Source organism: Acartia tonsa, chromosome 1 (assembly GCF_053477335.1).
Source record: "Acartia tonsa isolate MP-2025a chromosome 1, ASM5347733v1, whole genome shotgun sequence".
Classification (NCBI taxonomy): domain Eukaryota; kingdom Metazoa; phylum Arthropoda; class Copepoda; order Calanoida; family Acartiidae; genus Acartia; species Acartia tonsa.
The window spans coordinates 39145363-39289541 of NC_137260.1; the positions used below are offsets into that span (position 1 = coordinate 39145363).

Here is a 144179-nt window from a genome sequence, read left to right on the forward strand (position 1 = left end):
AGAAAACCACAGAGGACAAAAAACGTGGTCTCCAGCTGGGCATACTAGGACACCTAGAAGATCTGGACTTTGCTGATGACCTGGCACTGATTTCAGAAACAATTAAACATCTACAAGCTAAGACAGATAGACTAGTCAAATACGCAGGACAAGTCGGGCTCTTTGTTAATGTCAAGAAGACTGAAATTATGAATATACCTACAAACCCTGATCAAACTATAACAATAAATGGTGAACAATTGAAACAAAGCAACAAATTCACCTATTTGGGGAGTGTTATCAGCAGTGAAAATGGCTCAAAAGCTGATATTAAAACCAGGATTGATAAGGCTAGGGTTGCTTTCAACAGTCTACACAACGTTTGGAATTCAAAGAAACTTGCTCTGAAAACAAAAATAAGACTTTACAACAGCAATGTGAAATCAGTTCTTCTTTATGGAGCTGAATGCTGGAGAACTGTGAAAACTGAAACAAATCAACTTAATGCATTTCACAATAGCTGCCTAAGAAGAATTTGCAAAATATTCTGGCCAAACAAAATATCAAACATTGAGCTGTATGATAAGACCAAGTGCAATAGTATTGAAGCAGAAGTGAAATTTAAAAGACTAAGGTGGCTAGGACATGTGCTTAGAATGGAACAAAATAGGTTTCCAAAAAAGTGCTTACAATGGAACCCCACCACTGGTAAACGTAAACGGGGACAACCAAAAATGACCTGGCGTCAGAGCACTGAAAAGGACCTCTTTAATTTGGAATTAACATGGGGAGAAGCTGAAGCACTTGCCAAAAAAAGGAATTCATGGAGGAGCAGGGTGGCCGTATTCTCTGGACTCCACAGTCCAAAAGAGAGACGCGCCTGAACTGTACTACAACTCTAGGGGTGTCATATTAAGGTCAGGAGGGTACATTTCCCTGGGTGTCCACACATATACATAATCAAACCCAAAAGTCTAAAAAGTTGAGGCAATTTTTTATAGCACCAACCTTGAACTTTTGGGGGGTAGGAGGATTATCATATTTGTCTATAATAACATCGATGACAGCATTAATAAAAGCGAAGCTTACAAATTGATAAGTTATTGATAGAATTCACAGTAGCTTTTGAGAGGTTATTTTAGGTTTGGTTATGTGATTGCCCCGAAGGGTTAGTCAATTGGACCCGCAGGTCTAGAGCCCCCCATCAGGGCCTAGAAATAGAAGAAAAGCAACTGTTAAAATACGACGAAACGCCCATTAAGAGATGTTGCCAAGAATGGGACTATACCCGAATTATTTACTTTTTAGCAAAAATTATTGAGTTAACAAATTAAACAAAACCCTATAAACCTCACTATTTTGTATCAAAATTAACAACAGACACTTTTATTCTAACAATATATTTGAATTAAAATCATCAATAATACTTTAAACACAATGCAGAAAAGGCAAAATTAAGATCAATCATTTTTTTACTATCATTAAGTAACATTATTAAATATCACTACTAGTAGTAACACACAATTATTTTACAAAATTTATTTATTATTTTAAAGTTAAATCACATATTTTTGAGACTAGATTTTCCATTTTATCAAATTGTTTTGAAACAACTGGCTTGAACTACATTAGGTTTTATTAAAAGAGGCAGAAAAAATAGTTATTCAAATCATGTAAAGTTGTTAAGCTTTTTCTTCTATTATAATTTTAAATCCCTTTTATGGCTAAAAAAGATATTTTCTAACAAACAAATTTTGATAGAGAAAATTAAAATCGCCTGAAACTGTTGTAAGCATGCCAGCTGTTTTTAAGTACTTATAATACATATGGCAATTATGAAAATTTAAAGCTTAAAAATCTAAAAAGCTTGTTTAGTTCAATTGTGTTTTGTATGGATTGAAAAAGGTTGTTAAGTGTATTGCTCTATTTTATTTACAATAATTATTAACATATAAAGTTAAAATGTAATAAAATGATTATATTTATTAATGTATCTATTCTTGTTCAAATGCAATAAGTTTAAGTGTAAAATTTGCTATTAATTTATTTACTAAATTTCTAATTTGAACTCCAGTTAAGTTTCATTATTTTTAAGTTTAAGCTTTAAGAAAAAATTTCTTAGAAGGTAATTATAGTGTATCTTTCATTTATATTAATCTAGAAATCTGTAGTGAGCGAATAATTAAGTCGTAAGGAATTTTAATATTAATTTTTGTTAATTTGTTTTAAAATTGCGACTTTAAAACCTAAAGTCTTTCTTTTTCTAATTTTACAAATTTACAGCCAATAATTTGAGAAGCGTTGCCTCTCTATAATTGTAGTTTAGACAGCCGTATGAACAGAATCTCTAATATTTATATCTTCTATCCTCATATCTTCTGCACTTGCGATTCTGAAATAAATTTAAGATGAGGTCACAAAGAATTTTAAATAGAAAGGTTAATTTTTCAGGAAGGCTAAGTCTTCCTTTCCCCTTCCCCTCCCCACTTCATATTAGCTTGTAACCAGCTCAGAACTTGTTTGTATCTCAATCTTAAGGTTCAGACCGACAGCCATCGATCAACTTTTGTCTATGCAAGGCCTTTGAAACCAAAAATCCTAGGAAATTTTGTAGGAGTTGGTCCATTATTAAATACTTTCAAACCAATGCAACTATCCATAGTTTGTTTGTATTTACGCATAATATTTTAAGTATTGAACACTATACCTCAAGTATCATGCATTTTAGTTTTAGTATCAGGCTGAGAGTTTCCTGCATTTTATTTTCTTATTCTGGCCTACTAGCCATGACTTGAGAGAACGTGGACAGAATATAACATTTGCAGAGATCTTAGGGGATAAGACATCAATTATGATAAAAAAAATTACCCAAATTTGAAATCAAATTATTGGTGAAAAAGGGTCTTAAGATATAAGACAATGGGTGATATTGGATGGAAACTAACACTCTTAGTTTAGAATTTCAAAATTGAAAAATTAAAGAACCAAAGTTTTGAGCCAACAAATAAGTGAACGTATTTATAAAACTTTGGGTACCAGTGTAAGATTTCCCTTCTCTCCCTGCAAATAAGCGTTTTTTTGAAGGTTTGAATCTTTATTAGCTAGGTTTGGCAGATTTTTATCTTATAATAAGGGGAAAATTGCATTTATTTGTAAATAAGGAAAATGTGGAATAGCTTTAACTTTTCCGGAAAACTTAGAATAAGATCAAAATAATAATAATGATCATATTATAATAGCGGCTATTTTAGGGATTCCTTTCATGTGCACATTCTTAAATTTGAATAGATTAAAGATGCATTATACATTTTGGGTACATTTTTGATTTTTCCATTACTCATTCTTTTTTCCTTTTTATTCTCTTGACAATTCAGACGATATTAATTACTTTTATGTATTTTTTTGTATCAACAGTAGCAATTTTTTTCTTTAAATGATTTTAACTGTAAATTGTAATGAGTTGAGCCGTTTGTAAAACAAGGCATTTTCCAAAGCTTATTATAAAGTTCCTAGCCTGGCATAGCAGCAGTGTGAATCCTTTTTTAATATCTTCAGTTCTGACGAAGATTTGGGCAAGCGACTGTCATCATGGGGTTATTAAAAGATTTTCCAGTATGGCTTTAAACGCGTTTAACATCCTCTGGATTAGAACCGGTTTTGAACCATACTGAAATATCATGTATCGAAACGTTTATTCATTTTTTTACGAAACTGGAAATACTTAACTCATTTTGATATCCGCGGAAAGCTGATTATAATACGGTGAGATAAATAATTATTACCTTGCTATTGAGCATTTAGATTGAGTCTTCCTTTCATTTTGTGGTTGTTCGTTTGTCCTGCTAGAATATACGTCGGCTTGCGACCTGAAAACAAAAACAATGTTCAAATATTGTATAAACATAACATTGTATAAATAGATATGTCTAACTTAGATGTTTAAATTAGATGTTTAACGGTGGTTTTCCTAAAGTGACAATCGAGAACTGAACCCCTCATTCCTCTATTAATAACTGTAAAATAAGCACCCAGCACCTAATATATCCTAACCTGACCTTCAGAACTAAACAAACAAAAACACCCCTTTATTTTTTATTTTCAGTTTTCAATTACAATAAAAGTGGGATGGGATTCTATGATCGAAAAGGCTCAAGGAGGGAAAGTGGCAATAATTTCTTTGCAAAAAATTAATAGATCTTTTTCTGTCACTATTTTCATGAACGATGAAAATCCAATTATTGAGTCGTATTTTTGCACAGAGGGAGAGAGTAATATTGGTTAATTTGTTCTCTACGATCTAATAACACTTCACCCATATGAAACTAGAATGTATAACATTCATGAGAGCATTACTCCAAATAAAATGAAACTTTTAGTGCTTATAAAAATGACGTCATACTGGCCTACCATTTGGTAAATTAAAATGTATACTGGCCTGCCATTGGTAACTTAGTTTGTATATTGTTCTATCATTGGTCAATAAAGAGCTTGAACAAAATTTTTTTAGAGGTATATTTTTTTTGCTATACAAAACCCTATTTGTTATACCCAAGTAAAAGAAGAAAATAAGATATTGATTTTAATTTCTATCAATGGTATGTGGGTTAAATTAAGCAATACGTTTGTTCCATTAAAAAAAAAAACTATAATACCTTGAGTATTGGTACTTTGAATATTTGTATCCAGGACAGTCTTCCGGCCTCTTTGCCAACATTTCAGCTCTAAAATAAATTATATATGAATATAGTATTATATAATAAACTACGCCAGGAAATAGTTGTCTGATAGTTCTAAAACAGATATTTTTTAAAATTTTATCCATATATAATAATTCAACTATGAAAAGTTGAATGTCTGAGGAAGAAGCTATAGCTTTCTGTAAATTATATCACTAATACTTCGTCGCTCGTATTACAGAAAAGAATCATATAAAAAATATATATAAAAAATTTTTGTTAAAAATTTCTGTACGGGATGGTTTATTGTGTCTTATATCCCATCTAGGGCAAAAAAAGTTATTCTTTAAAATTCTCATTGAATATAAACAAATAGTCGTTGCATATCCAAGTAAAGTCACGCACTCCTTTTATTTTTATTTTTAATTAATGGATGCTCAAAATTACATTATTAAAGTATTTCGCTTACTTAGGCTTTGTTTTCCTTCTTAATGAAATCATGAAAAACTTAATCAAATTTGATTTCACACAAATTTTAATTGTTAAACTTGGAGATGCAAAAAAGCCTCAAAATTGTAACCTGACGTTGAATTCCATATGTTGTTGAATATGTGCTCTTGTGTCCACAACACTGAAGCTTCGCTCCGTTGCACGTGTCGCGTTCACCTTAAAAATATTACAATTTACAAGTTTTTCTAATTAATTTAGTATATAGTTTGTAAAAATTTCTGAGCAATTTATTCAAGAAACGTGCTATAAGGGGGTATAGACGCCCTCCTCCTGTTAATTTTAAAATAGTTTTGTGCACTCTTGACTATAAGATAAAGTTTAATAGTTAAATGTGTCAAACTCAAACCCTTAACCAATAAACCAATATAATATTCTAAAAAAGCAAACCAAAACATACAAAAATAAATTTAATTATGAAATTGTTATAAAAAAACTTTACAAATTAATTTCTTGTATTAAAGTTTCCTTATAAAAAAAAGGTTTAATATAATCCGCTTTTATTCATTGGACAAATTTAATAATTAAACACATAGACATGGATAGACATTTTCACATACTTATGGGCGCAGCCGCTGTTGTTTGATTTTGCAACATACAACAGTTCTATTTTTGTTGGTTGTTGCTTCATATTATCCAAAAAAGGGCAAATTCAAAATTAATTAGGGGCATTAGCTATTTATTATCCAAAAATCGAGCGGCAACTATATCCATAATACAAAGTAGAACGATGTCTGTCTGTTTGTTTGTAGCGAAGAATCTCGCTAACCGCTAAACCGATCGGGTTCTCCTTTACAGGGTAGCTTCTCATAGGTTCCGTGAAGGTTTATAACTATTTTTGGGGGGGTGGGATACCCCTAACCCCCCCAAAAAATGAAAAATACTTCCCCCTCAAAAAAAATATTTTTTTTTTACAAAATTTCCTTTAAAATCTAAAACACGAAAAATTAGTTTGATAAAACCTCTTATGGCGAAGCCGCTAGTTTTCTATTAAAGAGCGGCCAAATAAAGATGCACCTGCCGAGCCTTGAACAAAATAATTTAATCGGGACAGCGTCTAGTCAACTAATTACTCCCAACTCAAGCCATATATTTTTAAACTAAATTAGTTGCTCTGAAAAAACACAAGGACAACAAATATAAAAAATTAGCATAAAACCGGCCTGTAAGATTAACTACAAGTTATATAGTAACATATGCATACATAAATAAATTCCCAATTTACAATTTCCTTTTTTAGACTTGACAAGTTTTACTTACATTAGCCTGGTCAACATTTTCCAATGTCCAAACAGGTTGCCAGTGTTCAAAACTTGGCTTCTGTTAATTACAAATGCGTTAGGCTGGTTCAAATGTTCAAAAGACTTAGTTATTTCAAAAGGATACAGTAGACTGGTCATATAATTCATAATTACATAAAACTGGCTAAATATGTTCAAGAGTCTAATTATGAAACAATACAGTAGACTGGTAATATAATTCATATTTTTCATATTACATTAGACTGGCTCAAAATCTTCAAAATTCTTATGGACTAAAAATAACTATATAGTAGGCTGGTCCAATAATTGATTCTTACATTAGACTAGTGCAATATGTTCAAAAGCCTGGCGAATAACGAAACTTTATATTAGACTAGTCCAATACTTGATACTTACATTAGACTGGTCCAAATTGTCCATACTGGTGGCCAAAGATGACAGCTCTGGTTCTATTTCATACATACTATCTCTTCCATCCTCCTATAGTCAATCAATTAATGTTATATTCAGTTTGACTTCAGAAAAGTATTTAATATACTGTTTTTGGCGAGAAATCATTATTGTCCTAAGATTTGCCAAGTAAAAAGATGTATGTCTTGTGTTTGTGTGCACCGAAGGATCTTGCTAACCACTGATCCGATATGAATCTCCTAGAAAGGTTTATAACTATTTAAGGCAATGGTTCCAGCACCCCCGAAAAATCGTCCCAAGAAAAAAATGATCCAGCCAAACAATTTTTCTTTTTAAAACTAAAACTGGAAGTGGAGTAGTATTGACTCCCCCTCCTCTTTTTGGCCTGTATAATTTAATTTATTAATCAAGTTAATAGAACAATTATTGTAATTTTAAGATAAGATTAAAATCAATAAGTTTGAAATAAAAATAAAGTCTTTCTGGTAACGATAATAGACTTGCTTTGCTTTCAGGCATTATTAAATTTTAAATCGATTGGTTGATTCTACCATGCCTGAATTAACATTCTTACATGTTTAGTCATCCCTTATATCTCTGTATAAAATACAGAATATTGCATTTGAGTAAATTAAGGTATGTATAATTAATAAGTTGAGTAGTTACATACATTATAAGCAGTAAAGTAACAAGGATGATAACTGAATAAGCAGAATAGTAATGCATAAGTCCTAACAAAATTGTAATTAAATTTGTTGCAAAACTGGTTAAATACATGATATTGTTTAAGGAGATGGTTACATTTTTAGGACTTGATTATTGAGATGCTTCGCTTATAATATTGTACTTTGTTGTAATAGGAATCAGTTTATTAAAAACCAGATGAATCGGACAATTTTAACATAAAAAATTTGATGTCAAGAAAGTAAATAATCATCATGTTTAAAAAGGATGTACGGACCGACCATAATTATAGAAAAACTTTAATGTTAAAATGAGTATTATATCATTACATTTCAAATTAATGGCTTCGTCAAAAGCATTATATTTTTTTTTGTACAGAGTCCTAAGTACAGTATACACAATTAGAGGTTGCTCCCCTAGCCTAGAAAATAGTTTAAAACCATCCCTAGACTTAAATAAAATGGTATTGTAGTAAATGTATTTTCTGTAATTGTATAAGTTATTTGAAAATAAGGAAAAGCTTGGATTAAATTGTCACTTTATGTATTTAAATTTGTGTTCTAGTATTTCAAATGATGCTTATCATTTTGTATGTATACCAAACCCAGCCCCGCCACCCCTTGTTTTTTAATTAAAAGAAAACATAAGAGGGATCAGAATTTCGTTTGTAACACACAGGGTGATTCTAAATTCATTTCAAAATTAAGTTTCGGAAGGTGGGAGGGGTTGGTGCTCGAAAGTCACTTGTGGTAAAGCACCATATGACTACTAAAACAAACTATATAATACTGTATTTTCTTTTATAAAAAGCCTGAGAAGGGTTATTGTTACCCCTCTGGGAAAGTGCCGCTGCCTTACTAAACTTTTATTGAATCTACATACTAAATATTGAATTTAAATTTTAGCATTGTCTTTCAAGGTTTAAATAGAACGATAATTTCCCACTAAGAACCTCGTTAAGCACTGAGGTACCATTATTTTTAAAATAAATTAAAAATGAGGGGGGGGGGGGGGCGTGGGCGCTCGGTTTGTTTATCATTTTAGGTCAGTTTTGATTTAAGCTTTCAGAAAAGAAGCCTTTCTTAATTTTCAGTGTGTCCATCTATACGACAATAACTTTTAGCTCATATAGTAAACTAGGGAGTGTTTGAAGCGTTTTATAAATTTTAAACTCAATGTAATAATTTCTACAGGGTTTAGGCATTATCAAAAAACCACAACCAAACAGGGAAAGTGTGTTTCCATCAAGTTGGACACTATCTTTTATCACAAGTGGGAGCTCAAAAAAGCAAGGATCTAAAGATAATAAAAGATAATAGCCAATTTGATATACAGTACATCGATTGACTATAGGTTTTCTGAAATAGATTTTCTGAATGGACATAAATGTAGAAAAAACGTATAGACTGCGTGGGGACAGGGGAATATTCAAAATCAAATAAAAGTGGGGCTATTTGATATGATCACTTATTAACAAAAAAATTCTAAAATGATATCAGGAAGTTCAGATCTAAGCTAAATAGAAAAAAATGGCAAAATTTACTTTTTTTTCGGTGTTCTCTCCAATTTAGGATATTTTTTATCGAATATACTCTCTCCTTTAAGTGTCAAAACGGTAAAACCTTTAAAAAATACCTTTCTTGTCAATGTTATTTAAAATTTTGAAGATTCAATTTGGTTGTATTCTGGAAGTTAAACCAATCCTGAATTCTAAAAAAGGTGGTCTCCAATCCTCTTCTACGCCCCATGTAAACACCCTTCCTAATCGACATTGGTGAACGGAAGTAATATGATGTTACATGGTGTTTATACAATTTCCATTTTTTTTATTGGCAAATGATAATAAATAAAATTGTGTAAAAAAGAGATAAAATTATCTTAAAATACTCAATAATCTTGCTTAGAAAAGATTGCTTCTAATCTTTTAGTCAAAATATTAAAGGGCCTTCAATGAATTTAGGGAATACCAAAATGAAATGTTATTATTTTCAATGTTTTGTTTCTTATATATAAAGTATAAAAGACTTTGGCTAAACTAGTCAACTCTAAGTCTATAATATCCAGTAATGTTTTTCTGGACTGTTTCGAATTCACACTAAATGTCTAATAATAATAGTAGTAACTTGATATGGATTTCATACACAGCGACAAATAAACACTACAGCAAATATCCATGTATTATTGTTTTACAAATTTAGTAACTTCTTACCGATATGTTATAAGTCTTATTGCTGAATTTTAATGCATATACCTAATCATTTTGTGCTGTCTTTCTATTTTTTTTATTTTTCTATAACTGCTCACAAGTTCTCATAGAACTATATACTTTGTTTCTTTTAATTCCAAAAAAATTTATTTTGTTGTAAGAATAAAACACCATAAGAAACAATTCTCACCTGTCTAAGAAAGCTCAGGGATTTAAAGGAATAAGAAAATTGCCAATAAATTAATGTACATCCCTAATACAAATACCCAAAAATTAACCCTCTTGTAGGTTATAATTAGTGGTTGAAACGTTTGGACACTCAACTTAACAAAGTTACCAAAAGTTATTAAAAGTTCCCAAAGATGTTAAGCCAACGAATAAGAAAACATTATTATAAAACTTTTGGTTTTTAGACTAGTGTAATAAATAGCTACTCAATAATTTGATCGTCGATCATTCCGTCGGTAAATAGGAAAGGTTTTTCTCTGCTAGTAGTTTTCAATTTAACTCACGACCGTTGCTCAAAACAAAGCGCATCCGCTCGTCGTCGGGAGGTGATAGGTTTAACACTGCGTCATAACTAAAGACATCAAAAGTTGTTCCTACTTGTACTATGTCAGGTGCGCGACATAAATAGATAGAGTAGGGGGAATGCCTTGGCTCAAAACAGGAGCAACTCATACCATGCACTGTTAGGACTTCGGAGACAAAGGTCGTGTAATCAAAGAGTTAGTTGTCTGATGGGTGTTACTTAACCTGATACCCTGGGTGTTTGGACAGAAAAGGATGGTTTTCCTGGGTTGTTTTTGTAAAACTTTTGGGACTTGTTTAAAAACAGCACAATATCCCCCCACTTTGTTTTTGTAATGTTATAAGCGAAGCATATTTACTAACAAGACTTTAAAAACAGGGATGGCAACATCCATAAAAGCGAAGCACTGAAACAGTAGGACAAACGGACATCATCACTTGTATGATGTCAGAACTGAATAATCAGAATATAAATGTATAAGAGTAGAAGCAAAATTCTAAGTAAATTTTGTTGAAAAACTTGATACATAATAATGTCTATGTACATACTTACATTTTTATGACTTGATTGTAGAGTTGCTTCGCTTATAATAATGTACTTTGCTGTTCCAAGAAATCAATATACCAAAATTCAGACCAATCCAATAATTACATCACATAAAAATTTTTTGGTAAAAAAGTAAAAATTAAATATGTTTATAATGGACGTACGGACGTTCTTGAAATGATTATAGAGTTGCTACGCTTTCTAAATCGTACCTAACTACTACAGGAATCACCATGCAAAGTTTGAAATCGATAGGAAAATTCTAACATGCCTAAATTAACGAAAAAAGCTATCCGTTACGAACGGACCGACACTAATTATAGAAAAGATTTGCTTTTTGAAAAGTATGTCAAAATAAAACGCCCTTTAATTAGTTAGCCCTTTTCGTTAATTTAAACAGGTGTGAATTGTCCAATCAATTTCAAACTTTTCATGATGATTCCCATATTCCTATATTAAATTATCATGACACTTGTTTTAATGTTCGTTTGTCGTACCATTTTAGAGCTTCGCTTTAATGGATGTTGTCATCCTTGTTTAATCATCATCTGGAATGTACGTCAATCTATCGTCCATATTTGCATAGGATAACATTTATTTATAAGGGTATTATTACATATCATTGATTACTGTACTTTAAAATCTTATTTTTAAAGTAGCTTCGCCCCCAAAAATATAATCTGTATGGGTTGTTTTGTCCCGCCATTTATAATGTAACTCCTACTTTTTTGTCAGGGATCTAAAGGGATAAGACAATGAAATATAAATTTTTATAAAAATGCAATAATTAAACACAAAATTACCCCTTCTGTAGATCACAATTAGTGGTTGAAACATTCGGACATTTAATTTAATGCACCAACCAATCAAATTCAATAGAAGTCTCCAAAACTGAATAAAACATTATTAAATTGGAGACTAATTTAAAAACAGCACAATGTCCCCTCCCGTCGTTTTTTTTAATGTTCTAAGCGAAGCATATTTACAAGCAAGTCTTAAAAAATTGGTATATCCATAATAATTACCCTTTAATTAATTAATTTTTGTCCGAACTTGACATTTAATGTCCTATTACTCTCATGTGTTTATGTGTGTGTATCCGTTTGATTTATTGAGCTATGCTTTTATGAATGTTGTTATCCTTGTTTAATTAGAAACTCAACTTGTTTAATTATCTCAAGTTTATATTCTAACAAGGATTACAACATCCATAAAAGTGAGGCTCTGAAACAATAGGACAAACAAACATTAACACTTGTAGAATATCAAAACTAAATAAATTTAATATAAATGTATATGTCTAAATAAAATTGTAAGTATATTTTTGGCAAAAAATGCTTAAATACAGGATAATGTGTAAGGCCATGTTTACATTCTTAGGACTTGATTATAGAGATGAATTGCTTATATCATTGTACCTTGTTGTAATGGGTAAAAATCAGTATATGTAATTATATCATATAGTAATATTTGCTGTCAAAATTTAAAAAAATAGCATTTCAAAATGGACGTACTGACTTTCTGTTAACGATTATAGAAATGCTACGTTTCCTAAATCATACCTAATTGTTATAGAAATAATCATACAAAGTTTGATATCTGTTAAGAAATTATAACATGTTTAAATTAACAAAAAAAGGGGTATAGTCCTTTCCACGACATCCCTCCATAAGGAGCGATTCTTCGTATTTTTAAAATGGCTTTTTATAGGTTATTTTAGGTTAGGTTAGGTTATATTGTGTTAGGTGATTGCCCCACAGGGTTAGAGCCCCCCGCAGGGGCTAGAAATAGGAAAAAAGCTACTGTGAAAAATACGAAGAATCGCTCCTTATGGAGGGATGTCGTGGAAAGGACTATACCCAAAAAAAGCTATCCGTTAAGGACGGACCGACCCTAATTATAGAAAAGCTTCGCTTTCAAAAATGTCAATAGACGTGCAGAGTAAAATGAGGCAAATTAACAAGGACATTCCTGATTCATGGACGTGAATAATAATTTGTGTGATGAGATGTTAAATCACATAAATAATACACAATTTTCAAGATAATTTATGTACTAAAATATGGCTTAAGAGGCAGTAATTTTTTTTTTGGTTGTAAAAGTTTTAAAATCAAAATTTCTCCTATTTTACTTTTAAATGCTATGTTGTTTGAAGATCATTTTTATAATGTAGCTGCGCTGCCAACTTAACATAACATCTTGTATTGGTATTCTCCTCATTATTAATTAAATTACTCCTCCCCCTCGTATAGTTAAGGATCTGAACATAAATTTTATTTTAATTTGTCGTAAAAATGTGGAAAATACGCGATATCAGTGGCATGTTTTAGGATTGTGGAGAAGGGTGTCAACGCCCTCCTTAAAACTAATATTGGGAAGGCCTGTCTTTCACTTTTTTCAATCGCTAACGGTTGCACCAACTCCTGGTGAAGCACTGTGCACGCCACTGCTTTTTTTTAGATATTTTCATAGAAAAGTCGATCCGTAGATTTAGAAAATCTTAGCTAAAACTTTAATTGAATTATAATTCGATATGATTTTCATAAAATAATAATTTTTTAAAAAGGTATAAGCAGAAAATTATCTTTAGCTTGTTTACGCTGTGAAATTATGGTAATATATATGTTTATTTGAAATTCATCTGCTTTTCCTAATTACATTAACTCCCCAACTCTAATTTTCATACAGGAAGTGTTTTATTGTCCAAAATTTTTCTGTCAAGGATAACTAACAAACAAGTTTTAAAAGTTAATAGCATTAAATGTGAACACAAAATAACGCATAGGGTCCTGCAGGGTAAATGCCCTATTGAAAGTACCAGAAACATTTTTGGTCCATGTGAGGGAAAATATCCCAAATTGTTTTTACTTTTTAAATCTTTTTTTAAACCTAATCAAAAAACACTCTACTAAAAAAACTAATTCTAAAGCACTATAATTAAAAGTGCTGAGTTTGCATGAAAGGTATGACTTTAATTTTTAACCTGATGGTATAAATTATTGAAAACTGCAGTCTGCACCTGTTTCTTGTAATTTCATCCTTACTCAGGGATACAGGGATAAGTAAATAAAAAATGAATTGTTTCCACTAAAATAATTTAAATGTTTACAAACAAAGTTTTCTTGTAATTTAAAGGTTGATTATGTTATCATTTAATGATCTATAATTGTTTATAGTACTCCCAAGACACTATCAAAAAAAAATATTTGCAAAAATTAAATTTAAAAAAAATCTTAAATTATTTTTAAAATATCTGTTTTTACCTTTAAAAATACATTTACTCTTAAAATGAGAAAAAAGTTGTATTTAATACAATAAAATTTCTTTAAAATTATGATCGGTTTGCATAGCATATTATTAGAACTGTTATGAATAGATTATGATTAGACCTTTTCAGAAATACTACTATTCAGAAAATCTACACAAATGCAAAATCTACGCATGACCAGTACATCCCAAATAATAATACGAAAAAATTACCAATAGATTACAGTTAGTGGTTCAAACGTTCGGACACTCAATGCAATAATCAACGAATGAAAATTAGTGTCCCCAAAATTGTTAAGCCTACGAATAAGAAAACATTATTATAGAACTTTGGGGACTAGTATAATAAACACAGGGATATAAAGAGACTCCCTCCCTGTCAAAAAAGATAAAATTTTCAGATTCAGATTTGGATATTGACTGAATAAAATTTAGTAATGCAAGTTGAATATATCATTATTTCCTGAGATTGAGAACTATTTTCTTCGTCTTTCTCGTCCTGGAAATAAAACAATAATGGAACATATTCGATTATTTTTAGAACAAAATGATAGTTTAGAGTGTAATTAAAAATGAGTAATAGAATGTCTGTCTGTGGGTGTGAGCAGCAAAGGATTTTGAACCGTTATGGTTCTCCTTAACAGTAAAGCTTCTTATATGTCTGTACTTTCTTCTTCTTCTAACCACCCCTTCTGCACGCCTCCGGTGTTAAAGTTTAGCTATAAAATAAGAGTGAAAGTTTCTTAATCTTAGGAATTCTGGCTGTTAAAATAAACTGTTAAAAATCATGCGCCAATGGCCAATGCGTTCAGAAAACCTTGGTATTCGCCATGGTCAGGTTTTTATCTATTTTTAAATAATTTATTTACCTCGGGATTAACGCTGAGGTTATTTCATAATCTTATTACAGTATGGTCAGGTTTTTATCTATTTTTAAATAATGTCTTTACCTTAGGGTTAACTAAATACTCCATACTCCATATCATAATCTTATTACAGTATGGTCAGGTTTTTATCTATTTTTAAATAATATCTTTACCTTGGGATTAACTAAATACTCTATACTTAGAGGTTGAGGGTATTTCATAAGATTGAATCAGGTTTTTATCTATTTTTAAATAATGTCTTTACCTTAGGGTTAACTAAATACTCCATACTAAGTGGCTGAGGTTATTTCATAATCTTATTACAGTATGGTCAGGTTTTTATCTATTTTTAAATAATGTCTTTACCTTAGGGTTAACTAAATACTCCATACTTAGAGGCTGAGGGTACTTCATAAGCTTGAATATAGTATGGTCAGGTTTTTATCTATTTCTAAATAATGTCTTTACCTTGGGATTAACTAAATACTCCATACTTAGAGGCTGAGGGTACTTCATAAGATTGAATATAGTATGGTCTGGTTTTTATCTATTTCTAAATAATGTCTTTACCTTGGGATTAACTAAATACTCCATACTTAGAGGCTGAGGGTACTTCATAAGCTTGAATATAGTATGGTCAGGTTTTTATCTATTTTTAAATAATGTCTTTACCTTGGGATTAACTAAATACTCCATACTTAGAGGCTGAGGGTACTTCATAAGATTGAATATAGTATGGTCTGGTTTTTATCTATTTCTAAATAATGTCTTTACCTTGGGATTAACTAAATACTCCATACTTAGAGGCTGAGGGTACTTCATAAGATTGAATATAGTATGGTCTGGTTTTTATCTATTTCTAAATAATGTCTTTACCTTGGGATTAACTAAATACTCCATACTTAGAGGCTGAGGGTACTTCATAAGCTTGAATATAGTATGGTCAGGTTTTTATCTATTTTTAAATAATGTCTTTACCTTGGGATTAACTAAATACTCCATACTTAGAGGCTGAGGGTACTTCATAAGATTGAATATAGTATGGTCTGGTTTTTATCTATTTCTAAATAATGTCTTTACCTTGGGATTAACTAAATACTCCATACTTAGAGGCTGAGGGTACTTCATAAGCTTGAATATAGTATGGTCTGGTTTTTATCTATTTTTAAATAATGTCTTTACCTTGGGATTAACTAAATACTCCATACTTAGAGGCTGAGGGTACTTCATAAGCTTGAATATAGTATGGTCTGGTTTTTATCTATTTCTAAATAATGTCTTTACCTTGGGATTAACTAAATACTCCATACTTAGAGGCTGAGGGTACTTCATAAGCTTGAATATAGTATGGTCAGGTTTTTATCTATTTTTAAATAATGTCTTTACCTTGGGATTAACTAAATACTCCATACTTAGAGGCTGAGGGTACTTCATAAGATTGAATATAGTATGGTCTGGTTTTTATCTATTTCTAAATAATGTCTTTACCTTGGGATTAACTAAATACTCCATACTTAGAGGCTGAGGGTACTTCATAAGCTTGAATATAGTATGGTCAGGTTTTTATCTATTTTTAAATAATGTCTTTACCTTGGGATTAACTAAATACTCCATACTTAGAGGCTGAGGGTACTTCATAAGATTGAATATAGTATGGTCTGGTTTTTATCTATTTCTAAATAATGTCTTTACCTTGGGATTAACTAAATACTCCATACTTAGAGGCTGAGGGTACTTCATAAGATTGAATATAGTATGGTCTGGTTTTTATCTATTTCTAAATAATGTCTTTACCTTGGGATTAACTAAATACTCCATACTTAGAGGCTGAGGGTACTTCATAAGCTTGAATATAGTATGGTCAGGTTTTTTATCTATTTTTAAATAATGTCTTTACCTTGGGATTAACTAAATACTCCATACTTAGAGGCTGAGGGTACTTCATAAGATTGAATATAGTATGGTCTGGTTTTTATCTATTTCTAAATAATGTCTTTACCTTGGGATTAACTAAATACTCCATACTTAGAGGCTGAGGGTACTTCATAAGCTTGAATATAGTATGGTCAGGTTTTTATCTATTTTTAAATAATGTCTTTACCTTGGGATTAACTAAATACTCCATACTTAGAGGCTGAGGGTACTTCATAAGATTGAATATAGTATGGTCAGGTTTTTATCTATTTCTAAATAATGTCTTTACCTTGGGATTAACTAAATACTCCATACTTAGAGGTTGAGGGTACTTCATAAGCTCCCTAAAAAGTGAAATAATCAAAAATTCGAAAAAAAATATTTTTTAGTTATATGTTCGACGAACACAGTAATAGTGTCTGACTGATTATGACGTAACAAAAAAAATAAGCCAATGAGAGGCCGTTATTGACCAATAATAAAATTTATAGTGGCCTCTCATTGGCTATTTTTTTTGTTACGTCATAATCAGTGAGACACTATTTCTGTGTTCATGTTCGACGGTTAAAAGAAGCCGAATTTAAGAATGGAAAAACTTTGGGTACTTTTAATAAATTCTTTATTGGATGGTTCCAAGCCAGAAATTTAGTTTAACATCATTGGGGATGTAAATCAATTTATCATCAATTTGTCTTATTCCTTTATGGTACTGTTTATATTGTATTTATATATTGTTATCCTATTAAAAAAATCATTTAGATAAAAAGTGTTGTTAAGCTATTTTAAAAAATTACCATAAAATGTTTCTGCAATCTTCTAATTTGATGGGGTCTGTGGCTTCCCTAAAATAATTATATTATGATTTTTTGTGAATATTGTTACAGGGTGTTTCTTTCAAAGAATTAGGTTAAAACATTGTGTATCCTAATATAAGAAACGCCAAGATAAACATACCTTTTAAAAGCTTTTCTATAATTAGGGTCAGTCCGTACGTCCGTACGACACGGATAGCTATCTGTTTTCGTTAATTTAAATTGTCCTATCGATTCCAAACTTTGCATGTTGATTTCTGTAGTTGTTAGGCACGATTTAGAAAGCGTAGCAACTCTATAATCGTTACCAGAATGTACGTCCATTTAAACATGTTGATTTTTAACTTTCTAATAGAAATTTTTATGTAATAAAAGTATCCGATTGATCTGGTGTTTGGAATACTGATTCCTAAGACAGCAAAGTACAATGTTATAAGTGAAGCATCTCTATAAACAAGTCCTAAAAACGTAAGTACTTCCCTAAACAATATCCTGTATGAAAGTAGTTTTTTTTTCAACTTTACATAAAATTTTTAGATGTTGTCATCCTTGTTAAGTTAAACTTATTTTTAATATTTTTTGAACAAGTTTAGTTTGTGCTTATAAATCAAGATCTTTGGGTACACAACACATAGAATAAAGACCTTTTAATATTAAAAGTGTTTTTAGGTTAGGTTTAGGGAAAAAAGTTAACAAAAAACTTTGTTTATGTGCCCCCCTGTTGTATTGGTACATGTAATTATTTATCTATGTCAGAATAATCAAATTATATATAACTAATCATCGATCATAAATGATAAATATATATTATTTTATCTTTTCTTCACCTTCATAAAAATCTAATACAGATATTTTTTATGCAGTATTTTCTGCAAAGTTTAGTATTCATCAATCTTTTAATGATGAACGTCATGAAAAAAACTTATTTGAGTTAAGGGAATCAACACAAAAAAATATCACACAACTTTCAAATCTGCAACCTAATCGAATTTTTTTTGACGGACAGACTAACAGATATCTACAATATTGGAGTGTGAGACAACTTCACGAAATAAATAATTACCAACTGTATATTATTACAGAAAGGGAGGCAGGGTGTGGGATTAATATAGCAAGGTAAAGGAAAATATACTTAACTTAACTAAGTATAAGCCACTATAATATGGTGAGGGATAATCACAGCAAACCAAATGATTACCTATTGTATATTATTACAGAAATGAGGGCTGGGTGTGGGATTGGAACAGTAAAATCTACCCACTGCTCGCCATGTCTACGTTTACTCCACAATTTAGTCAGGATAGGCAATCTCATTCCTAAAATTATTTTCATAAATTAACTTAATTCTCAAATTTACCTAGTAACTTTAAGGGATAAGACAAAAGATAATAAACATAATTACCCCTTATTTAGATATATACAGCATATATTGCCTTATAAATAGGACGAGTATGAAACAAAAGCCCTACAGACAAACAACCAACACTATGTGATTTTCATATGATCGAAATTGGTCTGATGATGTGCCAGGGGCGTCCAAGCTTTTTATTTTGGGGGGGGTAAAATTTTTTTAAGGGGGGGGGGGTAAAATGGCGCACGAAGCGCGCCGCAAATTTTTTACCCCGGGGGTAAAATTTGCTTGGGGGGGTAATTACCCCCCCTGAAATCTGTTGGCAGGGGTAAAATTTGTTTACCCCCCCAAAATTTACCCCCGGGGTAAAATTTTTTGGGGGGGGTAAGTTAAATTTTATCAAAAATTTAGTATTAAAAATGCCCGCGAAGCGCGCAAAAATTTTTTTTGTTAGAGATTTTCTATTTTGGGGGGGGGGGTATTTACCCCCCCAAAATTGTTTGGGGGGGGTAAATACCCCCTCCTAAATGGTTAGGGGTAAATTTTAAATGGGGGGGATAATCGCCCCATTACCCCCCCCCCCTTGGACGCCTATGTAATGTGCTATGGCATTCCCATCCTTTCATATACATTTATTGTCTTTAGTTATGAATAGAAAGTATGTAATAAATTTACCTTTTTCTAGTGGATTGAAAATTGAAACATCTAAATCAGGAGCCTGAAAAATGAAAATAAGTCAAATTTCTTTTAAGTTTTATGAATTTTGAAAATGTAATTTAAAAAAAAAATTAAGAAAAATTTAGTTATTTATTGTGATGCTGTGCAAAATGGTACAAAAAATTGACGTCATATGATAAAATAACCAATGAGAGGCGAGTATATATTTTACCATTGGTCAATTACAATGTATACTGGCCTCTCATTGGACAACTTTATAGTATGACGTCATTTTTTTGTACCATTTTGCGCAGCATTATTTATTGTCAATACTTGCTAAAACTGTACTATTTGCTATAAAAACAAAATAGTAATAGAGAAAAACATGAAGATTGTAGATATTGTCAATAAAAACTATGAAACTTACCCCAATGAAGATATTATGCTTGGCTTGTTGTACAACTTTAGTGACGTCAATATCATCCGACCAATCAGATTCTAGCACCATGTTCAGATAGCGTGTCAGGTTCCAGTGTTCAACCTAAACAGGACAGTGACGTCATTATCATTTGACCAATCAGATTCTAAAACTATGGTCAGATAGCGTGTCAGGTTCCATTGTCTGTCCTACCCAAACAAAGTTAGAAATGAGTCCTTTCACTTAGCACTAACAAGCACTAATACATCTTTTTGAAAAAATGAAATTTAACCTGACCTAATGCAATAATTAATTGACCCTAAGTCTAAAGAAACTGTCAAAAAAATTGTGGGGAAATATTTTTTGTTAGAAGCGATTTGAATGGTACTATTCCCCAAAATAGTTATGAATCTTCCCTAGACCTGTGAGAAACTTTATTGTAAAAGTGAATCACATCGGTCTAGCGGTTCATGTTACAGACAGACACACACAGATATCCTATTACTTTTATATAAGGTAACTTGACATCGCTAGAGCAACTCGAAAACCAACCTAACACTTACCTTAAGCTGAAAACAAGTATCAGCCTCTTGCATGGGAACCAAAAATCCAGATGAGAATATTTCTTGGTACAGCTGGCTTACTAGCCCCACCCAATCTCCATTTCTATAATTATTTTTTAAGAGTTACACATTTCAGGAATGATGAACCCAAAAAAAATTTCTCAAGAAGTTGGATATTTGTGCATGTCATTTGAAAGTATGAAATTTGTAATTGTACATTTTACACAATTAAAATTTAACGGCAGAATAGGGTAAATCAAAATAATTAAATTAAGTTATCAACCTTTATAATTAGATTCCAAATAATATTAAATATCATAATTCCACAAATCAAAGAACAGGCAGTAAAGGGTTAAAATATTATTTCTCTCCAAATAAAAAAAATAGTTCGAAAATCAATCACAATAGGACTGCTTTTAGAAAGGCATTTCTAGTATTCTTATCAAAGATGGATGAATTTTAAATTTGTACATACTGAAACCATATTTATTTTTATCCGTCTATAATATTAATATAACTAATATCCATTCAAAGTAAAATTTATTTAAAAGCTATATTTTGAAAGGAAAGAAGATATAAATTCATTTTAAATTATTATATATATAGTTGCGTAACCAGTATCTTTTATATCTCTACTGTTAATTGAGGGGCTTATTGCCCATTTATTTTAAAACAATTTGAATTTCAGGATCTGATACAATTCACGAAAAAAGCAAAGATTCAGGGGAAAATTTGTCATCAATATTTAGGTTGCTAATATGGACCTTGTTTATTGCTCAATTCGTTCATCCAGCATCTATGAAATACTTGTCCAAAATGTAATATACCTGAGATTATACTTGTGCCAGAAATGAGCAGGATTTGAGAAGGAGTGTTGGATCACGTGCTCTGGGTAAAAATCCTACAAAAATTACCATTAATTTTAAATATGAAAATTATTTAAACGTTAAACGCCAAATTTAAGTAAAGAAAACATTTTGATTTTTTAATATTGAGAAATTATATTTCTGAATAATATTAAAAGGATGTGTGCCTGTCTGTGTCGTCGGAACGATTTGGCTTGCCTTTACACTGGAACTTCTTATTAGTAAGTTTTCAAAGTATCAAAATAAAAAAAAATATTAATTTTTGTTGGTCCAATTAATCCTAAATTTTGATTTTTTGTTTGAAAATTCTCTATAATATAAAAAAATATGGTTTAAATTCAGAGCCATACAGAAAATGAAAGACTACCTTTGCCATGACAACGCCTCTACTGATGGCCAACTTGAGCTCTCTTGTTGTGAGCTTTATTCTTGACCGAGTATTCTCTGCCAGGTTTAGGCCAAGCTGGTCAGCACGTACCGATACCTAAATAACAAGGTTTCGTGATTTTTAAAAACTTTATCCCTTATCTACACAAAACCATAAGAAATTTATTTATGTTTTTAATTGATTTATTTGGAAAAATTTATTTTTATGTGTAAAGATAGTTTTATGTCCCCCCAAAGAAATAGAGCTATGTCCTCATTTATTAGACATTTCAAAAAAAAAAAAATTCTCCTTAAAAAAGTGATATTACTATTTGCTCGACCCCTAGCCAAATTCCTATTATATTCAATATATGTAATATGTATGTATAAAAACATGTTTTTATTTATTAATTACAATTAGAATACCAAATATACATGAGAATAAAAAGTTTGAACTAATTAAAATTCTTGGATATGTGACCCAAATAAATAGTTGTTCTAATTTAACTGGACAACCATAATTTATCTAAAACTTTAAAGTGTTTCATTCAATTAAACCAAAAAATAAATGCTCAAAACATTCGGTTTTAAATATTTCTTAACTATGTGCATTTGTCAGATATTAATGATAATAAAGGTCAAAATAAATGACAAATAGTACTGTTACTAAATGGGTACCATAGCAATTACTGAAATTTTACAATTTTATAGCTTTATATTTTTTTTTAGCTGTTTTGCTTTTACATATTTGTAAAACGAAAAAGAAAAGTTAGTTTGTTGTTATGGCTTTGCAAAATATAATCGGCAAACAATCCGTAGCTGTGTTTGGACAATTAACCGCACCTTAAACCATGATGTAGACATAAGAATGTCATTATCAAAAAGTGCATAATTTGCTAAATAAATATAGAAAGTCTAGGAACACAGCATAGAAACAATCTGACCCAATTATTGGTTAGAAAGTGTACACATTTTATTATGAAAAGAAAACCTTTTTGTCATTTAATCCATGTAACAAGTCAGCTTTAAATATGCGAAGTCCTTTGGATCTTGATGAAATTTTATTTTCCAAAACTTTTTACGCTCGTATTAAATATATAAAGGATTTAATGATATGTGACTAATTAAATGAAAACAAAAATATTCGTATAAGTTGGACGGATTATTGTGTCTGATTCACATTCTAGTGTAATGTATCTAGTATTGCAACCTAAAAACCCGCGATCGTGGCTCATCACGTAGCGCATCCGCTCGTTGCCGGGAAGGCGATAGGTTCGAATCTCGGGCCGACACCGCATCATAACTAAAGACGTTAAAAAATGTTCCTACTGCTGCTATGTCAGGTGCGCGAAATTAATAGTAAGCGTAGGGGGAATGCCTTAGCCCATAAACAGGCGCAACCATGCACAGTTAGGACTTCTCAGACAAAGGTCGTGCAATCAAAGGGTTGGTTGTCTGATGGGTGTTACTTAGCCTAATATCGTTGGGTGTTGCACGTGGATGATGCTCTAGATTATCTAGATGATCACTTAAATTGAAGGAGAATCCCGCCCTTGCGAGGTAATGGTAAAATTGAAACCGAAAACGAAAACGATATTATAATACCAACCTTTTTGTTTAGATTTTCTAACAATCCTTCAGTTTCTTGCTTCAACTCTTTGTAAGGCCCAGGAATATTTGTGCTGGCACTGAAATTAAATTAGAGTTACTTATAGAGAAGCTTCGATCCTATGGCACATATGGCCTGAGACATTTCAGGGGAGGGAAAAGACATTTGACTGCAAATTCATCTTTTTGTTCATCGTAATTGCAATAGCACATTGATTTATCGTCCATTGTCTTATCAGTTAGGATGCCTATTCTCAAATATAGCAGCTTTGATGCTACGCTATTTTAAGAAGAAATATTGCCCTTGTTAAATTTTGTTTTGTATAAATTGTGTTGTATAAAGTTTTAAGATTGGTGTGTGCAACTGATTACTAATTGGTTCTATTCAAGATTGGCAACGTTTAATTACAATATTTATACAGAAACAATGTTAAAGCAAATGTTGATTAATTTACATATATCTTTTTGACTCGGGGCAGGAGGTACTTCTTGAAGTACTGGGGGATATTGACGTCCCTCCCCTTACCAGTCACCCTTCCTTCCAGGGATATGGAAGGTTTGCGTAGGACTAACTATCCTACCTGTAAAAATCCCAACAGTTAGCGAAAACACCCACAGAACCTCAAACACTTATGGCTTTCACACAGCCAGAGGTGTACATGAAACAAGAACTGTTGGAACTGATGCTCAGTTTACTGAGAATATGAAAGATGATGGTCAAATCCGAAAGGAAGCTATCAACTTGATGACAGGACCAATAAGTTCTAAGCAAAGCTGTAAGATAGGAACCTGGAATGTTAGAACAATGTATGAGTCAACTAAAACAGCCCAAGTAGTTAAAGAAATGACAAGTTACAATATTGGAATACTTGGAATTGCGGAATGTAGATGGACAGGACAAGGACAAACTACAACCAAAGATGGCCACCTAATACTTTATTCTGGTCATGAAAGCCAACATATGTATGGTGTTGCTATAATTATTCAAAAACGACATGTCAATTCACTAACAGACTGGAAACCTATATCAGACAGAATAATTAAGGCTAGATTCCAATCAAGGCATTGCAAGTTGACTATTATCCAATGCTACGCCCCAACAAATGACAAAGATGGAGAAGTAAAACAAGAGTTTTATGATCAACTGCAATCAATCAGAAACTCAGTACCCAAACATGACATGTGCCTAGTTCTTGGAGATATGAATGCTAAAGTAGGAACTGACAGGACTGGAGTGGAGAACGCAATGGGACACTTTGGTATAGGTACAAGAAATGAAAATGGAGAACTTTTAATTGAATTCTGTTTAAATAATGATATGGTTGTAGGAGGTACACTATTCCAACACAAAAACATTCACAAATATACCTGGACAACGCCTGATGGACAAACAAGAAACATGATTGACCACATTATGATCAATAGAAAATGGGTCAAGTCAATGCAAGACTGTAGGAGTTACAGAGGAGCCGACATATTTAGTGACCATGAACTAGTTGTCAGTAAGATTAAATTAAAGCTGAAGCGTACTGGCCATGATAAAAAGAGTGAGATTGGTAGACAATATGATTCTTCAAGATTAAAGGACCCTGTGATAAAGAATGAATTTGTCTTAAAACTCAGAAATAGATTTCAAGTCTTAGAGGACCTAAATGACGAGACTGAGATCACATGGACTTCAATTAAAGAAAACTTTCAATCTACTGCTAAGGAAATCCTAGGACACAAGAAACCAGAGAAAAAGGACTGGATCTCTGAAGAAACATGGATCAAAATAGAAGAGAGAAAGAAGCTCAAAAACAAAATCCATAATGATCAACATTTGGCTGACATGAGCAATTTAAAAGCTGAATATACTGCTAAAGACAAAGAAGTAAAAAAGTGCACAAGGAAAGACAAGAGAGATTACATTGACAATCTGGCTGAAAAGGCCCAAAGAGCAGCTGACTTTGGTAACATGAAAACAGTATACAACATAACCAAGCAATTAAGTGGCAAATATAGCAAAAAGAGTGGTGAAACTATCAGGGCTAAAGATGGTAAATTACTCACTACAGAAAAAGAAGTTGCTGAAAGGTGGAAATCACATTTTGAAGAAGTGTTGAACAGACCTGAACCAGAAATTACTGCTGAACCAGAACCAGGACATGAAATAGACATAGACACACGACCACCAACTATTCAAGAAGTTAAAGCTGCTATACATAGTCTAAAGAATGACAAAGCACCAGGACATGACTTGATAACTGCCGAAATGCTTAAGGCAGACATAGATCTTTCTGCTAGGACTCTAACTGATCTCTTTGGTAAAATTTGGAGGCAAGAAAAGATACCAACGGACTGGTCTAAAGGTATAATCATAAAACTACCTAAGAAGGGAGATTTGAACAATTGTGATAATTGGAGAGGAATTATGCTGCTTTCTATCCCAAGCAAGGTCCTATGTAAAGTTATTTTAAACAGAATTGATGAGAAAATTGACAATAAACTAAGAGAAGAACAAGCTGGATTCCGTGCTGGAAAGGGCTGTGTTGACCAAATTTTCACCCTTAGGACGGTTATTGAACAATGTGTTGAATTTAACAAGCCACTCCATGTAAATTTTGTTGATTTCTCTAAGGCCTTTGACTCCATACACAGACAAACACTTTGGAAAATACTAAGAAGTTATGGTATACCTGAAAAGATGATAATTATGATAACTAAATTCTATGACAACTTCCAAGCCTGTGTTTCAGTTGGAAACAATAAGACATCTGATTTCTTTAGAATAAGCACTGGAGTTAGACAGGGATGCATTTTATCACCTATTCTATTTATATTGGTCATTGACTGGGTGATGAAGAAAACCACAGAGGACAAAAAACGTGGTCTCCAGCTGGGCATACTAGGACACCTAGAGGATCTGGACTTTGCTGATGACCTGGCACTGATTTCAGAAACAATCAAACATCTACAAGCTAAAACAGATAGACTAGTCAAATATGCAGGACAAGTCGGGCTCTTTGTCAATGTCAAGAAGACCGAAATTATGAATATACCTACAAACCCTGATCAAAATATAACAATAAATGGTGAACAATTGAAACAAAGCAACAAATTCACCTATCTGGGGAGTGTTATCAGCAACGAAAATGGCTCAAAAGCTGATATTAAGACCAGGATTGATAAGGCTAGGGTTGCTTTCAACAGTCTACACAACGTTTGGAATTCAAAGAAACTTGCTCTGAAAACAAAAATCAGACTTTACAACAGTAATGTGAAATCAGTTCTTCTTTATGGAGCTGAATGCTGGAGAACTGTGAAAACTGAAACAAATCAACTTAATGCATTTCACAATAGCTGCCTAAGAAGAATTTGCAAAATATTCTGGCCAAACAAAATATCAAACATTGAGCTGCATGCTAAGACGAAGTGCAATAGTATTGAAGCAGAAGTGAAATATAAAAGACTAAGGTGGCTAGGACATGTGCTCAGAATGGAACAAAATAGGTTTCCAAAAAAGTGCTTAAAATGGAACCCCACCACTGGTAAACGTAAACGGGGACAACCAAAAATGACCTGGAGGCGGAGCACTGAAAAGGACCTCTTTGATTTGGAATTAACATGGGGAGAAGCTGAAGCACTTGCCAAAATAAGAAATTCATGGAGGAACAAGGTGTCCGTATTCTCTGGACTCAACAGTCAAAAAGAGAGATGCGCCTGATGATGATGATGATCTTTTTGACTTTTTATTTTAATCCTTACACAAACGTAACAAGATGTCTGTTTAACTGTCTTCGTGTAGATTGTTCTATTTAAGACTGTCAAAGCTTATGTTCAATTTTTATACAGAATGTATTGTTAGGAATACTTTTTAGAGAATATTGAACAAAATGTATTAAAGTAACATTATGTTGTCTGTGTGTGGATTAGGATCTCAATAACAGCTGAACCATTATGGTTCACCATTACAGTTAAGCTTCCAGTAGGCCCAAAACTATTTTAGGGAAGGTTAACTCGATTTTCCAAAAAAAGAATCGCCCAACAAAACACCACCAAATCAAACAAGATATAAAAGTACAATCTGTACAAGTCTTGTGAAAGATCAAGATCATTTAATGCATATAAAAGAGAAATAGGATTTTTAGATATCAAAAAAAAATATTATTACCTAGAATGTAATTCAAAATAATTCATAAAAAAATTGTATTTATCTATTGTGGGTAGGTAAAAATCTCAAAAAAATTTTTTTTTTTGGGGGGGGGATTAAAAAGGTTATATTTGACACTCAAAATCTGTTTTACTCACCTTTCTTCCCCCAATCAATACAAGCAGTATTTGGAGGAGGATTTATTTATTTTTATCTAATTATAGAATCTCTAATATATGCATCTTGCAACAATGTTTAAGATGAAGAAAACTAGAAAATTTATTAAGCAAATACTAATTTCCACATTTGCATCTATTTATATTCAGGGATACAGGAATAAGCATCTGGAAACAAGAACACTCATGTCAATGATCAGTCCAGCAAAAGCTAGAGAAAGAATAATGGGGGCTTTGTTTAGCACTGATAACCCTTCCATTCTTTTTTTAAAAAAATAAATTGAAAATAAGCGAGGGCTTGGGTCTTTTTCGTTTTTTCTTTTACTTTAGGTTAGGTTAAATTGAGAACTTGGTAGCCCGCAAATTGGTAGACTAACACAGGTATGAATAAATATTTTTAAAAAGGGGTAAGTAAGTGAATTATTTTGTGTGAAAGCAATGTTAACTGATGAGGAATGCCAAAGAAAAGAAATTGTACTAATAATAGGCTAACGACGGTTTTGCTACCCCAACAATAAAAGGGTCTAATTTCCATCGTAACACTTTGTGTAATTTACAGGCAGAAAAATGGATATACTCTTGTGATAAAAAGCTACGCTACGCTACGCTACAATATTGTTTTTGCATTTGTTTTTTTTTGCTATTTGAAGTAAAACTTTTCAAAACAACTAAAAACTTAAATTCATTACATCTAAATGCGTTTAATTTGCAATTGTTGTTGTTAGATTTTAAATTGACATTATTAAAATTTTATACAAATGATTACATCCAACATAAGCGAAGCTGTTGGAAATTAATAAAATTATTAAGTGTTGGGAAAATTAAAAAAAAAGGGATCTGGTCCAGTTCACGGTAAAATGCTACTAGGATCGATTATCTTCAAAAATCAATTAAATTTTAAGGCTGCTAACTGACAAACGGCTGAACGTACATGTTATACCCGCACAACGTTATAGGTGCATTAATAAACAATTTGCCATTCTGTTTTTTTCCTTTGCTATTCTTGGACGGAATAATTCTCAAATATTTCAAAGTCAATTGAAAATAATGTGAACTTCCTTCATTTACTTTTCTAACCTTCGATAAAAGTGTGGAGAGAAAAATTTATCTAAAATTGAATCTATTTACAAAAGTGTCGAGTGAATTAAAGTTTTCAAGTTATTGGATTTTTTTGGTAGAGAAAGAATTTTATCTAAAAGGAAATTGTGTTTTTAGAACTTTGATTATTTAGATAAAATGAAATGTTTGGACACAACAAGTTTGTAACTAACCAATTATTACTCAATAAAAGTACCCAAAATATGTACTTGATTTCAAACTTTGGGTCCCAGTGTAATTACAATTCAATGTCCCCTCTCTCCCTTCATATATACTGGCCTTAAGAAATCTTCTAAAACATAAATGTTAAAGATCCAAGATATATGAAGTGCAAACTATATTGGGGCAGACTAATACATTATATTTATGGTCTTAAATATCCAGGGAGGGAGAAGACATTAGACTAAAGATTACACTAGTAAACATAGATTTATAACCACGTTAACTTTACAACTTTAGGCTCTTTAATTGAATTTCAACAGGTCGGCTCCATACTAATTGTACCCAGACTTTACAATCAATGATTTATATTTACAGGAGGGATAATTTTGATTGTCAAGATTATACATTTATTTATTGTTCACTGTTTTACCCCTTAAAGTTCCTGTAAGTATAATGTATAATATTTCTGTATACATTGTTCTATTTATTACATCTTTTCTATAAAAAAAAATACTTTTCCTTTAATTATTTTAGCATCCTTTTAAGGCTTTGAGAACATTAATGATAATTAAGTAAAATCTCCATATAGCGACTATTAAGATGTTAAAAACAGATTCGTTTTAAATATTAATTTCATATTTTTTTATAGCAGTTTTGATGCTATTTCAAAAGAAACTATCCAACCACTAAAAATTCTAGCTTATAAAGGAGAAGAAAAACCTTTAGGGTGGAATATCAAACTCAATTTGATTACAAATATCAAAATAAAGCCTTTCTATTGTTTTATTCTGTGGTGGTCAAAGGAAGAAAATTGAAAGCGATGCATTTCTATAAATATATATAAATATATGTATCCTCAGTTTAATATTTTTAATTGCGACCCCTTAATATCCTTATGTAAAAGTAACATAATGTCTCTCAGTTTGTGTGTCTATGGCTTAAGTTTTCACTAACCACGTTATCTTATCACAAATTTTGGGTACTTTATTTGAATTTTGCTTGGTTGGTTCCAAAATAGTAGTCAGACTAACTAACTGTTTAGTCAACACAGGATGTATTTTTTTTATGATTATTGGGAATGTATATCTATTGTTCATTGTCTTATTCCTTAAGATTTATCTAAATTGTAAGCTCTTTATAGGTGAACTGAAATTAGTTTCCGAATGTGAACACATTTTCCTAGGTGTTTCCCAATCCTATCTCAATATTTGCTACTAGCTAAAAAAAACCTTCAAACTTCCAAAAAAAAAATCTAAATTTGAAAAATTAAAACTTTGAATGTATAATGTATAAATCGTTAATACATTCAAATTTTGATTTTTTTTTTGAAGTTTGAAGGTTTTTTAGCTAGTTGCAAATATTGAGATAGGATTGGGAAACACCTAGGAAAATGTGTTCACATTCGGAAACTAATTTCAGTTCACCTCTTTAAAGTATAAGATTTGAACCAGGGAGTAAGGGAGGGGACAATGGGCAATTAATTCAATATAAGAGTTATCAAAAAAAGGGCATGAAATCCAGTTTAATCCAATAAATTTGTAGGAAATTATAAAGGGATTGTTAATTGAATAATAGATTTTCATAGCGTCATGTAAAGTGAAATCACAACTTGTTTTTGATGAAATATATTAAGGCTTTGAGAAACTTAATGATAATTATTATACTAAAGTAACAGGATGTCTGTGTATCTGTGCATCTGAGTGTCTGTGTGTCTGTACCAAAGGATCTCGCTAACCGCTGAACCGATCAGGTTCTCCGTAACAGGGTAGCTTCTCATAGGTCCCGGGAAGGTTTATAACTATTTTCTTGGGGGGGTGGGACACCCCCAACCCCCCCAAAAAATGAAAAATCCCCCCCCCCTCAAAATATTATTTTTTATTTTTTGAACTAAAATTAAAAATGAGTGGGGGGTGCACCCCCCCCTAAAAAAAAAAAAATTTTCGCACCCAACCAAAATTTTTTAAATTTAAAAAAAAATCTAAAATAAGAAATTGGGTTATTAAATTCGACTCTCTCCTCCTTAAGTGCCCCTAGACGCCTCTAGGGGCGTAGCCGCTAGTTTAGTAAAATCTCCATATAGCGACTATTAAGATGATAAAAACAGATTTGTTTTGAATATTAATTTCATATTTTTTTATAGCAGTTTTGATGCTATTTCAAAAGAAACTATCCAACCAATAAAAATTCTATCTTATAAAGGAGAAGAAAAACCTTTAGGGTGGAATATCAAACTCAATTTAATTACAAATATCAAAATAAAGCCTTTCTATTGTTTTATTCTGTGGTGGTCAAAGGAAGAAAATTGAAAGCGATGCATTTCTATAAATATACAAATATATTTCAAATATATCCTTAGTTTAATATTTGTAATTGCGACCCCTTAATATCCTTATATAAAAGTAACAGGATGTCTCTCAGTTTGTGTGTCTATGGCTTAAGTTTTCACTAACCACGTTATCTTATTCTTTGCTCACAAATTTTGGGTACTCTTATTGAATTTTGATTGGTTGGTTCCAAAATAGTAGTCAGACTAACTAACTTTTTAGTCAACACAGGATGTACATTTTTTATGATTATTGGGAATGTATATCAATCTAATGTTCATTGTCTTACTCCTTAAGATTTATCAAAATTGTAAGCTTCTTAAAGCATGAGATTTGAACAGTAACGATAGGCAAAGAGCAAAAAGCTCAGTTTTTGATAAAAACATTTATACATATTAATATACATTTATCTATCTATAAATAGTTCATTTGCATATTTGGTGGGAACTGTATCTATCTATCTATCTTTATATTTTGAAACTAGGCCAGAAAATGATTTATTTTCATCTATATTACAAAATATATTATTAGATAAAATATATTCCTTATGCATTTTCAAAATTTTTTTGTAGTGAAGCTACTTTAAACTCACATACATAGTGTAAATATGTTTGTATTGGAAAAATGTTATTTATTGGCTGTTATTTGAGATTAAATAATAAAAATTCTTGTATAGGTTTTATTGACAAAAAAAACTTATCCAAATAGGGTTTAATTTAAAGTTTCAAAGCTCCGAGGGGCTAAACCTTACCTGACTCCAAAAGGTTGTAGGCTATTGTTGACAAAGTTAACATATTCTTCCAATGGTTTACTGATGATTTTCTCCATTGCTTTCTAAAAACATATTTCATCATTTAGTATTTCTCTAAAAGAAACATAAAATATTAGCTATATGGCTTCGAAACCGATTAATATTTTCTGGATTAGAACAGGTTCTCAGCCATTCTGAACAATCATGCATTATGAATAATTTTCAACGATATTTTAAAAAAAAATCATGAAATTAATACAAGTTTTGTTATCCCCGGGCATTAGGCCCATCGAGGCTAACAAAACTGGTTTTATTAATCTTTCATTTTAATATTCAGGAAAGCTTTTGCCATCAATATAACTGACAGCTTTTTGTCCCATTGACGTGATCTTTAAGAATATCATTAAAGATAACCAATCATTTGATTGCATAATCTTATTCTGCGAATGTAAACTATGTATAGCATAGAGTTGTGTCTGTTTATATGCTACGGTACGGTTGAATCCCTTATATAACTGTTATACTTCTAGCCAGAGTTTTGGAGCCGGAGCCGGAAGCCGCTAATCTATATTTGGCTGGAACCGTTATTTTCGTTAAAAAACGGCTCCGGCTCCAGGCTAGCTAAAATAAGAGATTTTTTTATTAATTATAATTTGGTAACTTTGTTGTGTCGTGTGCAAATGTCCCTTTTAAGTTTTTAAAGTCCATTTTTATTAAAAATTTAACTTCACCACAGGCGGCTACGCGGAGCCGTAGTCGGACCAAAATCAGACGGCTCCGCAACGCTGCTTCTAACATAGGATCCATTTAAACACCATTTGTTAAAATTGGAACCAATCACCTCCTGGACAACTATCCTCTTTTGGTTCCAAGTAATAATTAAAGCTTACCTGAAAAGCCAGAAGTTCTTCCCTCTCCATTTTAGCCTCCAGGGCGACCAATGCCTGCTCAGTTTTGATCTGGAAATAATACTCGGAGGCCAACCCAGGTCCTGCGATACGTCTGAAACAATAAAAATAACACTAGCTTTTGATAATTACTATTACTAATTAAAGATAAGGAGAGGACTTGCCTCCAAATGTCTGTAAACTTCTACATTTCATAGGTTAAAGAAATTTAGGGGGTAATATTGAATATTGGGTTGTACAAAGTTATTTGAATCTATCTTAATCTACTTCAGGAATAATTTTGTTCTAATTTTGTAGACGATTAGTTTCAGTAAAAATAAAATATTATTCTATTAGCTCGTTATTAATGGATTTTAAAGTAACAAGTGGTTGAACCCCGAGCAACTAAGTAGGCAAGATAGTAAAATAGTCCAAAGACTAAGTTTAAAGATTAAACTATCCTGAAACCTACATGAAACTTCTCTAAAATTTAGACCAATATCTCAAAGGTATTTAGAAAGATTCTAGCGTACAAAAAACCTTATTAATTAAAATTAAAATGAGAGGATGATAAAATGGGAAAACTAACCTTGCAATAAAGTTATCAATCGAAGGAACTCTTGCCCGCTTCTGTATCACTAACTTGTACATCACTGCAAAATTAAATAATTTTATTAGTACAGGAAAATTTACTCAAAAGATAATTTATTTATATGAAGGAAGTCCAATAACAGCCAATAACGTCGTAAATATTTGATAAAGCCAAGTGGCTACAAGAAAATGGGAAGCAATTTATTACCAGACAAAACATGTCACCAGCAATGAAACCAGGTAGTTGTCTGGGTTATACATCATTGCTTATACATTTATTGTCCTTCGTTCCTTCATCTCCAGGTAGGGAACATTAAATTACTGTAAATTACACTGGTACCAAAGTGTTATAAAAACGTGTTCTTATTCATTGGCTTAAAAAATGTTGGTACTTTTTTTTATAAAACTTTATTTGTTGGTTTAAACAGAAACTAGCGTCCCTATGTAAATTATCTCAAACAATATTGTGCTATTTATTTAATTCTATTTCAAAATAAATTAAAATGTTCATACTTCACTAAAATTTTATCTAATATTCTTTTTTCTTATCAAAACGTTCATCTTTAAGTGAAAGACAAAAAAATCATACCTGTATCCCAAAACGTTCGTATAGCATATCTGACCGAAGCTCCTATAGTCCAGAAAAACGCCGCTAGGGGACAAAACACTACAGATATCAGCACACAGAGTATTGGTTGGAGAATACCTGAATATATAAACATTAATATATTCAGAAGAATACCATTAGATGACAGGGTATAACTAAATATAAGATTTAAAATTTAAAATGGGCATCGAAGACATAAATAAAACTGACCTAGAACGCCAACAAACCAGATAAGGCCAGGTATAAGACCCAGGTTGGGTCCTGGATTTGGATGAATGAAGCAGGCCGCCAGGACGTGGTAGATCAGGCTGAGGCAGGGCACCAACACAGGGCCGGTCAACCCTATGGCTACACTTATCACTGTGGAACACAGAAAAAAATATGTTTGTTTAGAAAAATTGATCTTCAACCCTTCGGTCCTCAAAATAACCACTAATTTTTAAGAAATATGTTGTGGTCAAAAGATCTTTATGGTTTAAAACATTTTGAAGACTACTGTTTTGAGGTCTCAAGGTCCATTCAAATGATGACGTGAAAGGAGGTAAAACTATATACCTTTTTCAAAGACATAGAATTTAGAACACCCATGAATTACTCCCATAAACACCCAATTTGAACTCCCAAATAAAGTTTATAGGTCTACATTTCCTACACCTGATGCTAATGCATTCCCCTCCCCGTAGAATTCCAACTACAAAACCTTTTTATACTTTTACAACCCTGGATTTGTTTTGCAATTAGAATGTTTATGTTTCATGAATGCAAAAGTTTGTTTGTTATTCTAACAACTAGATGGCATTTGTAAATATAAATCCAGGGTCATATTAAACAAGTTGCTGATTATGTCATAGACAAAGTTAAACATTTGTTCATTCAAAGTCAATCCTGGATCTAAACAATCCAAGGTAGACTGGTTGTTAAAAGTTTTGTTGGTAGGTTGCACAATGTCTAAATTGACTGGACAGTTGTCTAAAATATGTAATATATGTGTGTATGTGTGTGTGTGTGTGTGTGTAAAATTAGGTGAAGCTAGTGCATATAGATATGTGTTTTACAGGGTGTCAACTAATTATGTTTATTGTTGTTTATTGTACCTGAACTTTTAAAGACATAAAAGCAATCTAACATTATTATTATTATTACAGCTAAATATTGTTCAATAAGATACTATAGATTCTAATTTGTTATTAATACTCTAAAGTCTACACTGAACAATTCATATGGTTACTGTGAGGTACTTTATTCTACTCGTTAGGTTACGGAAAGCCACAGAAGCCTATACAAAAATGACGTCATACTGGCCTATCATTGGTCAATTAAAAAGTATACTGGCCTCCCTTTTGTAATTTAGTTTGTGTATTGGTTTATGACCTAAATTTAGAGAAAAATTTGACAATAAACAGTCATATTTATTATTGAAGAATTTAGTCATTATTTGACCTGCAAACGAGCTACTTTTAACAATTTTAAGTAAATTAAAGAATGTCCAAAAAAATGTTTTGAGACATCCTGTAATCCAATATATGTCAAATATAGTTTTGATGTAAATGTAGGAAATGGAATGGATGCAATTTGCACAAAAGTAGCCCTGTGTTAAACTTTTTTGCTGTTATTATGTCAACATGTGACAGTGGTCATTGAACAGTTGTTATATTCTAGATATAAATTAATAATAGTAAGATGGGAAGACTGTTTCAGCCTATATACACCTTTCGCACACATTTTTTTTTTGTAAACTAACTTGTTCTGTTTGAAATACTAAACCTTTTCTCTGCCTTTAGGGGCACTTGTGCAACAAAGGGGAAGAAGTAGTTAACAGTTAACTTTAATTTTTTTTTTAGAGTAATGGTAAAAACCAATGAAAAGCTTCAATGTAAAGGAAAACCATATTGGTTAAGCGTTTAGCAAGAAATTTCACCTCATAGACACAAAAAGACACACACACAAATTGACAGACATCCTGATATTTTTATATACATATAAGGATTATTCTTTGTATTGTACCGAAAAAAAAAAAAAAAATTAAAAATGCATAAATTATAAGCAGTCTGACTTAAGCACAACATTTGATATACGTGACTAGCGTGTAAAATACTACTGTACCCATAAAGCTAATAATTCATAACACTGTTTTGGGTCAAATTTTTTAACCATCGTCTGTCCGTCCGTCTGATTTTCTGTTCGTCCGTGACGGATAGCTATTATCGTTAATCTAGTTAACTGTCCTATCAATTTTGAACTTGGTATGATGAGTCACGCTTTTCCTCAACAGTTTAGCGGATTTAAAACCAACACGCATCAAGCGGTCAATGGATCCTATAAATATACACATTTGCTGAATCAAAACTGGTTTTACCTAAAATGTATCTGCTCCTTCTTCGTGTCTATAGTATTTCAAAGATTTTTAATAAAAATATGTGATTATTTGACTTTAAAATAACCTTTAATCAAAAATCATCTTATAGTTTAAAGATTGTAAATATAATTTTGTCATATTTGTTGAGGCTTTAAAAAAATATTTTTATAGACAATTCAACACTGCATATTTAGGATGTATAACAGTGGTTATTTTATGCATTATTAGTGATATAAAAAGTCATGTAAAAAGCACTAATCCTAATTGATTAGATACTTAGCCGTTTATTACACAAAAGTCTATCTTTTCTGTTCTAAACCATTTTAAATTTTATATGGATAAAATTTTGATATAATGAAACAGTAAGTGGGATAATATATGACACGAAAGGTTCATTTAAAAACATTACTTTAAAAAATATTCTTGAATACACTTCATTTACCATTTTATTACTTAATTGTTACTAGGTAAAATAAATGTTTTTTAATTTTAATTGCATTAAAGTTGACAAAAATTTGATAATGATCATCTGATATGTTTTGTATGTAAACAGTATGTATTTTATCTGTAGCTTAAGATTTCGATAGCTGATTTAGTTCTACACGCTAGGAAAGCTTCACGTACATAGGATCCAGGATGGGTTCAGGCTATTTGATTTTTAGATTTAAGTCTTAAGTCTGTTATGCCTTACGCCAGAAAACAGACCAACTAGATGCTAGGGGCACAATCGCTATTTTTTTATATAGAGATATATATAGTATATTTTAATTTAACATCAAATTAATGTCTGGTGTATTAAAGATTATTTAGCAATTGAAAACAATTTTTATTTAATTTTGTATCTTATTTAAGACATGGCAAAACCTTTTTTCAAATGTGATCATAATCTACATAGGTCAAAGATTTTGGTCGTTGTGAATCTATAATTGTAATTTAAAAAAACAAGACTTTTTCTGATGTTTGATTTTAATAGTAAAGCTTTTCTTTATTAAGGGTTGGTCTGTCTGTCCGCAACGGATAGCTCTTATCATTAATTTAGGCCTTTATTTATAATTATCCTATTGATTTCATACTTGGTTGGTTATTCCTTTAGTAGTAAGGTACGATTTAGAAAGCATAGCAATTCGACAAAAAGTTTTAAACCTTTTTGTAATAAATACTACAACAAGGTACAACGTTATAAATGAGGCACATATATAATAAAGTCCTAAAAATGTAGGAATGTCCTTAAACAGTATGTTGTATTTTGCAACAAATTTACTTAATAGTAAAACTATTTAATGAATAATGAACTATTCAGTTTTTAACTAATTAGACTATACTTATTAATAACTTTCCTTTGATATAATCAATTAAATGCCTAATTTCTTCAACAATCTAATGTTTATGTGTTTGATAACTTATACTATTGTGTCTTTCATACAAAATTCGAGTGTTAAATTGCTTATTGTTTAAAAACTGTTTAAATACAAGTTAATGTTTAAGGACATAATTACATTTTTAGGACTTGATAAAGAGATGCATCGCTTATAACATTGTACTTTGTTGTCCTAGGAATCAGTATCCCAAAATTCAGTTCAATTGGATAATTTTATCACAAAAAAATATGTTGTTTTAAAATTTTTAAAAATGAACAGTTTAAATTGGGCGTTCGGAAATTCTTGTAACGAGTAACTACACTTTCTAAGTCGTACCTAAATACTACAGGAATAACCTTGCAAAGTTTGAAATCGATAGGTAAATTCTAAATTAACGGAAAAAAGCTAACCGTTCCACTAAAAAAGCTTCAAATCTAACTTTTACTGACGGACAGACAGACGTACCGACCCTAATTATAGAAAAGCTTCGCTTTTAATAACAGTAAATATGTTGTAAATCAATACTGTCAGTATTTTTAAAAGCGAAGCTTTTCTATAATTAGGGTCGGTCCGTCCGTACGTCCTTCACAAACGGATAGCTTTTTTCGTTAATTTAGGCATGTTAGATATGTCATATCGATTTCAAACTTTGCATGGTGATTCCTTTAGTAATTAGGTACGATTTAGAAAGCATAGCAACTCTATAATCATTACAAGAATGTCCGTACATCCATTTTAAACATATTGATTTTTTTACTTTTTCAACAACAAAGTTTTATGTGATCTAATCATCCGATTAATCTGATTTTTGGTATGCTGATTCCTGGGACAACAAAGTATAATGTTAAAAGCGAAGCAACTCTATAATAAAGTCCTAAAAATGTAAGCATGTCCATAAACATTATCCTGAATCAAGCAGTTTTCAACAAATTTACTTACAATTTTGCTTCGACTCTTATACATTTATATTCTAATTATTCAGTTCTGACACTATATAAGTGTTAATGTCCGTTTGTCCTACCGTTTCAGTGCTTCGCTTTTATGGATGTTGTCATAATTGTTTAGTTAAATAATATGTTGATTTTTCATTACTGTTTTTACTTTCTAAGTTTAAGATTTCAAGGTAAATTGAAGAAAAAAAGCATTAATTAAAACCAGAAGGTACCCCCGTTGACAATTTCATGAGTTATAATTAATCTACAAAAAAAAGTTTTAAAACAACTACTGCTTTCATGTGTTAGAGATAATATACATTTTACATCAAAGGCTATTTTAAAGTCAAATTAGCACACATTTTTAGTCTAATTCTTAAAAATTCTATAATCCGGAAGAAGGAGCAGATACAATTTAGCTAAAACCAGTTTTGATTTTGCAAATATGTCTATTTATAGGATCCATTGACCGCTTGTTGCGTGTTGGTCAAAAATCCGCTAAACTGTTGAGGAAAAGTGTGGAGTCCTTAAAAGCGTAGTAACACTATAAGTATTACTAAAAAGTCCTTACGTACAGTAAAAATATGTAATTTTCTAACTTTGTTGACACTCTACAATTGTTAATGTTCGTTTGTCCGTCTAAATTTGACGCAGTCGAAAATTTTTAGGGAAAATAGAATATATCAATTACAAGATGGGTTTTCAGACAAAATAATCCGTCCAACTTTAAAAGAAAGACGAAAATCTATATTTGTATTTATTAACTATTAAATGGGGTAAATAAAAGAAATATCTGCCATTACGTACGAAATGTGTACAGGTTCTAGACAATAATATGGCCGCATTTTTCCTTTACTGTGTTCAATTTATCTATGGAGTATACATATTTTTTTGCCGTTCCTGAGGTAGATATGCACAGAACTGGTAGAAACAGAAGAATTAGAATAGTTCCAAAGAATCCTTTCATCACGTAATTATTAAACCTGAAATATTAAATAATTATTAACAGCTACTTTATGAATTAATTATATAATTTATCCGTTTGTCCGAAAACCAATTTGAAAGTTTTTGGTGTAATCTCAATCATTTTTTGAGAATATATCTTTGTGGGAGTTTTACAATCTATCTAAAAGAGAAAAATATATTTTTAGACAAATCTCCATAGAAAAGCTAAATTACTATAAACATAGAGTTATTAAAAACATGAATTTAAAAAAAAACATTTATGTATAATCTAATGCAGACTGCATATGGAATTTACATACATATTTAGAATAGTTATTTGTCTCTTAGTATTATGGACAGTTTTACGCGGATAGTAAAAATAAAAATTCTATTTTCAATTCCAGTTTTGTTGGGACCGAACTTCCGAAAACTTTTTAAACTGTACATGATATGATATAAAGTTTTTATAGAGCCGGTTCTAATCCAGTTGAAATGAATCGGATTTGGAGACATGCTTCAATAAAAATTCCATTCTAGCTATGACAAATATTTGAAAATGTAAAATCAGTGTTTTCAATTCAAAATAAAACTTAAAAAGAAAAGAAGAGAGACTTTGCATAAAATATGAGTATTTTTTTTTCATAAAAGATTTTGTTTTTAAAAAGAAAACATATTATAACTAGGTATTTATATAAAAAAATTTTAAGATATATTTTTTTTTTTAAAGTGGATTTTGTTTTCAAAAGAAACAGATGTGCAAAAAAACTTAAATACTAAATATTTTTTCCCTTTATAGTTCTCATTACAACACAACTTCTCTATTAATGGGGTTGGTACGTCTTTTTTCATAAAACATAAAATGCTAACCCTCTTTCTTAAGTGTCATTCATTTACGAAACATTCCAAAATGTACATTTACTACTTTTCTATATTCATCAAAATGAAAGTAGCTTAACATTTCAATGATGGAGTCCTATGAGAACAAATATTCTTGTTAATTGGTAATTCAGTAGTTTTCTCTTTATCGTTTATTAGTATTTTTGTTGAAGAAATTAATTAATAACCAACTTTTGTTCTTATAAATTGCCAATTTGACCTTTTCTACCTTATATTTATCATTTCTTTTCTTTCTTTCGATACATATATTCTACTATATATATCTATCTATTCCTATATATACGTATCAATTCATGTTATTATCTAACTATCTATTTATCTATCTATTCCTGTACCTATTTAGATGTCTTGTTATAGCTTTCCCCAGAAGTCCACGATCAGGAGCATGTTCAAATTGGTCCCTGTAGGTTACAAAGATGTTCACAAGAAAATTATAGGTCTTACTGAAAAAAAGATAAAATTGTTGCCAATCCTTAAATAGTATCCTTTATGTAGAGTAACAGGATGTCTGTCTGTTTCTATGTGAGTGCAGTGAAGGACCAATATGGGTCTACTTTACGGTGCATGTAAATACTCTTAGGTTCAATGGAAGATTTATAACTATTTTAGAAATTGGTTGCTACCGCCCTTTCAAGAGAAATCCCCCTAAGAAAAAAGACCAGCTCAAAAAAAGTTTTTACTTCTAAAATTAAAAGTGTAGGGTCAACTATTCTTCCTACACTTGGCAAATTTTTTCCTAGAGGAATTAAATAACTTAAAATACCATGAACACTTTCCTAGATTGCGTAATATGTCGCCAGAGTGATTTTGTTCTGGAGACAACAGTTTCTGTCCGGCTAGAGTGTTTCTTATGGATACTGCCGTCTTTCTGGGACACCTGCCATATACATTATTATTAGTACAAATATTTGACGCTAGAGTGATTTCTTATATCCGACTGGAGTATTTCTCGTAGATACTCCCGTCTTTCTGGGAGGAGTTATGTTTCTGTTGAACTAGAGTGTTTCTTGTTGAATCTGCCGTCCTTTGCGACACCTGCCATAAAAATTAATATTACTACGACTAGAGTTGCGGTTCCACCGCCGTTTCTTCACAGTTACACATTGTGCATGTTTAAAGGAGCTGCAGTGCCTAATTTCAGTTCCTTTGATTTTTAGTTTGGTTTCAAAAAGTGTCAAATCCGCACTCCCCATCCCCTTCTCATTTTAACTTTGATTTTGATTTTCTTATTCTATTTCTTCTGTTCAAAAGTCAATCTTGAAACATACGCATTGTATTTTTTGTTATAAGATTACCAACAAAGATTTTTATAAATTGTACAAGAATATAGATTATATGCTAGAATATGTATACACAAATTATGCTTTAAGAGTTATTATCACACACTTAGCTATGGTAATTATAAATAAAGAAGAATTATGCTGTAAGATTTTGAAATTAATAAAATACTCTACATGTAGGGTAAATCTATCAGTCTGTAAATTACTCCAACTCAGAGACAATTAATATTACTGCCCATGTTTACAAAGTACATCTCTCTCTATTCATACACACATACTCACAGACAATTTAAGATAATCCGCTATGGATTGACTGATTTTAATTACAAAATATGCAATAAACAATAGTATATTTGTTATCATCATATTACTTTTGTTTGTTTACTGTTTCATTTTTCCTTTTATTAGTACTGCGCTACTTATGACCATAGTTGTATTATTGTACCTTCTAGTAAAAGAAAATGTTTCAACCTGACTTTTGTATTTTATTTAATATTTGAATATTGTATGCCATGACAACTTTTCAAAATGGAAAATAGAAAAAAATGAATAAAGTTTTGTTATATTTTCTCTACACAGAAAAAAAAAGATTTATATTTTCTGTCAGTTGGTTATAACTGATATCATTACACTGGGCTGATAATTCATTGGCATATTTTAATACTTCAAGGCAAATGTCGTTTAATAAAAAGGTTGTTTGTTTGTCAAAGCTCAACAAAACCTACTTTGAATCTAGGTTGGACCACAAGGAATCAAAAAGTCAATTGCCGATTATTTGATGACCACCCCTAATGAGTATACATAAAATTACAGCTTCTATGGGTTAAAATAAGTGGTTGAAACGTTTGGATAATTAAAAATAGCCCTGTCATAAAATTAGATTCCTTGGTCATGGTCAACCCCAACCATCCTATTTAAAATAACCCTTAGTTGAATAGTTCAACTTTTATCCCCAAATTCTTTTTTATCTCATTTTTCTCAAAAATTTTAAAAATGTATATTCTGTATAAAAAAGAAAAAGGGAGGGAAAATAAAATCGAATTTCGTTCCAATTTTTCCTAAGATCACACATTTTCTTCCATAGGTCAATTTCAGAGTATTTGTTTTGTATGTGTGACGTGTGTGTGTGTGTGTGTGTGTTTGGCTTTGAGTTTTTAGAAAAAGTAAACACATCAATATTAATAAAGCAGGGCTATAAGTTTGACTTAAATTTTTTATAACTGTATATAATATATTCTAAGCAATGTTTTGAGGTTCCAGTAACAATTAGGAAAAGCATAAAACATACTAGTTATTTCAACCACATTTTTATGTTTGAAAAATACTACTTGTTTTGGGTGGGAGGGGTATTATTTATCTTTTTAATAGCCTTAAACCATCTTTAGACCATTACTAAACTTATCTGAAAATTGTGTAAAGATCGGTGCATTCATTTAAGGGGTTCAAACATAAAAACCATTTGTCTAATCTACGAAGAAGTAATTTGTTTATCATCACTGGGGATGTGTGAATATCAATTTATCGTCCATCGTCTTATCCCTTACTTTATCTGCACTTTACACAACAATGATTTGTATTAGTTTTCTGCAACTAAATGCAATAAAACAAGGATGGCTAGTGGCTACATCCACAAAACCAGGAATTTTAACGAAAGAGGCGATTAATTGATGTACATTCCCAATAATGATAATAGTTATTTCTCGCATCGTATTAAGAACAACTTTCCGCAAATACAAAATGTACAAATTTCAAGATTAAAACCCCGAGATGCCGAGATTTTTTCGTATAGATGAGAACCGGTTCTAATTCACCGGATATTAGTCAGTTACGAATGAATACGAGAAACAAAATTACCTTATTTCTAGTTCTTAAGATTAGATAAGAAAAGTTGAAAAGTTTCGATATTACTAGTTTGTAACTGACCAATCACAATTCAATGAAAGTACCCAAAATAAATGCTTATAACTGAATAAATCAAGAACTTCCTAACTTTAGTTAGGGCATCCAGTATTCAAATTAATTGGTCCGTAAGTCTGTCGGTCAAGTCAAGTCAAGCAACAAAAGACATAAGTTTCGTGACTTTCTAATCTTATCCTTTTTTTTTCTTTTTACTGTTTGTCCAGTCATGATTTATTAAGGTTAGCTACTCATGAATGCTGTCATCATTGTTATTCCTAACATTCCTAACTGTAAGACTTACATTCCCTGAATATAGAGAAGCCTTGCGTTACAAATAGAAAAATGGTTTACCTCATAATTTGGGTAGAAAGGCTCTTTACAACACAAAGCTCTAAAAATAAAAAAAATACAATCAATATCAAATATTCCATTTTATAAGCATAACCAAAAATTATTAAACATAATAGAAAAGAGATTGGCAGATTAACAATATAAATATAAATCATACTGAAGTGAATTCTTTAAAAAAATTGCCTCACTAAAATTAGTTTGCCTCACTAAAATTAGTTTGCCTCACTAAAATCAGTGAGGCTCACTAAAAATTTAGAGGGTATAATTTTGCCTCACTAAAATTTTAGCGAGGCAAAAGTTATTTTAAGAATTAATTTCTGGTTTCTAAACTTGTTCTTTGATTAGTTATTTTCAAAACCTCGGGACTTTTGCAGGGAGAGAGGGAACATTGGACTGTTCATTACTCTAGTACCCAAAGTTTTACAATAACGTTTTCTTATTCGTTGGCTCAAAACTTTCGGACTTTTGTTAAATTTTTATTGTCTTGTTCATTAAATTGAGTGTACTAATGTTTTAACCACTAATTGTAATATTGTTTCTCGTATTCATTCGAATCCGGTGGATAGGAACCGGTTCTCATCCATACGAAAAAACTATGTCTAGCATCGTATTATATCCAGCTTTCTACGAATATAGAAATGTACAATCATAAGATTAAAACCAGTTTTTTTAGCCGGTGCCTTCGGCACCACGGGGCTAAAAAAACTAGTTTTATTCTCATAATTGTACTTTCTATATCCGCGGAAAACCGTTTATAATACAATGCGAGAAATAACTATTATCAGCTTTTGCATGTAAATCAAATTATCGTCCATTGTGCTATCCCTAAAAATCCCTGAATACATACATATATAATTTAATCTAATGATCCTAATTAGAGTGATGTATGTTTCTGTGTATTTTCTTCATAACTTTACCAAAGAAATTATGATATTTTCATAGTAATGATCAATAATAGAGACTTATACTTTGTACATTTTTATTAGGGGCTTGCAGCGATATTCTAGAAGTGTACAAACAAACATTTATTTCTAATAAGGGGGTTGGAGTTGGGGGGTTCCAATTACAAGAATGTATAATCAAGTAAGCAAAGCAACTCTATAGTTATTATAAAAAGATCAGTGTGTCTAGTAAATTTTTTTACATATAGCAATGATAAAAATCTCACTAAAATTCTAATTTAAATTGTGATTCCTATGACTATTAATGACAAAATTACAACCATATTTACTAACTACCAGTCCAAATCAAAGTACGTCTTTTCTCCCAAAAAAGAGGGAAAGAAAGGTACAAGAAATTTGTGCTGTATTCTGATCATCATTTTGATGACCTAATTTCATGTTTAAGTTTGTAAGTATCAGGAACCTTAGAGATAAGACAGAGTTTAATAAATTCATGTATATCCCAGATGATCTGAATCAAAATTACCGCTTTTGTATATTAAGATGCCTAAAGTTTTAAAGCCAAGAATGGGATAATGAATTTCATAAAATATAGGGTACCAATATAAATATGCTTATCCCCCCCCCCCCCCACCCCCATCCGATCCTGAATGTCAATATAGTTACGAAAACCTGAACGAAGAAAATTCATTGCTTATAATGGACAATTTTGTCCTAGTTTACCATATTTAACTTCAGCATTTACCTATTCCCTATATTGATACATTAATAAATGAAATTTGGTAGGAATAGTGTTGCTAAATTTCAAATAAGTTTGAAAACATATATTTAATTAGGTTAAGACATAGAAATAGATAAGATTGACAAATAATGAACATATTTAGTACAAAGATAGATAGCTAAATTGAGACAGACAGACAGACAGAAAAAATATTATATTTCTAGCAATATTCATTTAACTTTTAGACACATCTATAATTAGGTTAAGAGGTATCTAGATAAAAGATTATAAGTAAAGAAATAAAGATTAATCAAATTTAAACCTTTTTAGATGCTTTGGAAATTGATTTTAAAAAGAGTGATTACCACTTGTGGGTCATGTTTAGACGTCCAGTTAATTTTTAAGATTGTAAAAGGTTGATTTCCCTTAGGCTTGCAAACGGCCGACGCGCGGCTGCCGAGCCCTTGTATATACAATACATTTTTTTGTGATATAGATTGTTAGATGGGTAGATTTTGAATGGATAAAACATTTTAGAGATGGTGAAAAAATGAAAAGATCAATCGATAATAGAAGGATTTATAAAATGACATATAGACAAATAACTAGATAGAGAAATTTAATAAACAATAATGTAAAATGATGACAACAATTTATCATTTTAATATCCACATTCCACAAGAAGGAAAAAGTTAATGGCGCTTATAAAGTTACCACCCATAAAAAAAGTTACACAATTAATATAATGTAAAAATATGGGAGAATATTAATTTTTCTTCTAAAAATCTAACCCGTCCAGAAGATTTTATAGCTTCCCATTTATCTGATCATAGTAAGGACTGGTCATATCTTCAGAATTATGGATTGGTAATGATAAAATTAACGAAAAATATATCCAAAAGTATTTAAATACTTATAGCTAATAATGAAATTTATTTTTTAATTTTCCAAAAGACACAAAAAAATGTAATGATTATAAAAATCTTTCACAGCTTTGCTCCCTTATACCCCCATGTTCTAAGGTTGAATTTTAGATAGCCTGATATCTAGTTGCCGAATGTGTACGCAGTTTCCTGGGTGTTTCCTCATCCTCGCTCAATATTTACTACTAGCTACAAATCTTCAAACTTCCCTTAAAAAATCAAAATTTGAATGTGTAAACGATTTATACAATATACATTATAAATTTGAATTTTTTAAATTTTGATTTTTTTTTTTGAAGTTTGAAGCTTTTTTAGCTAGTAGTAAATATTGAGCTAGGATGAGGAAACACTCAGGAAACTGCGTACACATTCGGCAACTAGATATCAGGCTATCGAATTTTAGGTAAACATAATATATCTAATTAAGGAATTTAAATTTAAATCCTATTATTAGCATCCCTACTCCCTGAAACAATATATAAAACATGAAATAAAGATATACACTGGACAGATATAAATACAATGGATAAAGGATATACATGGATATATTGACAGGGAAAAATTTGTCGTTAATTTAGCTTGCTGATTTGGAACCCATTTCTTGATCAGTTCGATTATTCAGGGAATGGGGTAAAGAGGGGTATCGTTATTTTAGCCAGCTGCGAGGAGCACTTTGTCAGAGTACTTGAAAATCTGGTGCAACATCCAAGTAATACTAAAACTATTATAAATATACTGGCTGAACATTTCTGTTTTTCTTTCATTCCATCATTACAAACTTTGTAACTCAGTTATAAGCTTCTTGGGGCCAGAACTACTTTTAGATCATGTCTAAAATGCTCAGTTAGCTACATTTAAAGTTTCTTATAAGGCTGCACGTTGAGCTGTTTAGCTATTAGCAGCTCGGTAGTATCTCATATAAGATATAGACAACAAAAAAACTTTTTTTGTAAAAACACAGGGGCTAGGAACTTTTTAAAAAAGGTGTAGAGGGTTGTTGATCTAAAAATGCAAAACTTAAAGTTACAAAAAGACCTTTCTCAATCATTTACTTGATCCAAACTTTTGTCTCACAATATAACTTTATATTTTATACAAAGCGTGTAGTATTAAATAAATCATTTTCCTTTTGGCATTGGTTTAAAAAAAAAGTTTTCTCTATTATACATCTTTTTTCACCTATTTTTTTTTATCTGTTTTGTCTGTCTTTATGTCTATCATTCTCTCTCTTTCTCATACTTAATTTCACTGTTTAAGCCATATAATTTTTTTTTTATTATGATGATCATCTCTCATTGTTAGTACTTTAAAGATGATTTAATTGATAGCCAATATAATTTTGTGGATTTATTTACAATTTACTTTTATTAACTCTACATAGAAGCTGTTTCAATGAAATAATGGTTTATAATTATGAGGGCTTGAGGGTTGGAAAATAGCCCAAAACCATCCTAAGATAAATTTGATTTAAAGGTTCAATCTATTAGAAGATCCTCCGCTTCAATTAAAAAAATCCTATATATCTTTGATAACCTCTAAGGGATGGATAGATTTGGAGTGGAACACCTTATCGTCTTGAGTATGACGTGGTTTGGGCTAAGATTTGTAGCTTTTTTAATAGCAAACAGTCGTACTTACATTACAGTTAAAGTAGATATTAGTAATATCTGTATGGATAAACTCTCAAGAGTTGCTCTAATTGGGCAGTAAAGTCAATAAAATTTTGTCAAATACCACTTCAACTATACAAGGAGCCTATTTCACTAAATAAAATGATAATATCCTACACATTCTAGTTAGAAAATACTGGATATATATTGGAAAATTAAGATATCCAACAGAGCTAATTGTATAAGAGGTTATGAGTTCGAATCCTCACCTAACATATACCAGTTTGATTGAATACCATACAGTATTACATTTTAGTATAAACCAACTTATAGCTTATTGATGAACATTTTTAGAAACAATTTTATAAGAAAAAATGGGTTTAGTCCCTTTCGTGGCAACGCCTCTTAAGGGGCGTTCCGTCATATTTTCAAAGTAGCTTCTCTCCTATTCCTAGCCCCTGCGGGATGCTCTAAGCCTGCGGGGCCAAATATCTAACCCTGCGGGGAAACCACCTTAACTAACCTATCAGAAGGTACTGTGAAAATATGATAAAACGCCCCTAAAGAGGCTTTGCCACGAAAGGGACTATACCCGAAAAGGTTCTATTTAATAAGGAAAATTCTAACAAAATTTAATTGAAAGAATTATCTGGGTCAGGTTATGAACATACTTGAAATAGGTTGTTCCACTTGACTTTTACAAAATGATATTGCCTGTACATTCTTTTTCAAATATTTAAAATGTAATCTTTAGAATAGAATTCTATGCAATGTTTTAATCTTACTCGTAATTCTTACTAAAAGCAATTTTTATTAATAACACTCTCATATGAATAAGGGATGGTTGATTAAATTATTTGAACACAATTTTTTTTCAAATTCTCTATGATACATAGATTTTTAAAAGGTACAAAATATTTAAGTATATTGTTAATATCGGTTATGAACATACTTCAGACTTTAAAACTTCAATCAATTTGGTTTAAACAACAGGAACCTGTATTTCCAAAATAAATCATATACGAAGGAAAGCTTTTTAAGCATTTAAATGGTAATCTTTTTGCAGGGCAGCTTCTATAAAACTAGAATGACTCGTTTAACTGTAAATTACACTGGTACCCAAAGTTTATAACCACATTATCTTAATCGTTGGCTCGACGACATTTTGTACTTTTGATGGTAGGATCTAAACTAAAAATATTCATTTTTTAAAGCAATGATTTTAACCTAGAGAAGGGTTAGTTTTGTTTACTCAAATTTACTCAGCTTGCTATTGTTGCGCTACTTATGGAATTATTTATTCATATCTGTAATCCTTTGGTTTAAGAAAATATTAAAGGAATATAAATTAGTTTGGATATATTCTCAAACTTTCAACCAACTTTGTTCTATATTCTGATTATAAAAGAATTAAAATAAAGTAGGTCTGAAATAAAATGTTTTAAGGGGTAAGACAATTAACGTTAAATTGTTGCATAATCCTAAATAAGAAATATCCTAAACGACTGACAGTGCAATAGATAAAGTAGCTACGCTTTTCTTACGAAAAAATTATTCTGGGATCTCAAGGGATAAGAGAATGGACGATAAATTAATGTACACCTTCAGATTAAATATGTTTTTATAACCCACTTAAGATTTTTAAGTGTCCGAATTATACACGATGTAATTTACCTGAAAGATACTGGTGAGCACCAGGGGACCACAACCAGAAAAAAGAAAATAAAGTTCCAGAACCAGGAGTTGGTACGGTACAGAAAGTTGACCCACCGCCAGAATACATGGTTGCTGGTTGTTACTCGTACACTCTCTCTTTCAACTATAAAGATAATATTTATGTACAGATACAGAATACATGGTTGCTAGTGGTCACAAGTACACTCTCTCTTTCAACTTTAAAGATAATATTTATGTACAGATACAGAATACATGGTTGCTAGTGGTCACTAGTACACTCTCTCTTTCAACTATAAAGATAATATTTATGTACAGATACAGAATACATGGTTGCTAATGGTCACTAGTACACTCTCTTTTTCAACTATAAATATAATATTTATGTACAGATACAGAATACATGGTTGCTGGTTGTTACTCGTACACTCTCTCTTTCAACTATAAAGATAATATTTATGTACAGATACAGAATACAAGGTTGCTAGTGGTCACTAGTACACTCTCTCTTTCAACTATAAAGATAATATTTATGTACAGATACAGAATACATGGTTGCTGGTTGTTACTCGTACACTCTCTCTTTCAACTATAAAGATAATATTTATGTACAGATACAGAATACATGGTTGCTAGTGGTCACAAGTACACTCTCTCTTTTAACTATAAAGATAATATTTATGTACAGATACAGAATACATGGTTGCTAGTGGTCACTAGTACACTCTCTCTTTCAACTATAAAGATAATATTTATGTACAGATACAGAATACATGGTTGCTAATGGTCACTAGTACACTCTCTCTTTCAACTATAAATATAATATTTATGTACAGATACAGAATACATGGTTGCTAGTGGTCAGGTTAAATTCACCCTAATATTAAATTACCAAAAGCGAAACATTGATAAAATTATAATTAGACGGTATACTTAGCAAAAATGAACACTATATATTTTTTTAAAGATTAAAATTACAGCCTAATTTTTATCATACCTAAATAAACAGGGTCTTCTGATGATGGTTGAGTTCTGTAACTTGATTTTCCAGTGTGTGCATGTACAATTGTGGGAATTATTTCTGTTCGACCCTAAAATATAGTTTAATTTTACAAAGTACATTTGCAAAAGGTTTTCTGTCAAACCTTAAATATATTATTATTTTATAGTTTGTACAGTACAATTGTAAGAATAATTTCTGTTCGACCCTAAAATAATTTTAAAATTTTCAGAGTCAAAATGTACAATTGATGGAATTATTTCTATTCGACCCTAAGTTTTAAAATTACCTAATTGTCTAATATGTATTATTCATGTAGGTTTGACTACAGTATAGCATTTAATAGTAGTTTATATCTCCAAAGAATAAAAATATAATATAATCAGGTATCTTAAGAGATAAAAGACAATGAATCTTAACTTGATATACATTCCAAATAATTACGTCTTCTTTTTATTAGTATATTTGGTTGAAATGTTTGAACACTTCTAAAGTTCTAGTTTGAAACCAACCGATCACAGATCCATAACAGTACCCGACGTTTTTGCGCCAAACTTTGAGTACCAGTGAAATCTACAGTCAATTGTCCCCTCCCTCCTTGTTGAAACCTGTGACATATATTGATATAGATAAAAAGATATTTTACCTTGTAAATTTCTTTGACAATCCAATTTTTTGGATCCCATATTTGTGTGTAGAAACTGAAAGTGTATGTTGGCGTCCGACAATTTGTTACTGAAATAAAATAAATATTAGTTTTTATGTCTGACTTTCTATTTGAACCAACAGATCTCGCTATTTATTGTTCAAAATAAAGCTTTATATTGAACCAAACAGTTTTGAAGAAATTCTATCATAAAAAAAGTAGACAACCTTTTAAAGTAAAAAGTTTGTTAACACTACCACCTCAAAAATGAAGATTTTAAAACTGATGTACTACTTTTTTGAGAGTAGATGTGCGGCAGAAAGTAAACGATGTTCTTAATTATATTACTTTTTTCTCCCCCTACTCCAAATTTAACCTTATTTACATAAATGTTGCATAATTAATACCGTTTAGAGGAACGCTCTTTAGTTTCCCTTTTATATAAGGAGTAAAGCTTTTCTATTTGTGTGATGTATACTTTAGTCTGTATGTAAAGGACTGCTACTTCAAGTAAATCTAAATTTATCTTAATTTATACATGAAGTTACATACGTTCATATATTTCATATTTTCGATTAAATAACCTTAATGATACTTATTTTTAAAAAGAATTATTAGACATGCACACACACAACCTATAGCTTTAAAGTTGTACAAATAACATCTACCTAATTCCTTGTAGAGTACAGGATTCTAGTGAATTAGGAAGGAATAATCTCTAGAGAGAAAATATTTGATATATTTACGAGATCTTACAAGCCATACAGCCATCATGCTGCTTTAGTATTATAACCTATAGTAAACTAATTAAATTTACCTAATTCATTATAGAGTACAGGCTTCTGGTGAATTAAGAAGAAATGATCTCTAGAGAGAAAATATTTGATATATTTACGAGATCTAACAAGCCATACAGCCATCAAGCTGCTTTAGTATTATAACCTATAGTAAACTAATTAAATTTACCTAATTCATTATAGAGTACAGGCTTCTGGTGAATTAAGAAGAAATGATCTCTAGAGAGAAAATATTTGATATATTTACGAGATCTAACAAGCCATACAGCCATCAAGCTGCTTTAGTATTATAACCTATAGTAAACTAATTAAATTTACCTAATTCATTATAGAGTACAGGCTTCTGGTGAATTAAGAAGAAATGATCTCTAGAGAGAAAATATTTGATATATTTACGAGATCTAACAAGCCATACAGCCATCAAGCTGCTTTAGTATTATAACCTATAGTAAACTAATTAAATTTACCTAATTCATTATAGAGTACAGGCTTCTGGTGAATTAAGAAAGAATGATCTCTTGAGAGGAAATATGCGTGTTGATCCAACCCTGCCTCTCGGCAATATCTGAAATAAAAAAAAATAATTAAGCTTTTGTAAAAGCGTTCTCTAAGTGACCTAACTTAATCATAATTGAAGTCGTTAAAATAGGTTTCTGCTACTAATTTAATAGTTTAAGAAATATAAATGCCTTGATCATGAATAGGGATTCCTTATTTTTATGTAAATTTTTTATCATAGAAGAAATGCAATTAAAGGTCAATTGTCTATTTGATGAATAAGTTTTAGTTTATTTATAAAATTATGTGGAAATTTGGGAATGCGTTGTCTTTTTTGAGCAGATTGAAATATTTGAAAGAAAAGATCGAATAGAAGATTAACATGAATAAAATAAATCTTGTATTTCTAATAAGATTGAGAAAATGAGCACATAGACTAGTTTTGTATCCATTAATCTTAACCTTTTGCATCTATTTTGTTAAAAGAATATACATAGAATTAGAGATAAATGTTATAAAAATAAGTTTGGAACCCCAAATCTTTAGAAGCAAACTATATCCCTATGAAAGGTTTCGTAATTTTCCTACTTCCAATTTATATTTCTTTATGGCAAAAAGCATCTGCTCTAACCATTATATTTTGTGTGATTTGCTATTTACTTATGGTTGTTGTCTTTCTTATTTTGACCATTAAAATATTAATAAACAGCTATCATATAACTTTAGTATGTTAAAAGCAGATGATAATTTTGTTAACTTATTAAAAAGAGAATGATTGCTTAAAATAAAAGAAAATAGCATTTTTTTATAATCAATGATTTATGGACAATACAAACTAAAATTTAATTTCTTCTATCTTAGTAAGAAATCAGAAAGAAAGATTATAGCATAACTTTGCACTTTAATAAATACTTTAAAGTTGGATTGTAATAGCAGCTAGCTGGTTATGGACGTAATTGTTCATGTTTTAAGAGTATTATTCTCAGTGACTGCTAGGGTTGCATATATTTGTTAAGAAGAAAAGGTGATTTACCCCAAGTGCTTAGCGAGCACAGAACCCACTATTTTTAACAATTATATTGAAAATAAGGGGGAGGTATTTTTATTTCTTTATGACCAATACCTTCGAAGAGCCCAATATAACCTAACCTAACCTAAACTAAATTACTACACAAACACTCAAAAAACTACCCCCTCCCCTTTTATTTTCAATTTAGTTGGGGGTTCTGTGCTCGCAAAACTTTGATGGAAAGCGCTGAAGAATATACTTCAACTTTGGTTCCATTTATCTTGCAGGAAATTGCAGGCCAACAAAACAAGACAAACTTTTACAGGAGGAAAATATATTTTCTAACATGGTACGTGCAAAGGGGTACAATCAAAGAAGGTAGGGGTAATTGGATTTGTATCCAAACTTTATAACCACGTGGCTCGATAAAATGATATATCGACAACGAAATTAATTCGAAAAATCACAAAACCTATACGTGATTTTCAGCTGTCGTTTGGGGTCATCGTAAATTTGACGACCTCTCCAATCCATTAGGCCCCCAAGTATTATTTAAGATATATTTCACTTGTTTGTTAAACCTTTTACATGTATAATCTCGTTATCTTATTAGTCATCACAAACTTTACAATATTTTATGTATTATTATTTAAATTCAATTGATTGGTTCAAAACTAGTTTTGTTCAAACTTCTGAACAAATAATTTTAATCTACAGAACATCATTGGGGTTGTACATCAACTTATTTCATCCCTTAGCTTAAGATACATGGGTTCAACAAAAATAGGGATAAGTCAATGGAGATTATATCAATATACAACCTCTTTGTTCTTCCAATAATTACAGTAATCTTTGAATGGCACAATTTCAGAAATGAGAATTACAGGAAGAGTATTTTATGATTCATTGTCTTATCCCTGAAGTCAAGCAAATTTGCATGGATCAATCAATAGAAGATGAATCGACATTTTACGTTGATTTGAAATGCAATTCCCTCTTCCAATTTAAATCTTGAAAATAATTTTGAATGATAAAAGTTGTGATAAAAGTTTTAAAAACTGTGTCCTATCAATCACATCATGTTTCAAAAAGTTTTATTTTGGCCTACTTTTTCTTCATTTTTCTCAGGGCTCGGCGGCCAGGCGTTAGCTGCGACAAAGCCTCAAATCAAAATCTTATGCTTCGATGCTTATAAAGAGTGGTTGCCTGCCATATTTGGGTAAGGTTTATACTTTTAACTCAATTTTAGAATTGTTGATTTATTTGAGGCTATCAAGCGGCTGACGCACGGCTGCCGAGCCTTGATTTCTCTCTCAACCTAAATTTATTTTCTATTTTATCATCTTTCTTCATTTTGTCAGATGCATTGTATACTACTTGTGGCTGTGCCCCTAGCATCTAGAGGCTCTGTTCAAAGGGGTAAGTAAAGAGCAGAGAAATAGCCTAAACTACCCAAAAGATTAATTCTAAAAAGGGGCCTATACCTTTTGTGCTCTAACCCATCCCTAAACCAGGGTTGGCAGACAAAAAAACCCACCCGGGTTTTTTGCCCTTTAACCCACATTAAAAAACCCATTGGGTTTTGGGTTTTGGGGGTTTTATTAAAAAAAAGTAAAACTGTTTCAAAAATAAGTTTATTTTTAATTGTTTATATAAAAAAATATGTTTTTCATTGACCCCTATATTTAACAAAGGAATAGACTGCTGCTATTACTACTTGTGCCTGATTTTGCCATTGTCAGGGGCTAAGGAAGAGATATACCAGCAAGAAAACAATTTTAGGATCTTAGGATTTTTGCATTTTTTCTGTTTTTCCTGTATATAGCAGCTAACTTTTCATCTTTCTTATGTCCTAGCCTGTTTCTAAATATTAAAAGAATGGACCTAGTTGGTTTCATGGCACAGTGGTTTTCTTTGTACTTTTTTAGTAACTATTAATAGGTTATTTTATGTTAGGTTAGTTAAGGGGTAATGATTGCCCCGCAGGGGTAGAAATAAGAGAAAAGCTACTGTGAAAATACTATGCGCCATAGGAAGAATCGTCTATTATATATAATATATTATTCAAGCTTTTACAGTATAAAAACTATAAAAACCCAAAATACCCCAAAAACCCCAAGAAACCCCTAAAACCCGGGTAAAACCCCTACTTTCCACGACCCCGGGGTATTTAAAAAAAACCCCGGGTTTTGCACAGCCCTGCCCTAAACCAATATAACCTAATATTTTAGGTTGGTTAAGTTATATTGGGTTAGGTGATTGCACCGCAGGGTTAGAGCCCCCCTGCAGGGGCTATAAATAGGAGAAAAGCTACTGTGAAAATACGAAGAATCGCTCCTTAAGGGGCGTTGCCACGAAAGGGACTATACCCCATTTTTCTTATTAAACCTACCATTTGTTTGTAGCATTGTATTATATTTTGTTTTTATATTTGCTGCAGAAAAATAAATAGTATTATCCTTATTAATTGTTTAATTAGGAGGCTATTCGATTAGCATATCTTTATTCTCAAACGAGATTATTTTGTATGATAATTACTGCTCTTCTATTAATTTGTGCAAAAATTTGGACACTGCTAGTTGTACAACCCAATCGAGATTTACTTTAAAAACTTCAGAGAACGAGAGTACGTGTTTGTAAAACCTTGGGGACCAGTGTAATGTAAAGTAAAATGCACCTTCCCACACTGCTATTCACACTTATTAATAGCAGAAAAGAAAGATTATTTCATCTTTTGTAGATCTATCATTTTATTTAACTTACCTAATTGCTAAAAGATGAGCTTCCCATTCTTCATCTTTCATATAATCTCTCTAAAACAAAAAATAAATATAGAATATGCGTGGATATTATGACAGGGTATAAATTGCCATTTATTGGTCAGTTCGTTTATCAAGTAGGAGGGGAGGGGATGTGGGTAAATGTGTAGGAGGGGGTGGATCGTTATTTTAGCCCGCTGCAGGGTTCACTGTATTAGAGAACATGATAATCTAGTGTAAAATCAAGGAAATTATAAATCCATTGAATGACGAATACTTAATAATTATCTCTAGGTTCTTGGTTTGATTTTTATGGGAAAAAACATAAAAAAATATTAAAAGATATAAATGGATTTACATTCTATGAATAGGTGACAAATCATGAATGGATTTTAAATGAAATATTTAAGGAAAGAGAACGTTACAGAAATAGAGTAAAAAGTAAAAAGCCTAGAATCTTTGCATGCAAATTTTTCAATAATTTTTAGATGCTGAGTTATTATGATCTTTATCTTAATATTCCTGGAAAATTGTTTGTAATACGATGCTGTTCATGATTTTTCAATGTAACTAAGAACCGATTATATTCCAGCGGATATTAATCGATTTAAAAGCAGTACTGGAAAGATTACCTCTGCTTCTTCAAGTCTTTCCTTCATCCATTCTTCTATCTGACTCCTTAAATAATAACAGATACATGAGACAGGGATAGCTTTACTTAATTTTAAGTGTGCACAATCACATCCATCCTTGTAGATTTTATGGCTAATTAAGGACTTAAGGAGTGGGATTTTTGATTTTCATATCGATATGAAACTATATTGGAACGTTTTATCCACTGCAGTAATTATCAGAAATATAATACATCCATTTTTATCCAACTTTTTGAAATATGATTTAGGCAAGGGTCACTTCTAAATCAGGGAGGAAGGGTATATTAGACTGTAAATTAAACTGAAACTGCTTAAAAACTTTGGGTACTTTTATTAAATCTTGATTGGTTGGGTTCTCATTTATAAGTGTCCAGCTTTTATATCAATAATCTTATTCTAGAAAAGGGATAATTTTGTTTGATATCATTTTCGTCTTTTGTCTTATCTCTTTTGTTCCCTGATTATAATAGTAGACTAAGAAGAGTGAGTTGAGTCAAACATACATAGAAAATATCAGGGCTCGGCATCTGCGCGTCTGCCACGACGAAGTATCAAATCAAATTGGATGCTTTGAAAGTTTTGTTAGAAAGAGGAATTGTTTTGACTTCCAGCTGATAAATTTTTTATTGTAAAAGGTTGATTTCCCTTAGGCTTACAGGTGGCTGCCGCACGGGTGCCGAGCCCTGGAATATATTATCTGGACAAGCATATCAAATATCCAAAGTCTCCATTGATGCAAAAAATTAATGCATTAGGCAAATATCAGATTATGGAGTTATCATGGATAAAGTCATATTGATTTTTTCCTATTAAATGCACAATTAATCTTTATCTGATTCTTTTTAGGTTTGCTTTTTGAGGTTCTTGACAGATCAGTAGAAAGGTTTATTAGTGTAAGTTGTATAACAATTTTTAAAAGATATGTTAATTAATCTAGATAAGAGTAATAGGCAAAATACTGAAAAATTTAATAGGGTAGCCTAACCTAAATTCTAAGTTTGTCTAGTCTAGCCTAACATTTTTATAATATTGGGCCTAATTTTTTTTTTTATAGGAATTCTGTTTTTTTTTTAATTGTTATACGTCTTATTGCTATTTCTATTTTACTAAATTTTGCAATAAAATCTTGCTAATGCTTTTCTTTCTTAATTAAGAAAATTATTCTAATTACTTTTGTTTTGTATTTCATATTATTGAACTTATTGTTTATCCATTTACTCATGTTAAATCTGTATTCTATTCTCTATTATATGTGCATAAATTATCAATATGTAGCATTATTTTTAATATGCCTTGTATGAATTTTTATCATTTTTGTTAACAAACATCAAATCTCGCATGAAGAAGAACATTTGTTTGCTTGTTTAAAAATCTTGCAAGATTTTAGTTAATTGCTGAGTTGTCTGCTAGGTAATAATTTTAACGAAAATTTAACTTTGACATTTTTCCACACACCCAAAACAGATAGGGTATAGGGGGCATTACGTGATCTGAAAGGCCCTTAGGCTCTAAAAATCAGGTTAAGACACTTCATTCACAATTTTTATCCGATAAATAATTTCAAGAAGGGTTTTTAAGTAAAAAATTAAACACCAAAAAAATAATCAAAATATTTCAACCCTAGTTTCTAAAAAAAAATTTGGTCTTGCAGTAAATATTTTGTGGACTTTGTATTTCTCCCTAACTTTGTAATGATGTTTGTAATGTCTGCTTCAGCTGTCTATCTCAGTACAATTTTTCTTTATTATCAGATTACAATTCACGTTGGTCTAAAAAAATATTTTTGACCAAATATAAATTAGAAAATGAAAATGTAGCAAAGATGACATCGAAAATCTTTAAATACTAGTTTAAAACTTTTTGAATTTTTAGTTGGTTTAAACTAGAAGTTCCAACACAAGACAAATAGCTTTATCATAGCTTTTTATTCATCTGTCCAATTTGTTTAAACCCTTATTTAAAATGTTTTTTTTTTATAGTCTATATTACTATAGTTGAAAGACAGACAAATAGCTTTATCATAACTTTTATATCTTATATATATAATCCTCTATTTAAAATTTTCTCTATAGTCTATATTACTATAGTTGAGAGACAGACAAATTGCTTTATCATAACTTTTATTCCTCTATCTTATTTATATAATCCTCTATTTAAAATTTTCTCTGTAGTATATATTATCATATTTGAAAGACAGACAAATTGCTTTATCATAGCTTTTTATCCCTCGATTTGTCCAGCAGAAGAAAACCATTTATACGCAGAAGAAAATTTTATTTTCAAGATAGGTCCAGCATTTGAAATAATGCAGAATTTTATCAAAAAAATAGTGGCTACACCTTAAGCGGCCTCTAGGGGCACTTGCAAGAAGTAGGAGAGGAATAAGCATACCCTTAAATTTCCATTTTTGTTTAGAAAAGAAACTTTTGTGTTTGTTTGTTTGTAGGAGGGGTATTTTTTTCCAGGGATGATTTTTCTTCGTAGGATGTAGGCACCCTGAACCAAATTGATTTTAGACCTTCAATAGTTTAACGAGATACTGTGCTGTACACAAATAGACAGACATACAAACATTCTGTTTCTTTTATATATTCTTTTATTTTCAGTTATTTATGTATTATGTTTATTGTACAAGCTGAAGAAAACTAGAAAACAATATTATTGTTGCATCAAAAACTGCTTTGCTGTAGTTCATATAGTATTTATAAGATGAATCATTATGTCTGGTTTTAAGGTTTGTCTTTATATTACAAAATAAAAGTTTATATACTAAATAAAAATAAATAATTTTTACTCAAAATATAGGTTTAGTTTGAAAAAAAACTCTAACTTTTTTTAAAATGACTAATTGCAGCTAGTGGATTGTTAGGGTGGTCAGAAAAATAGTCTAAAGCCATTCAGACATATATAAAGCTTCCTTAAAATGTACAACAAAATCATAATTTTTGAGATCTTTAGCTCCAACCAGCAACCTTTACTACTTTATATTGACGGATATAAATTAATTTTCTTTTGAACATTTGAATCCTGTTACAGTCAAAACATTTTAAAAATAAAAAAGAAAGAGTAAAAATGAATGTAAATATATGAAAAGAGAATAATAATATTTTAACATATAGAGAAAACTTTTAAAATATATTTTCTTTTAGTTTTTAAGCATTTTTTAAAAGCGAAGCTTTTCTATAATTAGGGTCGGTCCGTCCGTCCGTCACGGATAGCTTTTTTTTGTTAATTTAGACATGTTAGAATTGTCCTATCGATTCCAAATTTTGCATGGTGATTCATTTAGTAGTTAGGTACGATTTAGAAAGCGTAGCAACTCTATAATTTTTACCAAAATGTCCGTACGTCCATTTTAAACATGTTGATTTTTTTACTTTTTTAAATAGCTTTTTTCGTTAATTTAGGCATGTTAGAATTGTCCTATCGATTTCAAATTTTGCATGGTGATTCCTGTAATAGTTAGGTACAAGTTAGAAAGCGTAGCAACTCTATAATCATTACCAGAATGTCCGTACGTCCATTTTAAACATGTTGATTTTTTTACATTTTTAACAACAAATTTGCATGTGACCTAATTATCCGATTGGTCTGATTTTTGGTATACTGATCCCTGGGACAACAAAGTACAATATTATAAGCGAAGCAACTCTATAATCAAGTTTTAAAAATGTAAGTATGTCCATAATCATTATCCTGTATCAAGCAGTTTTTTAACAAATTTACTTACAATTTTGCCTTGACTCTTATACATTCGCATTCTGATTATTCAGTTCTGACATTATACAAATGTTAATGTCCGTTTGTCGTACCGTTTCAGAGCTTCGCTTTTATGGATGTTGTCATCCTTGTTTTATTTTCATTTTGCTTCTGTAATTTAAGCTTATTTACAACAATAATAGATTTTAGTAGATTTTGCAAAGTGTTTCGCTACTATGGCATGTGTTCATCCTTGTTATGTAGCTATATATTTAAAATCTTACTTTATAGGATGAATTTTGGACAGAATTTCAGCTTGTTTATTACAATGTCTTTCTAGGTTGTATTGGCTGGTTAGTCTCGCTTCATGGCATGCTCGTTCGGCCCTTAAAAATAATTAAAAATTGTTTTTTATTCTAATACAGTTAGGGAGTTGAATCCATTTTTATAGAAGCAGAAACATAATCTATGATTATGGTTTGGACCCTCTGAAACTGTAATCTACCCTTCCACTTTCCCCTCTCTTGGTGAAGATATCTTCAACACCGATACGATTTTTGAAATGTAAGATTCCACTTTCAATAGAGGCGAAACTGGAATCATACATTCATGTTTACATATCAGCGTATTCATAAACATTGATTTCCTTATTTATATCGACATAATAGTAATGTATCATTCTACTTTCAATAGAGACAAAACTGGAATGATACATTCAAGATAACATATCATATATTTAAATCGACATAGTAGAAATTGTACATATTAGTTATTTTTTTTTTATATTTTTATTAGTTTGAAGTTTTTAAGAAAAAAAAGGACCTAAAATTAAAGGTTGCTAACACTTAACAATCAGGCCCATTTCCGGACCTTAATAGTTCAACGCCCCCCCCCCCCCCCCACATATCATCTCAGCTCCTATTAGAGTTAGATGGCAAAAAAATTGTGCATGTTCCCTATTAAATAATAAATTTCCGACTTTAAGTAAGACAAAGTCATTTTTTGCTTACTTCACCCTTTCATTTAAAAACTTTCTTTTTAAGGTTAATTAAAATGTTAAATGGATGTAATTTCCTTATTTTTGAAGCTAGAACAATTTTTTCAGAAAATGTTTATCTTAAAGATAATTTTATATTAGAAATCTCAAAACATAAATTTTCTTATTCGTTTGCTTAACAACTTTGGGGACTTTTACTGAATTTTGATCTGCTGTATATCTATAATACAAAGAAGAACGATGTCTTTCTGTCTATCTGTCTGTCCATCCGGCTGTCCCTTAAGATCTCAGTAACAACTGAACCGATCAGATTCTACTTTTCAGGGTATATACCTATTGGTCCTGTTGTGGTTTTAAGCTATTTTCTTGAGGGGTGGGAAACCCCAACCTCCAAAAAAATGAAAATTCCCCCCCCCCAAAAAAAAAATATTCTGGTGATGCTCATAAATTATGGGCGCAGCACCAGAATTTAATTTTTTTTTTTTTTTTTAATTTTTTTAAAAATTACCTCATGGGTCAAAGCTCCTAGAGGCTAGGGGCGAAGCTGCTAGTACTTAATAACCTAACCATTCAAAATCCAATAAAAGTCCCCAAAGTTGTTAAGCCATCCAATAAGAAAACGCTATTGTAAAACTTTGGGGACTAGTGTAATAAACAGTCCATTGTCCACCTCTCTCTATGCTAGTTCCCAAAGTTTTACAATAATGTTTTCATTTTTGTTTGCTTAACATCTTTGGGGACTTTTACTGAATTTTAATTGGTTAGTTAATTTAGTATAGTGTCGAAACGTTTTAACCACTGATGGCAAATTACAGTAGAGGTATTTTTGGGAATGTACATCCATTTATCGGCTATTGTCTTAAACCCATCAGATCCCTGGTGGCGATAAACTTGAATTAAAGTACCTAGAGGTTTTGGACCAGCTAGGAAGGTAATTTCAGTCCTATGTTCCCTACCTCCCTGGGTACAATAAAAGTTGTATACAGGGAGGGAAAAATGGACGAAAAATTAAATAAATTCTGTCTATAATAACATGAGAAAACAGAATGAGAAGGACAGTAGCACCCTGTAATCGATATCAGAAAGTCCTGAATGTCCATTTAAAACATTTGACGAAGCTTTTTATATCCTTATACTAAAGTAACAGGATGTTTGTCGTGTGTCTGTGTGTACCGAAGGATCTCGCTAACCGCTGAACCGATCGGGTTCTCCTTAACAGGGTAGCTTCTCATAAGTCCTGGGAAGGTTTATAACCATTTCTCTTGGGAGGGTACCACCACCCTCCCAAGAGAAATGACAAAAAAATAAAAAAAAAAATTTATTTAGGGGAGACTTCAACGTCAAACAAGGTGGTATCGTACATAAAAAATTAATTTTAACAAACAACAACATTTAAAGTGCCACTAGAGGCCTCTAGGGGCGTAGCCGCTAGTACAATATAAAATGATAAGATACATACAAAATGTTATTGCTTCTAACTAAGCGACGTTTTCTACAAAAAGGGTTGGTAGAAGTCTATATGTATGTCTAAAAATAATCACTCTTATGGTTTGCAGGTTTCTATAACTATGTCTTAATAATAATGACTATAATAAGGGAGGGTTTAAATTTCAGTAGTACCCAAAGTTTTATAAACATTTGTTGGATTTATAAATTTGTTTACTTTTATTTAATCTTAATTGGTTGATGAAAACTGGCATTGTCAAAACTAAACAGCCAAGATTAGTTGTTTATTGCATCTGTTTTTCCAGTTTGTTAGCCCTGAAACGGCGAAGGCCCAGTCTAACAAAACTGGTGTTCATATTACAACTTTTTACTTTACTATTTGTAGAAAAATGTCTATAATACAATACAATACATGGTTTCAAGTATGGATTAGACGGGTCTGATCCAGCGGATATTAATTAGTTTCGTAGCCATACTAGAAAATCATAAAAAATCATGGACAGAATGACGGACAGGCAGAAAAGTGAATTGTAGAGTACCATCGCATTTTAGTTAGTATTCGTATCCAGAGAGGGAGGAGACAACTGACTGCTTATTACAATAGTACACAAAGTTTTACAACAACAATTTCTATTCATTGGCTTTGGGGATTTTTACTGAATTTTGATTGGTTGATTAAATTGTGTTTATAAATGTTGGAACCACTAATTTTTATCTACAGAAGGGGTTATTTAGAGCGTCATCATTATGAATGTGCATTAATTTATCGGCCATTGTCTTATCTCTTTATATCCCTGATATGTTTCATAATTTTATTTGTTAGCTTTGCTTAAAGGGACTGTGAACGAGAAAATTTCTCATCAGATTATCAAACCTTAACATCATCTCATTAATATAATCTCAAATATAGGGCAAAACTGTCTCTCGTTCTTTAAAAAAACGGCTTTTTCCGAAAATTTTAACTATGTCCTAGTTTGGGGAAAAAATTTCCGGGCTATATAAATGTGCAGTTAATTGTCTTTTTTCCTCCTATAGCTAAAACTAAACTTTTTGACATAGTTCTCTATTTTTCCTAACGGTTGAGCTGACTTTTAACAATATCCTTGCTGTAAACCAATGTATAGTTACTTAAAAATTGATAAAATAAGTAATATCTTTTATTGAAAACCAAATACAATAACAAAGCTAGAAACAGGTTATTTTATTAGTATCCAAGTAACTTTAGATAGCCCATCTCTCCCCCACCTTTAATTACAAATTTGTAAATAATAAAGGTGCAATATTTCTTTATAAACAGTCTGATAAAAGTGTAAACTAATTCTTCAAAGTGGGTTATTTATTGTCCATTACAATAAAAAAGAATATCATTATTTTAAATAACCTATGAGATTCAACCCTTTGTAGACTTTGAGGTATTTTTTGTCAATAATACAAATTTAACCCATTAGTGACAAACTGGGTATTAAAACCTGGTTCCACCCGGTTCCAGAAAATCACAAAAATAACCGGTTTCCAGTCTTCAAATTGCATCATTCTCAGTATGAATCCCCCCTCTACTACCCTTGTTTTCATTTCCCCCTGGAGCAGGCAGTTTTGCTTACTTCCGTTTGCTGGTATAGCTCAACAAAATTTGAAAACCACGAACATTTTGGTGAATTCAAAATACTCTTTCTAACTTTTTTGTTTTTATAGTAAAGTTGCTGATTTTTTTGTGAAATCTAAAGTTTATTAACCACAAGGGCTCTGGTAGGAAATTGACTACTTATTCATACGTACTGTACTAAATCAATCATTACTTGGACTAATTTAACCAAATTAGGTTTTTTTAGGTTTTTGATATTTCATACAACCCCCATTGAGTTATTCATTACAGTAAAATACAATTTTAAAATTTATTTACTGTGTAAATATACATAAATATGACGTTTTTACTGACAATTATGTTGATTTTTACTCAAAGCATATATCTTGTAGACAATAAAATGATTATAACTTTCGTTCTATTTAAGATAAATTGATGAAATAAAAAGTACATTGAATTTTATTAAGCTGAAAAGTCACTTATTAATATTAAGAAATAATAAACCCCTTTGAGAGGGGGAGGGGGGGGGGCGTTGAGTATCGAAATAAGAAACTAATGTAAATTTCTTTTCTACGGTGGGTTTTAATGATTCATATAGCAGCCAAACTGTTTTAGGCAATTCCCATTTGTCTGTCTGTCCCTCTGCCTGTCTGTCCTTTTGTCTGTCTGTCCAACCACTTTTCTGTCTATCTGTCTAACTGCCTCTCTTTTGGATTTCAATGAATCATCTAGCATAGCCTAATTGTAATTTGTAAAAGGAAGCCTGCAAGAAATACCACGCTTTAACTGCTGAAAGACTGCCACAAGTAGACCCAATACCCCAAATTTGAAGCCTTCAGCTTCTATAACAAAAAAGTTCTAGGCATTTAAAATAGCATTTTATGTACAATCAAAATTTTGAAAGAATCTTAATGTTAATGTTAGAAATTTTGAAATTAAACTACGTGGCCTAGAAACAAAATTATAAGCTTATTTTTGCCATAAATTTCGGTTGCCAGTAACTAATTATATTTTTACAATAAAAATACCCATTTTTATAGTCAAAATCATTAAAAAAAATTAAGTTTAACTTGCGTTATATCGAGTGTACTGTAGCCAATCAGAAGGCTGAATCAGCTAAGCAACCAATCACAGCTGAGCTTGTTGTAGTTTTCCCCTTTGTTTCCGCAATGATTTTCGTTCACAAATGCAATTTAAATCGAATTTTTTTCATAGATTTTGACTATGAAATGTGGTGTTTTTATTGTAAATATGTAATCAGTTACCGGCAATCTAAATTTCTGACAAAGATAAGGTTATAATTTTATGTCTAGGCAACGTAGTTTAATATTGTTTTTTCTTTTATGAGCATTGTAAATCTTTCAAAATTTTCATTGTACATGATATGCTATTTTGAAATGCCTAGAACTTTTTTGTTATTGAAGCTAAAGGCTTTAAATTTGGGGTATTGGGTCTACTTGTGGCAGTCTTTCAGTAGTTAAAGCGTAGTGTTTCTTGCAGGCGTCCTTTAATGCCTCAAAGACTCTCTGTTACTATTTACCTGTCCCTCTGTCTGTCTGTCTGTCCCTCTGTCTGTCTGATCATTCACAGGTTCTCTATTGGATTTTATCTAATTAATTGTCTATTTTAGTAAAACTTTGATAATTCTTCTTGCCCGTCTGTCTGTCTATCTACTGAGTTTCTACCCTTGGTCTAACAGACTTATTCACTTAATTTATAAAAAATTAGATTTACCTAATAATATGGTGGTATCTTGTACCAAGAGATACACAAATAACCTTGTGTTGAAAAAAAAACAAATAAAAATGATTTAATTTCTTCTATGAAGAAAAGTGTAATACATGTTCCTTTATTCTCTTTGTACATCAAAAATATGTTTCAAATTTATAATATCAGGTTATATTCCATTAATTTATTAACAACTAAATTTTTTGACACCCCACTTATGACTTTTAACAGCCCCCTTTAACTAAAATCAAGGGTGATATTATTAAGATTTTACCAAACCTACTTTACATAAGAAATTTATTACATTTTAAAATTTTTTTATAAAAAGAGGATTGGGATATATCTTCCTCCCAACATTAACTTTAAAAACTATTGTAAAATATATTAAAAGTTATAAACATATATCTATCAAGATCATTAAAGGAATTAACTCAAGTTTGAGGGGGGGGGGGCTTAATGCAACCATCTCGTAATCAATGCACAAATTGCACTTAGAATTCGAATTTTGTTACAAAACTTGGCATGAGTAATCCTTGGTACATCTATTTTCCCAAAATGGAACAAAAAGTTGCTAAAGTGACGGCTAACAGCTGGCGGCTCAGTCCTTTAGCCGTTTTTGGGCTATATTCAGGGCGAAACTATCATTAATTGCATAGGAATCAATTTTTTGAAACATATTTTTGCTTTAAATATCCATTTTTTAAATTTCTTGTACCAGCTGCTAGAACTGGCTAAAAATGGCTGGGAGTGGCTAAGAGTATGAAGAGTATATAGGGCTTGTGACATGTCTAAGGGTAGGTTTTTATTGGTACTGAGCTCAAAAATACTACTATAATTAGTGGGGGTCCATCCATTTGGCAGCTGGGGCTGTTACACAGACTGTTAAAAACCTACCTAGAGACATGTCACAAGCCCTATCTACTCATTCTACTCTTGGCTGCTCCCAGCTGAGCTGCGGCCATTAGCAAGCTGCCAAATAAATTTTTTTGTGGTATTTTAAAAATTATTAAAATAAAATTAATGGTCTTCTTATCAATAAAGGGGGGTTTGGTGCTGGAAGGTGGGCAAAATTGATATATATTGAGCTAAAATTTTTAAACTACCTGGTCAAGTAGTTACTGCATCTAAAAGAAAAACAAAATTAAATTTTTTTTTTAAGTTAGGTAAGAAAAACTGCAAAAATGGAATTTGACTTTGCAGATTTCTTGCTACACCTTCATATGTTATTATTGAGACTGCTCCATTTTTTTGGTAAATTTCAGGTTTATATTGACATACTAGAATTGAAATTTTGTAAAAATCTTTAAAATTGAGATCACACAAAAGAACTAAAAAAACATTCTTTTTGCAGATTTCAAAAACTTTGAAGTGCTCGTGAGGTCACAATTATTGCATCACAGAAAAAAATATTTAGCATGGGTCATTTTTTTGCTTAAATCAACCACATTTTTACTGGGGGCAAAAATTTTTTCATGGTGGGATGATTTAATCTACAATATATACTTTTGGCTGTTGACAGCTGTTCTCAGCCATTTTTGGCAGTTTTCAGCGAAATCTAGAAATTAAAAAAGTGTTTTTAGTAATATGTCCTTGTCCATGACATAAAGTTATAATGTTAATTAAGAAAAAGTTTAATTCCATGGAAATATTCAATTTTTTATATCCTTATAAGCCATTACCCAGCTGCCACTATTTTTGGTAGTATTTTTCAGCTCAACACCCCTTAAAACCTATCCCTAATGGATGATTCCTACGTAATTATTGCTGAAAAATGGCTAAACAGCTGAGCAAACAGCCCTTAGCCATTACTTTTCCAAATTTTTGTTCCATTTTGGGAAAAATCTACCAAGGATTACTCATGCCAAGTTTTGTAATGAAATTCGAATTCTAGGTGCCATTTGTGCATTGATTACATGATGGTTGCCTTAACCCCCCCCCCCCTTAAGCTTAACTTTTTGTTAAATTTTGAAAAACAGACCTACTAAGGATTACACAATACACATGCCAATTTTCATAACAAAATTTGGATTAATTGATTATTGGATGGTTACATTAACTCCCCCCCCCCCTACATATGTATGAGAGTTTCCTCATGTCTCAATTTACTAATTAAAAGTTGTACAGTACAGTTGTACAGAATATTGCAAGATTTTTTTAGTAAAGTCTGGTAATTAATTTGCCTAAAAATAGATAGCATAGAATTATCTGAATCAGTGACTTGCTTAAATACACCCTCCTTAAACACCCCCAACCCCACTTTATTTTAAGGGGTGTAAATTTATTTCCTTTATACCCCTTGGAATTTATAGAGGGGTGTATCTGAGGGTGTAGGCTCTTGTCAAGAGGGTGGACATGGGTGGACACCTAGGGAGGTGTATCCATCCCCCTTAATTTTACAAGGGTGGTGTAAACAACCCCTATACCAACCTTTTGCACGCCTTTGATCTTAACTATACTTTTAGAGTACAAAAAGTTGTAAATTCAGTAACTATTCTACAAAAATTATCTTCCTAAATTGATATATGATTTTCAGGGTAATCTCCGGTGGACTAAACATTAAAATTTTATGGAATAAAAGATATCTTTGGAACATGCATGTCTTGAAATTATCCCCCCTTTGTACTCAATACGCATTATTAATTCTAAGTGCGTCAATTTTGCGTTTAAAGATACCCTTAGTTTAAGCATTAATTTCTCCAAAAAAGGAAGAAAAAAGATAAATTTTTTTTGATAAAATGATAAAAGTATATGTAAAATGAAATAACCAGCAAAAAAAATACAAAATTACGTTAAATAGAACGAAAATTAGAGCGTTTTGTATGCCTTATAAAATGCGTATTTCTCATGAAAATTGTAACGATTTAGTGCCTTGAGTAAAATGTTTACAAACTTCTCGCTTTTATAAGAAAATAGAGCCTTTGTGTAACAAGTACATCTATTTGTGAAATCGTTTAATTCAAATTACTATTTTTTATATGAATTTTTTATCGTTTTTTTACGCCCTATTATGACCCGGTTCAGCATGGCCATAAATACCTGGCAGTTTTAAAACCCGGCTCGGCTTTGATTTTATTACCCGGTTTTAACTTTTCAACCATTAAATATTTGTTTATGATTTTATTATTCTTGAGCCACCCTAATAAGTATACCCTAGTAATCTCTATATGTGTCCTCCAATATTTTTATGCTCTTTTTCTGATATTTATCACCCAATTTTTATATGTTCTTTTTTTGTAGTGTGTGTTTTAAAACTTCAACAAACGGGCTTTTTTAACCAAAAAGGGTGGTACCTATAGCCAAAACACTAAATGTGATATAAATCGCTTCGTATATTACTTGTAGCTCTATAGATTACATGAGGTTATGTAGTTTTCAATTACAGATGGTATCAAAGTTCTAAAAAGTGTTCATCTCACTTTGGGCGTTCAAAAATTACATTTTTCATTTTTTTGTCAAAATAACCGGGTATTTAGAAAAAAACGGGTTTTAATGCCAGCAGAAACCGCCCAAAACAGGTCTCAATGCCCGTTGGGCATTTATGGCCATGCCGAACCGTTTTTTTTTTCAACTTTCCTGTGCACGCCACTAGAGCAAAACAAAAAAATTTGAATTCTGTTTTGACCATTATAAAGCTTCCCTGAGATTTTCAGCTCGATCGGCCCATAAAAGTGGCGCTCAGCACTAATGGGTTAGGATAGATCTTTATTACCTAATTACTACGTTATAAAAAAACTAATTGGCAATTTTATATTACAAAATAAATTCCTTAACAGTAACTAAATTGTTTCAATTGTTATATGACAAGTTAAATACCCCTACAAACATTTTAAGAAACAAAAATGTTCAGATTTTCCTTGTTTTTTCCTTTTTCCCTCCAAAAATACCATAAAATCAATGCTTTATTTCTAGATATTTTTGTTAAAGGGAGTGTGAATGTAAAAATTTCTCATCTGATTATCAAATCTTAACATTTACTAAGCACATTTCACTACAATGATCAACCAAAAATGTCCTATTCACAAAAATATCCAGAAATAATGCCTTGATTTTGTGGTATTTTGAGAGGGAAAAAGGAAAAAACAGGGAAAATCTGAACGTTTTTGTTTCTTATAATGTTTGTAGGGATATTTAACTTGTCATATATAGTTGAAACAATTTACTTACTGTTAAGGATCTATTTTATGCTATAAAATTGCCAATTCGTTTTTTTATAACGTAGTAATTAGGTAATAAAGACATATTTTAAATTCGTATTATTGACAAAAAAATACCTCACTGTCTACAAAGGGTTGAATCTCATAGGTTATATAAAATAATAATATCCTTTTTTATTGTGTTGAACAATAAATAACCCACTTTGGAGAATTAGTTTACACTTTTATCAGACTGTTTATAAAGAAATATTGCATCTTTATTATTTACAAATTTGTAATTAAAGGTGGGCGAGAGATGGGCCATTTAAAGTTAATTGGATACTAATAAAAAACCTGTTTCTGGCTTTGTTATTGTATTTGGTATTCAATAAAAAAATATTGCTTATTTTATCAATTTCTAAGTAAATATACATTGGATTAAAGCAAGGATTATGTTAAAAGTCAGCTTAACTGTTAGGAAAAATCTAGAACTATGTGAAAAAGTTTAATTTTAGCTATAATGGGAGAAAAAAACAATTTAATGCACATTTTATATAATACGGAAAATTTCTTCCTTTCCCCGTACCTTATAAAAATCGTCGGAAAAAGCCGTTTTTTAAGCAAACAAAAGCGCGTTTTGCTCTATCTGTGAGATATTATGAATGAGATAATGTTAAGATTTGATATTAAGATGAGAAAAATTTACGTTCACAGTCCCTTTAATAGGACGTTTTTGGTTGATCAATGTAGTGAAATGTGCTTAGAAAATGTTACGTTTTTATAATCAGATGAGAAATTTTTACGTTCACACTCCCTTTAAGTGAAAGCTTTTCATTACATTAAGTTTTAAGTCTTAAGTATGTGTTATAACATATAACATAGGCCAAAGTTAAACTTTATCTTTACCTTTTAGTGCTTACTTACACGGTGAGAAATTACTAGGGAAATATTACGATGAAATAAATTGAACAAAAAAATTACAAATATATACAATTGAATTAATTAATAAACGACTTTCTTAAAATAATTTTGATTACTCATTTGATACACTTTTAAAAGTATTTTTTTGAATAAACAAAACATCTTTTATAAAAGGCTCTTTGTATGTTTTGTTTAATTAATTAAGAATATACAACAATGTTTAAATTATATATAAAATCTATGCTTTTTTCACATTTGACATAATTTTAAACTAGTATGGTACATTTCTATTATGTCGATGTTAAAAAAGTAATGGAAGATTACAGAAACATAGATATTAAAAATGTAAACCATGATTCCAGTTTCGCCTCTATTGAAAGTGGCATCTTACATTTCAAAAATCGTATCGGCGTTGAAGATATCTTCACCAAGAGAGGGGAAAGTGGAAGGGTAGATTATAGTTTTAGAGGGTCCAAACCATAATCATAGATTATGTTTCTGCTTCTATAAAAATGGATTCAACTCCCTAACTGTAATAATTAAAAAAAAAAAATTTGGGGACCATTCTATATTTATTGTTTTTTCCCAACTAGCGGATATTTCCTGAGAAGGTAGAGGTATTCTCCTCCAAAGTTATAACCTTTCCTGTACCTATGAAAAGTTTGACTGTGAAAGAGAACCATAACGATTTCTGGGGTTAGCGAGATCCTTCGCTACACACAGACAAATACATAGAGTTCAGGTTACTTTTATATAAGGATAATTAATTTCAATTCCAGTACGGCTTCGAAGCCGATTAATATCAGTCATACTGAAAAGTCATGTATAGCATTGTATTACATACAATTTTCCACAAATATGAAAACAAAAAATATAGAATTAATAACAGATTTGTTAGCCAGGACTATCTAAACTGTTTTTTTTTATCTTCTAATTTTTCATTTTATTATCAGCGGAAAGCTGTCTATAATACGATGCTTTGAATAACTATTATGTACCTGAGTTGTTGAATTAAAAGCCTTGGGATGCCCTTCCCCACATTTTCCAGTTCAGAACTGTTTTCAATGGCTGAACAAACTCTTCTTAAATACTCCTCCCGAACACACCTTAAAAAAGTAAAATTAATCATGTTTTAAAAAGTAACGGAGCAATAATAGTAAAGACAAAGCCTTCCGAACAAATAATAAGCAAGAATCATAATAATTAGATATTATTCTTTGATGCTTTAAACAAAGTGTAATTATTGTAAAAAAAAACAAGTAATTAGATTGAAAAACCCAAATACTTGTATTCCCAATACCCACTCTTGTCAGAGGTATAAATAAAATAAGAGACATTGTAACTTTACTTTACTTGATTATATCAAGGATATAGACAAAACTATATTTAAGTTAGTGGATATACTTATAAATTTAAATTTTACTAGCGGCTACGCCCCTATAGAGGCCTCTAGGGGGCACTTGAGGAGGAGAGAGTCAAATTTAATAACCCAATTTCTTATTGTAAATTTTAAAAGAAAAAGTAAAAAAATTTTTGGGGGGGGGGAAATTTTTTTTTTTTTGAGTGGAGATGCCTCCCCCCTCATTTCTATTTTAATTAAAAAAATGTAAAAAAAATTTTTTTTGGGGGGGGGACTTTTCATTTTTTGGGGGGGTTGGGGGTGTCCCGCCCCCCAAAAAAATAGTTATAAACCTTCCCGGGACCTATGAGAAGCTACCCTGTTAAGGAGAACCCGATCGGTTCAGCGGTTAGCGAGATCCTTCGGTACAGACATACAGACACACAGATACACAGATACACACACAGACAAACAAACATCCTGTTACTTTAGTATAAGGATATAGTAAAACAAAGTTTTTACTTCAAATTTTATTATCTTTAACCTAAAGTTTTATTCCAAAAAGAAACTAATGATTTTTACAAAATGTTTTAGGAGATTTTTTCAAAATTTTAATTTTTCAAAAAAAATGTTTTTAACACACGATTGGGTATGCCTATTATAGGATATTGGACAAAGTAGCTTCGGACAAAGTAGCTTCGGACAAAATAGCTTCGGACAAAGTAGCTTCAGGACAAAGTAGCTTCCGGACAAAGTAGCTTCAGGACAAAGTAGCTTCCGGACAAAGTAGCTTACTAAGAAAAGTAGCCTCCACTGTTAATAAAGGTCATGGCCGCAGCGCTCGGCCCCCTGGCCTGCCTAGCCGCGGGCGCTCGGCTCCCTAGCCTATAACCTAACCTAACCTAACCAAAAAATTGTAAAAACATTATTAAAACTTATAAAAACAATATCAAAAATTGTAAAAATCTATCAACCACTTTTTGCAAAATCCACGAAATTCTAAACCACCTATGTATTATCAGTTGATGATATTTTTCTTAAATAAATGTTCTGAGGCTAACATAGGTTAGGTTAGGTTATAGGCTAGGAAGCCGAGCGCCCACGGCTAGGCAGGCCAGGGGGCCGAGCGCTGCGGCCATGACCTCTATTAACAGTGGAGGCTACTTTTCTTAGTAAGCTACTTTGTCCGGAAGCTACTTTGTCCTGAAGCTACTTTGTCCGGAAGCTACTTTGTCCTGAAGCTACTTTGTCTGAAGCTACTCTGTCCGAAGCTACTTTGTCCAAGATATCTATTATATAAAGAAGTAAGGTATTTTTGTCTAGAGTAAAAAAGTATTGGTTCAAGACAGCTTTAAAATAGCTTGGAATTTTTTAGGACAATTAACTTGGTCTAGTTATTGATCTGTTTATTTTGTTTTTGAGAATAATTATCTTTTTTTCCTTTTTACACAATACTAAAGTTGTCTCAGTGTCTGGTAGTTTCAAGTAAATGTAACTTACTGTTTTGTTTAGAGACAAATCAATTTATTTATCTTTTTATTACTTTTTTATCTATCTATCTATCTGTCTGTCTGTCTGTCTGTCTGTCTGTCTGTCTGTCTGTCTGTCTGTCTGTCTATCTGTCTGTCTATCTGTCTGTCTGTGTGTCTATTAGGGTTGGGCCGGATAGTTTTTTGGCCGGATACCGGATACCGGATATCAGGCCGATTTCAAATGCCGGATATCCGATATCCGGCAAACTACCGGATATCCGGCAAAATTGCCGGATAACCGGCCAAATTACTGGCGTCTCATTATATAAAACTGGCAGCTACGCCCTTAGAGGCCTCTAGGGGCACTTGAGGGCGGAGGGGAGTTGAATTTTGGAGGGCTGACTTATTTTTATATTTAGTTGAAAAATTAAATAAAAATATTTTTTTTTGGGAAGGGGGTATTTTTTTCTAGGGGCAATTTCTCTTGGGAGAGTGGTGGTACCCTCACCCAAAATAGTTATAAACCTTCCCAGGGCCTATGAGAAGTTACCCTCTAAAGGAGAACCCGATCGGTTCAGCGGTTAGCGAGATCCTTCAGTACAGACAGACAAACTTATAGACATCCTTTTACTTTATTATAAGGTTAAAACTTAAAATTTATGTAACTATTAAATGATCTTTCTTCTAAGCAATTAATCTAATAAAATATTACTACCCTCAATCTGTAATATTAACCCCTGTTGGAGGATGGGCGGGGAGGTGTCATTGAACGCATGCCCACGCCCCCCTGTGCATTTTCTCTGTATAAAAGGTAGAGGGCTATAACTAAATGACTTTCGAAATATGGGTATGACACATAACTGAGAGTTGGAATTTTTTGAATACCTCCTTCCTGGCGGGCACAGGATGCCAGCAAACCTGGCAAGGTCATTCAGGTAAAAAGTAAAAACATTTTATTTTACTTAAACAAAGCATTTCATGTTATCAAATACTTAAATATTCTAAAGTCGTACATCCTCATAAGACTGAACCCACAGGTCTCCAGAAATCTTTAAACAGTTCCTGTGACAGCAATTTTTGACTTAGACACTTCAAATTTTAAATTTAGGCTTTTTATATGTCTTCATGACATATTACAATTTCATAAAATCCGTTGCTGTTTACCTGCCGACCGCCAGTTTGAGGCTGGCAGCTGCCAAGAACTGCTGCCCCCGCAAAAATTTATGTTTTGAGATTTCTAATATAAAATTTACATAAAGATAAACATATTCAAAAAAATTGTTCTTATAGCTTCAATAATAAGAAAATTACAGCCATTTATAAGAAAAAAAGCAGAAATATTTGTTGTAAAATATAAAATATTATATTGCCGGATATCCGGCCGGATAGTTTCAATATCCGGTATCCGGCCGGATTTGAAAATGGCTGGATATCCGGCCTCACCGGATATCCGGCCCAACCCTAGTGTCTATCTATATCTCTATCTATCTTACTGTCTACCTACCTATTAACCTCTCTCTCTAGAAATTTTCTATCAGAATATTTATGTTTGATGTTGTTGACGAGATTGTCTCTGAACTCTGCCAGCCATACACTACTACTCTCTCGTTCCAATATTCTGTAATTAATTATTATTTATTACATCAGGTTGAAATTTTAAGATTGTAGGGGTTTGCCAATGGACGACAAATTATTCTTTTCTAATATTATGTATTAAGTTTGATCTTTGGTGAATATAGGAAAGTAAGTAAGGATAAAAAGAATGAAGATTGTTCATGAATAATCCACAAGTTTTAGACTATTTTTTGGTTTGTTGGTAACTTTTCCAAACCTTTCATCATATAAGTAAAACCTCGAAATTTCTTTTTATTCTATAGTTAAAATTAAACTTAAAAAAAAAATAGATAATCCTGAGAACAAAGTTGTTCTATTTTTGTTCCAATATTTTAAAACATTTTTCTAAAGATTTTCCAATCTTTCAAAGATAAAAGAAAATGTTTATTTTGTCTTACATGGGTAAAGATATAGGTAAAATATTTGAAATTGTATAAGGAGCGCAGCAATTAAAAAAAAGCACACAGTAATACGTAGCAGGAAGAAAGGTTTTATTAGTGTACAGAACTGCTTTTTCCTTTAAAATTACTATAAGCAGAGTTTTACACTCTAGGCTTTAGGAGTTTAACGTCCTATCCCTTAATCCATTAGTATTTGGAAGTAGTAGTTATGTTTGACGGACATATTCTTGTATATATACAAGTTTTGGGAAAAAATAAATGTTTGTTCTTTCTATTTATTCCTTTTTTAGACTATTCTGGTCTTGCTAGAAGATGTAATACTCAATAGAAGGCATTATTCTTTTCTACATTCAGGTTTAGATTAAAAATAGACAAATTCAAATTGAATTTTGCATAAAAGTTATCACTAATAAAAAGAGTTCAAAAGGCAAAAACGTATTGTTAAATTGTTTAAGCAAAAAACAAGTATGCATCTTGAAACTAATCATGACAAAACTGCAAAAAAAACGATTCTAACTATTGATCATCTAGAATGTTTATAATGTATAAAACATTATAACCGAATATGCAACACGAAACTAATAATGATAAAACTGTACAAAAACTGATTCTAACTATTGATCATCTAGAATGTTTACAATGAATAAAACCCTGTGATCAAATATGCAAAGAACTCTCACTTCAAAACTGATGACTGACATCTAGTAGTAAAATAATGTATGCAAGATTAAAATACTGTTTCTGAAGTATTTGTTTATATGAATTTGTTTTGTACGTTTTATTAAATGCATTTCTAAAAACATTTGAAAACCCATGTTTTCAAAATATAAATTGTACAAAGAGGGACCCTTAATTAACCCCCCACTTTTCAACTTCCTTGATTTTATAAAATTCCCTTCCTTTATTTCTTCATACTATTATTTGATGACGGGTAATACATATCTGAAAATACGCAATGACGCAAAAGAGTACAAATGATACGCAAATTCTGATCACAACTCTCACGTTTATCTAAAAATGCAACATATAATAATAGCTATTAAAACAATTTTCAAGCATAACTTCTATCTTATTAGGATAACAATTAAATAAGAAAAATATTTTTACCACATGAAATTCGTGATCAAACACCTAATTGAAAAAAAATGCAAGACATAGCTTTTATTTTAAGAAAGACTAGGGGCAACGAACGCCCCCAAGAAGCCTCTAAGTGTTCTTAAGGTGGGAGAGGGATAAGTCAACCGCCCTTCTACTTTTTAATTAGAGTTTTAATAAGAAATATTCCGAAAAAAAATTTGGGGGGGGGGATTTTAAATTGGGAGGTTGGAGATACGCTCTCCCAAAATAGTTAAAAACCTTCCCTGTACCTAAAAAAAAAGCTTAATTGCAAAGGAAAACCAAACAGATGTCATTTTTTAACAATTTTATAAAAAAAACATTGGCGCACTTGTATAAACACCTTATCACATAATAGATAATAATAGATAATCCAGAATAATCCACTTCAAAGGGAATGTAAAAAGAGAGGGGGTTATATCAAGTTTGAAGATATCTGAAAATAGTTATGATCACCATCTTCCACTATCATATTATTTTCCGTGTATTTTTATAAGATCTTGATTCAAAGTAATAAAACATTTGTTTTTTTCTTTTGCTTTAATTCTTTCGAGCAATATAGCCTAAAACATGTCCAGTATTGAGCGTTCCTAAATGAATAATTACCTAGTAAGCTCTGTTTGTGTTTGTATTCTAACTTCAGCACTGAATAGTCTCATGTCAATCTCCTTCCCCTAGGAAAAATAGTTTTGTAAATCAGAAATGCTAAAATGTTATGCACTACATACTATGAACTTGAACATATTTAAAAAAAAATTTAGAATGGTAAAGATGACAACAGTAACGGGTAACTATATAAAATAGGAATCAAAAAACGAAGTTTAATTTGAAAGAAATGTGTTTAATAGGTTTAAAAATCCTTTGATAAAAGCCAAAAAGGAAAAGAGATAGAAATTAAAAATGAATAGGTTTTAGAAAAAAGAAAAAAACCTACAAAGTATTGTAGAGAAGCTAAGCTACTGAGAAACATTTCTTTATACCTGGGGTGTTTGAAAAATGAAATTAATCATTGGTGCTTTTTCCTCACATAACTTGTTTTTATCTGTACTTTCTAACAATATTAATCTCCTAAAATTAAAACATTTCTTGGTTACAAATAGAAAATGCAAAAGGGGATTTTGTCTAGGGGCTACCCTACCCAATAATAATAAAAAAACATCACAGAAATTTTAGAAGCTTCACTTTACAAGAAAAGAAAAAAATGTTAATCTTTCGGTAAACAACTTGTTACTTTCATATAAGTATTGCATTTTAAATTTTAGGTAGAAATGCTAATAAGATACTGCTCTATCAAAATCCTTGCTTTACAAAAAAAATCATAATGAAGCCTTTGATGGTAGAGTAGAGATTAGAGATATATAGTGTGTCTATTGACGGTAGCAACAAATTAAGATGCAGGATATTTAAAGAGTCGCTGCGCTACAGAATATACATAGTCTATTTTGAGTGACAAATACCGAGCAGTCTTAGAAAGTACAAAAATTTTAAAAGTACAATCGCAGAAAACCACTAAAATACCTACAGCTTTTAAGAGACGAGTTAGTATTTTAAAAAAAAAATTCTTTTGTTTTGTACATTTAGTATAACTAGAAAAAGGCAATATGAACAGATGATGTACTTTAAACTGTACAAATTCGGACAATAAAATTGCATGTCATCCAATTCATTACCTAACAAATTCAGCTAGAGGGTCTAATGTGGCCGCTAGTTGAGGTACAAGCTCACAAACCAAATATTTGGATCTCTCCTCATTAAGCCTGGAACAGTTTTCAAATCTTAATTTTTGTGGGAAAATTCAGGGATAACTATGATTGACAATGGACTATAAATCTGTATTTCCTGTATTTTGAAAAGAAAAGTATATGAATATATATGTCATTGCCCTCTCCCTCCCCATTAGTAAGAATAAGATTTGAATTCCTTTGATCTAGATTGTTGATTTGTAGATGTGGTATTCCTGTGTTGATTTGGTATTATAGACATGTCTTTCTTTAATGCAGTATCTAGATACATTTTACCTTGATTATTCATCAAGTTATTAAGTTGATAAAAATTTAAAATTGTACTTACATTTATATTACATAGGTTTAAGATAAGTGATATTAGAACATTTCATTCTTTAAATAAAATTCATACTAAATAACCCAAATCTCGATAACGTTTTTTTATATACGCTTTAGTTTCCTTATTAGTAGAATAAAATTAAGGTCATATTAAGATAGTTTTGCATCAAATAGTTTTTCAAAATGTAAATACTAATGAAGGTAGTTAATATGTATTATTTAATCTAATCACTTAATATCTATCATGGTTCTTGAATAATAAAAAAAACAGTAATAAAGTTACAGAACCTAAGCTTTGTGGAATACAATTTGCAAAAAGAAAAAGATGAACTAGAAAGCAAAGCTCAACAAATTTTGCACAATTCTCTTGTGTATACACAATAAGAAAAAAAGAGAGAGAGAGAGACAACGAGAAAGAGACAGGAAGAGAGAAATAGAGAGAGAGGGAGAGATAAATGAGAGAAAGAAAGAGTAATGCAAACATTATGTATGGTGTTCTTATATAGCAACTTTCAATTTATCAATATGAATTAAGTAGAAGCTGTGCTCTAAAAATCTATCATTATCCCAAAGGGATCAGAGGGGTAACCCAAACCTTATAATTGGGATTTTTAGTAAAGTATTATTTGATTTTTGTTTTATCCTAGTTTATGAAAAAAAGTAGCATGGAAAATATATAAAAAATGGACTACAATCTGTTTTGTTGTTTAAAAGAAAATATACTGATAAAGACAGTTTTATTAAGCATTATTAAACTAAACCTAAACTAAAGTGTCTTTTGTTTTTTAGTACGTGAAGAAATCGCTCAAGAAATCAGCATGTGACGACATAAAAATGAGGGATTATCCATTTCTGGGGGTTTTCTTTCCCACTCCTCCTCTCCTCATCCCTCATTTTTATGAGGTCAGATTTTTTTGAGAAACTGTCTTCACGTACTTTTTTTGCTATTTTACTGAATTACCCAGCCATCCACTGGAGGCTAGGGGCGTAGCAACTTGATTAATTAAGATCTTAATATAGTAAGGCGAATAGAACATTTTATTATGGTTGTAGGGACACTAATTTCTTATGTTTTTGCTTTCATTTCCTCTTTTAGGGCAAGATTGCTGTTACAATAGATTCATCAAAACTTGTAAGATGGTTATAGTGTTAAGAACGGAATCATTCTTATAATAAAGTAGCTTCTTATAGGTCTCAGGAAGTTTAATAGCTACTTGGAGGGAGTATATTATTGCAAAACCCTCCCAAGAGAAATCGCCAATAATAAAAATATACAAAGCGCCGGCTAGCGAATATTTTTGGTAAACAGCCGATGTAAAATTAGATTGAAAAGAAAATATTAAAAACTATGGGCGTAGTCGCTAGTATAAGGTAAAATACCTAAGAAAGTTTAGCCATTTTATATGAAATAAAATAAGCTCAAAACCTAGTTAGCTTATGTAATTATCAGCAGTATTGCCCATTGTCCATTGTCCATTAATATGATATCATACCTTTTTATGATTGTTTTTCCAGGCGTATTCCCTCAAACACCCACTCCCCCACCCCTTATTTTTAAAATAAACTTATATTAAAGAAGACTGATAGTTTGGGTTTATTTGTTTGATATTTCAGGGCTGCCCCCCCCCCCGTTGTGGTTAGAAATAGGAAAAAAATACTGAACCCTCTCCATCTGTTTTTAATATTTTTCAGAAATTAGAGGGTTTGGGTGTTCACTCTGTTCAGTGTACAACACACTTTGCCAGAAAGCATCCATCCCCGTGCATGAAATACTATCCACAACAAAATAAGAGATAAGGCACATTACTGAGTATTTCAATTTGAGGGTTGTTTATTTTCTATGAAACTCTATTCCTAAAAGAAAAGTTTTGCTCAGTGCAATGTTTTGCTAAAATAAACTTGCTGAAATAATGACCAAAAGTCGTCAAAAATGTTTCGTTCAACCCTAAACTTATTACCCCCACTAACTTTAATAGATACTGCTTAGCTTAAATACGCTGGATATTTAAATACTAGTACCCAAAGTTTAATGAACACGCTTTCTCATTCAGTGGCTTTAAAAAATGGGTACTTTTTATGAATCTTACGATTGGTTGGTTAAAAAACTAATAATTTTAATTTATAGAAAGGGCAATTTTGTTTAGCAAAATGGGATATGTACACCAATTTATCGTTCATTGTCTTTTCCTTAAAATCCTCTTTTTGAGCTCTTTACTAAAACACTTAACAAATATTTAGTTGTTACTGCTGATCACCTGCATTGCATTGGTAAAAATATTTTCTTCCAAAAATTTGGCACAAAAGCCTCTAAATCTTCGGCTTTAAATATTTAGAACAGTTAATAAAAATGTTCAATGTGTACAATATGAAATTGCAGGTATTTAATATTCATATTTCTAAAAAGGACAATAAGCATAAAAAATTAAAATTTAATTTAGAAAAAATTAATTTATTTCTTAGTATTTAAATTCTACAAAAATTAATTTATGCTTATCCATATTTTTTTTCAATAAATGTAATTCAGAAAAAAATATTTTGGTTCAGGATTTTTACTTTTAAAAATACTAGCAGCTTCGCAAGAATTTTTTTTGGGGGGGAGGAGGGGACTTTTAACCTTCCACCCTATTTTTATTCTGGTTAAATTTTTTGGGGTGAGGGGGTATTTTTTCTAGGGGCGATTGCGATTTCTCTTGGGAGAGTAGTGGTACCCTCCCACAAAATAGTTATAAACCTTCCCGAGACCTATGCGAAGCTACCCTATTAAGGAGAACCCTATCGGTTCAGCAGTTAGCGAGATCCTTCGGTACAAACAAACAAACAGACAGACAGACTTCGTTCTACTTTGTATTATAGATATATTTAGTAAAATGTTTATTCATTTACTTTAAAATCTAAAATTAAAATAATATGATCAGATGAAAACTATATTCTGAAATGAATTCTTTACAATAATTTGCATCTTTATTTGAAACTTTTTATACCACAATGAAAACATATGACAGAATGGTTATTAGTTTAAATGTATAATGCCATGTTACAACCTTAGTTATAGAGTATCTGCACTATTTAAAGACGTGTCTATATGCCTAGTATCATGTCAAGAAAATTGAGAGCTCCATATTTCCACCCCTCCCAACATTTCTTTACAGAGAAGCTTTCCCCGATCATGTACTTCTTACTCGTTACAACTGAAATAGAGGAAATATTTAAATTTAAAAAAAATGAGAATAGTTATTTATCGTATTTTCAAAATATTAGATTTGATCAATTTTACGATTTTTAATTTAAAAAGTTCTCGTTTACTACATGGATAGACCTTGACCGGAATTCACATTTGATATGAATCCCAAAAAATTATGTTTAATTATCAATACCCAACAAATCAATAACCCTTTAATTTAATGTCCTTTCTCCTGAAATCCTAGCTGTACATGATAATGATAATGAGTTGCGCATGTTTTCAGGCCAACGCATTCCCCCTTCTATAACTATCATTGTCAATTGCTGGACAAATCAGCAATAGGTAACATTTTTATTGTCTCTAGTATTACGCGGTGTGGGCAAGACTCGAAACTGACAACTCCCCGTAAGGTAATGCAATGGATGGACAGGTAGTAATCAGCTTCTAAAAAATTTAAAGAAGAAGAAGATTTATTTATAAAATGATAAGGTATAAAAAGCTTATCTTTCGTTCAGACGTTAATTAGATACCATATTTAGGATGATTATCAGAGAGGGATAAGACAGTAGCAGTTAAATTTATATACAAACCTTTATTCCTTTAATAATTACTATATAGATTCAAAGGTAGACAAGAATTTGAGGTAATTATATTTTTTAATTTTTTTTTGTCTTATCTCTATATTCCTCCGAACTAATGATTTATATTTAGTATTATATTAAGACTAATTTACAAAGACATTCTCTCATTCGTTGGCATTGAAACTATAAGGACTATTATTAAATCTATGGTCTTATGTTGACATAATAATAGCACCAAAGTTTAAGATGGATGTTACCTATTAGTTTGACAGCCTTTGAGACATCTTTTCTGAATGTATCCGCGGTTGTTTCCGAACCTTTCTGGAGCAACCTGGAAAGCTTCCAGGTATGCTGCTGGCCAGGGAACTGCAGGCTATCAACCTGAAATATAACTAACGGTTGATTTCAGTTATTATTTAAAAATTAAGCCCAAGATCATTTAAATCGTGCTTGGGTCTTTAAAGTCTTAGGTTTTTAAAGCACAGTATTTCTTTTGGTTTAAAATTTTCTGACATTTACACATACCTTAGACATCAAACATAGTTTTCTTTTATATCATAGATTATCTTCACATGGGTACTAATATTTAGGCTTTTTTTATTTGTAAATTTAAGTCTGAATAATGAATTAAGGATGATTTTCGTTTATTTTTCTGCTCCCCTTCTTACCTTAATACATACTAGAGGCTTCGCCCCTAGCCTCTAGGGGCTTTGCCCCAAGAGGTTTGATCAAACCAATTTTTCGTATTTTAGATTTAAAATAAAAAATAATAAAATATTTTTTTTGGGGGGGATTTTTTTTTTTTTGGGGGGGGGGGGGTAGTCGACCCCACTATTTTAATTTTAGTTTTAAAAAGAAAAAAAAATTTCGGGGGGGGGGGTATTTTTCATTTTTGGGTGGGTTAGGGGTGTCCCAACCCCCAAGAAAATAGTTATAAACCTTCCCGGGAACTATGAGAAGCTACCCTGTAAAGGAGAACCCGATCGGTTCAGCGGTTAGCGAGATCCTTCGCTACAAACAAACAGACAAACACACAAACAAACAGACAGACATCGTTCTACTTTGTATTATAGATTAAAACTAACCCTAATCTAAATATTTAAATTACTGTTTTAAACCACCGAAAGTTCTACTCTAATATGATTCAGCAATCATCATTACAAATTAGTTGAAAACTATTAAACTCAAGGATTATATACTTAATAGTTATTTCTCGCATCGTATTATAAACGGCTTTCTGCGGATATAGAATGTACAATTATAAGATTAAAACTAGTTTTTTTTAGGCCCGAGGTGCCGAAGGCACCGGCTAAAAAACTGGTTTTAATCTTATGATTGTACATTTTTATATTCGTAGAAAGCTGGATATAATACGATGCTACACATAGTTTTTTCGTATGGATGAGAACCGGTTCCTATCCACCGGATTAGAATGATTACGAGAAAAGTTATACCGAGACTTATGACTCTCACCTCATTTCTATCTAAAAAGTTTTTTGGAGTGCTAACTTTAACGTTATGCCTGTTTATGGACCAAGACATTTTATCTTCTTACATACTCATACAATTGTGTATTGAACCAGGTAGTGAGGGGATATTATACTGGTACCCAAAGTTTCTAGACATATTTCTTATTTGTTGCCCTGCAAACCTTTTACACATTGAAGTGTCCAAACTTCCCCACCAATATTTCAAACTATTTACTTTATTACCGAATTAGCAGACCCCTTAGAACTTAATTAGAATAAGGATGAAAGAAGTATACACGCTCCCTGTTCATTATAAAGTCTGTAATATCCAAACTTTATGTATATTAACTTTGATTTAAGTTTAATACTTGAATATTGGTGGCACACCAAATAATTATTATTATTATTTGATTCTTTATTTGTCTTTATCATTTACTTACAAAGATTACATTAAAAGTATAACAATATTAATTTAAAACTCATTTAAAATATTCAAGTTGGGTAAAAATTGTTTATGTACACATATATAAAAGAATAGCATTTCAAAATTACATTGGTTAAATAAAAAAGATTTTTACAATCTGTGACATTCCCTTCATTCAGTCATATTTTAATTCCTCAGATTATAATGGATCACATTTAAGGTGTGATTGGCAGACTGAATAAAGAAAGGAGGGGCAGGGACAGTTTTATTAAGAGCAGAATGCTCTAAAACTGTTAAGTACAAGGGTCGCCAGAGGATGAATTAAGGATAATTTTCGACTGGTCCCTTACCTTATTATTGCCCCTATAACTCAAGTCACAGATCCTGGGCAGGGACAGTTTTATTAAGAGCAGAATGCTCTAACATTGTTAGGTACAAGGGTCGCCAGAGGATAATTTTCGACTGGTCCCTTACCTTGTTATTGCCCCTATAACTCAAGTCACAGATCCTGTGGTATTCCCCTAGCCCAGTCATCAATAAAGCCTCCAAAAAAAAAAATAGTGTATCACATATAAGATGTGTTTAGCAGACTGAATTAAGATGAGAGGGGCAGGGACAGGTATTCTGATAATAGACAGCTCTGACCCTGTTAGGTTTAAGAGTCGCAAATAATTACATCTGTTGATACAGGGATCTTAAGGGATAAGACAATATGTGATAAATTGATACGCATCCCCAATGAAAGTAAACAAAATTAGGCACTTTGTAGATTAAAATCATTGATTGAACAGTTTAGGCCAACAAATAAGTAAACATGTTTTATAAACTATTAGTACCTTTCAGGGAGTAAGGGAGGGGACAATGGATCGAATATTCAATTTTCATTTAATAGTTTTCTAAATTTGATTAACACACCCTTTACAATTTTCTGGATAAATCTGGATTTCATGGCCATTCAGCAAAAACTCTTCAATTGAATTTGTCCCCTCCCTTACTCCATGAGTACCTCCACTCCGTAAGTCGACCTTTTACTTTCACTATCAAAGAGCACCATATCATTTCAGCGGTTATCGAGATTCTTCACTCCACACAAACACACATCATGTTACTTTATATTAAGTAATCTTATTAAATTACATAAATTTATAAAATTTTCATGTCCCACTGAATAATTTAAAATTTGTGCAATTTAGATGAATATTTTGAATCAAATGTCCACACAAACCAACAAAAAATAGTACACAAGGAAAGAAAGCTATGACGATATTTCTCCTATAATCCTATTATATATTATATTTTTTTTGTCTAAAGCTTAAAGTTTGAATAGCTACAGAAATGATTGGGTTCTCTATTTTAAGTAAGAATCTTATAGGTCCCGTGATGGTTTTAGGCTATTTCATTTTCAGATTTAAATCTTAGGATGTTTTTAAGCTTTTTTATAACACCTTTCTGCCTCTTTTTACCATAGACGTCCAAGGGGGGGGGGGGGGGGTAATGGGGCGATTACCCCCCCCATTTAAAATTTACCCCTATCCAGGGGGTTCCGTAGGCACCCCCAACCATTTAGGCGGGGGTATTTAACCCCCCCAAACAATTTTAGGGGGGTAAATACCCCCCCCAAAATAAAAATTCTCTAATAAAAAAAAAATTTTGCGCGCTTCGCGCGCATTTTTAATACTATATATTCAATAAATTTTAAATTACCCCCTCCCAAAATTTTACCCCGGGGGTAAATTTTGGGGGGGGTAAACTAAATTTACCCCTGCCAACAGATTTCAGGGGGGGTAATTACCCCCCCCCCCCCAAGTAAATTTAACCACCGGGGTAAAAATTTTGGGGTGGGTAAAAAAAATTTACCCACCAACAGATTTCAGGGGGGGTAATTACCCCCCCCAAGTAAATTTAACCACCGGGGTAAAAATTTTGGGGTGGGTAAAAAAAATTTACGGCGCGCTTCGCGCGCCATTTTACCCCCCCCCCCCAAAAAAAAAAGCTTGAACGCCCCTGCTTTCTACTATTATATTTTTTGAGTAATTTAGTTTTTTTTCAAATAGTTTATGATAATCATTGACTTTACTTGATAAATATTTTTGCATCATTAAAGGAACATCTTTTTGAAAAATTTGAAATTGCATTATTCTATGGTTGTCCAGTGTTACAGTGTTAAAACGTTTCAACCACTAATTTTACGGTATGTACATAGATTTTTCGGCAATTATCTTATCCTTTTAGATCCCTGCATTGATAGATTTTTGAATTTAGTATTTATGAACAAAAATATTTATGAATATTTTATAAGTTTAAATTCTAGCGTATGTCGCTTCTAGTGTTTGTCGCACTTAAAAAATTCTATCGTTTGTCGCGAAATTGAAAATTCTACTGTTTGTCGCAGTCTAGTGTTTGACGCATCTATTGTTTGTCTGTCTAGCGTTTGACGCATCTACTGTTTGTCTGTCTAGCGTTTGTCGCATCTACTGTTTGACGTATCTAGTGTTTGACGTAGTACCTACAAGGGTACTACGAATTCTAGCGTATGTCGCTTCTAGTGTTTGTCGCACTTAAAAAATTCTATCGTTTGTCGCGAAATTGAAAATTCTACTGTTTGTCGCAGTCTAGTGTTCGACGCATCTATTGTTTGTCTGTCTAGCGTTTGACGCATCTACTGTTTGTCTGTCTAGCGTTTGTCGCATCTACTGTTTGACGTATCTAGTGTTTGACGTAGTACCTAAAGCTGTCACACAATGAAATTTAAACATTTTGAATTCAGCATGTGAAAATGTTTTTTGAGAGAGCAAGTATTATATCAGAAAATATTAGGGAAGGAGAGGGCATATGAGTGTAAAATACACTGGTACCGAAAGTGTTATTGAAACTATATCCTATTAGATGGCCCAATAACCTTGGGTACTTTTATTGAATTTTTAATTGGTCGATTCTAAACCATTAATGACCAAAACATTCAACAATTCATTGCAATCTACAAATGAGGTTATTTTTTTGTAAAATCATTTAAAATCAAATTTATCTTAATAATGAGAAATTTCTTGATTGCATTAAAGAAAGACGTGACAATAATTCACCTATTATTATATTATTCTTGGTACATGAATGATTTTCAAAATTAGTGCATTTAAAATAAAAATGGATAGATAGATAAACAAAAAATGCTTTAACAATAATAAAAGGAAAAATACGATTAATTTGATTAACTGATAAAAGACTCAACACAAAAGAATAATCTTAAAGATATAAAGTTAAAAATATCTATGAAGGCTTCTTTCCTTTCTAAAGCCAATTGAAAATCCCCTCAATTTAAAAAATATAACATATGGAGAAAGGGGGTAGTTTATTTCTTGATTAAACCTTTTTTAGGTATACTTTATTTTATGTACTAGCGGCTACGCCCCCTAGAAGCCTCTAGGGGCATTTAAGTTAGGATGGGGAAAGGTCGACCTCATCCAATATGAAGTTTGAGTTTTAAAAGACACAATACAATCTTTCCCGATTTTGTATTAATTTTGAGGAACATGATTCCCAGTTACGTCATATTTTTCTTTCCCGAAAAAGGGAAGGGGGGAAGAAAATCTCTTCAAAAGAGATGGGAAAACCCCCTTTTCTCCCATCTCTTTTTTTCTTCCCCCCTTCCCTTTTTCGGGAAAGAATTATATGACGTAACTGGGAATCATGTTCCTCAAAATTAATACAAAATCGGGAAAGATTGTATTGTGTCGTTTTAAAAGAATAAAAAAAATATTTTTGTTGGGGGGGGGGAGGGGGTGAATACACTCTCCCCAAAAATAGTTTAAAACCTTCCCAGGACCTATAAGAAGTCTCACTGTAAAGGAGAACAATATCGGTTCAGCGGTTAGCGAGATCCTTCGGGACAAACAAAAAACGCTTACTACTTTATATAATAGGATAGTGTAGCATTTTAGGTTTAGGACAACTTAGGTATGGGCCCCACAGGGGTGAGGCATAAAGTTCGCAAGGTACTAACCTAAAGCCTAACCTATCATAATTCAATCTAATTTACATACAAACATCCTGATACTTTACCTATACAAAATTATTACAATACCTGAAAAGTTCCAGTTTTTCTAATATTCTCCAGTTGTATCATGTTTAGTCGCTTTGGTTCTCCCTAAACAAATGTATAACTCATCAAACAAACACACACAAAATAAATAAATAAAAACAATATTGTACAAAATAGAATATACGTGGATATTATGACGAGGGGGGGGGGGGGAATTGTCACCAATTTAGGTTGCTAACATGGAACTTATTTATTAGTCCGTTCGTTTATCCAGTAGGAGGGGAGGGGATTGGGGTATCATTATTCTAGCCTGCTGCGAGTTTCAATCTATTAGAGAACATTAAAATCTGGTGTAACATCCATGTAATAATGTTTCCATTTTTAAATCTAATTAAAGTCTGGTTCTATGAAATATCTATGATAATAATTACCTTAGAATCCATAGATACTAAATCTAATTCTTTAAAGTCTGGTTCTATGAAATATCTATGATAATAATTACCTTAGAATCCATAGATACTAAATCTAATTCTTTAAAGTCTGGTTCTATGAAATATCTATGATAATAATTACCTTAGAATCCATAGATACTAAATCTAATTCTTTAAAGTCTGGTTCTATGAAATATCTATGATAATAATTACCTTAGAATCCATAGATACTAAATCTAATTCTTTAAAGTCTGGTTCTATGAAATAACTGTGATAATAATTACCTTAGAATCCATAGATACTAAATCTAATTCTTTAAAGTCTGGTTCTATGAAATATCTATGATAATAATTACCTTAGAATCCATAGATACTAAATCTAATTCTTTAAAGTCTGGTTCTATGAAATATCTATGATAATAATTACCTTAGAATCCATAGATACTAAATCTAATTCTTTAAAGTCTGGTTCTATGAAATATCTATGATAATAATTACCTTAGAATCCATAGATACTAAATCTAATTCTTTAAAGTCTGGTTCTATGAAATATCTATGATAATAATTACCTTAGAATCCATAGATACTAAATCTAATTCTTTAAAGTCTGGTTCTATGAAATAACTGTGATAATAATTACCTTAGAATCCATAGATACTAAATCTAATTCTTTAAAGTCTGGTTCTATGAAATATCTATGATAATAATTACCTTAGAATCCATAGATACTAAATCTAATTCTTTGAAGTCTGGTTCTATGAAAACATCTCTGATATTGATGGTTTTCCTTCTGGATGTTCCAGTTCCTAAAATTAAATTGAATTTTGATAAATTTGTACAAACTAGCAGTGTCCAAATATTTCCACCAAAAATTTAAATCCGCATATAAGAAGAGTAATTCTGTTTATCTGAAAATGAAATGTACATTAATTAATTATCCATTGTCTTATCCCTAAAAATATCTATATTACAAAATTCGGTTATAGTCTTTTTCGTGGCAACGCTCCTTAAGGGGCGATTCTTCGTTTTGTTCAAAGTAGCTTTTCTCCTATTTCCAGCCTCTGCGGGGGGCTCCTAACCCAATATAACCTAACCTAACCTTAAATAACCTATCAAAAGCCATTTTAAAAATACGACGACTCGCCCTTCAAGGGGCGTAGCCACACAATTCTTTGTTAAAAAAACAATATGAAACAAATTTTCTTGGTAATACAAACATACTTTAACTAGAACTAGCGGGGGCGCACCAAGCATCTAGGAGCTATGTATTCGAAGGAGTAAGGAAAGTAAGATAATAACCTAAAACCATACTTAGATATATGAATTAAATAGCCAAAAACCAAGCAGAACCCCATAAGAAGCTTCCATGAAATGGAGAACCGAAATGGTTCATTTGCTATAAAAAATACCTAACTACTTAATACAATAGGTTAGTTGGGATTCTGATAATAAACATGAAAACATTCAGTTTGATGTAAAAATGATGAAAATAAGTATAATTTCTCAGACTTTTATATAATAAGATAAAGTATGAATCAGTCTAACTATTATAATAATAACAGTCTGATACACATAAATCATTTAGAAAAAATCATATACTTGATAGGTATTGTAGTAATATACTTTTTAGTACCTTTCCTTTATAAGAATAAAAAAAGTTTTTTCTCAACTAAAATAACAATATCGAAAGCAACGCTCATTAAGTCCTGCTTATATCAACAATGAAATTAATTTAAAAAAAAACACGAAACCTATACGTGTTTTTCAGATGTGGTTGGGGGGCAACACATCGTATAATTGACGACCTCTCCATTTGCCCCCCAAATACTATTTTATATTTATTTTGCTTGTTGGTTATACCTTATACCTGCATTAATATTTTCCTTAAAAAATAGACATATACCAGTCATAATATTTACTTGTAATACAAGACAACAAGAAAATACAAGATTCTTCGATGTGGACGTATGAAACCAACTTTCAGACTTATAAAGGAGACTCGCTACTTCAAGAATATACAGACTAACACATATGTACAGTTTACTATTTATATAAACATAAGGTGCACACATGAGTCAATATTATAGAAAAGGATAATGTACTAAAAAGCTCAATGTTAGTCAAAAACCATAAGGAAAAAAAACCTAAAAATAGATTTTATATTAAAAGATATTTTTTATAAGATGATAGCTATTGTAATGATACATTGGATGTTATTTTGGGTCTTTATTTTTGTCTCTTAAAACTAAAAATCCTTTAAACTTACAAATCCTGTAGGAAACCCTTTAAAACGGGGACGGTTATACAGACATTACGTAGTAAAGTAGCTGCGAATGTTCTTTTATTTCTTTGCATTTTAGTGAATATTCCTTAGTTATAGATTACCGCATTATCGGATATATTGTCATATCAGTTTCTTGGCTTAACCCAAAGTGTGGCTTTTTTATAGCAAGAATAAGATGTGGTGGTGTTTCCTGATAAAAGCAAGGCTGAATTGTTATACTAGTTACGTGGCTTAACCAAAGTTGTGGCTTTTAATAGCAAGATTTGTAAGTTTCGTAGTGTTTCCTAATTATATTTAGAACATATTGTCATAACAGTTATTTGGTTTAATATAAGCAAGAATATTATGATTTTTAATTTGATTTCCAAATGTTGATTGATTAGCCATAGTTTCTTAGGGTTTGGATCAAATTAGTCATGGATTAGGCTGGGACACTTTTTTTTACAGCCACTAGGGCTATCAAGCTTCACGTTCAAGGACATTATGAATTGACCTGCTATCTACTGGTATTATGTACTAGACTATTGAGTATCCAAATTTTCTCAATTATCCCCTTATTTCACAAACAGGGGAAGTTGCGTGATTATTATTGCTAATGAGAAATTTGAATAGACATAGGAGAGAAGAACTCTAGTGTGAACCCCTTTTTCGTAAATCTGACGAAGGAACTTTTCCAGCTGACAAAAAACTTTAAAATTTTTTGAGTATATAATTTCTAGAAAGCTAACTTTATATTAAGGAATTCAACAATTTATAGCTAACTTATTAAAGGATTTGTAATATGCTTTACACTATACTAGAAAATAAATTTTAACACGATATAATTTTCGTGAGAAAAGCTTTATCTTAAGAAATTCGACTATTTACAGCTGACTCTTTATATGAACAAAATGAAAAAAATATGCCCTTTCCTCTTACCCATATGTGTACAGTGTATACACAGTACTACGCTAGGTCCTGTTGAAAACGTAACGAACGTACTGTTGTATTGCTATTTGTTGTTATTTTATTTTTATATAATTTATTTCGAGGTAAACATGAAACAAACTATGAATTTATGTATTTTAAATGTTTATAATAGATACGAATTAAAGATTATAAATCATGTACATTTGAAATCCGAGATATTATTTTTTTGTTTGAATAGAAACTCAAGAAAAAAATATGATTTTATTAACTTAAATTCATAGAGGGATTTTTATTATTTTACAACGATTGCAATAGATGAAGCATATTTATTATTAATGCACAGATAAAACATAGATGTGAAACAACAATATGAAGGCAGTACTTCATGTGGTGGACTTGATTCGAGTAAAAGTTGAAAGAACAGCTCTAATTAACTCTACACGGTTGGACCCTCAGATGTAAAAACTTTATTTTAGTGTTTGGCCAAAATGACTTAGCAATTGTATCTGTAAGTACGTCTAATGACACCCTTTGCTATTTTTAAAATCCTAGAAAATTTTTTTTGCAAGAAAGTTGCATAAATTTGCAACCTTTTTTAGAACCACTACATAACTCGAGTTTTAAAACTTTTTATATATAATCCTTTATACAAAAAATATCAATAATTACTTAAAATTAAACCTGAAAGAAAAAAAATCTCATTACACGTGTTAATTTGCATGTTTTAGGTCTTTTTTTGAGGAAAGTATAACTTCCACATTTTTGACAATAATTATATTTTTTTAACATTTCAAAGTGAAATATAATAAAACTTAAAAAATTTTTCTTGAATTATCAGTTGAAATTTTCATCAAACATACAATTTAAGTGATGAAAATTTAATAAAATCATTTTTTGAATGTTTAGAATTACCAATTTTCTACATTTAAAACAAAATGTTAACAAAATTTAAAAACATTTTAACATATAACTTCAAAAATCAATAACATTTTATAAAAAGATGTTTCAAAAAATAAATCATTAAAAGGTATTAAAATGCATTTGAAATTACTTAAAATTAAAACGAGAACATCTTTTTACACTGTATTCTGTGTAATAGAGTTTAAATGACATGATTAGTGAATGAAATATTTCCTAAACTCATTAAGCCTTTTTGTGACTATATTAAAAATAATTTATTTTGTTTTACATTGTTTTTTTATTCAAATATTTGACAAAATTTTCCCTACATCAATAAAATAAAGTCAGTTTTTTACTGTTTCCAGGTTTTTCTTTATAATTATAACAATTAAATATAATATGAATCTTCATTATCTTTTATTTGAATTATCATACACGCTAAAATGTAAAGTATAAGCTAGAATAGCACTTTTTTCAACGAATATTTTAATGATATTATATCAAAATAATTCCTCTTAAATATCACACAACATATGATTGGGAAGTATAGCCATTTCTTGGAGGTATAATATTTACAAAAATACCATTAATTCTGTTTTTATCAGAAGTTTAAAAAATTGAACAATTCTAAAACAATGGTTAACTGTCTAGATATTGAGTACACTAAGACTACTGCTCTGTTCTATTGAAATAACGTTGCAAAAAGAGGGGTTCTGAAAGTAATCTACCTAATTTTTTTTAAAGAACCAACAAGTACTGTCAGTATCTTTTTTCTTGTAATCTAGCAGACAATCAAATCATAACACAATTTTCATGATAAAATATTCAGGTTTCTAATTCACATTTTAAAAAATATACTGATCAATAAAATGTTCAAAATTTTACTTTGTACTAATTGAAAAAATATGTTGTAATTCTTATTTTAAAGTTACATTTTTATCCCTGACAAAATCATAGACGACTTTTAAAGGCATCTTATCTAAACTTTTTGAAGAAAAACTTAAAAACGTTAATTAAGTATGAAAACTATTTTCTTCGATTTTTCTGAAGTTATTATCGCATTCTATGGGTTTTTTATTATCATTTACTTATATCGAAAGTGCCAAACATTGTACCCTAACTTATTCATTTAATAAAAAACCAACCGTGTCTAATGAAAAAAACTAGAAAACTTCAGTTTAATTCAACCAATGAGATTTCATGTATGCTCCGATGCGATTCATTTATTGGCTCAATCAGACATTACCTCTCTTTCTTAGTACCTTTATTGAAATTTGAGACAACACATGGAGAATTGAACTCGAACTCTCACCACCGTAGCTTAGTGTGCTACCCCTGAACCACAACGCTTCATTTTTTATAAGTTTATATTTGTTTTAATATTCAAATCTTTATGTATTACCATTTTTGGGATAAAAGATAATGATAATTATGTTTGGTTTTCAGAACTAAAGCCACTTGAATAATTTAATCATTTGGTGGATTTGTCAATGTCTCATGCATAAAGCTTTCAATCATTCGGCCAAAAATACAAACACACGATGGATTTAGAATTACTTGGATCTTACAACAGATTATGTACTCCAATAAAGTGAAAATTGTTGCTGGCTAAAATAATGATCCCCCATCCACACTTTTTACCCTATTCCCTCCCCTCCTATTGGATGAACGAGCTGACTATTAAATGATACCAATGTTAGCAACCTTAATTGACGACAATATTTCCCCTGTCATAATATCCACGTCATTTCTTCATCCATTAGTATGTTATCTTAGTTAGTGCAGCTACTTTTAAAAAGGATATTCAAATTCTTTTTTTTGCTGCGCGACTTGTGGACCTAATTGTCTTTGATATTATAACTTGATTATGAAAAAGTAAAATTTAATGAATTTTTAACTGATAAAGCGTTCATAGATTATTGATTTCATGATTAAAATTGATTCACTAACTAATTTTATGAAAACAATTATGAAAACAATTATAAAGCTATCAGTGAGGAAGGGTTATTCTTAAGGTCAACAATTTTTGGGACTTTTATTCAATTTTGATTGGTTGGTTCATGAAGTTGAGTGTCCAAACACTTCAACCACTAATTGCAATATAAAGAAAGGGTAATTTTGAGTATCATCACTGGAGATGACCATCAATTTATTGGCCATTGCCTTATCCATTTAGATCCCAGTAAAAAAAAACAAAATTTAACACTATCTAATTAACTATATATTGTAACCAACATTTCTAGTTTTTTCCCATTGCATTGCAGCTTTGTCAATTTTTTTTTGTAGCGAAGCAATTGGACACTCCTTTTGTCTTTATGCAATGTGCATAAAAAGAGACACAATTAATTTCTTAAAAAAGGAAATAATTTATAATTTGATCTAAGAAAAAGGCAGTGACCAGAAAAATAGCCTAAAACCATCCAGGGAGTTTTTGTAAAGATTTAGAAAAAATTAAAATCCAATAAATTCCTTGGACAGTGAGACAGACTTAAAACCTTACTACTTACTTACTGTATAATAGGATATTAATAGAGCTATGTTGTTATTAAAATCAATCATTCTTGTTATTGCATTTATATCATTACATAATGACAGATACAAATCAATTAGAATTATGATGATATTTTGTAGGTATGGTTGGGTTTACAAGTATTTAAAACAAAAATAAAAAAAAAGTTAAATTGCGTTGATTTGTATTTATAACAGTTAGGGAGGTGAATCCATTTTTATAGAAGCAGAATTATAATCTATAAATTACGGTTTTGACCCTCAAAAAAACTAAAACTACCATTCCACTTTCCCCTCTCTTGGTGATGATATCATCAACACCGATACGATTTTTGAAATGTACTGCTTCTATAAAAATGGATTCAACTCCCTAACTGTTTACATTTGCTCACTACCAGCTTAATAATAAGACTTAAAAACCTAAAGTACGAATAATATTGGTTTATAATGTCTAAAAAATTAGAAAAATTAGACAAGTGATGTATATATAATTTACTATTATTGCAATGACTTAAATAACTGTAATTAAGTCTCTTCAGAGCAAAATTATGCCGTTTGGTCGTAAGTCACCTCCAAAGTTACTAAAAATCCACATTCGAATTTTCGTTTCGACCAGATTCTCTTTTTGAATATAAATATAATAATCAAAAACAGATATATATGTAATAGTCGCCGAATAAAAAATCAGTTGAGTAGGTTAAAACTGAAGTATACAATAAACTAAAGTATACAAAAATAACAAGGATGACAACATCCATAAGTAGCGAAGCTCAAAAATTATGAATGGATATCGGAAAAAAATGCTATAAAGCAGTTTCATACTATAAACATTAATGTTGATAAAATAGGGAAATAAGGAAACCTTAAAAATCACGCAACCTTAAAAACCACGAAAATTTTAAAATCTAGGAATCGATCTAGCATCGCAATTTATAGAAAAATCTTAATGAAACTTGATAAAAATATGTAGAATATGAGCATATTCAATTCCTGATAATTTCAGCCACAAATTATGAATAGGAATCGAGTAAACCATAGAAAACCTAAAAATCTAGGAATCGATCTAGCACCCCAACTAATAAAAAAATCGTAATAAAACTTAAAGAAAATATGTAAAATGTAAATTTAAACAATCCCTGAAAATTTAAGCCCATTATCTTAAAAAGGAGTTGAGAAAATTACAAAAACATGAAAATCTAGGAATCGATCTAGCACCCCAAACAACAGACAGATGGACAAAATAATGTATAGATTAGATGGGCATATGTTATAAGAATCTTCACTAAAAATTTCAGCTGTCTATCTTTTCTAGGAGCCGAGAAAATCACATTTCCCCCACTTTGTCTCAGACGGACAGACGGACATTTCGAATTATAGAGTAGCTTCGCTACTAACAAGGGTAACAGAATAGTTGAGCCAAGGGAGGGAGTGTCCCGGTCTTTAAAATATACTAGAACCAAAAGTTATACAAACACTTTTCTGTCTATAACTTATCTAAACAAGGGGTTAATTTTATTCATTATAAAGGGGATTGTATATACATTTTCCCGTTTTTACCAAAACTTTAGATATCCAAGGAGTAAGGGAGGGAACGATGGGCAATTGATTAAATTTAAGGGTTTTCACTGAAAGGACTTGAAATCCAGATTTATCCAGAAAATTTGAAGAAAATTGTAAAGGGTATGTTAATCAAATTTAGAAAACTATAAAATAAGAAAAGTTCTAAGAAAAAAAGCATTCATTTGAAAATTAGATTACCAGTACATCAGACTGATATGTAACCATTCTGTAATTAATTAATAGAAAAATCATCCTGGAACTTGTTTACTCCATATTCCTAAATTTTAAAATGCCACTATATACAAAAATTAAATTTAAGGATTTTTAGATTGTTTATTACATTAATATCACAATAATTTTTTTATCTATGAAATGATATTTTTGGAGAAAAAATGTTAAGACCAGCCATCTCATTAGCGGCAATGATGCGCTAGTACCCATAGTCAGTCAGAACCTACTAAATTCTTGCACATTCCCTTTAAGCCAGTACCCAAAGTCTGAGACTCCTAAAAATTGAATATTCGATCCATTGTCCCCTCCCTTACTCCCTGTTGGATATCAGAATAATTAACAGCCCATTTCCTCTTCTCTTCCTTTTTATATAGACAGAGGTTTGCTATTTAAAACTTCCTATTACTTATTCCTTCTAATCTGGTATATGAAGAATAGCATTTTTTCCAATTTTATAAAATTAGGTTTTCCAATTTACTGTAAAGTAAAATTACAAGGGAGTGAATGGACATTAGACTGTAAATTTTTTGTTTTTCAATCATTGATTTAAATCTACAGAAGAGGTAATTTCGTTTCTCGTATTCATTCCAATCCGGTGGATAGGAACCGGTTCTCATCCATACGAAAAGAATATGTCTAGCATCGTAATATATCCAGCTTTCTACGAATATAAAAATGTACAATTATAAGATTAAAACCAGTCTTTTTAGCCCCGAGGTACCGAAGGCACCGGCTATATCCGCGGAAAGCTGTTTAAAATACGATGCGAGAAATAACTATTATCTTCAATGGGTATGAATATCAATTTATCGTCAATTGTCTTATCCCTGAAGTGCGTAATGTTACACAGTAACATTACGCACTTCAGTAAATGCCAGGGATACAGGGATATGGCAATGAACTATACATAATCTTTCGCTTTGGCTTTACAAATATCTAGTTGAAGAAAATGGGAGACCGAACTTTTAAACCGCATAGTCCTTTCCCTCCTTATTTAAATTTAATTAATAGTTATGATTTTTATATTTTTGTATAATTTTAACAAATTCTTAAAGGTGGCCCTCAAGAATGTACATATGTTCGACTATTATTACCAAAACAACAGCCTTCAAATAAAACAAGTATGACAACAACCCAATAAATAAGCATAGATTTTTTCAGGGGCGTCCAAGCTTTTTTTTGGGGGGGGGGTAAAAAATTTTAGGGGGGGGGGTAATTCGTGTTTGGGGGGGGGGGAAATGGCACGCGAAGCGCGCCGAAATTTTTTTTTACCCCCCCCAAAATTTTTACCCCGGGGGTAAAATTTGATTGGGGGGGGGGTAATTACCCCCCCTAAATTCTGTTGGGGGGGGGGTAAATACTCCCCCAAAATTTGTTGGGGGGGGTAATTACCCCCCCCAAACTAATTTACCCCAGGGGTAAAATTTTTGGGGGGGGTAATTTAATTATGTAAAAAAAGCACCTACCTAATCTATTATGTTAATAATAAGTACTATCTTATAACATAAAGTAGTAAGTAAGGTTTATTTGACTATAGCTTCAGATTTCATTACTTTTAATACTGAGTTCTCCTTTTTAGGAAAGCTTCACATAGATCCCATGATGGTTCCACACTATTATATGTCAATCCTTTGAGTGGTTTTAGGCTATTTTTCTCCTCCCTTTTTACCCTTTAGAAAACACGAGTTCTTAGATGCTAAGGGCGCCACTACTATTCAAATATATAGTAGTATCTCATTCTTTAGAACATAAAAATACAATAATTAACTCACTAACCAATGAACCAATATGATTTTACTTTAAAGTGAAGCGTCTTCTAGGTCCTGGTAAGTTTTATAACTAGTTTTGAGACACCCTGACATCCTCCCAAAAGAAATCGTCTATAGAAATTCTTTTTCATTATTTAATGAAATATTTAATTTAGTTAGGTATCTATTTATGGAATCTTCAGTGCTTTACAATTACATCATAGATCCCCGGGATGGTTTTAGCCCTTATAAAGGCCCAAGCAAATAAAACATGATCAAACTATTAAATTTTTTGTTATCATGGTTAAGAACTGTTTTAACTGGTTGGACAGTAAAATTTTTTTTTAAAGAACATTCAATTTGGGGGGTGTAAATAACCCCCCCAAAAAAATTTTTTTAAAGAACATTTATTTTGGGGGGGGTAATTACCCCCCCCAAAATGGTTTGGGGGGGGTAAATACCCCCCCCAAAATCGTTGGGGGTGCCTACGGCACCCCCAAGGTAGGGTTAATTTTTTTTTGGGGGGGGTATTGTTCACAAAATTTTGGGGGTGCCAAATGGCCCATTACCCCCCCCCTTGGACGCTAGGGGATTTTTTTTTCCCGGCTTTTTTTGAAATTCAAGTAGTGCCGTTGCAATTATTATGCCTTTTGGTGAAAAAACACTTGTGTAAAAATTTTAACCATTTTGGACAAGTATTATGCCCAGTAATTTCACTTTGAAATTTTGACGCCCCCCTTATGGGGGTCAAAAAATCATTGCATCAGAACTATGGCTTCATGGTGCTCCCTGAATAGGTCTTGAGGAGTAGAATCAGGAATTTTTGAAATTTTGAAAATATCTCGTTCCTAGACTGAGAAAAGTTCAAAAAACCCCTAAAAAACGCCATTTTTGAAAATTGGCCAAATTTTATAGGTTTTTTGAACTTTTCTCAGGCTAGGAACGAGATATTTTCAAAATTTCAAAAATTCCTGATTCTACTCCTCAAGACCTATTCAGGGAGCACCATGAAGCCATAGTTCTGATGCAATGATTTTTTGACCCCCATAAGGGGGCGTCAAAATTTCAAAGTGAAATTACTGGGCAAAGAAATGAAAATGTACAATTGGCATTTTCCATTCTCAATGAGCAATATCAAATGTTTGCAAATAGCTCTCGAAAGGTCCATTATATATATTTTCATTCTACAGCAAGGACAATTCCATTTTGAAAAGCATAGCAACTTTCAATATATATGTACTAGCATCTACGCCCCACCTAGAAGCCTCTAGGGGCACTGGTAGGAGGGAAAAAGTCGACCTCTCATCCCATTTTAAATTTGAGTTTTAAAAGAATTTTAAAAATATTTTTTAGGGGGGAGGGGGGTGAAGACACCCTCTCCAAAAATAGTTTAAAACCTTCCCAGGGCCTATAAGAAGCTTAACTGTAAAGGAGAACAATATCGGTTCAGCGGTTAGCGAGATCCTTCGGGACAGACAAAAAACGCTTACTACTTTATATAATAGGATATGTTAATATAAAAGTAGCGAAGTTGATATCATAATAGATATCAAAGCTAGAATTTAGAATATGCCATTAAAGTTACATTCCCATATAAACAACCCCTTAAATAGTGGATGTAAATATTCATTTATTTCCCTGGTATCTCATTTATATCCCTGGTATGATTTTAGAAGATTTTTAATTTTTTTGGAAGATTTTATAATTTTTATCAATTACTAAAAGAAAGAAAAATTATACCAGGGAAATAAATGAAATTTAAATACCAAAAATAAACCACATTTTACTAGCATAAAAATGAGTTTTTTGTTTAAATGAGAATGATATTCCTGTCCAGTTTTTTTGTTTAGGAATGAATATTTCTCACCCTCGTGAATAAATGATGACCTATCGGTCCATCATTTATTCCCTCGGGTAAGAAATATTCATTCCTAAACAAAAAACTGGACAGGAATACCCCATTCCATTGCAAAAAGGCGATATTTGGTTTAAGTAAATATTCATTTATATAGCCTTTTTGAAGCTATCGCTCGATCATTTATTACCTTGGGATTTAAATATTCATTTATGCTAAATTTTGTTTGATTAAATAACTCATTTAAACATTAATTTTTTTGTAAGTATTCGGATTATTACAGATAAATTAATGACGAATGGACAAAGATAAATAATAGAGTAGAAGCAATAAATTTGTAAATCTTGGAAGGAATATATATATCGAAATGCATTTTCGGTATTGTTCCCTGTGTTATCAACCATAATAATGTAACTTCACAATAACTCCCTGTATATGCTGAATAAATATTGTAATTATGTAATTTAAATTATTTTAGAATCAACTTTCCACTATCTGTGAGAAAATAAATGGATGTTAAGAGATCAATGCTTTTTCTCTTCTTTCTATAGGGTGCATTTACTTCCACAAAATAAGAATAAATACTGTTTCTTATTCGCCAAATAATATAAGAGAGTATTTTGTTTAATGATGAAACTAAATCTGAAGAGAAACGGCAGTTTGTGCTGTTATAATAATATGCGATTTTGCGATGTATATGTGAAAGTGAATCTTACTCTTCTTTATGTCTATTTGAAATAAATGAATTTGTTTGTTTACGTTTTTTTTTGTTGATAATCTACTCTTATAAATTTGTCTATAAGATGCATTATTGAATACATTTTCTATGCACGAACATCAGAACTATATGAGGTTTTATAGTTTCTATGCGAATATATGTGCGAATATTAGAACCTATATAAGGACTTACATACATATTATAGCTAGTCATAGAGTAGCTCCGCCACTAAAGATTATATTATTTGTTGATGGATGTGTTGAGAACTCTACAGGTGTTGTTTCATGATTACTTCAAATTGGTGTTATTTTAGAGCCTTTAAAATGACATACAGACACATTATAGTCAATTTTAGAGTAGCTTCGCTACTAAAGATAGAATATTATTTGTTGATGGATGTGTTGAGAACTCTACAGGTGGGGTTTCATGTTTTCTTTCATATTCGCAGTTTTAGCATTATTTTAGATTTCTTTTACACCAGGGATCTAAAGAAAAAGACAGTGGACAATAATTAGTATTCATTATACATCCCCAATGATGATGAATAAATTAACCCACCTCCCTAATTTACATTGTCATTTTGCTCAAGTACGTAAGCCTAAGCTTTAGGCAAAAATATTGTTACAACATGTTTTATATAACTAAATAGTTTTTATGACCTTCAACCTTTATATGTACTATAGAAAATTAGATAACGGCTATGCTAAACAGGTAGGAGAGGGTAGGAAAAAAGCCTTAAACCATCCATAAAGCATTAAGAAGCTTCCCTAATATGTATAAATCAATCGCGAGATCTTAACATACAAACATAAGAACCTTACTTCTTTAATTTTGATAGTATAAGCGGAAGAAAAATAACTACCACATTTGCTGCTAAAGCAATTATTTTTATGTCTATGCTTCTATGCATAATATTACTCTTGATCTCATGTAAGTAAAATTGATCTATAAAAAGATTGTTTACTTTAGATATTTTTCAATATAAATATATATCATTGTATATTCTATCAGCTAGACTCACAAACAACTTTTTATTTCTGTTTTAGTTGTAAACAAAAAGATCTAAGATGAATGCTTACAAATAATGTTAGAATATAAATCTTAAATTGAATTATTTGAAGCTTATTTAATAAATAGAGGCCTCTATAATTAAAAATAGCCTAAAGCCAACCTTATGATAAAATGAAAATATTAACTTTAAACAACAACAAAAAACTATTATGGGATATATGCTAGACTAAATAATATTCTAATCAATTAATCATATAGGTAATCTTTTACTTAATTAGTTCTTACAAGTAACTAACATGTCTTACATTGTATACTGGCAAAGAAACATGGCAAAGAAACAGTTGGAAATCACTGTCAGAGTTTAAATCTATTTGGATAATATGTATAAGCCAAGCAATAGACTGACTAGAATGACAAGTGAATTATAGAGTGGATGTTTAATGCTAAGGAGAATCTCAGTTTAATCATATTTTTGATAATAGCTTTATTTAATAACGAATCTACCAATCGATTACTTGTTAGGGAATCCTCACCAAGAATCTTTAATGCCAGCAAAGAAACTTTAATTAACACCAAAGCATTATTTATATTAGAAAGGTATGGAGGGACAAATACACTTCTAGAGTAGCTTAACACCTACAATCAACGAATTTAATTCTTGATTAAAATAAAATTCATACAAACACGCATTAAAATGTATAGAATGTGACGGAATTTGAGAAATTCTGCCTCAAGACGTGAAAATATTCTATACATTTTACACTAGTTTTATTATATAGGATTTATATATTTTTGATCATAGTAAGGAGGACAACATTCATAAAGGCGAAGCTCATCAAATTAGACAGACAAACGAACATTGATAAATTAGAGTAACAAGTATATGATTTATAAATGAATATATTCTAATGGCTACACCCATTGATGCCTCTAGGGGCACTTGAGGTGGGGAGGGAAAATTCGACCCCACACTTTCAATTTTGGTTTTAAAAAGAAAAGTAAAAAACAAATTTTGGTGGTGTCTTTTTTTGGAATTATTTATCTTCGAAGAGTGGCGTTACCCTCCCCCAAAATAGTTATAAATTCCAGGAACTATGAACAGCTACACTGTAAAATATCAGATCCAATCTATTAAAATCACTGTAAGAATTATAAATAAAAATCTTACCTATTTCAGCAGAATTTCCACAGATGGGTTGGGGTAGAATTATGGGGAAGGATTTCCATTTCCATAGTTTACTATTGGCCAGGTTCAGCAGGGGCACTAGGCTTTCCAGATTATCTAAAATAAATAAATAATTTAATAAAAGTCGTTATTAGTATACATTTATTGAATTTACAATAAGCCAGAGAAGCTTAATTTCCATGTGGATAGAAAATGGATAGTTTACCATAAGATTATTATTAGATTTAGCAGGGGGACTAGGCTTTCCAGATTATCTAAAACAAATTATGATTAAGTTACTAAAAGCCATTATAATAAATATTTCTTTAGTTTACTAAAACCCAGATAATCTTTTTTTTTACCAACTATTTAGAAATTTATAGTTATCTATAATACAAAATAGCTTGATGTCTGTCCGTCCCTTAAGATCTTGGTAACCACTGAACCGATCGGATTCTACTCTTCAGAGAATATAACTACTGGTCCTGTGGTGGTTTCATGCTATTTTCTTGGGAGGTCAGACACCCCAACACCCAAAAACAACCCCCCCCCCCTTTAAAAAAAAAATTTTGACGAATTTTGTAAATTGTGCAAATTTTGCGAATTCGTCATTTATTCGCGAAAAATTGCGATTAATTCGTTTATTTTTTCCGCTGGGTAGATTCGCATTTTTTCCCTCTGTGTAGGTAATAGAAGATGTAATTATACCTCTTAGGGCTTCGCCCCTAGAGGCTAGGGGCGAAGTCGCTAGTCGTTATATGAAATAATAAGATTGCCACTTTAAACTTTTAATAATAAGACAGTAAACAAATAAAACACCCACAAAGAAAGACAGGCAGTGTTAAGGAAAATAAACTGTACAGAACTTACTTTGTCTGTAATAATAGTTGACTATAAATAATTCAAAATTATATATATTTTAAAAAAAACCAATGTATTCAAAAGTAAAGTAAGTATAATAACTTAATGACCTAAAAATCCCCGAAATTATGGTTTAGCATAATAATAATAATAGAGGTTGTACACAAATATGAAAATATCCATAATGAGATAGTATTGTTTTTGTTTTGTTTTATTATGGAAACAGTAGCATTTGGCAGCATCAGCCTAGCTGCACTACTATTTTTTCTAAGTGCTTTTGGAAACGGATAATAGGAGGAGAAAAATATGTACATTAAGATAGCTGCAATTGTCCTCTCCCTTTGCAATGTATAAAATTGTATCATTAGTTTCACTTCAAATTAGTGCTTTGTTATCAGGGAATAAAAGGCTAGAGGATAAATAATACAAGGGGAAAAAATTTTTTTGTATGTCCAGTCCATCAGGCGGACTGTGAAATAAATAATTTCAATTCAAGGAAAGCTTCGCATTAATACTAAAACATAAGTTTAATTTCACTTAAACAGCAATAAGTGACTTTTAATCTAAGAATTGGGATTTATTTTTCATTTTCACAGCTTTACTCCGTATGAAATCCATTTTTCAGGGTCGTCCAAGCCTTTTATTTTGAGGGATGTGAAATAAGTTGTTTCATAGATTTAGTAATCTAATGTATTTACCCCCCAGCATTAGATGCTTATGCCATTATTTGAGCATAGATAAAAATTTGAAGGATACCCTCTCCCTTATAATTCTGATGTATGTAGTGAAAAATTGGTTTTCTACATGCACTACAAATAGAAAGCCTGACAAGGTGAAACAGGGTTAGGACAATCTTCTTTCCTTACTCTGTGTGAAATTCTGCCCTTTGTAGTTATGTAGATCTTCTGAGGGAAAAATTTATCTCCTATCCAAAAAGCAGTTTGTTAGAATTTTACTAAAAATTCTAATTTGAAATCTTAAGTGTGTATAACAACAGCTATAATGAAAAACTAATCCCTTATAGATTTATTTGCTTTTATTGGAGGGCGACAAAGTTCAGGAAAATAGCTCAAAACCTACCAAAGATATTTCTAAAGCTCTGAAAGATCAACTAAATCGAAACAGTATTTCTCGAGATCTTTAGCTTCAGACAAAAAAACCTTACTATTTAATATAGGATAGCTGAGTCACTAAAAATAATCAAATTATACAAAAATGAACCAAACTTAGCAAATAATGTCAAATATTAATATTAATACAACAAAGCTTCAAGAATTTATGTTCAAACATTGCGTCAAAAATTAAAATTCTAGAATTATATTTTTTTTAACAAACGAAAAAAAAGAATGGAATTATATTAACTAGGAAAATCAGGGAGGGAGGGGACATTGGGCTGTTCATTACACTAGTCCTAAAAGTCTTATAGTAACGTTTTCTTATTCGTTCACTTAGCAACCTTACAGACTTTTATTGAATAATTTTGATTAATTGAATAATTTTTGTTAATTTTGTTTTGTTAATTCAATTTAGTGTCCAACCATTTCCACAACTAATTGTAATGTACAGAAGGGGTAATTTTGTGTTTATCAATTTATCGTCCATTGTCTTATCTCTTTAGATACCTAAGAAAGCCATAACTAACCAAAAATATTGGGTTGGAATTATAGAAAAATCCTGAAAATAAAATTTGTTTTATTAAATTTGCTATTTAATTTATTTGCTGTTTTGAACTAATGTTTCTAGGAATGCCCCATACTAGGTTGAAATAATGTTTCTTAGAATAATTACAACAAAATAAATGATTTTACCACCGAGACTTTACTATTTTGTCTGATGTACTATCCTTACCATAGATGATTGGTCAGGTAGCTAATTTTGACGATTTTCAATAATGTTTCTTGAATCAATTAAAATAAGATTGTAGATTACAACTATAAGTCTGCAGAAGGGAACTGTCAACACCCAACATAAAATTGAAATTGGGAATGCTTGCTTTCTCTTTCCTCACAAGAAATACACACCCCTAGTAAAACCCAGTGCACGCCACTGATTACAATATAAGAACTATAGTATATTTTGATGGGCGCAGATAACTAATTTGGCCAGTAAAAAGCTACATAATCTATATAAACTTATGATCTTGAATTTAAAATTGGTTCTTGATTTACAATTTTTGTATTTTGTACAAATAAGTAAAGTAATTTATTATTACCAAAAATATGAATATTAAGTAGTTTAGGTGTTTTAGAATGTGTGTGTGTGTTTTTGTATGTGTGCTTCGGTGTAAACGCAAAGAGGGAGCAGATATTGGACTGGAAATTTTACTGTTTTATAACAACGTTTTTTCATTAGTTGGATTTAAACCTTAGAAATTTATAGTAAGTATCCAAACTTTTCACCAATAATTGCAATCTACATTGTCTTATCCGTTCAGCTCCCTGGCATGGTGTGAATGTGTGTGTGTGTGTGTTTGCTTGCAGTAAATAATATAAAACACAAAGAGGGAAAGAAAAATGATTTCCATCATATAAAGTAGAATGGCAATAATTAAGTTGGAGGGTTGAAATACCTACGTACTTACGGCTACATGATTAGTTTGATATTAGATAAAAATCATCTAATTCTTAATTCGGGAATAGTCCCTTTCGTGGCAACGCCACTTAGGGGCGATTCGTCGTTTTTTTTAAATGGCTTTTTTTTAGGTTAGGTTATATTGGGTAAGGTGATTGCCCCACAGGGATAGGCAATTGGCCCTGCAGGGTTAGAGCCCCCCGCAGGGGCTAGATATAGAAAAAAAAGCTACTGTGAAAAATACGAAGAATCGCCCCTTAAGGTGCGTTGCCATGAAAGGGACTATACCCCTTAATTCTTCAGTGTAATTTTATCTATGGAAACATAAATTTACAAGATTAAGACCTAACGTTCCGTCTTTGGTCAGGGTTATTAATGGATTAGGCAATAGACAATTTATTAATACATATTCCCTAATGATGATAAACAATTTATCCCTTCTGCAAATCTAAATTATTGGTTAAAATGTTTTGATAATATTTGTTTTGAACCAAACAATTGATATTCAATAAAAGCATCCAATGTTTTTGAGCCTGCAACGTCAAAATAATGTGGTTATAAAACTTTGGGAACCAGTGTAATTTACATTTCATTATCCCCTTATTCCCTAGTTTTTTTATTCTAATTACTGTATTCTAGTGAATAGAATAAGGAAATAAGGTTTTACAATTATACATACAACTGACCTATATAATGTGCAAAGAAGGGATAGGAAAATTGCACTTTTATTAATCTACACTCCTTTCCTCCGCCAATATTATCTACTGTAAGCACAAGGAAATAAGGGTTTTCGATTATTCAAACAACTGACCTATATTATGTATATATCTATAAGGAAGGGATAAGACAATTGCACTTATTATCTTAGATCTTAGACACCTCCGTTACTAATATAACATTCTTCCAATAAGAGAGATGATTAACTTAATGGGTGCTTTCACTCTAAGTCTCGGTTGAGCCCCTGTAACATTCCTCTATTATTCTCAAAACAAATAGAAAATTTGAAAATTAAGGAAAGTTGTTATTTCCTTTTCCTAACCCTTGCGGGGGACCCTGAGAGCCTATATCTGCGAAACAGTTACCCTGCAGGGCTACAAAGTACTCAAAAAAGCTAACCTTACCTGAGCTAAAGTAATTAACAAACAAACGAAAGGCTACCCTCACCTTATTTTCAATTTATCAAATCATAAGGTTTGAAGTACTATTGCTCAACAGGGTACATTGTATTAAACCCAACCCATTGTCATATACCTATATCCCTGTTTATACCTATATATATTTCGTGTATATACATCATAAGTTTGGTGCAATTCTTTATTTATGATGTTTTTTTAATTAGTGTTAGTCTGTTGGTCTGTAATGCTTTATTCTCTTTTTGCAAGTATGTTTCTTCCTCTTTTTAATTTTTATTTCTTGTTAAACTTTAAACATAGTGTTGACTTCAGGGATCTAAATGGATACGACAATGGCCTATAAATTGATGTACATTCCCCATGATACACACTACTTCTAAAGATGAGAATTAGTTGTTGAAATGTTTGGACACTAAACTTAATGGATCATGTTACTTGTCGATGCAGCACTTATCACATGTTACTTGTAGATGCAGCAAACTCATACATGTTACTTGTAGATGCAGCAATATCCCCGCCCCATTCCCTACAGAGATGCTAATATAATTATAAATAGAAACAATTAAGATTAATTCATTAGCTAAACATTTATTAGTAATGGTTTTAAATATATGCAAAAATATTATTAAATAATTACACATGATATTAAATAGCAATCTGGTTGCACAAATTGTAAAATACATTATCATTATAGCGATCCCTCCACATGTATTCATCCAAATAACTTTGTAAGAAGGTTCAAGATGAAGGACGAAGGAAGTTGTTTGGGGTTTTGAAGTTCTTTAGAAATGACTAAAAAGCTCATTTTCAATTTAAAATATAACTAACATTGTCTGCCTAAATCCTTTTTTAATCTCCCTTTAACATGTTACTTGTAAGTGCAGCAAAGTTAAACATGTTACTTGTAAGTGCAGCGCTGCATCGACAAGTAACATGATCCAACTTAATGAACAAAAAAATTAAAATTCAATGAAAGTCCCCAAAGTTGTTTAGGCAACGAATAAGAAAACGTTAATATTAAACTAGTGTAATAAATAGCCCAATTTCCCCTTCCTCCCTAGTTGACTTACGATTTCTCTAATTTATGCTGACTATGTCATTCAATATACGGGGCAAAGGCTACCTGAATTGAACGTAAAAGATGTGATTTGTCAGATTTTTTTACTTCAATATTTGTTGGTCAAAATATTTATTAACTTATTCGCTTAATCTGATTTTCTAAGAGTGAAGAAATAATTTTAAAGGAAATAAAAAGTAAGATGTGCTGAATTTTAATTTCCAAATGTGTAAGTAGTTTCCGCGGTGTTTTCTCATCCTATCTCCCATTTACTACTAGCTAAATAAGCTTCAAACTTCCAAACTTTCAAAGTTTTGAACGTATAAACGATTTATACATTCAAAGCTTTAATTTTCCAATTTTTTTTTAAGTTTGAAGCTTTTTTAGCTTGTAGGAAATATTGAGATAGGATGAGGAAACACCTCGGAAACTGCGTACACATTTGGAAATTAGAATTCAGCACACCAAAAGTAAATATTTAGTTTGATCAAGGATAAAGGTATAGGCTAATGATCTAATCATGAACAACAAGCAGTCAGAAACAGTCTGCCCATTTTTGTACAATAACCTAAAAGTCATATTTATTAAAATCTACATCAAAACAATGAACACTACTCTATAAAATCCGTGCGTTGACTCATTCAGCCAAAAAGATGGAGAGACAACTTAGTTAAAGAGAAGCTTCGCTTATAAAAGCTTCAAATTTTGTTAAAATTATTAGTAAAAAGTGGCATTTTCAAAAGGCTGAAAGCCCCCTAAGTCAAATATCAATTTGTCTATTTGAATTTTGACACTTTAAAGAAAGCTAATTGTTTTGAGTTTTAGAAAAGAAAACATCATAAATGTTAATTGACAAACTTATATTGTCTTCAATTGCCTAATTTCCTGTTTGGGCTATGTAAATATATATTAATTTTAAGAGAAACTTTGTATCTTTTCACTAGAGTAAAATTGCAAAAAAAAACTGACTTATTATAATTTATAAAACTTACATGAAAATCGGACCAGTCGTTTATGAAATCTTAGCGGATAAACATATATAAAAATACTTTAGTATATACTAACGGATAAGTCATAAGATGTTTTAACACAAAAGTTGAACTTTTAGGAATTTCCTGGTTATAAAGAATATGCGCCAAAAGCTCGGTATAACCCACACAGGTCATTTTCAATTGAAAAACCAACAAGATTTATCTATTTAATTTTGTAACAATTGTCGCCTTGCTTTGGTCAATTTTATGCTTGTCCAACTAATGTTTGTATCCCCTAGTATTCAAATATGTATCTGTGATATATATTATACACACATACGGTTATTTGATAAGAAGGGGAAGTTATCGAGAGGTCATCATACATTGCAACTAATATATTTATTTTAAAAACATGAACATACATATTTTATTTATCTCGTTAAAATATTACGAGCCAGGGAGGAAGAGGACATTGGACTGTAAATATACTGGTACCCAAAAGTAAATCAACACTTTCTCTTATTCGTTTGATCAAAAACTCTTAAAAAACAACTTTTGATTTATGGTTCAAACTTTAACACTGATCAATTTAAACTACAGAAGCGATAACTTTGATGAATAAATTTGGGGGTATACAGCAATATATCATCTAATGACTTATCCCTTATCTCTGAATTGGAATTTACCCTGAAATTTCTCAAAAGTTTTTTTTATATCTCTTTTAAACATTAAATTAGCTTAAAACTGCGGTAGACAAGTTTTTCATGAAACTGAATAATTTTCTTTTTTAGGTTATTAAATTTGTTTGTTTGTAGAAACATAATACCCAGACTTGATTTTCTTAAATGAAAGGTGACAGGCCGTGGCCTAGTGCAGAGTTGTGCTTGATAACTTATTCATAAACACTTTTAGCTAAATAGGTTAGCTTTTGATTTGCTTTATACAAGTTTTATTTACCTTAAATCCCCCTAAAATCGTATCATTCTTTGTCTGGAAGTCCCAACTTTAAGCTAATGGATATTAAATTACAAAAGATATAAGATTTTTAAAATTTCTAATATCTAATTTTAATTCACTGTCCGTTTATCCATTGAAAACTTACATGGCTTCCAACAATTAATTCTGATGTTTTTATTCCCATACTTTTATGACTAATAATCTATTTTTTATAAGTGAAGCTTCTCTTATTGTCTGTCCTATGTAATGTCCTTGTTCATTCAGGGGCTTTTGATCATAAAATACTTAAAATTAAATAAAATTAAATTAACAATCTAATGGAAATATTACACTTTATTTAGGAAATTACCTAAAAAATATTCTTTAGTATTCTTTCTTTTATTTAATGAAATTGTCCTTGTAAAAATCAAAATTTGCCATTTGTATGGATGCATAAAATTATGTACATTATACTTAGATCACAAAAATCTAAAATCCTTTACCTCTAGAAAAATCTATATAATACAGGGTGTCCCACGTAAACTGTTTTTTTATTACTCCCTTAATATTTGAGCTATCTTAGTAAAATAAAAAGTATTTGGCAGCCTACTACTGACCATTTAATGATATAGTGATGAAAAATCCGCAAAGTTAACAGAAAAAAATCTACAAGGTAATACATAACAGGCTGATTTTAGTGACTATAAGACTAATCCACCAGAAAAAATATGCCTTCGTTAACTTTAAAAGCAGCTGGTGGTCAAACGTTGGATCAAAAAGACTTACTCCAGACATTATAAGAACTGGCATTGTAGTCTAATTAAAAAAATATGGTATATTTCAGGTTCTTGCGTGCATTTGAAGCGAGCTCATATGAACAATCAACAAAGAAGACCAATATTAGGCCTATTTTTACTTATTGTTCACTTATATTACACTTCAGAATCTTAAATATTGAGAATTTCTGGTATGCCATGTCAAGCCTGTTCATTTTTTGTGCTTAGAAAGTCAAAGCGACCAGCCGTTTGGACCCTAACTAATCTTAAACTTCACAAAGCAAATATTTTCTTGTGGGTTAGTCTAAATTCAATAAAATGAACCTCTTATGTAATAACTCGTAGATTTTTTCCTGTTTATTTCCTGGATTTTTCATCATTACCCCATAAAATGGTCAGTAGTAGACTGCCAAATACTTTTTATTTTACTAAGATAGCTCAAATATTAAGGGAGTAAAAAGCGTTTTAAAAAAAACAGTTTACGAGGGACACCCTGTATATCAAACATAGCTACTCTTTTATTTGGGTTTATCCGATCTTCCGTCCGTCCGAATAAGTAATTTATGTTAGGTTACTGTAACATTATAGTTAAGGTAAAGTTTCATGTAATATTTCTAACTTCTATCTATCCTGCATTTGAGTAATTTTGGGATTGTATTTGATATGATTTATAGGTATTTTTTATTGAATGCATTGTTTTCTATTTTATTGAGCTTCGCTTATATAAATTTTGTCATCTTTATTTTTAACACTAGAGTTGGCTCGATATAATTATCTCCCTATTGGCTAGTTTTCTATATGCATATCTATTTCTCAATAAATCTATTTTCCTCACCCGGCATTACTATCTAAAAGAAAGTAAATATTTAATAATTTAAATGATTTTAAAAAGATTTTTTAAATTATATTTTTTTCTTTACATTACCATCACTAAATGGTTAATTATGCTGATTACAATTTTAGTTTAATATTTGACCACACAAAATGTCGCCACAATCGAATTCTTTTAAAACAGAGTTTTCTTAAATTTATTATATTATAAATTTAAATTTTCTGTTTTATGATTAGAAATTAAATACATCAATATAAGGTAAATAGCTACATGAAATAAAAAAAAGGAATTTATTTTTAATAAAGTAAAATAATGAGTCTTATCGTTCTGGGCAATGAGAGTTTATCATGGATTATTGGAGCACTATGAGTTTTAGTCATATATTCCTTGGAAAACTTGAGCTCGTTTATAGACATTTATTTCCTATATAGATCTGACATGGATCTTGAAGCAAGTAAGTAGGCCGTTTTGTACATGTTAAAAATTGGAAGATTTCATTAAATAAAAGTTATCGCAAATATACTTAGTAAATAAATTAGGATACTGTGTTTAGTATTAATTATAATATATTATACTTATAATAATTTGTAATAAGGGAATTTTACAATCTGTTAATAAGCTAATCTTAGTATCTATCATTATGGAGGGAGGGGACAATTGTATTTAAATTTCTCTTTATTATCTATACAAACTACCAGGACTGAAATATATTTTCTCATGAACTATCACTGTACGTCTGTAATAATCTAATCTTTTTTATGTGTTATATAATATGCATAATGAATGAACCCCATCTAGAAGGGTGAAAATTCCTTCATGATTAAGATCCAGGAATAGTTATTTATCTTATCGTAGTATAAACAGCTTTCCAGGGATATTAATATGAAAAAATATCAGATTAAAACTAGTTTTGTCAGCCCCGAGGGGCCGAATGCCAAGAAAAGTGTAATAATTTTTTTTATCATTCGTGGAAAATTGTCTGTAATTGGTGCTATACAAGATTTTTTAGTGTGGCTGAGAACCGGTTTTAATCGAGCGGATTTATAAGTATCAAAGCCATACTGGGAAGAGTATTTAAAGAAGATTTTTTTCATTAAAAATATCTTATAAAATTATTGTCATTTTGGCAAACTGGGTAACGTAGTGTAGAAAAAAAAGTATGACATACCAACGTTGAAAATGTATCTATGCTGCTAAGTAGAAGAGAAAGAGGAATGTCTTGGCCTGCTAACAGATAATACGCATCAGCATGAATAGTCAGAATTTACAGACAAACGTTACTCATATTACCTTTATCAACTTCAGAAAGGTCAAATGTGAGTGGCATCTTCTCCGGCTGTGGGGCAGTGCTGTTGTTGTTGTTATTCAGGCTGTTACAACCTGTTTTCACTGAATCTCTGGAAATAAGAGAAACTTTAGTTTAGAATTATGGCGCTAGATGTCGCATTATTGCATAATACTGAGTAATAAATCAACAGGATGTCTCTTGGTATGTTTTGTAAGGTTAGGCAAGATAAATTTTTACAAAGAACAGTAAAATGTACAAAGAACAAAACTGCAATTAGACTATAATCAAGTTTTGATAGGGTAATATACGATAGGTCATTAAAAGTTAATTTTTGTACCTGCTATTTTGTCTATTGAAGAAATCATGTTTAGATCCATGCCTAACATCTGTTTTTGAGCCATCCTTCAAATCATACTTCGAGCTACTTCTAGTCTCTGTCCTACAACCTTCTCTGCTGAAATCATACTTAGAACCGGTTCTAACGTCTGTCTTAGAACCATCTCTAACGTCATACTTGGATCCAGTTCTAGAACCTTCTCTGACGTCATACTTGGGAACACTTCTGATGTCATACTTAGGGACACTATTAATATCATACTTAGGAACACTTGTGACGTCATACTTCGAAACTTCATATTTAGGAACTCCTATGACGTCATACTTGGGAACATCTGTGACGTCATACTTGTTTGCTGACCTGTCACGTGGTGTACGTCTTGACCGTCTGACCCCGACAGCTGAGGAAAATGACCCATCATCATCATTACTGCGTGAGGATTTTCTAGATAATAAATAACTATGTAGCGTAGCAATACCATATTCAAACATTTATAACAGTCTTAAAAACGAATAATGACACATTTATATCAAGACTTATTTTTAAAACAGGTAATATGAGTAAATGAAAAAATTAGAAAATGTAGTTTAATATATCATAGGTATTTTTTATCCATTTTCAAATTTTGAAATAATAGTTATAAGTTGATTCTATGCTTCTGTTAAATTCCTCCCTAAGATTTTATGGCAACAAAAAAAACAATGATTTTAATTTGATACCTGTTTAAACCATCTTCTGTCACTCTGTTTGAGGGCCTTCTTAATTTCATGATTATTTATTTGTTATGAAGCAGCAGTAGTTGCTAATTTATAAATGTTATGGTTGAGATAGATTTATAACTGTTAAAAGGGGGCTATAGCACTTACACATCCAGCAAATTTACAGTTGATGTATTTTTGGCAAAATGTTTTCTTCCTTTTTCTCATGCCATAAATACATCCAACACTGGCAAAAATACATCCAATATTTTAATACACATGTCAAAAATACATCTGACACTGGCATTTACACATCCATACTTTTTCAATTATATGTCATAAATACATCCAACACTGGCAAATATACATCTAGATTAATTTATAAAAATATTTATTTACAATTAATTAGGTTTTGTACAGTATGTATAGGTTTTTAATTTTTACCCTATTTTAGTTACTCTCCCCCCTATATACTTCCCTTTTTCTCAAGATGCTCCCTACAAAACATCAATACATTTGTACACCCTTCTTTCCTTTTTAGTTATAACAACAAGATGAACAACTTTGAGCTATACTGAAATATTGTTCTTTGTTAGGTTTAGCTTAAAGCATTTTAAGATTTAAATTTATCAAGTTATGCTTTACTACATAATAAGTTCTTCGTTTCATTAAATTATAATTCAGTTAAATAACTAAAGATGAAATAACAGATTTCATTGTTTCAATAAATAAAATACAAACATTTGATAAAATAAATCTTAATTAAAATGTTGTAGATATGACTAAGCCTTGTAAATTTTCTAGTTAAATTCTAAAATAGGGTTGTGAGATTTGGGTAGAGTAAGGTTTAAGAAAGGGATAAATAGTTTGGAAAACAAAAAAATTTATTATGTTTAGAAGAATATATAATATACACAAGGAGTAATATTCATTGAATGTACATTATGCTTTTAAATAATCAGACCTATATTGCTGTTGTTTAAATTGAGTTTCTCCTATATTCCTGCTTATTTTGATTAGATTCAAAATGATGTGCTTTTTGAATAAGCCTTAATACACCCATTCCCCAATTACTCCCTCCAATATTTTTCTCCTATACCCAATTTTTCTATAAATTCAAACTATCTTAATTCTCTTAATTTAGAATCTACTCTTTTACAACTTTATCCATCTTTGTACATAGTTTATTTACTGGTTGATTAATTAACTGTTTATTTGTATCTAAAAAAAATACCCTAAAGAACATGTCCTTATAAAAAAGACAACCTGACATATATATTATAATTTAAATCTTTATAATGCTTTTTATTTAAACCTGACAAATAAATTATAACTCAAATAATATACAAGTTGTTTTCTTATTATTTTAAATTAAATTTCTATGGATGTATAAATGCCAGTGTTGGATGTATTTATGACATATAACTGAAAAAGTATGGATGTGTAAATGCCAGTGTCAGATGTATTTTTGACATATGTATAAAAATATTGGATGTATTTTTGCCAGTGTTGGATGTATTTATGGCATGAGAATCGATTTTACTGTCATTTATACAGTAAAAATTCAGTTTGTCATAAATACATCCATTGCACTGGCAAAAACACATCCACTGTAAATTTGCTGGATGTGTAAATGGCAGTCCCCAGTTAAAAGTAGTAAGAATAGGTTTTATAAAATTTAATATTTGAACAGTAAATCAAAATAATTATTGGCTGCACCTATAGCTAAAGACAGCCTCACCAATAAATGGGGCAGAGGAGGAGAAGTCTCAACATTGAAAAGTTTAAATTTACCAAGGGTTTGTAGTAAACTTCCTTAAAAAGCAGAGCATTTCTCTGTAACTTTATGAACAAAAAGACTTTAAAATTCTTATCAATATGTTATTATAATCGATTCATTATATTATTACTTAGATCTTGCATCAGATTGTCAGTACTCTAATAGACTGAATCTTGTAGCTGGCTAAGGTACGATAACCCCAATCCACCCCCTTCACTCCATAATCTCCCCTCCTACTGAATAAACGAACTGACCAATAAATGATGTTAGTATTTTTTCCCTGTCATAATATATACACTTATAACCTATATCCATTAGTAAAATAATCCTGCCTAGAAAGTAGAATATCATCTGAGCTCCTGGAGGATCCTCTAACATTAGAGCGTCCAGAGATTAATCCTTCCTCTTCCTCTGATCCTCGTAGACTAATCTTGCTTCCCTGATAGCACAAGTAAACTTGGATTTCTTTTCAATTTTATTTATACATATTAATAATAATATGATATACGTGGGTATATAGATAGGGGAAAATTTGTCGTCAATTTGGCTTACTGTTATTATTACATTTATTGGTAAGTTCGTTCATCCAGTAAAAAGGAAGGGGATGGGGTGAAAGGGCACTTCTAAAATACAAGTTTAAATTCCTAACGTTCCTTTTCAATATCACGCGACGATGACCGTCCATTTCTTGTTCTAATACCATCCATTCCGCCGCTGCTATTGCCGGCGGCGGCTGTCACACCGCCGGATGCGGCGGATCCAATAGATTCGTCGCGGCTGTTGAGCCGCCAAAAGCCCTCGGAGGAGGAATTATCACTTCGCTGGCCCACGGACTCCTTCCGCAGTCGGCCGCTACCCCTCCAGGAGGTTGATGGCTGGTCTGACATTGTTAAGGCCCTAAAAAGGCCTTTCTCGTTTATTGTTAGGCCTTAAAAGGCCTAATTTTCTGGTTTAGAAAGCCAATTTTAATCTAAAATAGAAAAAAAATATTTAAAACATAACTATTATTTGGGATATGTCAATTGTTTTATAAAATAAACAACCTACATAAACAACTACACAAAGAGATTTTGATCAACTAATTAAATCTTATATCTGCAATGGTATAAATTCAAAAGCTTAAAACAATTTCATCATAACTACAAAGAATTTATGTTTGTAATAGAAGAAATTTAAAAAGCACAAGATAATTTCATCACACTAATAAAGAATTAAAATAAATTTAAGCAAAGCAAATAAAATATGCAATATTTGTGAAATGACTTTAGAAAAGAAAAAAAGCTATTTTTTAGTTTTTACTTAACTAGTGGCTTCGCCCCTAGCCTCTAGGGACTTTGTCCCAGGAGGTTTGATCAACCCAATTGCTGGTTTTTTTTGGTGGGGGAGGGTTGGTGGTGTCTCACCCACCAAGAAAATAGCTTTAAACCATCCATACTATAGAGTAGAGCCCAAAGAGTGGTTACTGAGATCTTAAGCTTTAGACAAACAGACGGACAGACATACAGACTAACAGAAAGACTGAGAAAGATATCGTTCTACTTTGTATTATAGATAAACTTAATATTGCCTTCTTTTAAAAAATGTTTTTTTAGAACATGAAATATCTGTCAATTTTCTTTTTTTTTGGCATGGTGTATCATGTATTTCTCATAAACATTTGGGTGCGGTTTTTATTTTTTAACCATAAACTTAGATTGTAGTAAACAAGGATAAAAATGTTGCTTGGTGGTACAGTAAGGATATTTCATATCTATGTATAAATAACACATTTAAATAGGTCATATAACCAGGGAGAGAGAAGGGATATTGGGCTTACACTGGTACCTAAAGTAGAATAACTACGTTGTCTTATTCGTTGGCTCAGAATCTTTGAATATTTTCATTGAATGTTGTTAGAATAGAAATAGAAGAATAGAAGCATATTCTGAACCCTTTTTTCGTCAAATCTAAGAAGGAACATTTCTAGCAGACAAAAGTATTGTTTACTTTCGACTCAAGCTGATGTGGATTCTTAAAAAATTATAGACTCTCTACTCGATAGTGAGGCAAAATTATTTTTGTGAAAAATCATCCAAAAGCACATTAAAAAATCTACAAAAATTAAACTAAATCATATGTTAATAACCCTTTCAAGATTTTATTTAATTTTTGTAAATTTTTTTATTCGATATTGGAGGATTTTTCACAAAAATAATTTTGCCTCACCAGCGAGTAGCCAGCCTAACTTTTTTTAAAGAATCCACCTCGTTTCGAAGCTATCAAATTAAAACGAAATTTTTGGGCAATTAATTCTGATTCCGCAAAGCTTTCTACTAAGAAAATATACTGTTTACAGCTGACATTTATGTATGTATGAAATGAAAAAAACATGCATTCGTAACAAGATATGTACAAAATTTCAACCAATGAAATTAAATGTATGTACCGATGCGATTCTCCTATTGGCTCAATCCTACATTCCCTCTCTTTCTTAGTACCTTTATTGTTGTTAGGTTGGTTTTAAACTTGTAGTGTCGAAACTAATTAAAAATATGCCAATAAAATAAAAGTATATTTTAAGGAAAATTTAGCTTTCAATGCTTCGTTAACTTTATGTAGTAGATATTTATGGGCAGAAAAAGTGAGGTAGATTTTTTAGAAAAATGCAGGGATCTTAAGGGATAAGTCTATGTACTTTAAACTGATATACTACCCCAATGATGATAAACAAAACTATTATTTCTAAAGATTATAAATCATGGACACTATTATGTGTTTGTTACCAATCAAGTAAAATTCACTACCCAAAGTTTCCTTCTTTACCAAAATGAAGAAAGGAATTTAAATATGTGTATGGATAAGTAGCATTTCAGCGGACAGCGATTCCCGAGATCTTAATGGACAGAAGACTTACAAACACATCAACTGCTACTTCAGTATATATGTAGAATATCTAGTTATAATTCCTTTGTCACTGGCCAGACATAGTAAAATAAAAGTTGCAAGTTGTAATTTAACTCTCCCATAAGCAAAAAGTGTAATCAGGCGAAGAATGTTGACAAAATTTTCATCTTAGTTTGTACTCAACTAGTTGATTATCCCATAGCGGAGGAGGTCAGAAAAATAGCCTAAAACCACACAAAGATTTCTATAACACTTCCTTGAAAATTAGCAGATTCCGAGATCTTAACCTTCAAACAAAAAAATACTACTTGTTTTAACAAACAATATATTTTAATCATTGTTCAAAAAATTTAGTTTTAAATTTTTTTTTTGATCAAATGTTCAATTTTAGACAATATTGTAGGAAAACAATGTATAAGAAAGCATGAGTAGAGAAATTAGAAGTGTTTATGGCGAAAAATAGCAAATAATCAAGAGGGTTATATTTGCAAAACAATTGCAGGACCAGGGATAAAAGTAAAAGCAGATATACTTAAACTTTGTGTGTGTATGTTTAATGTTAAGTATTACCTGTAGTAGCTCTCATTTATAATGGTAAAGAAATAGCTGTAAATATTCTTTTATTTATTAGTGTCCTATCCCTCCCTGAAACAAAGAAGACAAGTTTAGTTTGATTTTTGTTTTGAATCTTTTTAAGGAGTGAAGAAACTAAGGGCTTTGTAATAGTGGCATGCACAGAGTTTTACACTCTTACACACTCCACCCGAACCCCCATGCTTTATAATTTAATTTAATTATGCTTATTAAACTGTTTTTAGACATAGTAGTTCTTTTCTTAAATTTTTTTTCATTATACATACATGTAAAAAAAGTAGCTAAAATACTTGTAATTGAAAAAAATCAATACCTCGTACTTTCTTCTATAATAACACTACAAATATGACATTTTATGCATTAATAAAACTATGTACAGGGAAAATTATCATTATATGTCAAAATAAAGTTATAATTCATATGATTACTTTATCAAATATTTTTTTTTATAAATTCACTCTTACTGCACTACATATTAAGATAATATTATTTTGTTTATTTATTTTTTAAATATGTTAAAAATATAACATTCCCCTTCTGCATTTTAAAGGAATTTAAAATTTATGATTAAATATTTATGAAAACCATTAAAAAGTCAATTTTAAAGTTGAAAGTATTTTCGGTTTTGAAACCGTTCAATAAACTTATGGGGGAAATTTAGTAAAATACAATGGCTTAAATTACATTGCATTTGTAATTGTGAGTATACCTTTCTTAAAAAAAGGATACCAAACGAAAATATAATATAATTCACCAAGGCCAGGTTGGGGACATTGAACTGTAAATTGTACTTGACTTCAAACTTTTATAAACACGACCTTTTAAAAACTTTGGTGACAACTCTATAAAATCTTGATTGGAAAGTAAAAATTACTACCAGTAGTTTCAATCTACAGAAAGATGAAAAAAATCATAAAAAATTGTATGTAGAGTTGCTGCGCTGAATTGTTAAATATATTATTACTTGGATGTTTCAACAAATTTTCATGTTTCACGAATAAAGTGTAACTTTCAGGTGGCTAAAATAACGATACCCACCACCCACCCCCCTTATCCGAACCCCTCCCCTTCTGCGGATAAACAAAGTGACCAATAAATGAGGTCCATATTAGCAACATAAATTGACGATAAATTTTCCCCTGTCAATATGTCCACGTATTCTATATCAATTATCATTTATTTGTAGTGATATAAATCTAATATAAACCTAATAATAATATGTAAGAATATTTATATTCCATATTGTCCTAATACATACATACATCTAATATATATATAATATGTATGAATGCAAGGAGGGAGGGAAACATTGGACTGTAAATTAAATTGGTACCCAAATATTTATTGTTATGTTAGCTAAACAACTTTGGGTACTTTTATTAAATTATGCTTGATTGGTTGTAGCGTGGTGTATAAACTTCCAACCAAACATTTTAATCTAGAGAAATTTTGTTCATCATCATTTGGTATGTATATTAATTATTATCAATTGTCTTATCCCTTCAGATCCCTGGTGTGTATGTGATATTTTTGTATTGCACCAGTAACAAACACAAGTACTACCGGGGTGTCCAACAATTTTTGGGGGAAAGTATAAATTTTACCCTATTTCTCCCTGTATAGTTTGTAGAATGGGAAAATTACCTGTATAATTCAAATTGTTTTATTAATAAATTTATTTGGACACCCTGTAAAGATAGAGACACTGATAGAGATTAGCTTATGGCACTGTATTCCAGAAATCCCGAAAAATGACAAAAAATCATAGAGAGTGTATATTTGAAAATTTTGATGAAATTTTATTTAAATTGCAATAAGTATACATATATCTTTTAAAATAATGGTGAAAATACTTATAATAAGGGTTTTACACAAGGGGCGTCAGGGGGGGGGGTGTAAAGCTAGTCTAATAAGCACATTTCAGAAGCTGTAAATTCCTTTGTTTCTAAGCAACATTGACGGGAATCATATCAAAAGATATTACACAACCCAACTAACAATGTTTGTTAACCCTAAATAGTCGGGGAGGGGGGGGGGCGCGACCCTCCCCCTTTTAGTATTTTCTATCTCATTTTCTTTGTGTGAAAGATAGAGAGCTATAACTGAGTGACTTGTTTATAATGGGTACGACACATAACTGAAAGTTGAATATCTCCATCCTGGTGGGCACAGGATGCCAGGATACCTGGCAGGATCATGCAGGTAAAGAGCAAAAATATTTTTTTTTATGACTTAAACTTAACATTTTATCTTACCAAAATAATAAAATATCCTATATTATTACATACAGGTGTTCAAGTCAATTTCCGGTTCCAGGTATGATCCTGCAGGTCTCCAGAAATCTTTAATTGACTCCTTTTACCTCAATTTTTTACTTAGAGACCTCAAATTTTAAACTTAAGCTATTCTAACAACTATACACGACCAACTAAAATTTCATTAAAATCTGCCGCAATTTTCCTGCCGACTGCCGTCGCTGAAATTTTTATATTTTGAGATTTCTAATAAATACAGATGAGCAAATTTCTTACTCATTTTCTGTGTGTATATTTAAGCAGGGAGGAAGGGAACAATGGACTGTTTATTATACTAGTCCACAAAGTTTTATAATAGTTTTTTCTTATTTGTAGGCATAACAACTTTTGGGACTTTTGAATTTGATTGGTTAGTTTATTAGTTGAGTGTCCAACTAGTTCAACAACTAATTGTAATTTATAGAAGGTCCAATTTTGTTTATTACCATTGGGGATGTACATTAATTTACTGGCCATTGTCTTATCCCTTTAGATCATAGATATGTAAGACTCTAATTTTTATTTTCATTTATTTTAAAGGAAACATTTTCTATCTTAATCAACATAAGTTCTACTCTTCTTTGTTAATATGAAAGAACCTTTTGTGAAAGGTTGTTTAATTAAAGGGTAAAGGGAGTAGATAATGTTAAACATATAAAATCAGAATATTTTTTGTTGATTAAGGAAACCACATACAAATTTTTAGACTTCTAGCTTTAATGGGATCCAAGATTGATATAAATCGAGCCCCCCCCCCCCCTCCCCAATATAAGGTATGATAGTTCAGATAAGACCTTAGACATAAATGGATAATCTTTTATTTGTTTTTAAAACTTTTCTTTACTTTAAGTTTAATGGAATAGGTGTTTTAGATAATAAGTAATATATTACTTTTATGTCTAAAAAAATTGTTATTTTTTTGATAGACCCAGTATCTTTAGGGCTTAAAAAAACAAACTTCGCATAGCTTCGCATACACAGGGTAAAGTTCTCTGATATTATACATACATCTAATATCACCATGTAAGAGGATTTGCTTGGACTTTTTTGGTCTTAAAAGATCTGGAACCAAACGTAAAATTTTCATTAGAAGAAAATTGTCTATTTTACAGAAATCGGGTATGCTAAGAAAACCATCTACAATTACAACAAAAAATGGAGATTTGACTTCTTTTAAAGGCTAAACGTATAAATTATTACATACTGATTCCAAAAATATAAAATACTTAAAAATAGATTTAAAAATAAAGGGTCCACGATGATTTGAAATGTAGTTTAGTTGACCTTAAAAATAGTTGTTTACAATGATGAAAAGGAACTTAATTCCATACCTCTGGTATAATTACACATAAAATTCTTATTTTTCATAGTAAAGAGCTAATTCTTTCGGCTTTATTTCCAAAAACTTGTGTATATTACTAAACAATTGTTTAAAAGTGTATTTTCCAAAATGTAAAAAACGATTTTTTGTCACCCGTGGAACATAGTGTATGGGTTTGATTATATGGACACCCTGTATAGATAGAGACACTGATAGAGATTAAGTTGTGAGAATAATTATATGGACACCCTGTATAGATAGAGACACTAAGTTATGATAATTATTATGTGGACACCCTGTATAGATAGAGACACTAAGTCATGATAATTATTATGTGGACACCCTGTATAGATAGAGACACTAAGTCATGATAATTATTATGTGGACACCCTGTATACATAGATAGAGACACTAAGTCATGATAATTATTATGTGGACACCCTGTATAGATAGAGACACTAAGTCATGATAATTATTATGTGGACACCCTGTATACATAGATAGAGACACTGATAGAGATTGAGTTATGAGAATAATTATGTGATATGTCAGATTACAAAATAGGAAGATACATAGCATGGGTATTGTGTGTGTGTGTGTGTGTGTATGTGTGTTTGTGTGCGTGTGTGTGTATGTTTGTGTATGTGTGTATTACTGGGGGACAAGCCAATTATTTTTCTCTTTCATTCTTTATCTTACTTTTTATTAATCTTATTCGTATCTATTTAATTTTTAATAGCGCAACTACTCTATAAACAAGATAGATCTTTATGTGCCTGTATGTCACAGTATTTCTTTTATTTTTTATTAGTGTTTCAAAGTTTACTAATCTTTCTTATCTAAACTTGTATTTGCTGCGCTACTTCTAGACAAAATTGTCCTTACTGTTTATAATGTTCTTATCGTATGAGGACAACGTGACTCAAAAATCAGCCATGTGACGTCAAAAAAATTAGTGATTATCCATTTCTTTTTTAGGGGTTTTCGTTCCCACTTCTCCTCTCATCTCCCTCATTTTTATGAGGTCACATGGCTTATTTTTGAGTCACTCTGACCCTCTACTTCTTATCAATCTTATTTATCTCATCCCGTTTTCTAGGTGTATATGTTCTAATGACAAGCTAATTCTATTTCTTATCATATAGTATCTTATATTCTTTATCAATCTATTTAGTCGCTTTTACTATATAATTCATCTTTTAGTTCTATGTATCTCAATGACAAGGCAATTTTAAATAGCATTGAAGCTATTCCATAACTACGGTAATCCGTCATGTGGCAAAATTATTATCCACATACTTCAATATTCGTTTTGAATTTGGTCTATTTATAGTTAAAACTTTTAAATATCTACAGTTTCACCCTCTCAATAAGTATTTAAAAGCGAAGCTTATCTATAATCACGGTCGGTCTGTACGTCAGTCCGTGATATATAGCTATTATCTATGATTACATTAGCAAATTATAATTGTCCTGTCGATTTTAAACTTTACATGGTGATTTCTAAAACAGTAATGTACAATTTAGAAAGCATTACCAAAAAGTCCATAGGTTTTTTAAAGTATTTTTTTTTATAGTTTACTTGAATATTTGATTAAGCTTTTTGCAGCTGTATTTTTAAAAATTTCCTTTGTTTAAAATTTATATTTTTATTTAATCTCTTTCAAAATCTAAATTTACAGATTATAAAAAGAAATAAATTTTTATTTTATAATTCTATTTTATTTATGAATCTAAAACTTAGAATATGTAAATGATATACAAAACATTAAGAATAAATTATTCTTATCATTTACATACATAAATAACATTAATAAGGCTTAACATTTATAATTTTATAATAAAATAAATTTCAAAATAGAATGAATTATTTTTTGTTTGAAATTTTAGTCAAATAAATTTGGCCTAAAACTTGCCAGAGACTGAAACTAAGGATCCTAAAGGGATAAGACAATGGACAATTAATTCCATTATAGAATCCCAATAATGACAAACATATGTTTTGTTTTTGCTATACTCTACAACTAAATCAAGATTTTTAAAAAGTACCCAAAGTTTGTAAGCCATCTAATAAGAGAGCGTTTTTACAAAACTTTGGGTACCAGAAAGATTTTCAATTCAACTTACCCTCCCTCTCTCCCTGGAAAAATGTCCAAAAGCAATGAATTATTGTCATTCCTGCCCCTTCCTCTAGATTTAATAAGCTAGACAAACACACTAAAATTACCTAAATTGCATTGTAAATAATAAAAGTTAATTACACACAGGAATAATATACTAAAGTATTAGAATTTACATTACAATATAAAAATAAGGGAGGGAAGTGAGCCATTGGACTGTATATTACACTGGTTCCCAATGTCCTCTCATTTAATGGCTTTAAAACTTTAGATACTTGATTGGTTGGTTCAAACTCTGTAATAAATATTTTCTTTTACAAAAGGGGTAGTTTTGCTCATATTCATTTGTAATGAATATCAATCTATAGGCAATTGTCTTATCCCTTAAGATTTTTTACAACACATATATTATAAATATGGGTGTCTATTTTCTAACCCTTAAGAAAACTATTTTCATTGATAAATATTGTATACATACAACATGTGCATTAAGATATCTATTGGGAATTGCATTTCCCGTTCGTGGATAAAGAAATAAGAATATTGCTTCAAATTATTTAATATTAAAAAGGTCATGAACAATAAACTGAAATATATAATTATTTTAAGCCAAAATTAAGCATTTTATCAGTACTAGTGGCTGCATCCTAGCCTAAAATCATCTCAAGACATGCAAAAAGCTTCTCTAAAAAACTACCTAATAATAACAGCCTTTTAAAGATCTTTGGCTTCAAGTGGAAATACCTCACAACATAATTGCAGACCTCAAAACGAATATAAACGTCAAAAGTATTTTTATGACTTAAACAAAGCGTTTAAGGATAATCTTTCATGACTTTTCAGAGATCTTTAGAAATAAGACAATGTATAATAAATTGATGTACATCAAAATTACAAGTGGGAAAAATATATATCAACAATCTGGATTTGATAAACGTAAACAATAAATGAGATGTGATTTGGGTACCAGTCAACTTTTCAGGTCAATATCCCTTTGAACTTTTACATTTACTTTTGCTATATCTCTGAAAATAAATCTTATTCCCAGTTACCCTTTCTCACTCTACATATTCTTAGATAAATATCCTTTCCTCTTTAATTCATGTGTGGAGGTAAAGATCATTAAAACAACACAATTGAAGTAATAGGTATTCTATTACATAAAGACTTTTTGATTGTCCGTTAAGATCTCACTAACCATTGAATCAATTGAGTTCTCCACTTTAGGAAAGCTTTACATATGACTAGAGATTGTTTTTGACTATTTTGTTTTTACATTTAAGTTTTTGGGTGGTTTAAGGCTATTTTCTTATCACTTAGAATGCAGAATTCCTAAAGATAGGGATTAAAGCCCGCTTGTGCCTTGCTGGTTTTAAAATTAAATTCTTACCCTATACATTATTATAATTTTTATTCTTAAATATTTTAAGAAAATATATCCTTTTCCCCTTAATTTTAACAGATTATGCATTCTTATGCAGGACCCGAGGAATTTAAATAACCCTAAACAGGGGGAATTTATAATATTAAAAGGCTTAAAATAGCTTTCTGTCTTCTACAGTATTATTCTCACAAATTATGCACAGCATATTTACTATTTGATAAAGTGGTAAGGTTTTTATTGTCTGAAGCTAAATATGTGTTCCGAATTGGTTGTACTTTTCAGGGAAGCTTTACAACTATCATACCTTGGGTTCAGGCTTCTTTCCTGATTCTCCCCTAGAAAATAGGAGCTAAGCAACTAGATATATCTATAAATGTACATTTTTCTGTTATTATAATATATCAAATCGATATAGATTTTCATTTAAATCTTTTAATTTTTTTAACTATTTCAGATCGAAAATAATTACAGCCAAGAAAATTATATGACAATATAAAAATAACAAAGCTTAGTCTGACGGTCAAACAAACGAAAATTAATAAGAACAAAATAGCATTTTATTTTCAACATCATTCAGAGGAATGAGCAAAATATAAGAATAAATCAGAAGCGCTGTCACTTTAAGTTTGTTTGTCTGTATGATACATTGATCTTCGCTTTTATGGGAATTGTCATCCTAGTTTTCCTGTTTCTTTTAAGTTTACTAGGACAAATGTCCATAAATGTTTGTATGTCTGTCAATGATATTTGTTGAGAAAATAAGGAAATCTTATTCAAAAGTAAATAAACAGTGTTTTCACAGAGCCTTAAAAATCTCTTTAAATAATTAATAAAGTAAAATCAAATATAAGTATATTAATAAGTAGCGCAGCTGTGTGTGATAACGGGAGTAAATTTTTTGGTGGGTATCTTCAATTAAAACAAAATGTACCAATATAGGTATTTAAGTACATTTCACAATATACATACAATACGTCAATAAAAAAGGAAGTTTTAAATATCTTACATATATTTACTATGACCTTTTGTAAATAATTTTCTATGGATGGACAATATTGTTCGATTTACGCGTATTTATATTTTCTTTCAAAACTAAGTACCTAGATTTGTTTTAGGGAAAATCCTAAAAAGAAGGAAATCGAAAGCTTTCCCATCTATCCCTATACTAAACACCAAATATTATGGAATAGAAAGGATAGTTAATAGGCCTAGGAATTAATATTTCAAATATTAGATTAATATGATGATTCCATATATCCTCAAATAATTATGGTCAAACTAGTAGTCCTTTTCTTTACAGGAATCTTCATACAAATGTTGAAATCGGTAAAATACTTTTCTTTTCTTATTTTATAGTATATTTATCTATCTATTTATCCTGCAAAAATAGTAAATATATAACATACTTCAACCCTATATCTTAAAATCAGATAAGCGTAAAGTTTTAAACTTTGAAATTCACCCTTTTTCGCATCAATATGTTTCTACATTAACGACATTTAGGAGATATTAGAGAACATTATAACGGATGGACAGACGGACGGACAGACGGACAAACATCAATCTACTTTGTATTATAGATAGTCAAATATTTAAGACGACTTGCAAAAGACAAAATTCTTGCTAATTTTGTTAAAGATATTGTTAAAACATTTAAATGGCCTATAATGATCTATGCTTTTGCGGAAAATTTCCATGTTCCACTTTTTTCTTATCATTTTAAGCTTTAAATGACCTGAAAAAAATACTTAAGTACAACTAAGAAAAGCATTTCTTTTTGTGAGATAGACATTTATATACAAAATACATGAATTTAATATTGTTCTATAGCTTTGAAACATTGTGTACTTTTATTTAATTTTGATCGGTTGAAAACATTTTAGTAATAATAATTTTAATCTTAAGAAGGGGTAATGTTGTTTATCATCATTGGAAGAAAACAATCCATTTTTCATTGTCTTATCCCTTAATATCCCTGAAAAAATCTAATTATGTTAACCTTTCCTAATTGCTAATCTAAAATATAGATTAGAAGCCAAATCTTAAATTTGTGAAGACATGCAATTTACTCCCATAAAGATTTACATATACGTCCTAGAATAAGCGCATTTCAAATGGAATAAAACCGGTTTTTATTTTGCAACCAAGAAAAATATGCCTGTCCGTTAAATATATGTAGAAGTTGTCCAAAGAAATTAAAATAATAGAAATATCTTTCAAGTTTCAAAACCATTTGAAAGAAATTTTAGTAAGATTTTTTATTTAACACTTATATTTAAGCTAGAAATTTCTTTTCTACTTTTCTAATATTATCTTATTATGCAGTAGCTTATGGAAAAATATCCATACAAAACAAAACAAAGTTTCTAAAAAGAAATGAAATGTTGAAACGTTATTCTTCTATATGAATATGAAGACAGGAAGGGAAAGGACATTAAAGGTTAAATCTATCTCCACCATACTTCTCCAAACTATTAACAAGAACAGAAAACTACTTCTATTCCTTAAGACTGAATGTCTACAATTTAATTGAGCTGATACAGTATTTTAGATAAAACAATGGGCCATCAAAAATGTAAAAAATTTGCTTAAACGTATGAACATACCTCATTCAATATAATTCTAAATGACCTAATAAAACCTTCTAAATTTAAAACATCAAGATTTACTACTTTACACTTTGCCTCAGATTTTTACCTTTCCTTACTTTCAGAGTTTTTTTACAGGAAGGGAGGGGTCACTGGACTGTAAAATTTTATGGCAAAACAAAAGTTTCATAATCATGTTATATCATTCGCTGGCCTAGAACTTTAGAAACTTTTATCAAAGCTTGATTGGTATGTTTAAAAAAAGTCCCAACTAATAACCAATAATTTTAAGGTGTGATTTGTTTATCATCATTTTGAATATACAATTTTTCACCCATTTTTTTCACATATTTTTTTTAATGAAACCATAAGAAATATACAACCAAGAATTGAATATAAAAAGAAAACAAAGCTTGTTTACTATAAACAAATCAATACGTTTTTTCTAATGTTTAAAGAAAAAGGCATAGATCTAAAGGGATAAGACAATGGCCGATAAAACTATGTACATCCCTAATATTAATACACAAAATTATCCCTCCTGTAGATTACAATTTAAACGTTGAAACATTTGGACACTCAACAAAGTTCAATATAAGTCCTCAAAGTTGATGAGCCAACGAATATAAGAACGTTCTTATAAAACTTTGGGGACTAATATTATATACAGTGTCACCTCCCTCCCTGGCAAAAAGTGTAGAACCAAAAATGGAAGTGTTAAAGTTTTAAACCCCTTCCCAAAAAGAAAAAATATAAGTTTCATCACGGATGTACATAAAAAGCAAACAAGAACCAGAACTAGAAAATAAGAGATTAAGATAATAATATTAAGAAATATTGTGTAACTTAATATTAATAGGATTATTATTTTTTATTTAGATACACTACTTAGGACTTTACTTATTTGTCAAAAATCACAAGGTCTTAACACTTGTTTATCCTTATTGAAAACAACATGATGGCTTTCTGCCTATCCGACTGTTTCTATGTTTGTTTTATTAGATCTCGCTTACTGGCTTAAATGGCTTTTTAACTATTTTCAAAAAAATTTTAAGAAAACTAAATCTTTTTCAACCTCCTCAATAATGTGACTCTAAGGGCGTAGTAGCTAATGTCTCACATAAAAAAATTAATAAACATAAAGTTTATAATTCTAATAATATCATAAAATAACATATAATAACAAAAATCATACATTATACAGTATATATTATATGGGGTACATTTTAGTCAAGTCAATATAAGATTGTCTGGATTACGTATGTTTTTATGTTTGTCGCCTAAGGACAGGGTTTATTGGATAGGTAAAGACATAATTTTAAAATTTTTATTTAAAATGATTTTGTTTGAAAATATATTATTGTAACATAAAAGAGGATTATGTCTCAGGGGACATTGGGTTGTTTATTATAATCGTCCTCAAAGTTTTGTAATAACGTTTTCTTATTCGTTGGATTAACAACTTTGTGATTTTGATTGTTTGGTTCATTAAGTTGAATGTCAAAACGTTTCAACCACTAATTGTAATCTAAACAAGGATGACAACATCCATAAAAGCGAAGCACTGAAACGGTAGGACAAACGGACATTAACACTTGTATAGTATCTGAACTGAATAATCAGAATTTAAAAGTATAAGAGCCAAAGCAAAATTGTAAGTAAATTTGTTGAAAAGCTGCTTGAAGCAGGATAATGTTTATGGACATACTTAAATTTTTTGACTTGATTATAGAGTTGCTTCGCTTATAATATTGTTCTTTGTTGTCCCAGGAATCAATATATCAAAAATCAGATCAAACGGATAATTAGAACACTTGAAAATTTGTTGTTAAAAAAGGAGAAAAATCAACATGTTTAAAATGAACGTACGGACATTCTGGTAATGATTATAGAGTTGCTACGCTTTCTAAATCGTACCCAACTACTACAGGAATCATCATGCAAAGTTTGAAATCGATAGGACAATTCTAACATGCCTAAATTAACGAACAAAAGCTATCTATCTCGGACGGACGGACGTACGGACGGACGGACCGACCCTAATTATAGAAAAGCTTCGCTTTTAAAAAGGAGTAATTTTGTGTATCATCGGCCATTTGACCCCTGTGGTCAACCAGACAAGTTTATGCGTTGAATAAATAAAATCTACAATTTCATTAAATCTGAAACCTTTAAAATTTAAAGTAAATTCTAAACTTTGATTAGATGGATATGTGTTTGAAATTGATGGAGGGTTTAAGATATTTGAATAGCACACACAGAATTGTTAAATTTAAAGATCGGGTGTTCAATAAAAATAATTCAATTGTGACCACTTTCTTAATTTTGAGAAACCCTAAAGATTGCATGGTTATTAAATGTTGAAATAGTGAAGCCTTTGTAAATCTTGGGACACCCTACATATTAGCTTGTCCCGCCCTGGAAAAACTTTGATAAAATGTTGCCCACAGCCAAAATGTAGTTGATTTATGAAAAAAATGACCCATGCATAATATTTTTTCTGTAATGCAAAAATTACGACCACACAAGCACTGCAAAGTTTTTAAAATCTTCTGCAAAAAGACCTGAATTTTTTGAATCAGAACTATGGCATCATGGTGCTCCCAGGAAAAGCCTAGAGAAGTAGAATCATGAACTTTAGTAAGTTTCAAAATATCTTGTTCCTAGCCTTAAAAATGACTTTAAAATATATATTAGAAGCCAAATAATGAAAGTATATTTTGGAAAACTACAATATTGGATATTAAATTATGGAATGTGAACTTTTTGGAACACCCTGTTCATTGTTTGTTAAATAATGCAATAGTAAACTATTTGTAAAATTTGAAACACCCTATACATTAGTTGTTAACTAGTGCAATAGTGAACTCTTTCTAGATTTTGAGACACTCAATACATTGGTTGTTAAATAATAAACTAATTGTATATTTTTGAATACCCTGTACCTTGGTTTTTAAATAATGCAATAGCTGTATATTTTGAGACACCCTGTACCTTGGTTGTTGAATAATGTAATAGTGAACTCTTTGCAAATTTTGTGCGAAATTGCAGTTCAAATGTTGAAACTAGGTAAAAACAAGATAAATGGCAAAATATATTTCAGAGTAGATGAAATCCTGAAGGGATACTACAATGGCCTTTAAATTAATTTACAATTTTTCCTTCACAATTGAAAACACCATAGACAGGTTTTAATGCAAAAAATTAGGGGAATATTAATTTCTTTATTGTTCTATCCCTGTCTTCCTGAGGAAGATATTTTTGCAATGTACAAAAAGAAAACTATAGAAGGTATGTTTTCATGATTTGCTTAATAATGATAATCCTACAGAGCTAATTATTCACTAAAATCTTTGCACAAAACTTCCGAACTTTATCAAATCATCTTGTAGATATAAAATTTGCTACCTAACACTTCTTCTAAATTCATTTTCCAAAATTTCTTCTAAACAATTTCCATTCTAGAGTTACATGGAAAAGTTTTTCAAATGAAAAATTAAGGGACATACCCTCTAAGGATAATTGCATCACAACCCAGCCCCACCAGAGCTATTTTTTTTTTGCTTATTTACTGCAGAGATCTATAAACAGCGAGCTACACTGTGCCTTTCCTAACGTACCCCAGTCTGAGGTAAATTACTGAATTCAATAGAACCCCCCCTCCATATTTTTTAATGAGCCAGGGTTGGTTTTATTTGGTTCACTAGGGCCTGGGGGGATATGATCAAAATTAAAGAACAAGAAAAGAGAAGATTGAGCAATTAATCCTTTGAGAAAAGTTTTTAAAAACTTTTATTTCTATTTGCTGACAAGGATGATAATGTGAAAAGTTGCGCCAGACTTAAACATTATATGGTTTCCTATTTTAATGCAAAATAATGTTAACTATTATATAGTCCAATATGAAAACTTTAACCACAGAAAATTATTTAAAGAAACTTTACATAAGTAATGGGATAGGTTAAGGATATATTCTTCGAAACCAATTAATTTCAACTGGATTAGAACTGGCTCTGAGCAATACTGAAAAATATGTGACGTATTACAGAAATTTTCCACGAACATTAAAATAAAAAAATTATACAGATGAAGATTAATCCTGGAGAAACTTGTGAGACACAGTAAGCTAATTAAATGTGAAATCTGAGTTAATGTTGATACATTTTTTAGTGATTTAATTGTTATTTATCGCATCGTATCATAGACAGCTTTCCGCGGACATTAAAAGGTGAAAATCTGAGTTAATGTTGGTACAATTTTTAGCAAAAATCAAATGAAGTTTTAATATTTCTTTTTCATTTTAAGTCTAAAATAAAAGTTGACATTTAAATTAAAAGCTTGTTCCTCAGGAGAGAAAAAAAAACATGTTTTCATAAAATGTCCTTAAGCAAAAAGGAGATTTATTATTAATATTATTTTTTAAAAAATATGGAAAGATGTAAAACAAAGAGTTTTGAAACACGTTCTGTAATACGTTAGCTTACCAACTTTGGAAACTTTCATAAAATATATATTGATTGGTACAAGATTGCATTGTGAAATTGTAATCTTATTGTTAATGCTTTCTGTGTAGGTACATCCATTTACCGTCTATTGTCTTTTCCCTTAAGATCCATTAGGTTTGGAATGATAATAATAAAAATTAAGTATCATGCGGAGAAATTTAGAATACTTCTACAAAAGGACGGAATAAAGTAACGAAGTACAAGTACTAATAAAAAGTTGGTAGAAATTTTTAAAAAGACTTTTAAATAAATTTTTTTTTTGATAATACCTAATCTTTTACCAAAAACTATTCCATGCTCTATTTCTGAACAAAAACAGGGCTACATTGATAGATATAATATACGTGGATATATTGACAGGAGAAAATTTGCCGTCAATTTAAGTTGCTAACAAACATGGACATTTATTGGTCAGCTTGTTCATTCATTAGAAGGGATAGGATAGGGTAAAGGGGGTGAATGCAAGTACAATTATTTTTGCAAGCTGCGAGCATAAACGTCCAAGGGGGGGGGGGGTAAAAGGGTGATTACCCCCCCCCCCCCAAATGAATTTTGGATTTTCAATTTTTACCCCCCCCCCCCCCCCAAATAAAAAAAATCCCTCTATGAAATAAAGATTACCCCCCAAAAAAATTTTATTTTCAAAATTTTACCCCCTTCCCCCAAATAAAAAAGCTTGGACGCCCCTGGCTGCGAGTATCACTTTGTCAGAGTTCATGAAAATCTAGTGCAACATCCAAGTAATAATATATCGATTGCTACATGTAAATGTCATTTCTCAATTTGTCTAGCAAAAACACATCGTGTACTTTTTAACTCATCATATTTCATTAGCACAGCTACTCTATAACTAGGTTTGGCCTGTCTGTTCGTCATAAATTGTTAAATAAAATGGAATCAAATTCGATGTTATTAATTATGTTCATAGGCGTCTGATTTCTTTGTGTGAAGATTCCTACGAACAAATTTGTCTTTGTTTGGCTTTAAATTTTTATTTTTAATTTAATAAGCATTTTGTAAAATATTAAAACATTTTAGTACAATCTTTTTGATTAACTTTGCTTTTTGCCTTTTTTTGAATGACTGCCTTTTAATTTGAATTTCAATGAAATTTTGATTTGCTGTCGAGTTGTATTTACATTCAATTAAATATTTTTTTTCATGTAACTAGTAGCTGCGCCCCTAGAATCTAGTAACTCTAAATTAAGTGGTAGGGAAGGTACATAAAAATCGCCTTTAAACATCCTAGGACCTATATGAAGCTTCTTAATAATGGCGAACTTAATCGATTCAATGGTTAACGAGATATTTATGACAAACAAAGAAAACCTAACTACTTGATCAACATGCATTAAAATATTTCAATACACATTTTAAAAATTTTGCGAACCATTAAAATTAAAATTTGATTAATTTTCTAAGTTGTAAGAAATTGCAAATTTGATTTTTTGTACACTTTAAAAATCGTGTTAAATTATCATATCTGTGAATTTAAAACTATTTATAGTTGAATGAAAAAATTACCATACAATGGACTATTTTAATTTATATTTAGCATGTTTAAATTTTATGCAATATAGGTTAAAATTAGTCAAAACTAAGTTAACTTGTTTACCTTTTTATTAATAATTGGGGTTAATTAGAATTAGATCGTGAATTGATTCATGTATATTGAGATCAAGAATTGGTAGATATAGAGCTTTGGCACCAATTCTTGCATTCTAAAATTGAAGCTTCAACCTGCAAAAATATAAGCTGTTCCTGAACCCACTTAGTTCATTGTTGGTAAAGAACAAGAAACTCTTTTCTCGTATTCATTCGAATCCGGTGGATAGAAACTGGTTCTCATCCATACGAAAAAACTATGTCTAGCATCGTATTATATCCAGCTCTCTACGAATATAAAAATGTACAATCATAAGATTAAAACCAGCTTTTTAGCTTATTTTTAAAATAAATTGATAATTATGGGGTGGTGGAATCTGGAGTTTGTCTTTCTTATGATTGTGCCATAGCCCTTTCGGGCTATCCTGTATCCAATATAACCTATTCTAACAAACATAAGTAAATCACAAACACACAAATATCTCCCCCGTTTTTTAAATTTATTTCAAAATAAGGGAAAAGGGGGTTCTATGGGGTGGAGGGTACGTTTTAGAGAAACCATCAATAATTTAAATAATCTAATATTCAAGTTCTTTAATCTTTAATGCAGACATAATTAATGGCATCAAATACTTGAACTACACATAAAGGTATTAATTTATAATTTTTAAAAGCGAAGTTTTTCTATAATTAGGGTCGGTCCGTCCGTCCGTACGTCCGTCCGTAACGGATAGCTTTTTCCGTTAATTTAGGCATGTTAGAATTGTCCTATCGATTTCAAATTTTGCATGGTGATTCCTTTAGTAGATAGGTACGATTTAAAAGCGTAGCAACTCTATAATCATTACCAAAATGTCCGTACGTCCATTTTAAACATGTTGATTTTTTTACTTTTTTAACAACAAATTTTTATGTGATCAAATCATCGGATTGATCTGATTTTTGGTATATTGATTCATGGGACAACAAAGTATAATGTAATAAGCGAAGCAACTCTATAATCAAGCCCTAAAAATGTAAGTATGTCCATAAAAATTATCCTGTATCAAGCAGTTTTACAACAAATTTACTTACAATTTTGCTTTGACTCTTATAAATTTATATTATGATAATTAAGTTCTAACACTATACAAGTGTTAATGTCCGTTTGTCCTCCCGTTTCAGTGCTTCGCTTTTATGGATGTTGTCATCCTTGTTATTTCTAATATTCGTGGAAAAATGTCTAATACAATGCTATACAAGATTTTTCAGTATGGCTGAGAACCAAATGTAATCCAGCGGATATTAATCGGTTTGGAAGCACTACTGTAAAAAATATTCCTCTCTCTGAATGCATGATCAATGATAGAATTCAATATTGAAATGCCAGGGATTTATGGAAAGGACAAGGAACGATAAAATAATTTGTCCATGATTGCTATTTGCAAATTCTGCTATTGGTAGCTTGTAATAATTAGTACAAAGAGAAGATTTTTTCAGCTCTTGCCTCTTTCCTCCCTGTTAAAATATACATATTGTACAGAAACTTGCAATATCTTTCAAATGCATTTCATCCATAGATCAAGAAATAGGTAAATTATCCATGAGAAATGCAGCAATAACAAGTTTCAGGAAAGTACAAGGGCGGGAAAGGGTTGATGCTTGTAAGAAACGCCCTTGACAAGTTAATCAGCATTTAAAAAGTTAATTTTTGGCAGGATTTCCTATAATACTCAAGATATTTATTTGAAGCCATTAATGTTTTAAATATATCAATAAACAATGAAGCTACAAGCATGATTTTTCAGTAGAAAACTACTGAAGGACATAAATCATAAGTTATATAGTAGCTAGAATAATAAAATAAGAACAGAATATTCAAAGTGATATCAGTTCAAACATAAAATACATTTTTTAAAATACTTTTATTTTCATTGCTATTTAGGGTAATCATTATTTATTTCTTCAATATCTATCAACAACAAAGCTACTTAGCAATTTGCACTTCCCTTTCTCTCTGCATATTAACCAAAGTAATCTTGACCTATTTAAAAGTTCAATATCAGAATATGAAAGGCATGTATTAACAAATTCAAAGTTTATATATATTAAATTTTTGTAAAAAAAAATTTTGGCTTTACCAAAATAACCATTTTTGTTCCATAATGAAAGGGAGAGAGAGTGACAGAAAATTAGCTTAAAACAATCCTTCCCAAGACTTAATTTTAAAACATAAAGCCCAACAGCACAATGCAAAATTTCCCTAAAATGGAAAACTCAAAAGGTTCAATAGTGAGCGAGATATTAACAAAATAAAAACCTTACTACTTGATATAAAAAGTTAAATATTTCATAAAGATATTTGATGAATGAACTTAGTTTGCAAATCTATAATAAATTCACAGAAATCTTAATAATCAAGAAGTTTTGCTATACTTTCAAAAATTTGTTTGTGTTTGTTTATGTATGCTTTTTAGAGTGAGAGTGAGAGAGCTTTTATGATATTTATTTTTGATGCTTTTAAGAATATGTGCTGAAGCTAAGTAAACTGTCAAATGAAACTTTATACAGGGTTAGAAGAGAAATAAAAATAAAACAAGATTAGTGTTAATGAATACTTATGCCCTTTCGAAATGAAAACTATGATTAAACCCATGGAATATAGAAATTATTTTCTAATCCAAAAATTATATACACACAACATTATATGTTTATATTTATCATACAGATAGACACAGATACTTCCTACTTTTTTTAGCCCCGAGGTGCCGAAGGCACCGGATAAAAAAACTAGTTTGAATCTTATGATTGTACATTTTTATATTCGTAGAAAGATGGATATAATACGATGCTAGACATAGTTTTTTCGTATGAGAGTTTGCCCCACTAATCGCTTAGTGGGGCAAAATTTTTTCGTGAAAAATCCTCCAAAATCACATAAAAAATATACAAAAAATAAATAAAATCTTATGTTCATAACTCTTCTATGATTTTGTTTATTTTTTGTAGATATTTATTGTGATTTTGGTGGATTTATCACGAAATCAATTTTGCCCCACTAAGCGATTAGTGGGGCAAACTTTTTTTAAGAATCCACCTCAGGACTCTTGAGGGATAAGACAATTACTATAAAGTGATGTACATCCTCTATAAAGATAAGTAATATTACCTCATTTTTAGATTGAAATTAATGGTTGAAAAGATTAGACATGGCTAGCTCGAACAAACAAATTAAATCCTATTCTATAAAGTAGTAAGCTTTTTTGTTTGTAGCGAAGGATCTCGCTAACTGCTGAGCTGATATAGTTCTCCTTTACAATGTATTTTCTCATAGGTCCGGGGTAGGTTTATGGCTATTTTGGGGAAGGGTACGACCAACTACCCATGAAATATCGGACATAGAAAAAATGGGCCTACAAAATTAGTATTTGGGAAAAAAAATAATTATAAGTGGGAGGTCGCCAGACCGTCCCTAGAGGCCACTAGGGGCGTAACTGCTAGTTTTAGTTAAAGAACCCAAAGTTTCAAGCCAGCGAATGAAAGATCGGGATTATAAAACTTTAGGTATTACAGTCCAATGTCATTGTCCACTCACTTCCTGTAAAACCATAGCATGACAATATTTGGTGGATGCAATTGTGAAAAATTTTGCCTACAGCTAGATTTATATTTTGGATATAATTGGATAAAAAAGTTTCAAACAAGAACAATAGAACCCATATGTTTCAATGTTTCAATTATAGGAAAGTTTGCTTATAATGTCAGAGTAAAAAGATTAATTAGAATATATTACGTTAGATATAAGATAATATTATTATAATATGCATGACAATCTTAAGATAATATATAATCCTATATACATTCAATACATATGTAAATACATGTACAGGTACACCTCGTCTTAATAGTGTTAAAACATTTTTAATGTCAAACTAGCGGCTAAAGAGGAGGGGAGCAATATAATAGCCTAAAACTAATCCATAACTTAAATTTAGATAAATAGCATTAGATAAACCTGGGAACCTCCCTAAAATGGAAAATTTGGTCGGCAAGATCTTATCTGACAAAATAGACAGTAAAAACCTTACTACGTTTATATGTATACCTACTACAACACAACTCCTAAGGGCCTCAAGGAACACTTTTAAATTTAGTTTTAAATAAAAGGGAAAGTGTTTTTTAAGGAACGATTTCACGTTCAAATAAATATTATAAACATTATGTAGACCTTTAAAAAAGCTTCACTATAAAGGAGAACTATATTTGCCAGCTGTTAGCGAGATCTTGAAGAACTGTATATCCTTTTAATAAAGTAAAATTATGCTTGTTTGTCTGTTTGTCTGTTTGTTTGTTTGTACCGAAGGATCTCGCTAACCGCTGAACTTGGGATTCAACTCCACCTTTCTCTAGTGTCTCTAGAAGCCTCTAGGGGCGTAGCCGCTAGTATGTCTAAAGTCTTTAACAAAAAATTAAAGAGTATGTTGAATTATTTGTCTTATTGTGGATTAGTATTTGCAAGTCTAGAGAATATTAAAAGGATTTACATTGCATTAACAATACAAATTTTCTAGTATCTTTTCTGAATGAATTTTTTATGCAATCTCTGGTTTTATGCAACGAAATAATTAAAATTTTTATTTTATGATTTTTCATTTGCTATGCTTATTATAAGAAAGGCTTTTCTAAAATTAAGTTAGGTACGTCTACACGTCTGTATGTCCCGGATAACTCTTATTGTCAATTTTGGCATGCTATAATTGTCCTATAGACTTCGAACTTATCCTGAAGTGTTATATAGCGTAGCAATTGTATAATTGTTAACCCTCAGTCTTTTTTTACTTTCTTTATATGATATATATACATATATTTTGTTCAATTCATCTGATTTTAGGAATAATAATTCCTAGGAAAACAAGGTACAATGTCTCTAAAATCTCTCTGTACGCATCTCTAAAATCAAATCCCGAAATTGAAAGTATGTACTTTTACTGTATCCTGTATACATGCATCTTTGCAGTATAATTTTGTTTAGACTTACAAATTAATGTTATGCTTGTTAAGTTTTCACACTCTACAAGAGTTATTGCTCGTTTGTCCTTCCTTCTGATTTTAGGGCTCTGCTTTTATGGATTTTGTTTTCAGATTTTTTGCGATTTGCTATGATTTTTTGTACTTTACGGATGAGTAAGCCTAATTAATTCGTAAGAATATCATGCCATTAGATAATAATGCAATGATGAAATTTAAACATTGGAACTGAAATAATCAACTTAGTATGACTTAATATCTTTTTTTTTAAATTCGCAAAAATACAGCCATAATTAATCATTCAATACCATAATGGATTAATTAAGATTTTTTGCAAATCATTAATTATTTGTATTTTTAAAAATAATACTTTCCCCTTATCATTTGGATTGTAAATGTTGAGGTTAATAAATAACATATCTTCTTTTTTATTTGTTTATTCAAATATTCTGAATGTTAAAGTATGCTATTATCAATTAATTAATTTAACAAATATAAAAAAGTAAGTTTTACATTAATTCACTTATTCATTATATAGAGTAATAATGTTTTTTTTTGCCGAAAGCTTAAGTTTCAATCACTACTGAACCGATTAAGTTCTCCTTTTGAAGGAAACTTCACCTAGGTTGCTGAATAGTCTTCAGCTATTTATTATTTCTAAGCCCCTGGATGGTTTTAAGGTATTTTTCTACCCCCTTCTTACCCATTAACATTAAGATCACCTAGATGCTAGGAGTGTAGCCTCTACTTAAATAACTATTTAGAATAAAAATACAAGCAGGGTAAAAAAATCTTTTAGGCATTTAAATTTCTTTAATAAGTATGCCCAGGGTATGTTTCATCTTTTTTACCCATTATATTAGATATAATTTTTTGGCTTCAAATTTTATCTATGCCTAGTGGCTTGAAATTAAGCAATCTTTCATATCACAGTCTCATTTTTCTCCCCTTCATGCTTTAAACTTGCTATTCACAAAATAGATTGAAATATTCTCAAACATTTTCTAAATAATTTTTCAAAACTTTATCAACAATACATCTTAAACTCGAGGCTTTTAACAAGTTGGGTTTTCCTATTCTATAAAGTAATTAGATTTTTTGTCTGGAGCTTAAGATCTCAATAACTACTGAACTGATTGGATTCTCTTTTTTTAGGCAAACTTCACATAGGTCCATATTAATTTCAAATTTAATTCATTTGATGGTTTTAAGATACTTTTCAAACCCCTTTCTTCCCTTTTAAATACACAACCCCTAGATGCTTGGGACGTATTCGCTAGTAAGTTATAATTTGTGAGGAGCAAAATGTGTTTTAATCTTTAAATGCATGGACTCATTTTAAATGTGTTTATTAAGTGCAGCTACACTATAATATTTACATGTACGTTCTACTATTCGACTTGTCTAAAGCTTCTATGCAATAATGGATACAGGCCGGATATCCTTGGATATATTGACCAAAATTCTGTCGTCAATTTAGCTTGCTTGGTCAGTTCGTTCATTCAGTAGGATGGGTAGGGATAGAGTAAAGGTGGTAGATGATGGATATTAACTTTTTAGGCAGCTGCAAGCATCACATTTCATCAGAGTACATAAAAATCTGGTGAAACATCCAAGTAATAATATATCGTTTATCAAAAATCAGTTTTATCTCCTATTATGTTTTATCAAAAACAAAGTTATCTCGA

At 30.8% G+C, this 144179-nt stretch overlaps 3 protein-coding genes across 5 annotated transcripts; all 3 read right to left on the bottom strand.

The window, feature by feature from the left end:
* Positions 1-1691: 1691 nt before the first annotated feature.
* On the bottom strand, positions 1692-6969 carry LOC145319176 (uncharacterized). Of its 2 annotated transcripts, XM_080161093.1 has the most exons (6): positions 6821-6920; positions 6423-6482; positions 5236-5321; positions 4632-4700; positions 3762-3845; positions 1692-2371 (listed from the first exon to the last, which is right to left on the bottom strand). In XM_080161093.1, the coding sequence occupies exons 1-6, from the start codon at positions 6884-6886 to the stop codon at positions 2302-2304; spliced, it is 435 nt and encodes a 144-aa protein (XP_080017219.1). In that variant the 5' UTR covers positions 6887-6920; the 3' UTR covers positions 1692-2301. The 2 variants fall into 2 exon arrangements, with proteins under 2 accessions (XP_080017219.1, XP_080017227.1); XM_080161101.1 differs by lacking the exon at positions 6423-6482 and having other exon boundaries at positions 6821-6969.
* Positions 6970-14473: 7504 nt separating this feature from the next.
* Positions 14474-79841, bottom strand: LOC145327444 (uncharacterized). Its single transcript, XM_080170997.1, has 32 exons — positions 79797-79841; positions 79548-79633; positions 78858-78945; positions 78484-78551; positions 76251-76364; positions 72934-73041; positions 61413-61514; positions 57409-57454; positions 56781-56830; positions 52978-53075; positions 51714-51802; positions 51065-51158; positions 50068-50212; positions 44238-44277; positions 41483-41584; positions 41043-41107; positions 39766-39848; positions 34430-34579; positions 34202-34318; positions 33611-33674; positions 33025-33136; positions 32135-32217; positions 23493-23571; positions 21885-22001; positions 21479-21552; positions 20652-20754; positions 20098-20211; positions 19689-19731; positions 18861-18978; positions 17645-17692; positions 17140-17194; positions 14474-14569 (listed from the first exon to the last, which is right to left on the bottom strand). The coding sequence occupies exons 3-32, from the start codon at positions 78885-78887 to the stop codon at positions 14474-14476; spliced, it is 2607 nt and encodes an 868-aa protein (XP_080027123.1). The 5' UTR covers positions 78888-78945; positions 79548-79633; positions 79797-79841.
* Positions 79842-82937: 3096 nt separating this feature from the next.
* LOC145319186 (uncharacterized) lies at positions 82938-119171 on the bottom strand. Of its 2 annotated transcripts, none has more exons than XM_080161128.1 (10): positions 118843-119171; positions 118523-118628; positions 116432-116467; positions 115713-116156; positions 115378-115484; positions 104954-105067; positions 90773-90867; positions 89674-89736; positions 83960-84083; positions 82938-83128 (listed from the first exon to the last, which is right to left on the bottom strand). In XM_080161128.1, exons 1-10 carry the CDS (start codon positions 119075-119077, stop codon positions 83019-83021), a joined length of 1434 nt encoding a protein of 477 aa, XP_080017254.1. In that variant the 5' UTR covers positions 119078-119171; the 3' UTR covers positions 82938-83018. The 2 variants fall into 2 exon arrangements, with proteins under 2 accessions (XP_080017254.1, XP_080017243.1); XM_080161117.1 differs by having other exon boundaries at positions 116432-116470.
* Positions 119172-144179: the final 25008 nt, after the last annotated feature.

What these genes read in the sequence shown, in the direction of transcription:
- LOC145319176 (XM_080161093.1), bottom strand. Translation starts at nt 6,886, where the DNA reads ATGTATGAAATAGAACCAGAGCTGTCATCTTTGGCCACCAGTATGGAC. An exon ending in ACAATTTGGACCAGTCTAAT is followed by an intron (nt 6,483 to 6,820) that starts GTAAGTATCAAG and finishes TGTAATTAACAG; the next exon opens with AAGCCAAGTTTTGAACACTG. An exon ending in TCTAAATGCTCAATAGCAAG is followed by an intron (nt 2,372 to 3,761) that starts GTAATAATTATT and finishes AATTTATTTCAG; the next exon opens with AATCGCAAGTGCAGAAGATA.
- LOC145327444 (XM_080170997.1), bottom strand. Translation starts at nt 78,887, where the DNA reads ATGATTAATTTCATTTTTCAAACACCCCAG. An exon ending in TCCAAAATTCATCCTATAAA is followed by an intron (nt 57,455 to 61,412) that starts GTAAGATTTTAA and finishes TTATTATTTAAG; the next exon opens with GAGTCAGATAGAAGAATGGA. An exon ending in GACATATTACGCAATCTAGG is followed by an intron (nt 41,108 to 41,482) that starts AAAGTGTTCATG and finishes GTAACCTACAGG; the next exon opens with GACCAATTTGAACATGCTCC.
- LOC145319186 (XM_080161117.1), bottom strand. Translation starts at nt 119,077, where the DNA reads ATGTCAGACCAGCCATCAACCTCCTGGAGGGGTAGCGGCCGACTGCGG. An exon ending in ACAGAAGATGGTTTAAACAG is followed by an intron (nt 116,157 to 116,431) that starts GTATCAAATTAA and finishes TTTATTATCTAG; the next exon opens with AAAATCCTCACGCAGTAATG. An exon ending in CCTTTCTGAAGTTGATAAAG is followed by an intron (nt 105,068 to 115,377) that starts GTAATATGAGTA and finishes TATTTATTTTAG; the next exon opens with ATAATCTGGAAAGCCTAGTG.